Below are 144,179 nucleotides of genomic sequence, written 5' to 3'. Positions count from 1 at the left end.
ATCTGTTCTTGCTTTGAGACTGTGTGGACGTGCTCAGCAAAATCAACTTGAAGGGCAGGAAAAATATGCCAAAACGATTCCTACTGAAGGATTGCTTGCTCAGTAGGAAGGTCAATTCTCTGGGGCAATGCTAGAGAAGATAGTTATCTTTTTTATGCCCTTTAAAAAAATTCCATAAGTAGCAAGGCATAAAATCTTGAAACTTATTTAACGAAAGGCTCTTTCTGGATGATAGGGCATTAAACTGGTGAACTTCAAGATACTCAACGGATCTTAACGTACATTCTGAGGACTACAAATGTGTCTGTGTACTTATTATCTACCCACAAATAAAGCAGCAAAATCTTGCCTTGTTTCCCTGGTGGTTTGTGGTTAATAAATAAATATATAAATCAGAGTGCTTGCAAGGGTAAGAGATAGCTCTTAAATCATTTGCACATGAGTTCAATGTTCTCATTCCCTAAAGCGTTCCATCTGAAAATTCCTCATCATTTCAAGCAATCCCAATCAGTACAACAGAGCTTCTCCTCGGGTTTAACAACAACTTACTACACGCTTGGGCTTGGTTTTATTTGGAGGAACAGGTCCAGGCATAACAAGCCCCAGCTATGAACACACTCTTTGCATTGGGCTCATTTGTTTAGGTGTTGCCTTGTCCTGTGCAAATACAGAAGAAATTGACAGCAGACCCTGAGGTCTTCTTCCTTACCTCCACTGCTGAGCAATGCTTTGATGCTTCCCGGGCTGCAGCTTTCTTGTCTATGAAATGGCTTCAAAGTGCTTGGAAGAACTTCAGAGTATTATTGTGGATATGAACTGCCATCACCATAGAAAGGTTTGGGTTGGCAGGCACCTTCAAGATCACCTAGCTCCAACCCCTTGCCATTGGCAGGGACACCTCCCACTAGACCAGGTTACTCCAAGGCCCAGCCAACCTGGCCTTGAACACTTCCAGGGATGGGGCAGCCACAGCTTCTTCGTGCAGCCCCAGCCAGTGTTTCACCACCCTCCTAGTGAAGAATTTCAATCTAATGCCTAACCTAAATCCGAAGAAGAGTCTTGGATAATATGCAATGTGGACTCTGTGGGTGCTGTATTTTTTGTGGGAGGAGGAAGGTTAAACAGGCACTGCCAGAGCCCCCAGCCAGGGCTGGCCTTTGTGAAGGAACAGAGAACTTTTACACTCAGACACGTGGCTCAGATATGAAGTGCCCAAGTCACCAAGGATCCAAAGCAAGGGGGAGAGGAGTGGTTAGGAGCCAGCCATGGCCTCTCTTCCCCCTCTGCATGTGCAAAAGATTTTACAGGGCACATACCCTAGACCACTGTCACAAAACCACACCACCAAAACGAGAGGGTTGGCCAGGGTAAGAGGCCACTGCCAGTGGCACAGCCAAGGGGAGGGATGGGGCTTTCTGTGCCTGCTCTGAACCCTCCACCAAATTGCTGCTCCAAGGACGTAAGGAGAAGAAAAGTCTTTCAAAGTTTAAGGCATAAATACAAGTTACATTTAAGCCATTCTTATCTGCTGACTCACAGCAGACTCGCGTGTGCGTGAGCCTTGATCCCTGGGCTATCACCGCTGCAGGAACAAGGCGACTGACAGACCATTTTCCCTGGCAAAAAGAGATTGCACAAGGTCACGCTGGGGCTTCTCCTGGGAGATTTCCAGCAGCAGTTCGGGAAGTCACTGAACTAGGAAATCTGCTGGTGTTCAGATCGTTGCCAGGAGCAGAATACTGATGACCTGCTCCTGGAGCATGACAGCATGATGGCATCTCATCCTGTTGCATAAAGCCACCCAGGTGGGTCCTTCTGGTCTTCCCTTGACCCGTATCTTACTGATTTTGTAGAAGCTACTTTGCACTCTGACTGATTCATTTGAAATCAGGCCCCATTTGGGGGGTCAGATTTTCCTCCATGGGTGGCAAATTATTGCACTGGATGGGCAGACTGAAACCTGCCTTCTACAGAAACCAGACAAGGTGCAAGGAGGCAGAAAATCTCACCCTCAGAGTTTATAATCTCCAAATGCATAGAATTAAATTATTGAATAGAGATTGATTTTTTGTAAATTCTTTTTTTTTTCCAATCCCTTAAGCTCAAAGCTGTTACAAATTATATGACATTGCAATATTTGGAATACTTAAAAGCTGCCAAGGACAGAACCTGACTTTATTTTATATGTATTAATTACATGCTGCCACATGCGAGGCTTTGCGCTTGAAGGGCCACCTGCTAATCTCATTATAAAATGTCTTGTACTGAGTCAAAAAATGTGACAAACTGTCCAGTGACCCCATGTAGGTACATATAGTGTGTTTAAACAGTGTCAGGATGTGGAGATCCTCATTCCCCTCTCTTTACTTACCTCTGTGACAGGTTTATTGCTATGACGTTATTGTGATTTTTAAACACATGCCATTCTCAGCAAACCCAAAACTATCAAAGGCCATTTTCTGACACCTGCAATATGGGTGCCACGCATTTGGTTCATGGCAGGGGTTTGGTAGCAGGGGCATCACAGAGGTGGCTGCAGTGAGAAGCTGATAGAAGCTCTCTGGCTCCAATTCCAGCCCTGTCTCTGGCCAAGCTGATTTGGGAAGCTGGATGTGCCTCTGTGAATAACATGTTCAAGAAGGGTAAAATAAAACTGCAAAAAGACCTGCAGGGCAGAGGAGAGGGGAAGGTGAGATGAACGCTGGAGCAGAGATACCAAGGTCGGTGAAGAAAGGGGGGGAGGAGGTGCCTGAGGAGATATTTCCCTGCAGCCTGTGGTGAGATGGCAGGCTGTGCTCCTGCAGCTGTAGCAGGAGCAGCCCGTGAAGGACTATGGTGGAGCAGATGTGGCCCTACAGCCGTGGAGGACCCCACTTCAGGGGAGGGAACTGTTCCTGAAGCAGGCTCTGTGGGCAGCCCACGCTGGAGCAGCCTGTTCCTGAGGGGCTGCACCTCACGGGACGGATTCATGTCAGAAGGGTTCATGAAGGACTCTCTCCCGTGGGAAGGGCCCTGCAGTGGAGGGGGGAGGGAGGGAGAAGTGAGTTCCTGAAGAGGAAGAAGTGGCAGAATCAATGTGTGATGAGCTGATCTTAAATCCCCACTCCCCATCCCCTCTGCCCCTGAGGTGGAACCAGGACTGAAGTCAATTGGGCCTGTGAAGAAAGGGGGGGAGAAATTTAAGATTGAGTCTCATTGTCTCTCCCGTTCGGAGAAACTAAACTGATGTTTTTTTCTTTCTCCCTAAACCTCTCTCTTTTATCCAGGACCATAGTTGGGGAGTGAAAACCCCCCTGTCCTTGTCTCTCTTCAAGAGGATTTTCTCCTCCCTACCCCAGAGTGGGGTGCGAGTGAGGGGAGGTCTGGTTGTCACTGGCTGGGTCTGAACCATGACAGCTGCATTCCCACCCCTGCAGGCTCCTCTGCTCCAGGGCTGGGGAAGGATGAGGACACACCAGCAGCACCTCCTGAGCAGAGCTGAGCTATTTCCCACACGGCAGCAAGGTCAGGTGGGGGAAGAAATGCCTGCTGGGTCCTACCTGTGGCTTTCCTGCACCCCAGGCTTTGGAGGGAGAGCTCATTATCCCTTCCATCCCCAGAGGAAGCGGTGGAGATCAGTGGAGTGGGGTGGGGCTCCTGAAATCCTGCTAACACTTAGCCAAAAAATATCCATAAAAATGATGGTTTTTAGTGATATTGCAATGGCTTTTGTCATCAATGCCAGGGAGAGACTGGACAGTGCCATTTCTTTTTGTGGTTGCTCATGCATCTCCTGCTGCTGCCCTTAAGCACCTGGAGCAGAGGGGTCAGCAGGACAGACCCACCCCCCCACCGCCCCATGTCTTACCCTGGTAAGAAGTTTGTCCAAAGAAGCATAAATAACAGGGGCTTTCAGCAGCACTAGTTTAACAGACTGAGGCTCTGAGTCATCTGTCTGGAGCTGCCATGGGTACATCTCCCTCCCCGCCTCAACTTCTGGCTTTTGCAGGCTTAGAGTATACTCATAATCTGTTATTAAAGCACCCCTTTTGTCTTCCAGTGGAGTTAGCCAAAACTGGAATTAGCATTTACCACACTCCTCCTCTTCCTAAAATTTCCCAGTGAGAACCTCATGGGGTTTATTTGCTCTCTGACCAAGCAGAAATTTAAGAGGGGCTCTGAAAACAAAGTCACCTTTGTGGCACTTGTCAACAGAGTTTTATTACTGTTTCGATCCTGATGGTTGTTGAGATAAAAGGAGGAGTTCTTTCAGACCATACAATGGATGTAATTTAATAAGTGGTCAACAAAATTGCCATGAGCAAAGAACTCTTATTGTTCCTTTTTCTCTCTTTTTTTTTTCCCTGTTCTCTGGGGTTGGATTATTAGTCTCACATCCCTCGCAACTCCCTGTATTACTTCTTGTCTGTGGTGATGGTGCCTATGGTGTCCTGGGGAGACACCGTGTCTCCTGTAAACTGCTTGTCTTGTATCCACCAGATTCCAGTGGAGCTTTCCGCTCCTCGACACCTTATGAGGAGAAAAGTTTTCAATAGACATGTTTTCCTCTTGAGGGCCACTGGGTCTTCAGCCTGAGCACTTTGACTTTGGTCACATATTCGCAAACTGACCTTTTTTTGATATGCAGCCAGCCACAAAAGTTTTATCTCCATTTTCCAAAACAAGGCACTTAGGATTTTAAGGACATGCTTAGCTTTAAGAAAGAGAATATGTGACAGTGGAGAACTCCTGCCCTTACATTTTGGGCAGATGGTTAAGTGTCTACCAGAATCGTGATCTCTTACAGAAAAGAAAGATGATTTTCTGAAAAAGACTTGGTTTCTGCCCAAACATTTGTTTCCCTTGTAATTAATTCCCTCTCCTTTTAAATATCTTTGTATAAAAAATTTCAATGTCTGGCATTCTCCCCTGAGAAAAAAGTCATGACCTGTTTTTCTAGCATCATCTGCAATCTTCCACTCTCAGAAATGAAAAAATAAAACCCATCTTAGACTTCTTATTAACAAAAGAAGTACGCTAACAGTTTAGTAGTACATGTGAATTACAAGGATGATAGTGTGAAGACAAGCACAGAGAGATTTACAGCTGAAGCAACTGTCCACACAGTCCTGGGGCTCCCATTTTCAATCCTGATCCAAACACCTCCTGCCTTTACCACTGCTCAGGAGAATGGCTTAGCATCAGCTATACCCAGCAATCTTCTGCCACTTCATAAAGCAACTCCATAAAAGAGGTTTAGGAGTTTTTAATGGGGTTTCCCTAATTTGGGGAATTTTTTTACCCTGATTGGAATTATTCAAAGCTGTTTGTTGTTTGTTTTTTTTTTTCACCCTGAAGTGTCCTCCAACAGATCCAACTACAAGAAAGTATCAGATACATTCCATAGTAACACTTCACTGGGGGAAAGTCATGAAGGGCTTAACATCACTAAACTACGTTCCAGCAAATAAATGACTAAAACAAAATCCTAAACTCATAAGGAGAACTAAAAGGTATCTTGTGACAGACAACAGCCAACCATTGCTATTTCAAGGCAACAGCAGAAGACCCCCACAACCCTAGAGTATAGCTGCTGAATGAGTAAATATTCTAAGGGATAGGTAAATTGTTCCCTGAATAAAATTAGTTACCTTGGCTTGTGGCAAGCAGACCTGTTATTATCCCTTCCACTTATAAATGCTTTGCTCCTCACTTATTTTATCACATCCAGCTTGTCAAACAACCCACTCCTGAGTGGCAAACCAACGCACTACCCCCAGATCATTGGGCTGGGGTACTTGGCAATCCTGTGGAAACCAGTGCTGCAGCACTAGAGGGAAGAAACATCACCCTTCAATCCATGTGGCCTTAAACTTACTTGAGAATCACCAATCACTAAATAGCCCTGGGGGAGACGCTGTACAGTGCCCATTGTGGTGGATGACCTGGATCTACTGCAGGAATTAGTGGTCATTAAAAGGCACCCCAGGAAGGAGCTCAGGGAAGGACCCTCCAAGCCCAACAGCCACTGGAAAAGATGAAGGGGGTTTGCAGATGGATGTCAAAGCTCCTCTTTCCCCTGTGGTGGGGCCGGCGTGCTCCACAGCCTCCTCACCAGCAGCTCTGACAACTTGGGCATCTGCTAACTGTATCCTACTGGGCCCACAGATAAGCATCACTCCATGGGAATTTGCAGTCAGGCCAATTTTTAAAATTATTTTTGAAACTAAAATACTTGGTTCTGTAAGTGTTTACCCGCCTAATATCAGATGTATTCGTTTCCCAGCCTGTTGCAAGAGAAATCTACATGTGAATGAAAGGGAAATAGATATGGACTCTGGTATCCAGATGTACACAAAATTGCAAAAGCTTTGGATCCAGACACTTGGAAGACATTATGTCATTCCTTTGATTTATCTTTTGTTCTAGCTGCAGAAAATAAAATTTCCTAATTTTTGATGTCCAGCTTTTATGAATTCCCAGGAACATTTGCCAGAACGTTTCCCACTCAGCTTCTGATTTGATGGAGCTTATTTGAAATGTGTTGAATATTTTTCCCTTTAAAGAGAAAACAGGCCCGCCAGGAGGATGTGGAAATAAATAGCCAGTGAGGGAGCCAAGCTTGAAAAGGTAAGGATGAAGAGACAATTTTTGCACACCATATATTTTTTTTTTTCACTAGAATGAAGACTTCTGCAAGAGATCTAAGTGCAGAACTATGAAAGCAGTTATTATTTTATGTAAAGGGTTTTAATGACTGCACTGATTAATTACTCCCTGAATAGAAAGTGGTCTTACACTGAGGTGCATCCACAGTGCAGGCTTGGGTAATCAGTTGAGATGCCCAGTCCTTGTCTGAATGCCTCCATTAATGTATACCTAGAACTTCTTTTTGGGGAGAAGTACACTGTCCTTCACCTCCTTTGCTCCCATAGCTTTTGTTTTCCATCTTTGCTAAGGTATTTTCATGGCAAGGGATGAGCTGGAACTAAACTGAGGTTTAGGGTAACCAGAGGTTTCCCAGAGCCACGGAATTCCCACAGGGAGCAGCACCAGGCTGGCAGGTGTGACACTTGGCTCCTTCACTGCATTTATAGAGAAAATCCCTGTAAGTCCAGACCCCATGGCCTTGCCAGGTCTCAGTCATCCCAAGGGTTGTGTGACCTTCAGCTGGAATGAAGCAGGACAGTCCAAGCACTGCTCTGTTGGAGTTATTAGTTCAGAGGCAATTTCCACCCTGTTATGTCCAAAAGACAGGGCTTCTCCTGTGTCCATGGGAAAGGAAGTCCTGCTCAAAAGGAAAACAACCAACATGGGACCATAGTGGGAGGGTCCATACAAGCCCCTGTTCTGAAGGGACACTCCAGCTGTGCTGCTTTGAAGCAACAGCTGAGAAACACTATTGCTGCAGGTCTTGGGGCCAATGCTCCATGTCTTTCCTGTGCTGAGGGCTCCAGAGATGTACACAGTATTCCAGGTGGGGTCTGACCAGAGCAGAGTAGAGGAACAGAATCACCTCCCTGGCCCTGCTGGCCACACTTCTCATGATGCAGCCCAGGATGCAGTTGGCTCTCTGGGCTGCGAGCACACACAGGCAGCTCATGTCAAGTTTCTTATCTACTACGACCCCCAAGTCCTTTTCCTCAGGACTGCTCTCCAGCCATTTTGTATTTGTGCCTGGGGTTGTGCAGACCCAGGTGCAGGACCCTGCACTTGGCCTTGCTGAACTTCATGAGGTTGGCATGGGCCCACTTCTCCAGCCTGTCAAGGTCCCTCAGATTGCCTCCTGCAAAAGAACACAGGATTTACTGTTACCCACCACCCTCTTTTACCCAGCACTTCTGGACAGGGCAGCAGGACCATGCCTCTGCCCTGCCAGAATTGTGTGTCCTTGTGGAAGCTTCTCCCAGGGAACTGATTGCAGGGGATTCATATTTAAAATGAGTTAATGCCACAGCAGGTGACCTGCTTGTAAAGGGCCATAGGACATATCCCTAGGTGTAGGAAACACTTGTGCTTTCTTTTCACTCTAACTGTTAGGGTACTAAACCTATACAGATCATCATTACCACAAAAGCAAATTATATCAATGCATTTTCCACAGAACGATGAAATACTCACTGTGGTTTAAATAGCTCACAAAAATATCAGTTAACCCTGTCAAAGGGCCTCAAAGTTTCTGCAGCACCTGATCAGCTGTGGTTCATCCACAATGGGATCTTCAGAGCAAGGGTTCAACAATGGTAGAAAACAAGCAGAGAGTTCAAAAGCAGTGGCTCCTCTGGGCCATGGCAGCCAGAACAACCCTGGGTGAGATACATGGAGACTGCAGGGGTCCTGCAACCCCAAGTTAGACCACTTGGTCAAAATGTGTGGTTTCAAGCACATTTCCCATAGTGCAAACCTAAACCTACTCACTATTCCAGTTATTTGGATTGCATTCAAATGTAGAGATTGTTTCTTGATTTAATCTTCATGACAAACAGGCAAAGGGGAAAAAAAAGTAACCATTGTTAAGTTCTAATTTTCACTAGATTTGAACATGTTCTTTATATATTTAGTGAGCAACATTTTATTAGAAAATTTTGCATCTGCTACACTGGGAATGAACAGCAATTAATTTTGTAAATATTTCTACATTTCATTTTGCAATAACCAGGCATTTTGTAATCACTTGTAAGCTAATAATTTCTGTAAATATTTATTTGTTGAGATAGTAAGTTGGCTATCCATTGGGAAAAAGTTACATTTCTCCATTTGTGCAGCCACTCTTGAAAAAAGATAATGGTATCATTCTTCAGAGCTGGAATAACCCTCCAGTTAGTAACTCATAGGCTCACCACTGTCCCCACTCCTCTCAGAAACATGGAAGAAGTAAAATCCTAACGCGGGTTTTGGAGTCATCCGTCCTCTTCTCATAGCTCCAAGAAAAATGTTAAGAATTTAGATGTGAGCTGGTGGTGAGCATCCTTAGCTCATTTGGATGGGAGACCCCTGGTCAATGAGCACAATTCATCTGGAAGTTAAAGAATGTTTGTTTACTCTAAGCTGTCAGCAAAGCTTCACTCCAGGAGGCATGGTAGCCCCATGGGTGCTTGGCCTTCCCTGAGTGCTTCTGCAGGCATTAGGCAGGTTTCTGCCATGGGAAGTGATTTCTGCAATTCAGGAGGCCCTGCTTCCCCTGTCCCCAGTTTATTGCAGAAGAATAATTGGGCAGGGTTTCATTATGCTGCCCATGGGGCTCTTGACAAGTGAACATACTCTGAAGTGAAAATGCTAAGAAGTGTCCTGCAGGCTGCGTCTCTTGTTTGTTTTGCATTTTTCATTCTCCTGGCACACTGGGTGGTGGCAGCCCTTGGCAATAATGAAGCCTGTCGCCTTTCTGTCACTCTTCTGTCAGCCACCTTGGGGGAGGCAGGAATCAGAGGCAAAGTACAGCTTTCACTAGCCAGCATCAGCATTGCCCTCCTCTGTCTGACAGCAAATCCCCACATCTGCCAGATGGGTTATTATCTGCATCACAAGTGTCTCCATGATTCAGGGGTGCAGGATGCAGGCAGTGACACTCCAGAAGACAGCAGTGGGCTGGGGAATGACCCATGAAACACAGGTCAATGCACTTAGCTTGTTTGTCCTTCTTTATATATAATTTTTGACTCATGTTTTTGTACGCTTAATTTCTCCACGAATAAAGCCACTGACTGAGCTCACTCACCAGATGTCCATCCCTACTGCCAGTCAGCTATAAATCCCAGCAGTGACCAATGCTGCAGGCTTTTGAGGAAAAGAAATTAAGTACTTGCATAAATCCTAAACTTAAGGAAGCTTTCCACTGCCTTATAGCCTTTCCATTTACTCTTCACCATTACATTCAACTGCCCAACAGGCTGACTGCCACACAGAATTGTTGTGCTCGCCTCATGTTTTCCTCCAAAACATAACTGAAGATGGGATTATTGAGGAAGCAGCATTGGAAGAACAAAAAAAAAACAAAAAACACACAACATAAAAAACCAGTTCCTATTAATTCTATGACTGACAGAAAACAAAACCATGCAGTAAATGCCATCCAACCAATCTCTTCCCAGAGTCTGTGACCAAGAACTTGATTCACACCAACACAAGTCTGATAACCTTCCCAAAGGAAAACATGCTGGGCATTTTCTCATGGCTTAACAGTTAATGCAGTTTCTCATTGCTGAACAGTTTAAAGACACTAGGCTAGCTGCACAGAATTGTTTTGGTTGGAAAAAACTTTTAAAGTCCAACAGTTAACCCAGCACTGCCCGCCCACCCCTAAAACATGCCCCTCAGCACCACATCTACATGGCTTTTAAACCCCTCCAGGGATAGGGACTCCACCACTGCCCTGAGCAGCCTGTTCCAGTGCTTAATTACCCTTTGGACGAACAAGTTTTCTCATTGTTCTACCCAAACATCCCCTGGAGCAGCTTGAGGCCATTTCCTCTTGTTCTATCACTTGTAACTTAGGACATCAACACCCACCTCATTACAACCTCCTTTCAGGTAGACGTAGAGAACAAGGTGGTCTCCCCTCAGCCTCCTTATCTCTAGACTGAACAACCCCACTTTCCTCAGCCACTCCTCATAAGACTTGTGCTCCAGATCCTTCACCAGTTTCACTGCAGTGGCAGAATTTCCTTAAATCAGGGCTGGGTCCTACAAGAAGGAGCATTGAGACCCTCTCTATTCTCTCTTTTTGTTACAATCAGGAATTTGACAAAATATTTTTCTCAAAGTCTTTGGCCAGTAAGATTATTTAAGCCATCAAGGTTTCAGTCAAGCAGTGCAAGAAGGGCTGATTTCCTAGCTTAGAGTAATGACCAGAAAAGCCTCTGTGCATTGCTGTTTATTATACACCTCATTTGCTTTGATACAATGCTAATACTAAACCGAAGTTCAAAGCCTGTGGAAGACATTTTCCTACACAGGGAAAGCAGATTTTGCTCATCTGAGAAGGTTCTATATGTCTCTGGCAGAAAGAGAGTGCCTAGGACAGCATCTGTCCTCCCACATCTGCTCAGGTGTCCTCCTCAACATTTGCATCTCCACCTGAGCAGTATCAAAAGAGGTGGGGAACTCTTGCAGAAAGTCTAAAAAAAAAAAAAAGGGGGGGGGAGGGCGGGGGGGTGCAGAGAAGAAGAAAACAGAGACAAAAGGATCCCAAATGTGAGAAACAGCACTGAATTGTTTCTACTCAGAGAAACAAAGCAGAACAGGACTCCCCAGCTTAGAAAAAAGCCCCGAGGTAATGTTTCAGTGGGGAAATGAGACTTCCTCAGTCTGGAGAAGGTGACAAGGGAGCAAACACAAAGGGACTGTGGAGAATTTGCTGAAAGAGCCATTTGCAGATAACAAGTCACAGGGAGCATTTCTTCACAAACAATCTGATGGGATCAATGGAAGATATACCACTCAAAAAACCCCCAAACTATCAATAGACACAAGTAGGAACCACATAATCAGGGAAGCCATCAGCTGGGGCTAAACATACTGGGGCACATGCAGCTTGGTGCCTAGGAAGATGTTAACACACAGATGGATGGGCACAGCAAGAACAGGATTGCTTGTAATAGGGTTGCCTATTTTCGATTCTATTTCCCAAAGCTTTGGCCTCAGACTTGTACTGTTAATCAGAAATTTTGCCAGGCCTAGGTTTAGCTTTCTGCATATACCAAAAGCACAGAAAACATCACAATCATATTATTTTAACATATGCAACTGACTTCTGCAAACTGATTTGCCTTCTTCGTCTCCATCCAGAGGTGATGTTTTCTGTCTTACATTGACAAGTGGGATATTTCATATATTAATCCTTTCTGAAGGTGAAAAAGATGCAGTATCCTATGTCATCTGGATAACATCTGCATCTCTTGCAGGCTTTTCTAAAGCTCTAACAGACTCTTGCATTTTTTAACCTCCTTGCTCTCACTTTCCCATTTGTTTGTTTGCTTTTCACCTTTGTCACAGCAAAGTTTTTATCTCTTTAGGTGTCTTCATAAATTGAATATGTTAACAGCAATGGAACTCCAAGAAACGAAAGGCAAAATAACAAGGTTGCAAAACCGTGTGCTTAATTTCACAGTCCAGTTCCTCAATATGTAAGACAGAAGTGTCTCTCTCCTGCATCCTCCAGCCTCACAGGCCTGTATTGTTCAGCAATTTATACTCATCAGCCACTTGATACAGTTTTACAGCCGAAACTTTCAGCCCAGAGCCTATTACAATGCCAACATGACAATGCCAAATTTATTAAAAGTTGTTAAGAAACCCTATCTCACCAATCACCCAGCCCCATTCAGTTTCACTCCAGGTAACAAACATTTAGTAACTACACTTGAATACACACAGATAGTGCCTGCGCCTACAAACTTCTGAAGTTTGATTTCCCTTCAAAAGGGCAAAGATTTCACTGCTGTGACTCAGGAATACTTCCTGTTGCAGGAGAATTAGACCCTGTGTTTTCTCAAACCTTTTTACCCTCTCTCAAACACAGCACCGGACCTGCCTCTTTGCAGCTTGTCTTTGCCCTGCAGCTTTCCTAATAGGCTAAATGTTTTGATTTGGGTTTGTTTTATTTTAGTAGAAGCCAGCTCCTGGAGCTTCAGACTATAGCTAGGATGAGTTTTCATCTTCTTTGTAATCATTTTTCCTATAGATAAGTAGTTAAATAGCATGGCTGGTAAATATCCCACTGTATTAATGAAGTTTGAGGCAAAAAGCATTGCTAGAACAAACCACATATTTACAAACAAAATGAGGAAGAAACATTTCCCAGGGGAAATCACACCTGCCACATGAATTGTCTCTCAAACTGCACTGATACAGCACAATGGTTTGTTATACCAGTTAAGCAAAAATAAGATGCTGGAAGTAAAACCCTTCACTTCTCTGATAGCCTGGTTCATCTCTGCTGCTGAAAGACCTTAGGTGCCACTTAAGCTATAAAACCTGGAGTACCTTCCCTCCTTTGTGAATTTAAAACCATCCAAAATCTCAGAAGAATGGTTAATTACATAAGATTTTGCCAATTTCATCTCAAAAACAGGATTTCCAGAATCCTGGCTGCTGGGATCCAGGCCTGGAGTTCAGGTTGCTGTCCTGAACTGCCCAAGGAGCATCCTGACTCTGCAGCCCCGGTACTGCCAAGCTGTGCAGCAGTGTTTGGAACACAGCCTTTACACAAGGAACAAAGCCTTAGTATTACCACCTTACTTTCGTTTTACACCAAATTGACTACATCAGTTTTTCATGGTGTAACCCAACAGCTCTTTAAAAGAGCATCTCTAAGAAATAAAACATTTCCAAGTACTTCGTAATGAGCTAGGACCAGTCACATACATTTAGTCTTGAGCCTTTAAAGTATTAATTCACCTTTTTTCTCTTTTTTAAACTACTGCAGAATCCAATGAAGATGGTTGAAAATTAATGTCATAGAAAAGTGATTCAACAGTGCCACCGATGCTTTGAACAATCTTCAAAGTCGCCTTGAGCAGGCTAGTGTGTTAATTTATCAGGAACAAAATATAACTTGCAATATTCAGTGACTTCCACTCTGTGACTCATTCGCATCTTTCCTAAGGATAGAGGAAAGGAATACACGAAAGTCCTGAAATGCCAACCATCCTCCAGTACTTACTTCCCTGGTAAACTGATATTTGGGTTTGTGCTTGCACGCGTGGATGTGATTCCCCTCTCCAAAATAAGTCTCTGCCTGTGCATCCTGGCTATATCTTTATATCACATTTCTTTGCCAGCAGTAACTCCTTTCACTGCTGCATTTACATCCAGATTTTTTCTTCAGATTTAAAATTGAAAACGCCACAGAGCTGCAGTAGATTAGTAAAACAAGCCCCCAGGTTTAGCACAATACACGGACTGCAATTTCATCCCTGAGATTCGGCTCCTCCACTTGAATTGTGCTTTTGTGTTTTATGGCATCAACAGAAACATCTCCTTGAATTGCTGCCTTGTATTAGGTTACAGACAGCACTCAGTATTAGCCAGCTTCTTTGCAAAACAGCCTCTCTGAACACGTCCCTCACTGCACTGGGCAATGCTTTTTTTTCATTTTCTTTTGCAGAGCTGGAGATACTCCCCAAACTTCCACCTCAGCAGGGGCAGAGCTCATTCAAAACCACAGTCAGGGACATCGCAGACAATGGGATTGGTTATTTAGGATGAAGCAAACTGGAAACAGGGGTGATCCTGTTAGTTTATGCTTTGGAAAGACAGTCATGATTCATCCCTTTGTCCTGGATGTTAATCCCAAGCAGTGATTACTCAGAAAAAAGGCTCTGCTAAGATTTCACACGAGAGAAAAGTCTCATTCACTCTTTGGAAATGTGTCACCACTCCACAAACCAGCAAGACCCCAAAAAAGAAGCCAGCTTTTGCCAAGTAAATTTCTTGTAAAAGAGGGCAATTTCATATTCTGCTAAGGAAAAATATGATGCTTATCTTTCAGCAGCCTTCAGCCCTAAAGTCAGCCCATGAGTTTTGCCTTTGGGGACAAGCCCTAATTCTGCCCTCAGAGACTCGCATATCCCAGTTGATGTAAATATGTTAAATTAGTGAGAAAGCACATCTCCCATACCACAGGGATCCTCTGGCAGAAGGGTAACACGTGGATGTGGAGGGGTCCACGTTATTAATTAGGGATATCTTTCACATTGTCTGTATTTAATTTGATGTACACTTCCCAAGCCTATCAACTCTCTAGAAACCGTTACTGCCCAAAGCAGCAGGAGGAAGGAAGCACTGCCCATGCACTGTCCACAGGGGCACTTCATCTGCTGGCAGCAGGACTGAAGCTGATACCACAGAGACCCCAAATTTGGACACTTTCACCACCCCTCCCAAAACCTAGAGCTGCAGCTGGGGTGGCTCCAGGCAGGATATTTGCAAAGACAGTAGGATTTGGGGCAAATGGGGTGGGGGGGGAAGGGATAGGGAGGGGAAAAGGGATGGGATACTGCAGCAGGGCTCAAACGCCACCTATCTAATAATAGAAAGTAAAGAATACATGGTAACATCTAATTAAAAGCTCCTCCAAATGAGACAGGTTTCTCTTTAGGAGATGCTCACAACCTCGTCCTGCTTCAGAATTGTTTGCCTCCCCCCTCCTTTTTTTTGGGTGGGGGGGTGGTGGTGGTGATTTGTTACGTTTTTTTTAAGGTATTATCTCCCCGAGAGGTAGAGGAAAATCCTTTTCCCATGGAGAACCCGGGTCGGCAGGACAACTCTGTCCGATGAGCTCCGCAGCAGCTGCCGCCAGGTGGCAGCGCAGCCCCGGCCAAGGGCAGCGACGGGGGCAGCGGGGAAGGGAGAAAGAAAAGAGGAGGGGGGGGAAAAAAAAAGGTGGAGGAAAAAAAGCCGCGGGTTTCCAACAGGCTGCCTCCGGGGAAAGCAGTCCTGCTGCGGGAAACACCTCCGTGGGATGCTGGTGTTTCCAGTCGCTGGAAAGAGGAGCTGCGGTGCGGAGGGGGCTGGCACAGAGGATGCAGACTTACGGACACGGGTGCGGGCATCTGCTGTTCCTCCTCATCTCCCTCCAAAAAAATAAAAGCTTACTTCTAATGAAGTAAAAAAAAGAATTAACAAAACTGGGAGCTCAAAGGAAAATAGCGGCTTAGGCTGATCAACACGTTTTGTTTAGGTTTTGGCCATTTAAAAACGCCTTGTTAAAGCAAAATGTCATGTATTGCTGGAGAGAGAAGCAAAGGGGCAGGCTGTTTCAGCACTGCAAACTTTTTACCAACTTATTTCCAAACTCAGAAATGCCCAAAAATCAAGAAGGGGAAAGGGTTTGGTTTTGTTTTGTTTTAATTGATGTGTGTGGCAGGAGGTGGAGGCTGCAAGTTTATCAAGCTCCAGGGTGAAACCAAGAAGCAATTTCCTCCCATAACTCCATTTAAAAGACTGTTCTGGTCCTGCACTATAGAATCAGAAATTTACCACCCTAAATACTCTGCTAGTCAACTTCCACCCATCTGGTTTTCTCTCCACATTGTTCTTTGTCTAAAACACTTCCCTGCTGTACAATCTTAGCTCCTCCTAGACTGTCTTTTCACAGAATGACCGAGCTGGGAATTAGCTTCTCCTTTCCCAAAACTGGTACCTTCAATCTCAACAAATTCACTTTTCACCTTTCCCAAAATGCCTGGTTCCAAGTTCCCAACCAAATCCTGTCTTGGGCACTCCCACAGGCAGGGACGGCACAGCTTCTCCTGCAGCTTCTCCTAGCCCTGCCTAAGCTGTGCAGAGGGACAGGATGGACCCATGGCTATCACCACCCACTAAATCCAGGTGTTTGGCAATGCCTGGAGCAAAGAGCAACATTCAAACATGGGGCAACACACAACAGTTGTGCAAAATGAGGCAAAGGTGACCCAAAATGACAGGAAAGGTGTGACCTCTTCCACTTTAAAAGCTGCTATCTTGCAGATTATCTGTTCTCAGCAGAAGAGCTTTTTGGAGACCTGGGCAACCTCAACTGCCATAAATACCCAAGATAACTTAACTCCACAGCCATTGCCCCTGGACCACACAGCCCCTCCACCTCTATTCACTGAGGATTTCAGGGTTCCTTCCCTGACAGCTCCTTTCCTCCTGTAATTCCAGCAAATCTGAAGATTTCATCTTGTGCACCTCTTAATAGCCCTTCCCAGGGAACTGGATATTCACCAAGCACTTCCTCAGATACCGATCTGAAGTTTGTCAAGCAGAGCACCAAGCTCTGCTGTAGCAATCTAACCACAAAACCCAAGCAGCACAGAAGACAATCTCAGCATTCAACACCTTGTTTCACAAGCTAACAGATGAAGGCAGCACCCTTTCCTGCCCCTTCCCACACCTGTAACCCCTCTGCATGGTATTTTCCACATTGGCATTTCACAGCACCAGTGCTGGGGAGGTGAACTCCTGTTGAGCAGGGACTTTTCTGGAAGGTCCTTGTGTCTCCAGATTTCTTGTGGAGTGAGGCCAAGCATGAGGAGCAAAACACAAGTAAAGGCAGTAAGGGGAGGGGAGCAATGCTTCAGGGCCTGCAGGAATGTTGGAATTCAGCTCAACGGAATTGAACAGGGCTGACACAAATTGAAAATAAGGAGCATAGTGGTTTGCTCTGCATGACTGGTATCTTGAAAGGGATAATCATCTAAGACAACACACGACGTACCTGTTTGAGGTCCTGTGTTTGGCAGGGACTGGACATAGTGTTCTTGCAGATTTCCCAGCCTGAGAACTAATTGTTCCGTACTGAGAGATTTCTGAACTACATAGATATAGTTGACCTATTTCTCCACACCCAGCTCTCCTACAGACACCAGAAGTGGATATACAACTTTGCCTTCATTTTATGAAGATGGGAGGGATTCAGGTAACTCAGCCTAGAATATAGCTGAAACTGGTATTTTACAGTCAAATCCTATAATGCTTAAATCAAGGAGTATTCTACTGAATCCCTTCAGCCTGAATAGTATTTTTGTTTTACCTTGACCTGAATAGCTGGGTAGTCTCTGGCTATGCACACACACCATCCACACTCACGGCTCCTTTCCTCTCCATTCTCATACTGGGGTTTAGCCAATGTCCCAACTATTCGTACAAGAAAAAGGCTGTCCCCTCCCAGCAGAAATTTTCAGCACTGCCATCCTGGCACCTTGTCCTCAAGGGCTCCCACATGGCACAGGGCACCTGCCTTCTCCTGCATCACCATCCATGAGAGACCTAGCTGCTAATGACACTGAGAAAGATGGAGCAATGTGGCACCACCATTAGCATATTTCTTTGTAGCATAAGGAAATAAATAAGCTGATAATTCCCAGAAATTAGGCCTCTGGAAAGGCATTGCACAAAGACCACATCTTCATAGAAGTGGGACAGCAAGCTGGTGAGTTGCCGGTACATAAATAAAAGATGTTGAACAGAACGTCACAGGTCTAAATGCCACTAAATATCTCAAAAATGGCAGCCAGGAACATCTGAAAGAGGGAAGGACATGAGGGGGATCCATGAGAAACCCCTACAAAGAACATAAATTCACCCAAGATAACCAATGTGTAGTGGAAATAGAATCACAGAATGGTTTGGGTTGGAAGGCACCTTCAAGATCATCTAGTTCAAAACCCTCTGCCATGGGCAGGGACATCTCTCACAAGACCAGGTTGCTCCAAGCCCCATCCAACTTGGACTTGAAATAGCTCCTTCTGTCCTGGAGCAGACCAGGAAAAATTCTGCACACTGCTGAAGATTGTGTCCTGAAATAGCTTGACTGCAGGAGAGGGTGCACTTTTTCTTGGAGGACAAAGGTCTGAAAAGGGGTTCAAGGACATAGGAGGAGCATGAGACAAACTAGAAAGACACTCAGTGCCACAGTGGGTCAGCCCTAGATTTGAGGGCCTGTGAGCTTGCACAAACATGCTCCTGACACTGCATGACAGAAAAATAGAGAAAGGAGAAGGTCACATGCTTGCTTTTCCTCCCTCCCCCCCCAAGAATGGTCTCATTTTCTTTCACAGCAACCTTGCACGTAACTCCAGGTGTGCCCTCGGTATGGGAAGCCACAAAGCTGGACACATTGGTTTATATTACACAACTAGAAGCATCAAGCCTTTCCCAACAGTATAGTCCTTTACTCCCACACCCAGAAAAGCAGGACTGCCCAGAAGCTGTCCATAAGAAAAGATCTGATTGTTTGGGTCCATATGCAAAGGAAAGAGGTTTCACTCCAGAAGAAGATCCAGCAAGAAGCCTCTACCTTTCCTCTAACTCCTAAGAGAGTATACTCACTAGAGAGCCTTGACTGCCTCCTGCCACTACCACTCTCCTTTTCCCAGCTTTCCCCAGCTCTGAAGCCTCTTCAAAATAGCTTCCAATACACCATATTATACAGGCTACTTCCACACAAAACAAGTTTCATGATGGGCAAGGCAGAGAGGGTGAACTATCATCCAGATCCAGGTGGATCATTCTTCTCCCTGGATTACAACTCTTGGGTCTTTTTGCCACATAAGAGTCCTTTGGTCTCCAGGCTAATGAAAGAACAGTATTTCTGAGGAGGGGCTGCTGACCAAGCACACTGTGGTGGGACTACATCTCCCTGAAGATAGCTTCCAGCAGCCACGGCTGATGTTATCACAGGAAATGCCCCGAGTTGTTCGTTTTTCTCTTTCCCCCACAAAACAACAGAAGTAGCTAAGGAGAAGGTTGATAAACAGCCAGGAAAAACAAGTACTCATCTGACATACTCACCGAACAATTATGTGTGGCCATCCTGGCCTGACTGGGCCCTGTGATGAAAGACAAGCAGGAAAGCAGCACCAGCCAAGGCTAAATAGCTGCTTCTCATCCCAGAGCCACCCAGAGGTCACTGGCAGGCTGTTGGCTCTGCCAAAATACACCCACAAAAGCAGAAGGCTTCTGACTCCTATGGTGTGAGAAGAAAAGGCTCACAAGAGGCCAGAAGACCCCAAGGGCTGCTGGCAGGAGCTACCTGTGGCCCTTCCTGATCTGAAGGGCCCCAGTATGTGGTAGAGAAAGAGTCTTGGTCTCTCATCGACACAAGAGACTCCGCATTTTCTCAGTACATTGTAAGATAAGAATAGGATATTTCCCGAGGATTAGGTAAAGAAGAAAGAAGCTTCTGGAAGGAAGCTGGTCACAGGTCTGCGAATAACTTGTCCTAAAGGACATTGCTTTTATATGATCTGATCACTGATGACAATTTATGACTTAAAGTTGTCCTACCCATAATGTTATTTTAACTAAAAGCTTTTTTCCTTGCACATTTAACTTCCTACATCAGTGGTCCCATGGACAGGCTGGAATGTTTATGGGTGCCCTTTCTTTCATCCCTACTAAATCTTTACAAAAAAGGAAAAATAAGCTGATGAGTCTCTTAGGAAGCTTAAATGCCACACATAGGTGTGAATTCATTTCCCCTTTTTGGCAAAAGGGTGGAGTTATATGGTCCCTGCCCCTCATTACACCCATGGCTCACCCATGGCTTTCTTCCCTACTCCATTTGCTTTTTTAAGGCTGCTCTGAACAGAAACAGAGAATGACCTCGGTTTTCTTTCTGCAGGATTATTTTTAACCTGGATCTTCCTCACTGCTTTTGTTTACAGTGCAGCTCCACAAAACAAAATAAATGTGTCTGCACAAACAAGGAGGCAGCGGGTTCGTGGCAGAACAAGTGGCCAGCGGCAAGGAGGCCCCAAAAAAGAACATAAAAAGCTCTTGCACATAAGTAAGGAGTGATGAGATCCAGGAAGAAAAATTTGTTGCCTTTGCAATCAATCACTACAAATTCCACAATTTTATCTAAAAAAACCCCCATATTTGTTTTTTTCCAGTAAAGCAAAGCAGATTTTTACTTCACGCATCTTCTGTGTCGTCATGCTTTTCTCAGGGTCACCAAAAGACCCAACACTGTACCTTCTCCCTGACCGTGAGACAGAAGCTCCAGATCCAAAAGCAACAGAAAAGAACAGCAAAATAACCATGTCTTTTATCAGGAAGCTTACAGGTGGGGCTCCTGGTGTTGAAAGGTATTATCTTCAATGCAACTAAACTTAACACCTTAGATCTGAGCTTGGAAACATTCCCTGAAGCAACAGAAAGCCAACATAGCCCAGCCAGGATGTAAGGGGTATGAAGGAGCTATCACAGCTTTTTGCACAAGCACGACTGGGATGGAGTCACTGGGACAGCCTCTAGCATAGTAATGGTACCACCGGGAGCAGTACTCAGGAAAGCATGACCAGGACTGGTAAATGCCAAGGGGCTTTAGCAATGTGGCAAACCAACACTTGATAGGCACAAAAACCATGATGCACTAAAATTCTAGTGAGAAAGGCTGCTGCACTAGAAAGGGAAGATATAGAAACATATAGAAAAAAATACTTCAAGTTTAAGGGTAGAAAAGCAGGGCATAAGAAAGAACCTCTAATGAAAAGAAGCAAATGCTTTAATTCCTTATAGAACTTGATTTCTTTCTAAATATATTTGCTGTCTTTCATGAAGAGTTTTCTTAGTGGGCATCTTCTACAGCTGAAAAATCTTTTCCTTGCTGTAGATCTCACAGGAGTCAAAGAAGGGAATTTATTCCAAGCTTGTATCTGAGAATATCACAGATCTGCTGCTTTGTTTCAAGAGGCAAACAATTTGTTTGCCTTTTGAATGTGAGTATTTTCTTCCTATGAAGGTGTCAAGAGAAATTTGGTGCATCTTTTCAGATTGAGCTTTGAAAATGATTGTATAAACTTTAGCCACCCCATGAGAAGTAACAAAAAACAAAAACAAATCAAATAAAAGCATGTAAACTGGAGATCTAGCACCTCTTCACTCACTGTATGGGGATTTAATATTTGCTCCAAACTTGAAATGTGAGATCTCATGAATGGTCTTTAAGGCTCAATACAACAGCACTGCAGATTTAGCCTGTAACTGAAACTTAAAAGCCAAGCTGAGCTATTTGTCTCCAAGTAAGTGACACCAGTGATACCAAAGAAAAGGACAAAGTGTTGCAGTTACAAAGGGGAAACTTGCTTCCCAATTCTGGTTATCTACTTCTTTCCTCAAGTCTTGAGCAGACAGGAAGGTGTGCAACCTTCAAACCTCAGCCAGAAAATAGTCTTGTTTATTGGCCATGTATCTAAAACATTCAGCATCTACAACAACGGGTTGCTCCTTCCAACCCAAACCATATGTGTTCAAGGCCAGAATGGACAGAGCCCCAAGCAACCTCTAGAAGATGTCCCTGCCCATGGCAGAGAGGTTGGACTAGATGACCTTCAAAAGTTCTTTCCAAGCCAAACCATTCTATGACTCTTAGTTACCGCTGAAGTTTCACATTAAAAGGCAACAGCTCATCTTAACTGCATATTATGCAAGACAGTATTCTGTTGCAATGAATCAGTTTTAAGGCACATGAGCAAGTTCAATTTTGCTCTCATGTTTTCAGATCTTTCCATCACATCAGGTCCACCACACTACAGTTCTGTTGAGGCAGAGGTTACTCGAGCCTCGTGCTGGTGCAATACACACCTTTAACCCCTCCCGCTTCTTGTTTTTGCCTTAGGTAAAATATTTTCCATTCCTCTCCTTGTCCATTTCTGGAATTATCTTTTGCCCATTTAATCTGTTGAGAGTGGCCAAAACCCAGGGAGTTGCAGGAACTTCTCAGTTTACTTGCACTGGGCTGATACATGCATTAAGACAACCCAGAGGACACTGAACTTCTTTATACTGACTACTTGCAGCTCATTTCAAACCAGCCACATACCCGAAGTTTACTCTCTCCTACTTCACCCCCAAATTACTGAGAAGGGTCAGCAGCTCCTGCATCACCTTTGCCCCTTCTGGTTTTGAACAACTGATGTAATTCTGCATTTTCTTATAACCCCAGCACAAATCAACACAAAGTGCCGCCGCTCTGTCCCAAGTTAATTATTACACTGCACAGCCCAGCCAGTGCAACACTCTGTCATGCAAAGTAGGACAAGGAATTCTTCCTGATGTGGAAAGAAACCTTTCCAGCACACCTTTCTACCCCCCAGTTTCCTAATGTCAGCTTCACCAATTTGTTTTCCATAGTAAAAGATTTCCCTACAAAGGAAGAAACTGCCCATACCTACATCTTCAGCAACATGACCTCACAGCCCTTATAAGTAACCTGTCAGTTTTATGACATCTGGCAAGATTTTTTTTTAACAGAAACTAGAAACATAGATAATAAATTAATATTTTTACTTTTAGTTTGCCCTAGGTGATTCTTAAATGTACAGGAATGTAATAAAGTGTTTATTTACAGAGAAATCAGATAATGCACTACATAAAACTCTGATAAAATTTGGTTTTGTCACACAGTTATCAACCACAAGCCGAACAAGGATAACAGACACACCAGAATGACTCCATCTCCTCTGTCGTCACTATCACAGAGTTGCACCAATTGCAAGATGCATGCCAGCCTCTCAGTCTGGATTAAAAGATTAATTCCAAGATCATCTTAATTTAGAATGCATTTTGACAAATTTCTCTCTCCCCATCCAGAAAAGGAAAAAAGGAAAGTGACAGGAATCTCCCACACCAGTGACTAGAACTGCAGTGTAGCCAAGTCACTTGCTCCCAAGAGTTTGCCTGTACCAAGTAGATCTTGGTATTTAAAACTGTTTTAGTAACATTCACAGAAAAAACATTAAGCAACATAATAAAGCCAGTTTAAATTGTGTATCTGGTAGGAGAATCAAACCTTGCCAAAGTAGATGATCAAGCATCAGCATTAATTTATGGAAGTACCCTTCTGCAAAAAAGTTTCTTATAGACCACATCCAGAATTATTCCTTCTCTATCAAGCACTGTATCAGTGAAGTCTCCAATATGCTCTAGAGAAATACTCTGAAGACAGTAAAAAAAAAAACCCTTAGCGAAGTCCTAAGTTGTTTCTGCAATAAGGTGACCTGGGGTAGTAGTGAGAACAAGGACTGAGGGAGTCAGTGAACACTCTGGACTGCTCAATGTTGACCACATTTCTGTAAACATGAAAGATACCCAAAGCAAAAACTGAGGTGCAACAAAAATCCAGATGGCATTTAGGCAGCAGACTCAATAGACAGCAGGACATCTTTGACTAAAGAAACAGACAAACCTTAACAGCAAGCTGAAGACACCACATGAACACTCATCACAGTATTATAGAGGGCCCTGAGTAGACAGGTAAAAAACATCTGGTTTAAAAATACCACTGGGTGTGTGTTAAGCTGTTTGCCAACAATCATGCTCACTTGCAAAAAGTTAGTCTACGTTGTTGCTTGCTTTAGTAATCACAGCCTCAGATCTTACACCTACACATACAACTATTTCATTAACATATCATACTAGCATCAAAAAGCCAATTAGTGCTCCATGCAGTGCAATTATGCTCTGTAAGTAGATGCTTTTATCTGCATTTTTCATAGAGCAGTATTTAACATGACAGCACTTTAATCACATTGTGGGCTGCTGTTTGTGGTTCAAGCACCCATTTCACACACTAATCAAGAGATCCTGCAATCCAGATTTCCCCAATTTATGCTGAAACATACAGAGCTGTTCGGTGGAGCAATTCCTGCACTGGCTCACAATGACATCCCAAGGAAGTCCTGGTACTCCTCATCACCTATGTAACTCCTATGTAATACCTAAATAATACAAACCTAATGTATCCTCTTCACCACAAGAAACATGGGAAGACAAGAGGAACTTCAATCAACTAGTGACATTTCCCTAACTATTGCTCAGGCTTCTGTCCTCTCAACCTATGTGAAATATAATCTTTCTTAACCAATTTTTGTGTCATTACAGAGTAACCAGGGCAGCAGAGATGTACTGCAAACTGATTTTTGCTATTTTACAATTAAATAAAATCTAGCATTGGTTATGTTTTGTTGAAAAGGCAAACACCATTCCCCCCCCCCCCCGCCGTGATAAATCACTTCTATACTACCAAAAATATTGTTTTCATCAGGCTGAAATTAGCTTTCACTGGTCTGTGGTATTTACCAAAGGCAGGAGGCTGTCTCAGAAAAAGAAATTCAGGTTTTTTTAAGACTGTCTCTATTCAATGCATAACAAACAGTATTGATCAAACAGGTAAGTAAAAGCTCAGACTCTATCATGATTCAGTGTGCAGTCTGGAGTTATGTAAGTATTTTGAAACATGCCTTTTTAACATTCCTTCAACAATCTGTCCGGTTTTCAATGCTGGCTGTGCACCAACCCCTCCCTAGATTCTTCATATTGAAACACAGGAACATTTGCTTGCTATGACAAAGAGGGAAGTTTACCCATTGTTCATCCACAGGGCAGATTTGGAATACGTAATAAAATATTCCTGGGGAAGAGGGGGTGCTTGAGCAACTGTTGTTGGTTTTGAATGAAAGACAGGAGTTTCTGAATATAGCTACCTCTGTCCTACCAGTGCTGCTGGACCAGAATTCAAAAAATAAAATGTTTTCTTTGGTTTTCTTTACAGCTCTGGAATAAAACAACTCACAGAAGGCAAACAAAACTTTTGAGGAAAATTCCCCCTGCTCTCCTCCTTCCCCTCACAAGATCTTCATCCTAATCCTTCATTTTCCTTCTGAACTGTTAAACAACCTCAACACTGTTGTTCAAAACTCAAATGCAACAGGGTAGCTTTCACCTTTGCTCTCTAACACATCTAGATCTTTAACATAAAGGGCAGCATCACGACTTCAGAGACTCTTCTCTCATACTTACATAAATGAATCTTCTCATTAGAGGTTTTGCTTGCTTTCTGGGAAATCAGAGATTATCACCACCCCAGGGAACAACATATTTAAGTATTTCATAGTACTACAGCCTGCTGCTGTTTGCAAGCATGGGCACTGCTTATACCAATACACAAACTAAAACACCATGGGCAATTTCTTGTCTAATATTGGATTTGTTGTAATCATCTTTAAACACACATTCCTTCCACCTCACAAAACAGAAATCCATCTCTAAGAAAAAAAGTTGTGAATCCATTGCAGGAAAAATTACAGTATCTTTATGTAGAAAATGTTGTCACTTGAAAGAAGAATCACATCTTGTATTTGTTGTTGTATCTCTAGTGTCGCTCAGCAAGGTAGGAGTCATTTGTCAAGACATGAAAAACCCTAAATCCATTAAAAGCTCTGATATCTTCTGAAAAATCAAAGCAAATGAGGCATGGCTGACCTTCAGAGGGAATCAAATGGTCACATTTTCCTACTAATAAATGCACATATTAATTAGATCTCATACCAATAAACCCACTTACAGGCACATCCACACAACAGGGAAAATTTAGCACCCTGGAAATAACAGGGCTAACATTTTGCTTAAATGCATGCAGGCATACACTAGTATTTTAATTGCTTCTCTACACTACAAGTGAAACTATAGCAAACACTGCCTACTTACCATGCCATCAAATAAAATCAGAGCATAACTTCATGAAAAGTGGAATCTTGCAATAGCATCTGAGATGAACACAGAAGTAACAGAACACTGATTTTGCAAGTGATCTGGGGCATAAGAAAAAACTGCTGGCACATTCACTGACTTCCTTAAACTATGAATACTTGATAACCACCTCCAGAACCTACTTTTGTAGGTGATAATTACAACTTTGTTTCTATGGCTGCTTTCTTCTTGAATCATTGAGCTGTTCAGAGGACATCAGAAAGCAGAATACTAAAACCTACAGTGAGTGCTCAAGTGTCCCAGGCTTCTCTGAAAATATTTAATCAAGTGGCACTTGTCTCCTATACTGTTATTGTGGCTATCTTATCTGCTCGCTTCTTGTTTGCTCCTGGTACCTTTCTTCATACACAGATATTTGGGAGAGCAGTGAGAATTGCAGGTTCCACAGCTGTGCTGCCCGGCATAGGGACTTCTGCACATCTGCCCCAGGAACAGCCGAGAAGTGACTCATTTTGCACCAGTTTTATTCCCCTTTTCGTCAGATGTTTTGTGCAAGTGTCTCCCCCCACACCATTACCCACCCTCTCTAATACAGGTTCCTTTGATTCTGTAGGGGACTGAAATGAAAAAATAAGCTACAATCTCAGATCATATTAGAACCTACAGAAAAGTCACTTTAAACACAACAGGTATTTCTATAGTTTAGGTGGATCTAAGAAATGGGTATAACTTAATGCCTACAGAAAAAACACTCTACCAGGAATGCTTACATAAATGTTAAGAAAACTTAACTGCCTTAAGAAATGCAGTCAAGTATTTTGTCTTCGATTCAACAGTCCTAAAGCAAATAAATCTACAGTCACAACAGCAATTTTTGATTTCCAGTACTTATCATGCATCATGGTATATATACTGAGAAGAAGTTGTGCAGCCTAAACATCCATTTATATACACTCCCACATAACAAGTACTTAAAATAAACAGCATTCATTTGAATAAAAATATACTTCCAACAACAGAATTTCTCTATTAAATCCATGTTTATTGCTTAAGTTTTATCACAGTGGAGATTAAATTATGCTTAATCATCCGGTCAGTGCTTTTGTACCTTCTTCAATGCCAAAAAAAACCCATTTAAACCAAGTCATTCATACACTCGGAAGTCTTATTACCATCCCACCATTCATCGCCTCTGTGTGCTCCTTAAGTTGCCACAAACTGCGAGATTGTAAAAAGGTATAGCTAATAGGCTTATTTATAATACCATTTTCTTCAAGTATTCAGAAAGCAGTACAAGTAGCTGTACTGTATATTAGAAACATATCTGTACTGTTATTATTGCTATAGGATAGAGGCTCCTGATGGAATGATAGTGAAATATTGCATCACTGTGTATGAAGATGATCTCAGCATCCTGTCATCGTCACAGCTCTCCCCGTGTTAGTGAACACCACCATGTCAATGGATTTCTTCCCTTTCTATTTCAGGCATGGGATTTCAAACTACAAATAAATAAAGCATACACTCACAACATGTGTAGTGCAAATTCCAAGTAAACAGAATGACATGGAAATAAACTCATAGTTGCCAACTTGGGTTGCATGGGGCAGTGGTGATTTTAGGCCCAGTGCCCCGCGCCCCCGCCCCAGGTGCACACCAGCGCCAGCATCCCATGTCGGCAACAATGATTGAGAGAGATTGTTGCAAGGAGGGGCCGTAGCAGGGAAGGGGGACACGACCACCTCTGCAAACCTTGTGCTGGGGTGGCTGGGCTTCACCCCACACGTCCTGCCAGAGCTGGGGGGCAGGCTGGTCACCCACCCTGGGGAGCAGCCTCCCCTCCCGCATCCAAGAAATTCGTATTGGCAACTATGTGGAACATGGATTGCGTGGCCCAGACTAATAGAAGGTAAAATATTTTTCCAGATAAAACCATTGAAAGAGAACATCTACAACACTGTGATTTAGGAAGAACTTAATAATAATGAGAATAGGAAAGACATTCAACTTCGGGATGGTGGGGGGTGTTTCTTTTTTTTCTTAAACCCCAAATAGTGGTTTGATGCTGCACAGCTCTAGGCTATTAGAAAACCTTCTGCATTAAGCACAGGGCTAGATTGCCTTTTTTGTTGTTCTTTCTTTCATTTATTTTTCTTCATTATGCAAATCTACTTCCCACACAGCCACATTTTAAACTGAAACAGAAACTCCCTAATATTTTCTTGGCGTAAATTATATATGCAGAGAAAGGCAACAAACAATTTTGTATGAATTAAAAATTAAGACATACCGTAGAATTGCTCAAGACCCTTTTCTCCCAAGTACTGGTAGTGAGCAGAAGAGTCATGCAGCTTATCAATAAAATGACTACATATTTTTGCCATTTTTCTTCAGTGCTCATTTGAAGTTTTTTTTTTAATGTCTGTGTTCTCAGTCAGCAACTTGTATTTCTTGCACAAAGACTGGGAAAAAGTTTTGGGTTCGTTTTTTTTTAAACAGCATTCTGACACAACATGCTGCACCTCCAAAGGAAACAGAGCTAGCACTAAAGTACTCTCAAGCTAAAAGATGGATATATTAAAATAATAAAAAAATAAAGAAAAAACTTCTGCAAATAAAGAAACCTTTCCTCATTTGGGACACACTTAGTTTTTACAAACTGAAAAATCATAAATATAGGCATTGCATAACTTTAGAGAATTAAGACTTCTAAAAACTTCAGTGCCAATATAACTCTGCATCAGTATTAAGAAAAATTTCCATTTTAGGTTGTGCTTGCTTTTTCTTTTTTTAAAGACTTTTCTTAGTTCCACAGAATTTTGTCACATAATATTACATACTGAAGGGGAGTGTTAGAACTGCTTATTGGGGTTTTAAGTAGTTGTTAGACTAAGTTACAGCGATAAAATTTGATTACTGATCTGATTCATTACTACTTTACATGGGGCGGTTGGCTCATTTCACCTTTTTTTCATGCTTAATGTGGCCATTTCTTCTATACTTGCCATTTGGGATCCCATTCTGGTAATGTCCATTAACAGCACTATGGTCATCATTTGACCAAAGATGTTTGCTTTGTTTACGGATAAATTTTGTTATCCTGGCCAAAACGTAATAAAGTAAGGCAGCACCCACTAGTACAACGAAGGCAATATCCAGTAAGAAATACTGATAGAAAGAGATGCTGTAAACAGCGGCACGTAGATGTTGGGCTCCATTGTGACGGAGGATGTAATTAATCCAGTATACAGTCCGGTTAACAGGATGACCAGGTTGGTCTTTGTGAATCTCAGACAGCCTCTGGGCCCGCTGCCGGTAGCTGCAGGGAAGAAAACAAAAGGGAAAAAAGGAAAAATCCTCATCAGGGCTCTGAGCAATGCAAGTCTGCAACCATGTAAATATATTTAAGCCTCTGGAGATCAAAGAATGTGTTACCGCAGGACTCACAACCACCAGCACAGAGAGCTAGACACAGCAGATCTTCTGTCCTTAAATCAGTTCTTACAGCCCATTTATAAAGAATGACTAGAAAAGCAGAAATCCACCCTCCAGCAAAGCAGTAAAGAGCCAAGCTGACCTGCTGCCAGGAGGGAATCTTATCTAATCCAAAACAATCCTACCAAGCAAGACACATTTACTCTTCCCACTGCAAAGTGGCAACATACCCTGTCTAACCCATCACTCATTTTCACTGTTGTGCAACTGAATTACTAGAGAAACGGAGAACAAAGGAAGACACTCAGTTTTGATTGTGTAATAAGACTAATTCCACTTGGGTCCAGAATTCAGCCTAACACTTTTTCTCAGCAGGCTACCCCCTGCAGTCAATCTCTCCCCTCTCACTGAAGCTGCAGAGTCAACAGGTTATTCATGCAAGACTTGCCTCTCTACAGAGGAGAGCTGCACATGGGAACGGTGATGTAACTGATGTTATCAAGAGCTCTTGAGTGATGTTGCCCTTCTCTGCAGATCTGCTGCTTGCTCCTTACAGGTTTCTCCTTACCCTAGGCAAGCATCATGTAAAGACTTTGCTCCCATGAAAGCAGGAAGCTTTGTCAGCACCATACTCCAAAACTAGCAGCAGTCAGTAAGTCATTACTCTGGAGATGGACTGAATATCAGATGTTTTGAAAAGTTCTGAATTAACTTGTAAAGTGACTCTTCTCTTACTTTAAACATCTGAGAAATTTTATTTTTTTTTTAAATCATGGCACTTTAGAAAAGTCCCTCTTTTTAAATACCTCCATAATTTTAGCTCCAATCCAAACATGCCACCCTACAGGTTTATGTTGCTCTGGACAGCACAACAGACCAACAGCTAAGTACGGAGCAATCAAGACAGAAAAGAGACATTGGTCTGTACCAGGGACTAAGTCAGGGTAGGTTTGTTTCTATAACCTCTCTGCCCTTCACACAGCAACTGCTACAAAAAGAAAATGAGTAACCATGTGAAATACGACAACCATCCAAAGACTTGCCCCAACTGTACACAGAAATGCCAACACGCCTTTTTTTCCCTTGCAAAGCCTCTGTATATGCATATGTATCTCATAGCAAAAGCTTAAACTAAAAGCAAGAAACAATTGCTCATGCCATACCTGGGATCATTAATAACTTTTACTAGGGCTTCATACAACTCGGTCTCGGTGACAGTTTTCCAGTTCAACAATATTCCCATGCCTTTGGCCTGCACACGAGTCATAGTATCATAATGGTCTCCAAAAAGGGGAATCCCCACCACTGGGACCCCATGGTACATGGTTTCAAAAATGCTGTTCAAACCTCCATGACTAAGAAAAGCTTTAATGTTAGAGTGACCTAGAAACACAAGAGGCACAAAGATTAAAAAAACATTTACATCTCCTTAATGCAAAGTTAGTGAAGCAACTGGGTACAACAGGTTTGTCACCATGTTTCTATGATTGCAATTTAGGAAAGCAAAAAATGAAGGCAACTTGTTATCAAGTTCTCCTCCTTCAACCCGCTCCACTGACATTACACGTGCATTAGATTATTTCCTCATACACTAAGAGAGTAGGAACAGCCAACACAAAGAAAATTCTCACATATACAAGTTATATAGAATTCATTAATGGAGTAATTAATATACATTGTTTACTCCCGAGTAGCTGCAGGTGGTGACCGCAGCCAGTTGATCAGTGTAAATGAACCAGAGAGCAAGCATTTTTCCTCATTACTCATATGAAATAAAAGCTATTTAATGACAGGGCAATTTAAATTACATTCTCTCTAAAGCTTCAGATGCCTTACTACAGGCTAGCAAGATCTGAAAATAATATATAATGGAAAAATGAGTCTGCCTCAGAGCAATTTGGTAACCAAAACAAATCACCTGCTTTAAAAAAGTCTTTTGCTTAGTCACTACAGTACACTAAATACTCCTGCTGACATGCACGCAGACACACACTTGCTTACAATGCATTCAAAGCCCATTGCAGCACTGAAGCTGTTTTGCTAACACACCAACATCCAGGTATCCCAAAGAACCATAAATATTCCATGACCTGCAATGTATTCAGCTACCCTTTAAGAAAAAAAAAACACCATGCTTTTTCATAAGAGAGTTTAACAGTCATCAGTTCCCTAAAACAGCAGATTCAATAAAATTATTAATTATTTAGCTTTAATAATTTTTTCCTCAAGCTCCATAGCTTCCATAGCCTTGAGGACACCTGTCAATTTTTTCCCATTTATTAGGTCAAACAGTCTTTGGAATAACTATGTCCCTCCACCCTATTAACTTAAGGGGGAAAATTGAGTTAGCACCAGGGAAAGAAAGAACATCAGAAAGGTGTTTGATCTCAATCTTGATATTCTAATTCTGTATTTTTGTTCTGTAATTTCTACTACAGAAATTTTCCTAGCTTTATAATGATAATTCAGTAGATTATTTTTGGAAGAGCAATCCGAACTCAAGTGAGAATAAGTGATATATGCTCTAAATAGATACTCACCCAGGAGGTCGTTTTGTGGTAACCATTCTATAAGCTTTGTATTGTTGCCTAAATTCCTAGGTTTGTTTCCTGAAAACCTGAAAAAAAATAAATCAAATGGAAGCTGAGTTAAAGACCTCCATAACCAATAAAAATCAAACCAGAGAATCAAACCAGATGATCCATGAGCCTTAGGTAGATCTCCAGTTACACAGGAATACTGCTTACTCATTATTAAAAGAAAACAAAATAGACTCAACCGAAACACTGAATAGCCAAAAACTTCCAACTCAGTTTTCATAATTCAGTTTCCTTGCAATCTGGCCTGTAATGCAGTCTCTTCTATTAATGTAATGGCAACATAGCTCCTTATCAAAGCTTTGATAAATCATTATTTTCACTGGTAGGAAGTTCTATAACCTCTCTATGGTTCCAAGTTGGATCACTCTACTGAAAACCCTGGTTAGTCCTAGGTAAGTAACTCAACTGAGATCATCCCCTTAGCACACAAATAATAATCCCCACCATCAATATGATGTGTTCCCTCTCAGTTGGCCACCATCTTACTTTAAAAGCAGTTACTAACAGCAAGAAGGGAAAGACTGACAGCTCAATTGAAGAAGCAAGGAGCTATTGATAAAAAGTTGGGGACCAAACTATGAGACAAGTCTATTTTTCTTACTTGCTCAACTGCCTGAAACCCAATGCCAACACCTTGCTCTCCTGAGGTGGCCTGGAAAGTTTAACCCATAAAATGAGGGCTCAAAGTACAAAGTGATTTACCTATTAACATTATATACAGTTAGTATAGAAAGTTAAACACATTCTACACAGAAAAGAGGGAAAAAAATTACTAGTTACTACTAGGTAAGTTGCTTTGCAATAGCTCCATTATATGACTTAAATATTCTTGGTTTTGGAACAGCATTAGAAATTAAACTTCATGAAGAATCACAGAAGATATCTTCCTACAGAGAAATATTCCAGGGAAACCACACTAATAAAACAAAAGAAAAGCATTAAGATCAACAGGCACTAATAATTAACTACAAGCCAAGCAGTGCTGCAGGCTTCATAAGAAGCAAACGGAGCAGCTCTACTCCAAACAAAAACTGATGAGGTCTTACTACAACTATCAAGGGTTCTGTCACAGCCAGAAGAATTTCCATTTTCCTGTTCAATATTGGGGTTCACAATTTCAATTACACACAGCAGTGAAAACAGTCCCTAAGACATGGCAGGGAATGGGATGCTAAATAGCTAATACAACTTCCCAAGCGCAGTAAGGACAGTAGTCATTAATTGTAAGAGATTTGGAAACCAGTTGTTTACATGAACCTCTCTGAACTATATTCCAGAGCGAAGCTACATGTGAAGCAGAGCTGACTGAAACAGCTCTTGGATTTTTACAGTAACTTGAGAGTGCCACTTGAGATGTTTTTAGAGCAGAGAAAGCTTCTTACTGACTTTTACTCCTGCAGATTTTTCTCCTTCCAACTTCTCACAGAAAAAAAGAGAAATGTGAAGAGGAATTATGAAAGTCTGTTTACTGAAAGAGGCCTAAGAAAGGAAGGAAAAAGGAATAAACAAAACCTAGGATTTAATCAGCAGAATGCCATTCTTGCTCCCTGGGGTGGCTTCCTCATCAGCAATTATGACAATATGTCACAAATGTTACCACCTCAGACTCTTTTTACTGTCCCAAATTCTTCTAGGATACAAACTCAGCATAGAAGGATAAGCCATGCCTTACTCTGCCACAAAATCACTCCTCCTTATTACTGGGGGACTGCAACATTTGTGAAAAGTGTCTTTCAATGAGTCAGGTCCTCTGTGCCACCCCAGACTGTCTTAAATTCAGCTTCTGCAACTATAGATCAAGATGACAACAGGAAATTATTGTGTTTCAAATTACCCCAAGTACACCTATGATTGCACTTACCTCCAAATAACCCTCTGAGGCAGTCTCGCCAGGGCATGTGCTAACTTATTGGCTATATCTTCTGACAGGTATTTCACTCCAGCTCCGAAGGAGACAAGGACAAAGCCATTTTCATTAGCACCATTCACCCACATTTGGAGATCCTGTCACAGAGAAAATGTGCACTGAGCAATGCAGATACATAGGTAAACCACAGATTAAATAAACATTGCTAAGAACAAACAGTTGGACTCTTTGTTACTTGACAAGCCAAGTTGAGTCAAACATTTTAGAAATCACCAAGTACGACTTCTCAATGATTCAGAATCCATGGTACAGACTACAAACAGCAAAATTCTCCTCGATTTGTCTTAGCTTCCAAATGAACAACCAGCTTTATAAAACAATTTGTCCTTTAACAACATTTGACACACATTCATAAGTTGACACATTACACTTTAACTTGGCAAAATATAAACAACTCTCTGGCAGTATCAGCCCAAAAGTACAGCACAGGAAATGCATGATGTCTGGACTTCAGTGTATCATTCCTAGCCTTAAAGAAAGTGAGAGTACTTCAAAAGGGTTGGGGTTTTTTTGCATTTTGTAAAAATAATACATACAACTTAAAGAAGAAAGTTTCAAAACAGACCTTCAGCTTCCCCCGCTCCAATATTTCAAGGAAACAGGAATAATATTCCTGTAAGTAGAGTACAAGGGTGGATGTCCCTCTTTCTTCAATGCATGTATTTTATCTTTCTTAGACCTGTGAGCATCTTACACAGCAAATTAGCAGTATTATATTAAATATACATAAGAGTAACAGAGGCAAAAGGCCTATATATCCTGAAGTGCATCTTCCTCCTGCAATTACTCTGATACCAAGCGTCTTACAATGCAATTTTTGCTGACCCTCCTGAGTCAAGGGCTGCCCCAGGTGAGGCAAGGAAGGCAGCAATGCTTGAAAGCAGAGCTCTGCAGCTATCCTTAACACTCTGAAGGCAGAACAAACATCTATCTCCCAGTATAACCTGACAGCCACACTGTAAGATCAAAGTCTGGAGGTGGTGGTGGGGGGGGGGGGGGCGGGGAATTGAAGGAAGTCTCAGTGTACCCTTTTCTTTTGGAAGTGAAGATTTAATAAGTTTTTTCCAATGCAACTGTTGGCAATGAGAACTCCATTTATACCACTCAGATACGCCAGTCTGATAAAGATTATCTTTTATTTCCCAGGATATGACTAAATTCCTGTCTCACCAAATTTAAGCCTGCTCCACACCAGTACAGCAATAGGAAATATCAAAAGAAAAATAAAGAGCTCTGTTCACAATGAGCCTCTTGTCTTGGTAATAAATAGGAGACCAGACAATAATAGAGTAATGCTGCGCTATCATACCTTCACCCAAAACCAAAGCTACCACAAAAACCAGCAGGCAGAATCAAGACCTGCACAGTACACTGGGGGTTGTACAATTGTCTCTGCTACATAGTGATAAAGGGGTTTCCATTTTCTCTAGAACCCACACTTCTCATTTTTTTTCATCCTTTTCCAGTGTACTTTTCTCTTTTTTTCCTACATCCATAGAGGAAAGGGGGGGAAAAGAAGTGTTTGTGACCTGCCTCCAAGCTGAATCATTTATAACATGCTGAGCTTCTGACACAAAAATTTCCAAGTGGTTTTGTGATTTCAAGTTTGTCCTTGAATTTTACTTCAGGACCTAAGACCATGGTGCAAATGTAATTATGTTAGTCACTTATTTAGTGGTTTAGCTATTTACATCTTGAACTATTTCCTAATTGTTGTTTAAAGCTAAACAGAAAGTAACTTTGTGGGCTCTAGGACAAACCATTCTGAAGAGCAATCAAGCAACATGCTGTAGAAGACAGCTCTCTTCCCATTTGTGACATTTGATCAAGTTACATTCTGAGAGCTGAAGTTATCTGTTAGAAGGTGTTTTTCTTTCAACAACTCCAAGAAGCCGAACATTCACAGGCTCTGGTCTTCACTGGGAATGCACTCACCATAATATTTGCTGAAGGGGCTCAGAAACCTGGAGGTTCCTGGAAGCGTTCTTGATGAAAACTCCATGACACAAGTGCTGAAGAAGCCAACAAGAGTGGATGCTCTGCTAGACCTCACATACAGACAAGAAAGACCTCATCTGGGATGCAAAGATCAGGGGCACCCTTGGCTGCAGTGACAGTAAGATTGAGGAGTTCCAGATACTGAGAGGACTAGCAAAACAACAGCAGCATCTCCCAGACTTCAAGAGAACTGACTCTGGCATCTTCAGAAGCCTGCTTGGAAGAATCTCATGGGATACAGTGCAGAAAGGACTCCTGGCAAGATTCAGATGTAAAAAAGTAGCATACAAGAGGTAGAAATAGGGACAGGTAGCCTTGGAGGGGGAATATACAGGCACTGCCTGAGCTTGCACGAATAGGCTTTGCAAAGTCAAAGCCTGCTGGAGCTGAATCTGGTAAAAAGGACATGAAGGGCAGTGAGGTACATGAGTAGCAAAAAAATCTTAAGTCCACTGCTGAACGGGACAAGGAACCTGGTGACAAAAAAATATGGTGAAGGCTGCAGTACTTAATGGTTTCTTCAGCTCAGCCATTACTGGTAATGGTGACCCTCAGCAATCCCAGTTCCCTCAGACGAGAGGGAAAGCCTGGAGCAAGGATTCAGTAGCAGATCAGGCCAGGCTGCTTTTAAATGAACTGGACACACACATGGCCTGATAGGATGCCCGCAGAAGTGCCAGCAGGCCACCAGGACCTGGTTACAGACAGTGATGAGGTAATGGCTACACAAACAGCAAGGTGGGACTGAAAACTGGCTGAACTGCAGGGCTGAAATAGCTGTGATTGGAGGCATGTTTGCATTTTAGTAAGGATAAAATCAGGACAGCTGGCAGTACTGCTCAAATATTTCTCAATCAGCATGGGAAAGCCCTACCTATGCTTGGTCAAACACCTAGAGATCAGACTGTCGTAGCTGAGGAAAGCTCCCAAGGCTACTGCTCTGCTGCACTTAGAAATTCTAGGACAATTCATAACCCTGATATATTCCCATAATAAGAATTATACATCATTATGTAAACAGAGGTAGAAAGTATTTCTAATGGAATTTCTAAAATAGCATTTTAAAATCCCCATATATAATAACAAATAGCTATTAAGCACTTAGAATTTAACAAACTATGTATCATGGCATTGGAGTCACCTTACAAACAGGCTTTTGCATTTTATTGTTGTGCAATAGCAAGTAGACTGCTTCACATTATTGCAGCCAATTTCATAGGCAAATCTTTGTAATCCTTCCCTGTGAAGGTAATCCCACTGCTTCAGTGGAACATAACATTTACAAAGGGGAACTTTAGATCTTGACAGGCAAGATAAGATACTGCCATTAGGCTCAAAAGATAGAACTTGTCTGCAGTATTAAAGGGAATTACAGTAAAAAATAAAAATCAATGTCATACAAATTGTTTTCTTTTGTATAAACTGAGGCTTATTATCTGAGTGCTCCCTCTCCTGACCCCATTTCCTAAGTGTGGCAACATGAACACATTCTCACAAGCTCTCAAAGTGTGATCCATGCAACAGAAGTTTGCACAGAAGGACTTGAACTTCAGAAACCAGGCAAGCTTTCCTTACAGACAGGTCCATGCTGTGGAAAAGACAAGTGAAATGAGGTTTGCCATGTTCAAAGATGGTCAGGGTAAACCAGCTCTGATGCAACAGGTACATAAGGCTTAACACAAGTGCAACACACAGGGACTTGGCTCAGACAGAACAAAAGCCTACATAACTACCATAGGCTACCACACCAGAGCACGATGATGCCTGATCAACCCAAACCAGAAGCAAAATGCACTTGAAGTTGTCCTCAGGGTTTCTTTCAGAATGCTAAATTAGAAGGAATAGGATTTTGATTCATCACACAGGGTCATAAGTGTGCAGTGCCTGTCTCAAAAAGATCCAGAAGAGTTTCAGCTCAGCTTGTTGTAGTTCAACATAAACTGAAAGGTTCTTCTCCCCACCCCCCCCACCCCAAATTTGTCCTAATTTTATTTAAGTTTTACACTATACTGGTAGTAAGACTGGATGCTTGCCAGCCTTCTGATCTGCAGCTCCTTTCCAATCTGCTTCCCCAGAGATGTGCTGGAGATGAGTACTGTCCATGGGCTGCAGAAAATTAACTACACACTTTTTAGGACAAGGGTTTTTCTCTCATACACCTCTGTAATTCCTCGCATAACACAGCCTGAGTTAAATGGGATCACTAAACATAGCTAAAAATACAAGTAGGGTAAAAAAGAGGAAACTGGACAACATGGAACTTCGACTGCCTCCATGTAAAACTCCAAAATCATGATCTGGAGGAGTCTGTTATTCTCAGGTTCCTTTAACTTATTTCTCCTGACAGCTTCTTAGTACAGACTTTCTAAACTGAACATGTAGTGAAATTGAATCCAAGCGAGTGGCCCTCACAGGCCTTTGGCTGCAAAACAGCTCTGAACATCCTGGTCCTATTAACTGGGCCATGGCACAACGGCTCAGAATTTTCTTTTACTTTCCCCGCTCTTTATGTGGCATACAGGGTATAGAAGGGATACTTCCAGCAGATAAAAAAAAGCAGACTATGATCTTGGCACACAAAAGAGACCAAGTATTACTATGGCTATGTACATCACTTAATTCACACACACACACGGCTAATGTTTACTTTAGAAGCACACTGCAACAACTGGGGTGCAGGACAAGCAGTGGCAAATACAAGCTGTGAGCAATTGTCACAAAGCCTGAGTCATGGAAAAGAATACTGAGGCCACAGGACCATTTTGATTGCCTAGGATTTCAGCACATCCACACACTACAGCCTTTAGTCACCTTCCCACCTTCTCAGTCACTGAAGCCCTATTAACCCTAACATCCCAAGCACCCATCTCAGTGAAACCACCAGTGCCACACCATATGCTAAGAACATTCACAGACAGTTGGGCTCATCCTCTATGAATTCACCCCTTTCTTTTCTTTAAATCCACTTAGACTTTCGACCTCCAGCACATTCTGCCTTCCTGATCTAATTACGCACTGTAATAAAACACACAGATGAGTCGTTAGAGCTGTTTTCACTACAAGCAGCGCTCCCTGTTCGGGCAGCATTTTACAGCTCCTTCCTCGCAGCAAGAAAGGGACTTCCTCCTGTCCAATTTAGATGATGGTCATGTTTGCTGGGAATTCAGTGTAATTTTTTTCTGTCAGAAAAGGATACTTAATATTCGAAACCTCAGCTTTTGCATTCTAAGCCTCTAGTAAAAGTCTGATGAGGGAGGTTATTACACAATAAGCTGCATTACTGAGCCTTCCTCAAACTTCAAATTTCAACTGAATACATAGAAGCAAGAAGGAAATACCTTTGACTTCTGCAGCTAATGCAAACCTTACATATACATTGTGACAAGTGCTTCTTTAAAGTGGTTCACTTTTTCAGTAACATTACCCCTGAGTGCTTTTTCACCCCCCCAATATAAGTAATTTTAGGTTTTGGTTTTTTGTGTAGAAAGAAAAACTACCCCAATTACCGTCAGTCCCAGCACAGCAAGCAGACCACATTGGTTTGCTGAGGCTACCCTGACAACTTGACAAACTGACCAGCAGCTCAGAAACAGATCTGGCTTTCCCCTTCCAAACTAGGAATCAAACCTTAAACAACTATAACCCTCAAACCTTGATGAACATGAAAGCAAATTTTTCAATAGCATTTCTGAAAAAAAAAAAAAAAAAATCCCAAACAACCCAAAACTTAGACCAGGCACTCACATAACTTGAAGAAGCACTAAAAATTTAATTTTTCTTCTGTGTAAATCCACACTGAAAACAAGCTGGCATGAGTCAAGTATTAAGCTGAATACACAGATGAATACTGGATTTTCCCAGAAACTTTAAGACATTTAAATACAGCTGAAAAGCCTTGGAGAAGTATTCACAAAATGACTGAGGGAGATAGCTTTCTCCAGGCTATTTCTACAGCCAGTGGAAAGTCTCATCCAACAGCTAGACACATCACATCTCTTCCTGCCCACCCCATCTCTTCACCAGACACAGTACCACCTCAGGTGGTAGCCCACGTGAAAGAGTCTACTATAGCACATGTTCTTTTTCTGAACTAAATTGCAAACTACATTTTTTAACTAATCTTTTTTTCATCTAATTATAGCTTTAGGTAACATCCCCAACAAAGTATCACCCAATACACCCATACATTAATCATAACTCTCACTTGTGCCAAGTGATTTTAAAAAATAATAATCAATGCATGCTAAGGTATTAAATGCTTAAGGGAACCCCAATTATAACAGTCAGCCAAGCCCCATCATGTCTCTGCCCATTTTCACGTTAACTTTTGTACAAACACACATTCTCTGGGCAAAATAAAATAGTAAGAGACTGAAATAACAAGCTTCTTTTGAAGCTCCTTACCTGTTCATTCAAATACCTAGTTTCACTTATGCTGCCTGATCCTGGCACACAGAGTCCCAAAGGACACACCAATTCATCTTTGACCATATTCCACATCAGATGCACTCTCCAACCCCTTTTAGGATGTGATAATTAAGTACCCTTACAGATCTCAGAGAGGTGTGGCACTCGCTCAGACCAGGCAAAGGTGGTCAGCCAGCCACTATTCCATTCCTTCCCTAGCCAGGGAGCTTTCAGACTATAGTGGACTGGCCTTGTAGCCAGTCATCCCTCTCAGACATTGCATGCTTGCATTTGAAATGCTGCCTTGGTTTTGTCATAGTGTTCACAGGTTGCCTAAGCAGGCTGCTCTGTTTTTCATGAACATGAAGTTTATTGCAGCCCGAGCTTTGCTGTGTTCTCTTTTCTGACTTTATGAGCAAAGATTTCTGTGAAACTACATTACTGAAGAAGGAAGGTTTTTGAGTATGCACTAGTCTTTTACTGAGGTTGTCCCTGTGCTTGCATAGGGAGAAAAAGCACTTATTGATCTATGTTGTACTATAGGAGCAAGGGAGGGAGGAATAAGTAAAATAAAATAAATCTTTTTAGCGTTCTAAGACAAGAATGCTATTGTGCCAACCCTACTATGTGAGCTTTGTTCTGTTCGATTCTCTAATTAGCTGTTCTTAGCAGGCTTAGATGCTAAATGCACAGCTGTGACTATAGAGTGAGGACCCAGCTGGCAGTAACCAGTGGTGCCTAATACTGAGCTTTGTTTCAGAAAAACAAAGTACACAAATACAAACATAACCGGGTTTAATATCAGAAGCTTTCCCTGTTCAGCTGCTCAATTCAAATGCGCAATAGCACAAATGTCTGTTCTTTGAATATGGTTGCAAACCACCATTCCCCAATGGAAAGCACAGGCATACTATGCAACTACTTCTACAAAATGCTGCTTAGAGTAGACAAAACCAGATCTATTTCAAAATAAGAAGCCACATGAAGTGATCTTTAGAAAGGAGATACTCACTGATAAATAAACAGAAAGGTACACAGGCCTTTTGTATTAGTATCTTAACTCTTCCGGCATATTCTAAGTAGTACTTCTCTCATGTCAAGTTTTTAAATGCTACATTCACATGTTTTTAACCTCATTTCAAATTTTACTAAAGAACAACTTTTCAGCACAGGCAGTCAAGGGTCATACAGATATCATTACAAGACCTCTGCTATCACTAAACAAACAGTCCTATCATGTTACCTGAAGTTACAAAACATGTTACAACCAACAGAAAAGCTACCACTTTAGGCAAAGCACACTGTACTTACTTCCCAAGGATTTTAAAATCAGCTTACAATTTTTTTTATTTATTCACTGTAATGAGTAAAGGACATGTAAGGAGCAGAGCAAACACCTGACTGCACTGAACAGAGGATGGGTCACACCTCCCTGACTCAACACATTCCACTGCCTGCTGCTGCCTCAGCCCAACACCTCTGCAGCAGCCACTTCACACTATGTCTCACTTCAAAGAGTATTTTTCCACTAACTAAATCTCCGCCTATTGAAACCAATGGCCACAAAGCAAACGAGCTCATCCCCTTTTCTCAGGGTTTATTCCTTTTCAAATCATCAGGCTCAGTTCGATTCTTCCCCACCACATCCCTCCGGATTAATTGCACATTAATTGCAGTATTTCCTCAGGAACAAGGCACTGTCACAGTCACCAACCTCCTCTCTGCTGTGAACTTGTAAGTCAACACAGTTTTCTTCTGGTCTCTTCATTAATTCTGCTGTCTGAAATCCACCTGGACATTCTAAACTTCTAAAACATGAAACAGAACATGTGGGGTATTTGTGAAGTCATAACAAGCTTTGTGTTTTCCCGAGGTACACTGATAATGGCTGACCTGCACCACGTACTATTAAGAGGCTGATAAACCTCATTCTGTTAATGAGATCTACTGTACACAAGGTCCATGCAATTACCACACACATTTTTCTGTATTTTGTAGTCCATATTAGCATAGAGTATGATAATTCCAAAACCAGTACTCTGTAGACAAAAAAGCACACTCCGCTTTTGGCAGACTAACTTCTTCCATTTTCTGGCTGGTTAGAGCCACACTAACACTCGCCAAACTAAGATCGGAACTGTTCTGCTAGGATCCCAAACACTATTAAGTGCTCTCTCATCATACATAAATCTAGCCATGATGTTGGTACAGTGTTTCTTCAATATTAGACACAGATTCAACCCTGCTGAAAGACAAACTTTTTGCTTTCATGTTCCTCACTATTTGTTAAATATATATACACTGCATATTTGGCTTATCAAAATGCATTGGGGGGAAAATGTCTATCACTTTATGAAGTTTTTCAATGTCTCAAACATTGCATTTTCTTGCCCCTGGCTTCTACTGCCTTTTCCCATTTAACATCCCCTACCGAAAGAAGGTTTAAAACTATTTAACTTTAACGAGGAATGAAATTCAGACTCAAAAATGCCAACAAGAAATACAGTACCACAAGTCTTTGTCTTTTCTCCTCTATCTCAGCCCTCTCTAGAGTTACAGGCATATCCAATGCAGCCTCCGAGAACACAGCCTACCTAAAACTAGAGGTCAACCAGAAAACTGCCACGCAAGTACTTCCCTGATGCAATACTCTCCGTCAAAAATTCATTACTCACTGGACCTCTGGCAAGCACCCTGGGAAAGCAACCTTGTCTTTCAAATGAATGGAAGGTAATGGAAAATAAGAAGCTTGCCCTTCAAGAGAGGTTATTAAAATCACTGCATAGAATAGAAGGTAGAGCATAGGCATCCTCAAATCCAGGATGCAAATTAAAAACTTTGTTGATGGTACTCCAGAGGCAGTTCTGTTAAAAAAAAACAAAACAAACCTCCATTAACTTTCCTAAGCTTGAATCCCCATTGTAACTTGCAAGCATACACAGTAAAGTTTATGGTTATTAAATGTATACCCCAAAGTTTTGCCAATCCCCTTATGGTTTGACTACCTAAACATGTAGCAGGAAAGCTGTACAAGTAACAGGAAAAGACAGTTTAAGTATACCAAACCACTTTCCATCATTCATCAGCAGTCCTGGCTGACTGCGGAGGTACCACCAGATTCGAAATCAGTCAGTGTAACTTCCATATATAAGAAGGGACAGAAGGATGATCCAGGAAATTATAGGCCTGCTAGAACCACTGGATTCGAAATCAGTCAGTGTAACCTCCATACATAAGAAGGGACAGAAGGATGATCCAGGAAATCATAGGCCTGCTAGTCTAACTGCAGTACCAGGGAAGCTGATGGAGCAGATCATCCTGAGTACTGTTGTGCAGTACATGCAGAACCACCAAGGGATCAGGCGCAGTCAGCATGGGTACATGAAGGGCAGGGTCTGTTTGACTAACTTCATCTCTCTTTATGACAGGGTGGCCTGCTTATTGGACAAGGGCTGTAGATGTTATCTAACTTGACTTTATCAAGGCCTTTGACACTGTTTCCCACAGCATTCTCCTAGAGAACATGGCTGCTTGTGGCTTGGATGTGCACACGCTTTGCTGGATAAAAAAACTGGTTGGATGGCCAGGTCCAAAGAGTTGTTTTGAATGGAGTTCAATCCAGTTGGTGGCCAATCACAAGTGGTGTTCCCCAGGGCTCAGTGCTGGGGCCACTCCTGTTCAGCATCTTGACTGATGACTTGGACAAGGGGATAGAGTGCACACTCAGTAAGTCCGAAAAAAATTGAAAAGCTGATTTTTAAATCCAGACCTCTGCACTACAGATACTGACATACAGTCCCATCCATAAACCCTACATTATAAACTAATCTAGGTGGCAAATTTTGTCTTTCATTGTTCCAGTACAACACCTGCACTCTGTGGATGGTAGGGATATAGTTTTAACCTGCAGCTTTGATTTAATAATGGTAACTTACTTGTCATTTCCCCTACAGATTAAATAACATTTTTCTCCCTGAAGCTTGCCTCCTCTCTTCTTTGATATTTATAAATATATATGTACATGGACACAAATATACAGATCATAATATACACACACATCCATTTATATATGTATCCATTAAGATCGATAAATTTTAAAAGGCCATCAGGCTCCTTCTTTAAGAAGCTCAAGATCAGCTGGCTTCTGAGCCTGTGTTTAAGTGGTAAGATCTACCACCCTTCAATAAGACCTGCCTAATCTCCTCTTCTGCTCCTCCACTTGGCTGGGGTGCCCAGAATTGTCCTCAAACCCCTAGGAGGGTACCACTGACATGTGTGTGCCCCCTCACCTTTGTGCAAAAAGCACCACAGCAACATTCACTGAGTACTTAGGATAACACTGGACATTAGAATAACATAGGGTAAGCATTAGGATGATGTTGTTAATAACTGAACTTCTGCTCAAGGTACTGTTGTGACCTACAAGCTCACTGTCAGGACTGGGATATAAAAGATTACTTCACTTCAGGTTATCAGTAAAGCACATCCACTGCACCTGGGCAGTGAGAAAAATTACTGTACACCAGGTTTCGGCCAAACATGAACTGAGTCCTTGAAATTACAGTTTCCTGGAAGGCAAGTTTTTAATGAGAATGGCATTTGGAAGACAGATGCTTTTTCAGGTAGAGAAGCTGAAGACGTATTACTCATTTTCCCACCAGTCTTCAAAAGGTCAGCTAACGGGTATGTGAAGCCACACCACAGAAGAGTTTATGTACCACCTGCTCTCAGCCACTAACACTAGGGCAGGCAGACAGGTGTGGGACTGTCCCTTCTCCTCCCCATCCATTCTGTTTGGTTCCTCCTCAGATTCCTCCAATCCTCTCCTGGAGGCCCTGCCAGACACCTCAGCACCCCAGAAAACAGGTGCTAACACTAACCCAGCCACAGGACACAGAAGTGCTCAAGCAGCTTATTAGCAGAACACAAGTTTATCCACTTCACTTAAATAACCTTTAAGTTATTCATCTGAAAATAAAAGCTGGCACGATTACGAAGGTTTTTTAAAAAGTTAGTAATATTAATCATCAGGCTTGCTGCTCTTAAATACCAGCTTTGAACACATCCCAATTTCCCAAACTATGCAAACATCGTCTTCAAACTCAAGCACATTCCAAATGATACAGAAAAGAGTACATCTTTGGAAATAAATAATATTTTGTTTACTCAATGTTAGACGTTAACCTACAGTAAGATAGTGAAGCAATCCATGGAAAAACACACTAGTTCATTATTTGTCCTACCTACAGGTCAGTCTTAAAGACTCACAAGTGACACTCACAGTTGGAAGCATTGGACATTATCAAAATAATTACATCTTGTTGGTCTGTGTGTTTCAATACAAAAATTATGAATTACAATATTTAAAACCAGCAAACCTGCTCATAGAAGTAGTTTATGTTAACCCCTTTGATATTTTGTAAAATAAGACATATAGTCAAATAACTTATGTTGCTTTTAACTTGCATAATTTGACCTATGCAACCTTCAAGGTCCGAAGCTGGTATTTTCCATTCCAAATACACACAATCATTTAAGCTGAAGAAATAACCACCTCATACTACTATCCATGAACCAAGTAAACTTGTTTTATGATGGAAAGCACAGGCTTGCTGAAGAGCTTTGGTGACTGTTCATCAAATCACTGGATACCAGCCTATGTTTGCAATGCACACTTGGAGGGCCTGCCTTCCTGACCAATTTTTACTGGAGATATTTAACTGACTTCTGAAATCAGCTCTGCCTCCTTTTCCATGTGTCTTACACTAAAGAGGTAGATGCTGAGTCACATATCTTCCTGAATTAAAACTGCAGCAGTATAGCAGGAATAGACATGGTTCATGGACCTAGCCATATCAGAGCATGTGAGAATAGATACTACAGCAGTTTTGTGACTGTGGGTACCCGAGGAGCCCAAGCAAGGTAACCTGTGTAGCAGGATTGATTGTTATGGGGGAAGAAGCTTTATGTGAAAATGTATTTCAGACCAGAACACATGATCATACAGTTCAGCACAGAATTCATACAGTGCTCCATAATCTCTATCTTCCTTAAGACTTTATGCCTCCTCAGCTGACAGTCCCATGTATTTTACAACAGCTCTAGAATGGCTTTGCATCACCAGAAATTTACTGTCAGGAGCAGCTCTAAAGAACTATTCCCCAAACTTAAAGAAAAAAATGATGGTGCCATGCCAGACACAAAAAATCTGTCACTACACTCTGCAAGAGCTTATAGATGGTGCCCTTGAATCAGAATGAAGGAGTAAAATCTGATTTAAGCAATAAAGTATCTTTATTCTTTGACCCAACTTTAAAGATAAACACCAAAATCAACTAACACTCGTAGCAAACAACTGCCAGCAAGCTCAGAAAAAAACCAACTTTTTAGTGATGATATTTCAACACCACCAATTTGTTATATAGGTGTAGATCTATACAATAACAAGATCAGAGGTAAGATGTAAGAGCAAGTAAGTTACTGTAATTACTATTTGCTGACAGCTATTGCTGAAAGAATAGCTTCTCCTTCTGAAAAATGAACACTGCCCTTTGTAGCATATATTTAGCTCACCCAGGTACAGAACAATTAAAAAAACCCATCATTTGCTTCTCTTCTACCAACAAATGGCATTCAGTCCAAAGTACCACCTCAAGCTCAGCACTGATGAAGAGCATTGTTACACCGTAGTTCTGAAACCCTGAAAACCGTGCAGGTGAGGAAAAGAAGAAGCTTAACTTACAAACTACTGGGTTGCATGGTTTAAGTTTTTGATACTTTTTTGTCAATACTGACAAAGATCACCTCAAGTACAACTGTATTCAAACTGCAGGATTAAACTTATCTCTAGATCATCACACCCCTAGATCATCAACTACCTGATGGAAAGGAAAACTGAAACTGTCTAGCTGCTTTTCTTGAGGTTAAGATGCCTGCTCCTTCCCACTGTGCTCTTCATGAGGGACACAGTATTTCCCAAGGCAGCTGCTTGTAGCACCCACCGGGTTTTTAACCCAATTCAAGGACATGTCTTATCAGGCTGATTAATGCTTAACTACATATCAACCCAGTCACAAGATACAAATGCCACAGCAGAGGTTTCCCCCATTGTTTTTTTAAAATGTGTATTACTCTAACAAGCCAGCTGCATTCAGCTTCTCAAGATATCCCTGGAGAAGGGTAGTAAGAGACAGATGCCTTTTACTTTCCTAATGGCCACTGACAGTTATCTGGAAACTACTGCCAGGTAACACCACACACTTAGTAGTTTAAATCAGCAATGATCTTAAAGACTTGCTATTCAGTCTGTCTCTAGCCTTTGATCTTTTAAGGCTAATTCTGCTTGCACTGTCCTCTACACAATTTGAAATACACTTTTTGGAGTTAACTATGCAATCCCTGGACTCTTTCCCATCTGTACATAAAATTTATTAACATACAGGTAATTGGTATATCCATATTAACCACCTCCCAGTTTTTTTACAGGGCACACTATTTATGCAAGAAGCATTTCCTAAAGCCAGTGAAAAGAGCATTGTAGCTGCCAGAGAAAATAATTCAAGTATGTGGTATTTATTGCCTGTGTTGAGCTTTGAAATGATGATCAGCCCTGCCACCACGATGAACCAGAGTGACAGAAGTTACACAGCTTCATCTACCTTCAGCTGGCATCAGAAAAGAGCAGGAGGAAAATATGCCATCGTGAGGAATTTCAGTCACGGAACGACATCTTGCCTCTCTGTAAAGGGCAAGACTAACCCTGCTACGGAGGGGGAAAAAGCTCCCGGCTGCTAGTGCTATGCCGCAAGGCACCGCAGCGAGCCGGGCAGAGCAATGACCTCCAAAGGACCCGCTGCTCTCCTCGCTGGCTCTTGGCTCCGGCTCCTCAGCGCACGCTGATCACTGCAACTGCGCTGAGGGACACTGCGCCAAGCGCAGACCGGCATCGGGGCACTGCTGAGAGAGCGAGAGCAGAAAGGAAGATCAGGGGCTGGCGAAGGCTTCCCGAGGCATCCGGGCAGGCTGCAACCCGAAGACACATTTGCAGTCTGCGTACCACTGTAGCCATGACTGCTGGCTTCTGACCTGTGCTGGGCAGCAAGGATACGTCCCAGCAATGGCAGTTTCCTTCACAGGTGTGGTGCAAGATGCACAGCTAGCACCCATTCCCTGCAAGGACTGCAGTCTGCCCTACCTGAACACTGTGCCATAGCAGCAGGGGCTCTGCGCACACTCCAGCAGCTTCACTTGGGCTGCATCTGCCGTGGTCCCCCGACCAGAACGTTCCCCCCTCAAGCCACAACACTGAAAGCCCTCCAAAATGCCAAATGCTGCTAATAGATCCTCATATCTCCTATCAGACACCAGCAAGGATCTGGTACAGGCAAAATAAAGCTTCCAGCTTAACATGCTTCAAAATAAATCTAGTTTACCTGCAGCAAAAGCTTTACACAGGGAACCCTGCATGAAGTGGGGATGATTGGGGGATTTAAAAAACCCTTCCATTGTCCCAAACCGAAATATTAATCTAGATGGGACTGAGCAAGAGCCAGGTTTTTGCCCCTCACACACTGAAATGAATATGCAGCAACCCCTGTTACATACTACCTGTGAAATTGTGGTTTTCTACCTTTAAAGAGAGATTAAGAAAAACAGTTAAAAATTCTGAACACTAAATAGAGCTATCACATCCCCTAAAATTAAACAGCCATCCTGTAACAGTTTAAAAGGCCTTAACCTTTGTCTCCTCTTTAATTACCACTCTCTGCCTTTTTTTTCCCCAAGATGTCTCCTATTCACAGAAAACTATACCTTTTCAGTCATGTGTAAGACATCCGATTTGGTTAAAGAAAAACCACCTTTTTTTTTTCTTTTTTTACACACCCTCCACCACCATCTCCAAGAAACCCAACAAACTCTCTGCTGACAACGCAGCAGCTCCACTGCCTCAGTATTTTGTGCTGAGAAGGTAATTTGGACTTTAAAAACCACTTCTTTTCTTCCTAATGCTTTTCTATCAGAAGCAATGGACTGAGCTACTTAAAAGCAGTTTTGGAGAAAGTCAGAGTGCTGAATAGCTTATAATGATAGCTTAAATATGCCTGCTGAAGCTTTTACCTTCAGACACATGGCCCTCTCTATTCTGATTATCATCTCTGGACTGAACCATCACTTTTGATTACAAAATAGCTCCTGAAGAATCACTACTTTCAGCAGAGTAATGTGAACCAGCTCTACTTCTGGTTTACTTTAATGCACCAAGCTAAACGCTGAACAAAATAAATTTGCAAAGGCTCCTGCCTTAGAGATAGATACAGCAAGAGCTGAAAGCAGGCACAGCACTAGCTATCCAGTTTTCATCTGCCAGGGTGCAGGGACAGTTATTTTATCTAACTGTTGAATTAAAATAAACTGCTCAATAACTTACCTACAATACATACCACAGTGGTTTATGTCTAACAGTTTAGGCACAGACAAATAACAGGATGCAAGATGAACAGTCTCTCGCATTTCATCAAGTTTCACACTTAGAACATAGAAGAATTAATCGTCCAATAAAAATGAAAAGGTAAATAATGTCTCAGTTCACAAATAATTCCAGGGTGGTTTTTTGCCCTCTCATTGCAATAAGTATTTGCCAGCATGTACCCTACCTACAGGTCTATTTCAAGGTCACTGCCAGTCTGGTTATATTTAACATTTTACTTACCGTTCCACCTTCTTGCATCATAAGATACTCTAACAGTTTAACATCTGTGGTTCCAGAGTAAATTTACAAAGTGCACAAACATTCTCAAAAAGCTCCAAATATATATTTATACATGCATAAACAAACGTATCTCTCCAGCTACGCATGCACATCCCTATAGCAAAACCTTCAAAGAAAATTGCTCCTTTCATTTTCTTCCACTCAATTTTATAGCAAAGAAAACATCTACTTTTGAGGACAGTTGAATTTTTACCCTAAAGACCCATCTACAGAGACATGCTGATGTACTGCCCAAATTTATCATGCAGCAAAGACATTTTTCTTCCTAGAGAACAAGGAAACACTGGTTTGAAAAACAAAGAGCTGAACCTCAATCCAGCCAAAGTTTTTTCAGGAGAAAAGAGGGCTGAACTTGGGTTAGACAGCTCAGAGCTACCTTTAGTCTGCTTCTTGGGATATCTGTGCAGCCTGACCCCTTCTAAACACATTAACATGCACACAGGAACAACCAGTTACAGGCAGCACTGTGATGGTCATCTCTGATGACACCTTGGAGAGCAGACAATAGTTTAGGTTGGGATATAACCACTAGTGCATTGAGAGTGCAATCCAAGTGCCTGCTCTCCATCAGCTCAGACACATTTAAAGGTGTCTGAAATAGGAGGAAAAAAGGATGAGGGAACTGGCTCAGTACTCAACAGCCTGCAGTCCAAATCAGAATCGTCTGATGCTTTCCAAGTTGGTAAAACAAAAAGTACTGCTAAGTCAAGACTGTGCGAAGAACAGTGTGAAGAACAAAAAAAACATCCCAGTCTTCCATGACAGGCTTCCAGGCTAAAACAGACAAAAGAGGGGCCTGAGTGTTTTGGGGCAAAAAGCAAAAGCTGAATGAGGCATTTTTAGAAGATAGTTGTTGAGCACCGCAGGTCTAACTACCTATTTATTACCCAGCCATAAGCATCCATTAATCATAATCTCAAATTCAAGACCTATTTGTTTATGTATACATAGAAGTGTAAATGACCTGGTTTTCTGTGAATTTTTCTGCCTGTCACTCACCACTGTGTTGCTGAACAGAGGCATTCTTGGATATCACGTATCAAAGATCACATGGTAAGTAATCAAACTTAATTATTAATCTGTGCACCCAGGATTCCTGGAATTAATCCAGTCACTATCACTATTTCAGTCTGAAACTCAGTAACTGATGGCCCGTAAGGGCACAGTAAAAATTCGTATCTGAATACAGCAGAGGTGCCATTTAAGTCAACTCTCAATCTCCATTTCTGAGTCTAAACACAGTTCCTTCGTGCTTATTTTCACCTCAAGACATTTTTACCTATCAAACCAAGGGAAGCAAACTCTCCATAGAAGCATTAACAGCATGAAATTAGACATTATAACCTATCATCAGGCTTCTTTAAGTGTAAGAAGTATTCATCCATTCTCCCTTGTTTCCCTTCTACCTCAAAATTGGTTAGAAGCCACCAATGCAATTTCAAGACAGCATGCACTATTTTTTTCCTCTCCTGTACTATTAAGAACTTTACTCAAAAGCAAAATACTTCCTGCAACCACAAAATACTCAAAATGAGTTTGTGTCTGCTAGTTCCCCTCACCATCCCCCCAAGCTGCATCCAGTGATTCCAATGGTGTATTTCACCAAGCAATAACAAATGACACTAGATCCCACTTGAAATTCACTGCTTAACAACTGCCACTCATCACATGAGGTAAACCAGATACCACAGAAATTACTTTAAAGTTCAGCAAACCTTACTTCTGGCAGAGGGCTGGCCGGTTTGGTCAGAATTCCTCCCACATAAACAACATTGGGTAGCGTAGGTCTTGGAAACTCCAGTGCTACATCAGTACAAAGCATCCACAGGCTGGATCCATGGACCAAGTCGTACATGGACCGTTCTGGCAGAACCTTGTATTTCTGCATTATCCTTTCATATTTTGGCAGAACCAAAAAACTGACTCCAAATCTTGAAACAAGATAAACAACAGTATTTTTAATCCTCTCAAATAGATTCATGTGATCTGTGAGCAGCGAGTTAAATTCTGGAACGTAAGACAGGGGAGCTGGAGCACCCACTTCTGCTGGATACCAGAGGCCAGTGGAAAAGACAGCATATTTAACCCCTAAAAGATGAGCTATAACAAATCCACACATCTCATTGGGATCTACCAAGAGCAGGTCAAATTTTTCCTGTTTCAGGGCATGCATGAGGTTTCGGTTGCCAACAATCATGTCACAGTTCTTGGAATAGTGGTCCAGGATATCGAACAATTCGAGGGCTGTCAGTCTCCCAGAGAAAATACTCCTCATCTTGGACTGCAGAAAATCATCCGAGGTGCTGCTGTTAAAGATCCCTGGGTAGCGCTGAAGTCTATAGTGATTAGATGGAGGAATCTCTCTGCCCTCAGAGAGAAGAAACACTGTCTGGTGACCTTGGTCATGCAAAGCTGAGGCCAGAGTCTTGAAAATATAAAGATGGCTTTCAAACATAATTGGCGGCACAACAACGATTTTGGCAGCCCTCGCTATCCCAACAGCACTCCACAGGAGAATGAAAGCTGGAGCAAACGGCTTCATAGCTGCAATGAGAAACAAAAGCATTACATCAACAGAAAACAGGTTTGGATGCTACCTGGGATATTTTTTAAAACTTACTAGTGGCTGAGCCATGAAAGCTAACCACATCTCCCAGTTTCAAAGACATCTTTGCAGTGGTCACAGGGGACAAGAGAGACACTTGGCTTCAGAGTGTCTTTAGTAGTGAGTGCTTGGTTTCCAGCAAGATCTGCCCTCTCCCTTCCCCTTCCAACTAGCATTAAACAAGAGACTTCTTCCCACACAGATACTGATATGGCACCTGCACTAAATGGCAGGAAAACTGAGAAAATGAGGCTACTACCCTCCAAAGAGATACTGCGTGCCCCACTTAAAATTATATATGCCATCCAACTGATGGAAGATCTTGACATCAGCTCTGAAAGGCAGACTCTCCTACATTTGGGTTTATATTTAAAAGCACAACTGCATTACTATCATTGTAATATATTAAGCAAATAAGGAAGATACTCAAATTCTGTACTTATTCACACACAAGACTTGAAGGATACAGCACTGGTGATTTTCAGAGCACAGGACATAGGTAATTGTTATAAATAGAATTAAGTCTTGCCGCCCAACTAACTTCTATTATGTCTATCCTAATGTTGTAGTTAGAAAGTACCACACTTCGCACTACTGTTTAACATGGTTAGAAGCATTTCTACCACAAGGTCTTATCTGATAGTCACCCACAGCATTCAAGCCATCCTTTTCAACCAGCAACTCTCCATTCTCATTTAAGGATAACATTTTCTGCCATTTTGTTTTCATATAAGCCAACAGGAACAGAGAAAAGGATTTTTTTCTCCTGAAAGAACATGCAAATTCTCCTGTTTTTCTTTAGTATCAACTCTGATCAAGACACACAGGGGTGAAAAGATCTGGCAAAAAGGAGCTACGAGCAAATAAAAAACAACCTAATTACATTGAGCTTGCAAAAAATTACACTTTGTGTATGAGAACAAGTGAAATAACAGGAGTTAGTACTACATCTGTGAACACTGCAACATCTACTGAAGCACTTTCAGAAGCACTTGCTTCTGAACCTACTTAAATCAGCACTTGAGCATCCACTGCAGTACAAACTCTAAACTGTGCCATCCTAAAAACACAAAGCTCCTGACAACAGCAGGCTGCCAGGGAAACGGAAAATACCTTTTCCCCCTCCACATTTTGGTGAGTGAAGCCTATAAACTGCTGAACGCAGCAGATGAAAGCAAAGCACATTAGAAGCACAGAGAGGGCACATCTGAAAGCTCCTCAGTCACTTCAACCCTCCTAGGACAGAGAACCGAGTGCAAGCCAAACCAAACCATCTGCTCTTCTCGTGCCAAAGCAATCCACATGGAAACCCGAGTCTGCTGCAGTGTCCTCTATAAATAAGCAAAACAGAAAGAGATAACACTGCTACTCAGACTTTCTCAGCTCCTTACAGTGTAGTCTTATACCCTTCCTACAAGAGATTGCTCAAGACTTAAGTTGGGTTTGTTTTTTGAACTTATGTAGGTTACCAGCTCACTAACAGACCATCTCATATTTGTATTCCTACTATATAATATTGAGATTTCTGAGACATGTCCCAGTTTTCTCCTACTCCAGCTTCGGCAAGTGGCTTGACTTGGAAACATTTAGAATTCTGTGAGAAGCATGCAGCAAACTGAAGGAAAGCAGGAAAAGTACCACAAGGTATACTGACTACTTAAATAGAAGTTCTCACACAGAAGTTTTCTTACTGGATTTGAACCCTCCTCTGCCTTTGTCTTCAGAAACTGTTAGCCACTGCCTAGGAGATAGGCAACCATCTCTTACAAAACTTAACCAGTTTTAAGCTAATTATTACCAGCAGTAGTGTGTGCAGAGACACCATTTGCGAGTTTTTTTTCATTCCTATGGCAAAGCCCACAGCACGAAGATGCATAACAAAGCCTTATAGTATCCATTGGCAAGTAGTGAGGAACATCCATGGAGAATTTATTGAGATCTCCACACTACCACCACATTCACAGGCTGACAAAGTGTTCTCGGAAATACTCAAGACACTTCACTGTTTCTAGACACAAAGGTTGATTTTACAGAGGTAGCACTTCAGGTGAAGAGGGAGAAAATTACTTTCTGCAAGTATTATCAGTAGCATATGAAATCTTACCCACACTGCACCTTTGTCTGACATTAAGAGAGCTCAAGTTGTTTTTCTTAAACTGCCTCAATTAGTGTGTTGGAGATTACCCTAAATCAACACCTTCAGCAAACTGTAGCAGTTAAATCAAACGAAACAGCAATCTAATGCTCTCTCCAATACAGCTGGAAAAAGCATTCTTACTACTTGAAAAGCATCTTACCTCCCAGAATGATGCCCTGACCTACCAGAGGGTTTAAGGTACTAAACTACCTTTTAAATTTAGCCCTTTGCTTTCACTGGAGGCTTTCTAGAAAACAACAGTAACTCACAGAGCTCAGCTGCCCTTCCAGGAGCTCCTGTACAAAGGATGTGCTAGCACCAAGCCCTGCTCGCTGTCCCACTTTGCTGTCCATCCATAGGTTTCAAGCTGCAGCAAAAGGTTGTGCAACTGCACAAGTACATAGGCTTGTCACAGTATTCAATATTGATACCAACCAGCTGTGCTCTGCTACCATTAACCATTATTACCAAAACTTGGAAAAGAACTATTCTATCTCCCCATGCTATAAACATTCCCACAATGTTCTGTTACTGCTCCTGTCAGCAATATTACAAAACCATGTATGGTGGGGGAAGATTGGGAAACTCAAACAGTTCACATTTGTCAGCGGTATAGATCAAAGGTACTAGGAGCCCAAGGGCTAATCATGATCCAACAAGTTGCCAGACACAGGTATGTTGGGCTGTACTTTTATCTCCTGACCAGACACAGGCTCACCACCACACAAGGTACAATCCTTAGCCCTAAGGCCTATTTTCCACAGCTGATGTTACCCACATGCCACCAAAAGCCGTGGGAACTAGAGCTCTGCTTCCCTGAAATGACAACAGTACCACTGCACTGCTTCCTAGCCCCTCCCTCACCAGCAGCAACACTTTAAATGGGAATCATACTCTAAAGCACTACCTAACACAAATATTAGTTTCTCTTCTGGAGATACAGCAGCAACAAGAGATGACAACACACTTCCCCACAAGTCTGTAGCTTGCAGTATCTTCATAACTGATAAATCATCACTGCTCAAAAATGTATTATGAAGGTATTATGCAACTTTCCTTTTCAATCCAAGCATCTAGACAGGAAAAACTACATACAGGACCCACCATGCCATGGAGATACTAAATACACAATGTTATTAGAGAAATGTCAATTAAATGTCATTTTTTACTGAAAAAAAAAGCAACTTGAACTTCATATTGAGCCTTTGGCAGGAACCTGCAGGATCTAGCCTCATCATTTCATCCCCTGGCCAGACAGAAGCAAAGGGCTTGGAACGTTTGCATTTAGCAGGAACAAGGGCATTATCTAACAGCACTCAGGGCGGTGAGACACTCAAACAGGTTGCCTAGGGAAGCTGTGGAAGCCCCACCACTGTAAATGTTCAAAAACAGGTTGGATGGGCTGCTGAGCAACCTGATCTAGTGGGAGGTGTCTCTGCCCATGCAGGGACATGGAACTAGATGATCTTTAAGGTCCCTTCCAACTCAAGCCATTCTATGATTCCATGAATTAATCATGAGCACAGTCTGGCAGACTAGGGCAGGTAGGGAACAGGTAGGTGCTAGGTACCACCAGCAGAGCAACCACATGTCTACCCAGGCTCAGCTCCAGGCTTAATCCCAGATGCCCGTTCCTTCCAACAATCCCCAACAACAAGCTTCTCCAGCACATTGGTTATTTCCACAAAGGCAGGGAGAACTGCAGGGGCTTGCCCATTTCAATGGGAATTTCGGATTCAGCTCATCTACAAAAACACTTGAGCCACACCTAGACAAAATGGGCTTTACAGGGGTCAGGAAAATCAGGTGGTGCTCATTTGGAAGCCAGCTAATCAAAACCCGAGTACAGAGACTCTTCCCACTAACTTCCAATCATACCCTAGTGGTGAACTCCCAGCATAAATCGCTTGCCAAAATAAACAGAAAGGATCAACATCCAAGAGCTGCTTCCTGTTTCTGAGTATCAGGAGCATGAAGAGAATTGTCAAGTATCCTGACAGAAAAGAGCAAAGAAAACCGAAAGTCATAGGATGACACCTTTCTTCACAATAGTTAACAATATAAAACCATTTTCTACCTTCATCCTAACTCCTTCTCCTTAGGATTTGTTTCCATTAAATACGATGGCTTTGGTATCTGAGCTTGTATATAACAACCTCTTATGACAGAGGGTGAAGAGGAATAAAAATTTTCTAAAATAATTTTAAAACCAAATCAAACAGAAAACACCCCACAAAATTATCAGTGAATTTACACCATCACTACTTTCAGCCAAAGAGCCCTAGAAGTAAAAACAGGTACAAAGAAAGAGATGCAGATTGGCTTTGTATGAGTTAAACCAACTGCTCCTGCCTGTGAAGAGTTCGCCTACTGGAGTGCAGTAAGAAAGTTATAAAGAAATACCAAGAGGTTAAACATTAAACCTACTCCAATGGCTTTTCATGAAGTTAATGACCTACATATGTTTTTTTCAAATGAAAGAGAAAGTACAAGTTTTAAAGTGTGTTGCAGAAAATTAAGCACATCCACAGAAAACTGCTGGAGGGATGTCTTCTGTTAACTAAAACAGTCTTAAATCCTCGTGTATTTTTTTAAGAAGCGTTTTTTGCATTCAACCAGAAAGAAAAAGCAGGATTTAGAACAAGAGCTGCAACTACACAGAAATAACTGACTCAGAAAGAAAGGAGGGAGGATCCTTTCCTCCCATTGTTCACAAAGGCCAGATGCTTGAAGACTGGGCAATGTAGAAAGAAACAGATATATTTACACTAGTAGAAATTATATTAAGAAGTCTTAATGTTTAAATTATTGTAAAACTGAAATAATACTGCAGTTATATTTCAATCTTAAAAATGGTTTAAGAATAATTCCACAACAATTTATGTAACAGTCAATTACAATACTGGAATATTTACCAAAGATTAGATTTACTGCTTGTCTTTAATAATCTGCTAATCACTCTCCAAGTAAAACTTACAGACATGTTTAGTTTATTTTACTTTATACCTCTGGCTGCCTACCTACTGTTTTTGAATCACTGAAGGTTTGGGTTGGAAGGACGTTGAAGATCATCTAGTTCCAACCCCTCTACCATGGGCGTGGACACTTCCCACTAGACCAGGTTACTCAAATCTCGCAGAAGTGTTTTCAAGCCAGCAGTACCATTGTCAAGTATTTTCCTCCATTGTAGCACAATCCAAAAGCAAGAGAGGCTCTCAAGCACCTCTGTATGCAGTACAGCTTGAATTCAAACTGCATATTTATCGCTACTCAAAAAAGTAATCAATACTTATGCATTTACACATACCGTAACAATACAAAAAAGTTTTTTATTCACTAGTAATACAATGCTCCTGACTTCTAAAGCCACAAATGAAGTTTTTAGATATTGAGATCAGTGATGCTATCAGCTTTTTTAAGTTCTTCCCTTTCACCTTTCTTTACATTTGCTAAGTTCACCTGGGCATTGTGGCCAGAAGACCAGGACCTATGCATAGAAAGGTGTCCTTCATACTAAGCAGCAGGGCTGTACTGACAGTAAAGAAGCAATCTTTCTAGCTGCTGCTGATTGTCACCTTACCCAAAAGGCTCAAATTACTCATTACATTTTAACAGTACGCATTAAAAGGAGCAGCCTTACCTCTGCCAACCCAAGCATGGCTTCCGGTTAGCACTGAAGTGACCATGCCCAGACAGAAAGGTAATGATGTGCACCCTGGAAGTGTAACTATCAAAAGTAGGGGAAGTTTGAGATTTCTGTGCATTTCAGTAAACTATGAATACCGCAAACTATCACCAGAGCTGTGGTAAGGAGCAGAGTTCATACTTGTTCACAGCATTGTACTCTCTCACATATCAGTTTATTACCCAAAACTCAGTCTTTTGAGAAGGATGATAAAAACCCTGCACTTTTACAATTGTATGCTCTAAAACATTTCCCATCACTGAACTGAGGCCGCTGGAAAAAGGGCAGAGAAACAGAATACTTCTTTGGACAAAAGAAAGGTTTATGTTATCAGTAACTAACTTTTTATTAAAATTAAAGTTGTAAATCTGATGGATTTTCCACATAGGGAGAGTGGATCTTTACCAGTTCACAGTTCCACACAACAGCACATATTGGCCCCTGGCCAGGCTGCTGCAGAGCTGGTTGCTTTGCTTTCACCAAGCCACACTCAACATCTGTTAACACAACACCTTAGATCTCCATCCGAGGTAAAAAATCTGATCCATAAGCAGTGCATCATCACCTCAGCAGCCAAGCCCACCTTACCATGCCCACCAGCAGCATTTACCACAGGTAAACATTTAGGAATGTGTTTTTTACTTGTGAGGCAGTATGTATTGTAGCTGTAAGAAGAGACATGGGTTGAAAATACAGCAAGAAAAATCCTGAGCTAGGTTGTTACTGAAAGACAGCTGGTTACTGAGAGCACTACAAACTCCCTCTGAAAAGCACATAAGCAGCTACTGCCTATGGCTTGCTACCACTTGTAACAAAAACGAAGCACTGAAGGAGAAAAAAAAAAAAAACAAGCACGGCTCTGAGTTTGTAACCTGATACGTTACCTATGTTACCCGATTTATTGAAGCCCCAGTTCTGCCTTGCCTACTCAATCCCATTGGTGTTAACTTACTTTCTGTGCAAATCTGTTTGCTTTAGCTGTTATTAAACATCATTTTATAGATAAAGCATAGTATCCAAGCCTCACAGGCATGTAAACATTTCAATTAAACAAACACAGAACCAAGCCCTACAATACTAGTTGCACGACTGAAGGCCCTGTAAGCAAAGCATTTTATCAAGCCTCAGATATCAAGGAATGACTAACAAAAAACACAGTCAAGTATAAAGCTGAAAGAGGAAGAAAATATTCCAAGACAAATAAAAGGTTCTCTAACACTGCTTACAGGATGATTGACAAAAATACAAGCACCCAAAACAAATCTTAGCTGTATCAGCCACATGCAAGCAGCTGATACTAAATGCAGTGCATTGACTCAAAATAGGGGAAAAGAGTCTGTCTTTCTATTTGTGGTATTCTCCAAAATATCTCACAATACAAATAATTTTTCAAGTCCCCTCAAAACATTTTAAGATCTAATAGTAGTCTACATGAGTATTCTTTGTCAAGCACCAAAGCCAGCAAATGCTATCCATGTGAGGAAATGCACTGACCTAAGTATATAGAAAAGCAAATCTCAGAGGATGATTGAATTATCAGACGCAGGAAGATTTTAATTACCAGTATAAGAAAACACAGGAATAAAGACCATGTTCTTCAAGCTAAAGTACAACCCTAACTCCTAAACTCTTTACACTGGCAACTATAAAATCCTTTAGGCAACATTGCTGCTTGCTGTACTGGACGTATTCTGTAGGTAATAGGAAATATTATTCCATAATGCTTTAGGACCATTAAAGTAAATCAGGCCAATAAGCTGACTTCAGGCAGCAAACTGCAGTTTAAAATAAGGAAGCAGTTGCTACTAAGCAACGCACGTGCCATAAAACAGACGAAAGCATCAGAAATGTGTGAATGCACACAGCCTTGGAGCAGCAAACCATTATATTATCTAGGAAGAAACTCTGATAACAGGTATTGCACAACCTTTGGATTTATACTCTTAAGCTTTTCCTATCACACATCTTGTTACTAATTGCTGAAGTACTGCATGCTATGATTGCTACTTTGTGCTGCAACAGTTTAGGTAAGTGGCAAGATTTAGCTCGCAACTGCAGGCTCCTGTTTCAACCAAATGAATAAATTAACCAAGAAGTGGAAATTATTAGTAAGAAGTCACGTCCACATAAACAAGGCCAGACTTCTGCAGTTACTTTTGTAGTTTCTTGAACAACTATACATCCTTCTACCCAATGACCGAAGCATTTCAATCAGTACAAAGAACATCACATCTACAGGTAAAAGAGCAGAAGATTCACAGGCATTACAATATCACTGTAATCATCTGTGAGAGACTTACTCCTGTCAGTTATACAAACAGCAAAGGGGTTATAAGATGAAGTCAAAAGGACATGCAGTTTATGAAACCTTGCTTTAAATGAGGTTATGGAAGGCAATCCTAAACTTCTGAAAATAGTAATTATAACTAAGAAGATTGCCTTTATTATTTGTATTATTGCATCAGTCTTTTAAATTGAAGTAACTTATAACCACAGGAAGGCCCACTTACTTTGGGATGGTAATACTGCAGAATTGACAGCATCAGTCAAGAAGATATTTACCTGAAGGTAAGGACTGAAGTCTAATTAAGTGCTTTTATAATGTGAAGTATATTACAACAGGGCAAAGGCCCATTTCTCTTCACATGACTTAAATTTCTTAACACTCCATATGCACTAGAACTGAGCAAACAGTATTCAGTTAAAAAGGTATACTTTACTGTCACAATTTAACCAGTACCCATTTTAAGATTCAGCTGCACAAGGTGCTGGGCCATCCTGTCTAGACCATGTTTTTGCCAAGAAAGGTTGGACCAGATGATCCCTGAGGTCCCTTCTAACTTGGTATTCCATGATTACATGATTTTTCAAGACTGAGCCCAAATAGCTGCATGAAAGTGAGTTTGATAAAGATTTTACACCCTAAGGAACACTAATGTTTGCAAACCTACCAGATACACTAGTTAAAAAACTCAAGAATATGTTTTAATAACCCAAACGAAAGTAAAAAGGGCAAGAAGGAGAATGTTCTCTTTTGTCTTGCTGTGCACTGGGCAATTCAAACAGTATTTTAAGATCCTTATAATCTGGAAATCTCTCACTTTATGTAGAGGGGATCAGCATTTGCAAATGCTAGTCTACCTGTAAATGTTTTAGTAAAAGCAAGTGGTATTTTAAGGCTTAGTTAGGCCTAGAAGCATTGCATGAAGAAACACCCCGTGTGGCCGGTAGGTCAAGAGAGGTCATTCTCCCTGTCTGCTCGGTCCTGGTGAGGCCACAACTGGAATACTGTGTCCAGTTTTGGGCTTCCCAGTTCAAGAGAGACAGGGAACTACTAGGAAGAGTCCAGCAGAGGGCAACAAAAATTACCAGGAAATTGGAACATCTTTCTTAGGGGGAAAGGCTGAGAGAGCTGGGACTCTTTAGCCCGGAGAAGAGAAGGCTAAGGGGAGGCCTTATTAAAGCCTACAGGTATCTAAAGGGTGGATGCAAGTGGATGGAGCCTGACACTTTTCAGTAGTTCCCAGTGACAGGACAAGGGGCCATGGGCAAAAGCTGGAACATGGGAAGCTCCATTTAAACATGAGGAAAAATTTCTTTATAGTGAGAGTGACACAGCACTGGAACAGGCTGCCCAGGGAGGCTGTGGAGTCCTCTTCTCTGGAGATATTCAAGACCCACTTAGGGTGCTCTAGGGGATCCTGCTTTAGCAGGGGAGTTGGACATGATGATCTCTAGAGGTCCCTTCCAACTCTCAGAATACCATGATTCCATGAAAGCAGGACAGCAAGACCAAACAGGCTCCAAGATCCAGCACTATAACCCCAGATCCAGGAGCAGGGGAAAGACAGTGCAGACACACATCCTCGACAGCTCATGCCAGGCTGTGCTTAGTACTCTGAACCCTGCACCAGAACAAAGCCAAACATGCACGCACAAAGTTGCAACAGACCTGATGCCCTGTCCTGGACCTCAGGACCAAAAGAAAGCACAGTACAGAAACCTGAAACAAAAAGCCTACTACAAAACCTATGCCACTTGAACAAATGCAACCTGACTCCATGTACAGGTGACTCAGATTTCTCAGCACTCTCTGCTATGCAGGTCTTGTCCTTCCTGCCTATGGTTACTCCACCCGCAGTACCTTGAAAAGATAAATGCTGACTACACATAGTGAAAAAGCCATCTATTGGAAATGGAGACATATTCCTTGCAGAGAAGTTTGTCTAGTTTATCTAAAACAATTTGAGAATGTTTTCTGACAAATTTTACACCTTCCTCACAGATACATTAGTTTTAAACACATTCTACCAGGATTTTATTTCAACTTCAATAATTCTTTGAGGGAGTTCTTCATTTTTCACTCCAGCTCGCTTCAGCTTGGTACAAGCTCGCCCTGGTCATGCCATCACATGACACCTAGAAACACAATGAACCTCTCTGTTCAGTTTCTGACTTCATCCTATAGCAACAAACTACATTTTAACAAGCCACAAACAGAACTAGAAGGGAAACTATAGGTTTGTTTCTACAGTACGAAATACAACTTTATTCAAGGTTAAAATACTTGCTTAAATAACGTTTTGCTTTTCTTCACCTCAATTCAAGTAAGTGAATTGCTCGAAACAGTATGCCACAACAACACGTTCCAACGCTCCGCTTGTTCAATCTGTTCATCATTAGGTTCTGTTTTGAAATTTACAGGTAGGTTTTTTATGGCAAGTTACTGCCTTTTGCTTTCAGAATTCTGTTTTTAGTGTTTGCTCTGAACTATCTCTGAGTAGAATTCAGTTGTTAGAATGAGGATTTGAGTACCGTATGTAACAGCTTTTCTCTCTATGTAGTTCAATCCTCAGACTTTGATTCTAAGCGCAAGATCACAGCTATTACCAGGGAGGGAACAAATATCAACTTAGGAACCTTCTGAAAGGTGCAGACTGTGCTCCAGTAGGGGTCAAGAAAAGACACAGGGTTTTTGCAGTGGCTGTAGAAAGATTTTTAAACACAAACTTCCTGCCAATTCCTAGCATCAGTGGCTGACTACAATGGATTGTAACTTCAGAAAGAAGAGGTCTAAAATAAGGGCTTGGAGATTTTCAAGGACAACTTGAGAATAAAGCACAATCTGTTAATTTACAAATACCAATGAAAAAGCAAGCAATAGATCCAAAGGCTGCAGAAGGTCAAGATAAGGATGATTGACACCTTTAAGACTGTGACTGACAGAAAATAACCTAGGTGAAAAGCCTAAACCAATCAACAATAAACCATCAAGATGCATAGTAAATACTTCTGCATGTGCCCATGTGTCTGTTCCTACCCACTGAAACTGCACTTTCTAGAAGATGAGGCCTTCCTCCACTTTTGGAAAGAAACTGCAACTTTTTGATCAGTATTACTATATGATGACAAACATATGATGAAGGTTTGTAACAGAAACACACTCTCTTAATTACAGCTCTGCTATAGGCTATGTTAATCCCCTAGTAAATAGTTTAATGCAAGATAGACTGTTTAGTATAAAGTGTAGTTTGAGATTAAAATTTGGAATACTCCATTTTTGCAAAATTGCAAAACAATTAGGCAAATATCTATCACAAAGCAGAATAACAAACCATCCGCTGCTATGAATGGTTAAAGAAACATTGCAGCTTTTGGTTACGCTTAAATTTGACACATTGGACCCGAGACTCTGATCCATTTCACAACATTCTAAACTTAAAAAGAAGAATTTGGATAGTCATCAACCATCCATGGCCGAGTTTCCACATAAGCCCTCACAAGACTTAGAGATACAGCTCACATTTACAGACTTGGAGCCTCCACCAACTACAGATGCTCCAATCAATCTATTCACATATCTAAAAACCATCTGAAATTTTCCACTTTATAGCACTGGAGAGAAAAGTGTATGTAAGAAAAAAAAAAACAAAAATCTTCTCACAAGATTTTATGCTCAATTTCTTATGGGAGACTTCTGTGCCCAGAGATCAAACACCATACATATCAACACACAACTCTCAAAGTTCCACTTCTTTAAACCCAGGGACAGGAAAACAAATTCTTCCAAGGACCAGCAAGGCTTAATCTAGAGCTAGGGTCTAATTCTCCCAACAACTCTCAGTATTTACAGTACACTGGTGTACAAGTTTTATTTAGACTACCATGACAGTCTCCTCCAAGTTCACTCAGGCCTAAGAGGCTTAACAGAACCCTAAAAGAGAGCTCAACAGATTGAGGTGTTGTTTTGCCAGCAAGAGAGAAGCAGCAGCAAGACTCCCATGTCCTGTAGCTCACTTCATGGAGCACCAGCACAGTACACTTCTGGCACCAAAACCAGGACACGGACAAAAGAGTCACAGCTGACCCCATCTTCTGTTGCCAAAAGTTCTTTATTGATTGGAAATTTGTGCAAGACCTTCCAAACACTTCTAACAGACATTTCTGACCCACTGACACCGTGGTCACCAGGGTTGGTTAACCCTTTCATTCCCCGAAGGGTAACTCCTGCAGAGGCAGTGTTGCCTGCAGCACACACTGTATCCCTAGATGATTGCCAATGCCAATCATCATCTGCAAGCTCTTCACCAGCAGGAACCTTCTCTTCAACAAACCTCTTGATACCAGGGCCCAAGTTTAACATCTCACCACATCCACGCTATATTAAAAAAAGTATTTTTCAGCACCCATGTACATTATGATAAATTGGCAGAACTGTCTTCCCAAGGAAACTTACAAAATAAACATTTCACTACTTGCATACAGGATTTGTGTTCTCTAACAACTATCCCACAAAAAAAAGGGGACTAAATCTTATTAATCTAAACCAGATACAATATAAACTACTACCAAAGCTTAGTAACATCTGTGAAAGTGAGAAGGGAGAAACCAAAGTGCTTTCTTGAAAGATTATGTCTTTATACAATTTCCAGCAGCAGCAAACAGTTACTCAGAACAACATCTCCTACATTTGCATTGTTATTCCTATGTCTTTTTCCCAAGTTTCATCTTAGACAAAAATATTTCAAACTGGGGGAGGAGAACACTCTTTTCCAAAAAACAAAACACACAGAAATCAATAACTGTATCTGCAGTCTCAGTCAGTTCAAGACTAGGTGTAGCCAAGAGGAGAGATGTCCAAATTTGACACCGTCTCCCACAGCATCCTTGTAGATAAGTTGATCAAGTATGGGTTTGATAATCAGGCAGTGAGGTGGATCAAGAACTGGTTGAAAGGAAGAAGTCAGAGAGTTGCAGTCAATGGGGCAAAATCTAGTTGGAGGCCTGTGACTAGTGGAGTCCCTCAGGGGTCGGTACTGGGACTGGTGTTGTTCAACATCTTCATCAACGACCTGGATGAGGGTACAGAATGTACCCTCAGCAAGTTTGCTGATGACACCAAGCTGGGAGGAGTGGCTGACACACCAGAAGGCTGTGCTGCCATTCAGAGAGACTTAGACAGGCTGGAGACTTGGGCGGGGAAAAACCTGATGAAGTTTAACAAGAGCAAGTGTAGAGTTTTGCATTTGGGGAAGAAAAATGTCATGCACCAGTACAGGTTGGGGGCTGACCTGCTGGAGAGCAGTGTAGGTGAAAGGGACCTGGGAATCCTGGTAGACAGGAGGATGACCATGAGCCAGCAATGTGCCCTTGTGGCTAAGAAGGCCAATGGCATCCTGGGGTGTATTAGAAAGGGTGTGGTTAGTAGGTCAAGAGAGGTTCTCCTCCCCCTCTATTCTGCATTGGTGAGGCCACATCTGGAGTACTGTGTCCAGTTCTGGGCCCCTCAGTTCAAGAAGGACAGGGAAGTGCTTGAAAGAGTCCAGCACAGAGCCATAAGGATGATTAAGGGAGTGGAACATCTCCCTTATGAGGAAAGGCTGAGGGAGCTGGGTCTCTTTAGTTTGGAGAAAAGGAAACTGAGGGGTGGCCTCATCAATGTTTACAAATATGTAAAGGGTGAGTGTCAAGAAGATGGAGTTAGGCTTTTCTCAGTGATGACCAGTGATAGGACAAGGAGTAATGGATACAAATTGGAGCATAGGAGGTTTAAGGTCAATATCAGAAAAATTTTTTTTACTGTGAGAGTGACAGAGCACTGGAACAAGCTGCCCAGAGAGGTTGTGGAGTCTTCTTCACTGGAGACATTCAAAACCTGCCTGGACGCCTTCCTGTGTGATGTACTCTAGGTGACCCTGCTCTGGTGGGGGGGTTGGACTAGATGATCTTTCGAGGTCCTTTCCAACCCCTATGATTCTATGATTCTATGAAATGCATTCAGAAGACATTCCCTCTTCAAGCACTGCAAGTTACAGAAAGCCCATCCCACTATGCTGCTGGATTTGACAGCTGTAGTGGGCTCCTCAGCCACACTTCCCACTTCACCTCAAAAGCAAGTTGTGGAACTACATGCCATTTAACTTGTTCCAATGTTAAAAGCAGTATTCTGAGCCAAATTCCTGTTCCTGACCCAGATTTAATTCAGAGATGTGCTTCTTCAATTTTGTTCTTAGTGTAAACTAGGAAATACCTGACTTCCCTCTGAATTTGAGAATTTTGCATTTCAAGCATTATATTGGTAAGACAACAATTATGATGTCCTGAAAACAAATGTTAGGGGAAAGAAAGTAACAACACAAAAGTAATGGCCACTATTTTAATGCTAGTAATTTTGTTGAATGTTCTTACAATTTTTCATAGTACGTTTATAATTTAATGCCAAGAACACCAATTAACATAATAAAGCCTTATTCATTTGACTTAAGTCAAATAACTTCCAATTTTGGGAGGGTGGGTGTGTGGGAAATAACCCAATTCAGCACATACAAGTGCATTTTAATCTCCAAAACCGAAGCTTTGTATTCCTCAGTGTTTGAAAACTGTGCTACAGCTATGCAATCAATGCTCAAATAATAAGTGAAATAACTAAGACTGGTGTTCAACTACAAGTGAAAACAATTTCACTAATGGAATCTAGTGCCTTCAATTAATGCACTCAGAACGTCCTTCACCTTTGAAGTCCACACTGCTGCCTCCTCTTAAATACACTGAGACAACCTTCATAACTTGGTGTCATTTTTAAAAAGCACAATGTTTAACTAGGGCATCAAGGCTCATTTCCAGTTCTACTCAGATTCTGACCCAATATTTCCTATTAACTACCCCTTCAATCATTGAGTAGGAAGGGAAAATAGGCTTAAGTCACTTCTCTCATGAAGCTCAACCATCCATTCATAGGCACAAAGAACATCACAGAGCAAAGAAGAAAGCTATACTTGTTTCACTATACAAATAAAATTGGGCATAACAACTGTGCTACTTAAGAGAAATCGTCATAACAAATCAGGTTACCATTACTTTTGGCAACTATGAACTTTATAATCTAGAAAACAGTCATCTACATGGTGTTTTAAACCCCTTAAATCATACCTGTGACATTCACAGTTAGTTAAAATGCAAAGTTCAGTGGTTTTTTCCATTTGCCATTACTTCTTCCTATATAAAACATGTTTTTGAACTGGGCTAGTAGCTGTTTTTAAAAAAGTAACCACCTACTGATCAAATAGCTCAAGGTTTAGCAAGGATATAATGTGTCCTTGGTATAGTCTATTAGGTGAGGTGTACTATTTCTAACAGCTAAACAATTAAGTTATTCTATAAAACCACAGGTAATGTCAGCAACTCTTCCCATATTCAAGACTTAGGAACACACATAAGATTCTGTATTTAAAGTGAAAAATTTCAGAAGTATCCAAAAGAAAGAACTCAGTACTATCCCAACCCACTGGCTCCAAGGCCAGAATTGTTGTACAAAATCTGTCATGTAATTAGCAAAACACAAAATAATTCAAAAATAGCATGGTGTGATTATGTACACAAAAAGGAGAGCTGAAATTTCTTGCCTTGTTAGCTGATAAAAAATTATGAAGCAAAATATTTTAACAGACTTGCACTGAAAGGTAGTGATGGCCAATTCCTAAAAGGTTTTCCTCACAAAACTAGAAACAATTTAAAGACTTCTTCCCTACAAGAGCATTAATAGGACCTCACACAATTAGCATTTAAGATATATACAACTCAGGTGTCATCAAACACTAGAAATGTTTTATCAAAGGGTTCAAGAAACCTTGTCTTGGAAATTCACTCCAAGCATAGTTGTCCTGGGGGAGAAAAATAGAAATATCACCACAGATTTCATGACAGAATTACATTAAATAGTTATAACGTTTTTCACTTCTGGAAAAACAGGAAGAGCAGCCCTCTACAATGCCTTTTCACAAACACTTTGGGCTGTATCATACCAACAGTTTTCAACTCTGAAAAACCCCCCAAAAAAAGATAAATCCATGCTGAATTTTTTTGTAAGAATAGAATTCCCAATAAAAGAAGGTGAGTGATTCCAACTGCTTCTAACGTACTAGCATTGTTAAACACAATCCTATTGTTATCTTAAATATCAGTTTAATCCTGAAAGAAAGTCATTTCTGCTAAGAGCTAGAATCTGGAGAGAAAAGGTATTTCATCTAGTAAGCATCTGAAATTCTCTTGAATACTATCTTACATAGAACATCAATAGCTTTTAGTGTGATTTTCATAGTAATTGACAAGGGACACAATCAAGATGGAGTAAATGAAGATAAATTCTTGCTACTATTCTAAAGCAACCTGCCTAAGCCTGGGATGTGGAAGAAGCACTTCGTAGAGCCCAAAACGGGAAACCCCAAGGAAAGCAGGTGTGTGCAGTAAAATATCTGCCAGTTAAAGTCAGAAATAACATAGCTCATTCTCAGGAAGGTCAATTACAAAATAGTCAAGTCAGGATAGGCACTGTTGTTACACTTATTAGTATAATTAATTGCAGAACACTTCTGAAGTGGTAGGAGTGCTGCAGCAAAATACATCCTCTGCTCAAGTCCCAACAGGAACAGAAAAGGCCATACACAAAGCTAGGCTCAGTGGCATTGCTTTAAGGCTGATGACACCACAGTACCTTCACACCCAACATCTGCACATGTAGGAACACAGCCTACCACATGGAGAAAACTTGGACAAATTTTTATTGTTTTTCCATTCTTGGACATAAAACAGGTGCTAGAAATCAACCAAGTCAATCTGTAGCCAATTACATAGAGCAGAGAATTATGGCAGGTTTTCTTGTTCTTCACAAGCTCATCAGACCATGTTGCCATGATCCACAGCAACCCTGGCACTCATTTACTAACGCAATACAGTTCCTACATGTGAACTAAACGTTGTCATTTCAAAGGCTTAATGTGGATAACAGCCTCTAAAGTGTTTTAGATACAATGAATTTGGCATTAAAGTGAAATTAACATGGTAGTCTTTACCACCTTAAATTTCCCAAGAAAATAACTAAAACTTCTAAGTTTACCACTAGGTACCTACCAATCCAGAGTTATGACAGAGTCCTGCCTCCATCACAAGCCAAGCCCAAGCTCTAGCTGCACTAACTACCTGTGAAGTACAACAGCTAGTAGCCATTCACTATGCTCAAGTTGCAATCAATGTATTAAACCAATCCACTCCTTCATTAACACCTCCCTAGCCAGTCAGCTGCCTTCCACTTCACTGGCAGAGGCAAGGAAATGACACAGAGCTCAGGTGAAGCCACCCTGCACAAAATAAGGATGCTGGGATTGTCTCAGATGCCCTCTTCTCAAGCCCTTGTTAGTCCCCTAGGTTTCTCCATTCAAAACCTGCCAGTTGAACAAGCCAACTGCTTAGAACACTCTCAGAATATAAGATGTAAGGGGCATTTATGAAGTACTCTAACATGATTCTCACTTCAGAGTCTCTATACTTAGACACATATGACGAAGTAAATTATGTTCTTGCCTCCTGCAAAGAGTTTTTGTTGATGGCAAATGTTGCACAAAAGTCAAAAATGAAATGCAAGCATTTCAGGCCATGTACTCATTTCCTTGTATTTCAACAAGTACTTTCACAATAGCATGAAGATTGTCCAAAAGAATCTAAGACTCTAGCACAAGCTAGTTAGGAGTTTTGAAAAACCACTGCAGCACTCAGCCCAGACCAATGACAAAAACAAAAGAACAAAAACGATGAAATGTGAAGTAAAGGTTAATTACATGCTATGTTTTATTGGTGCTATAAAACTAGCTCAGCTAAAATATCTAAGTGACCTTGCATGATAATTGCTTGGAAAACCAGGCAGGCAGCTTCAGATAGGAAATATAACAGAGGCGATTTTTAGAATACGTGCCTAAAAACAAGTGATAGAACATGAATTAGTCTCAGAGGGAAGTCCCCTAGTCCTAACATGAAAAGCAAAAACACTACTTCCACGTAGTTTGCTTTGGGGGAGAGGGCGGTGGAGAGGAAGACCTTCAAGGATCTCTACTATTAGTTACTCACTGCTGTTGACCCCAGGCCATTCTGATGAACATGCAAAACAGGCTGCACATTTTTTTAATTATCTCCTGTCATTCCACAGCACCCAAACCAGTATGTAAACAAGTCATAAAAGATACCACTTAATATCCATTCAAACACCTCGACTTTATTGACATAACCCCTTCAAAAGTTTATGCTTAGCCGTTTTCCTCCTTTTGAAGCCCACGGGGGGGGGGGGGTACAGCAGGAATTATGCAATATCCTTCCTTCCAAGGCAAGGCAGCTTTGATCGAAACTCGGTCCGCACTCACAAGACAGCGCAGCACACCCCACGCACCCGTCCCAGGCCACATACTCACACACAGGGTCCCTCACATCACGCCTTCCGAGCCCGCGGCCGGGTAACAGAAATATTTACCAGGCGTTCACCGGCCAAGCGTGCCTGCCCGACTTACACCACGCGTGGGACGCCTGCCGGCGACAGCCCCTTCTCCTCACGGCGACACCGGAGGGGCCGAGTGACCGCTCCGAGGAGTTAACGCCGAAGGGGGAAGGCGAAGCGGCGGGCTGAACGCAGCCCAAGCCGGCGTCCCCAGCCCGGCCTCCCGCCCGGCCGCCCCGCGCCGGGGCCCGCGGAAGCGCCCGCACCGGCCCCCCCCCCCCCCCCGCCCCTCCCGCCGCCAGGTACCGCGCGCGCCGGCCGCCCCAACGGTCGCGGCCAACGGTCGCGGCGCGCGGGCACCCCCCGCGCCCGGCGCGTCCTTCATCCCCCCCCAGCTTCCCCCAAGCGCTCCCCTGAGGAGCGGCACGTTCGCCTCGGCGGCGGCCCCGTCCTCCTCCTCCTCCTCCTCTCTTCCCTCACGGCGCCTCAACTTCCTCAAGGCGCGGCGCGGGCACCTGCCGGGCGCAGCTCGGCCTCCAGCGCTGGGCGACCCGGCAACCCTCCTCCTCCTCCTCGGCGCTTCCCGCCCGCACTCACCGCTGCGGCGCTGGAGGGCGACCGGCCACAGAGAGACCGCCCGCCCGCCCCGACAGGCCGTGCCACACAGGTGCGGTGCCCGGCGCGCAGGGACCCTCGCCCAGGGACGGTCCCCCCCGAGTCCCCCTCTCCCCACAGCAGCAGCCCGAGCTCACCTCGGGGGAAGGGCGGGACCCTTCTCCTCGCCCAGAAATCACGCCCCTCAGCACACCCGCAAGGACACGGTGCTCTCCCCCCTCCCGCTCCCAGGTCACACCGTCCCCTCTCAGGGACGCCGCATCGCCACAGCCTCCCGCTCCCCTGCGGCTTCCTCCCCGTCAACCCCGCTCCCCGCCACCGCCCTCCCTCCCCCCGCCCCACCGCACCCTCTCCTCCCGACCCTCCGCCGCGGGGTGATGCAAGGAACCCAGGGCTTCCTCTTGCGTTACAGGAGGGAGGGAAGGAGGAAGGAAAGAAAGCAGGAGGAGAAGGTGAACTGAAAAAAGAGCAGCAAGGTGAAACGAGAGCCTCCCTCCCCGCTCAGGAACCCTCCACCCCCCGCCGCCCCAGAGAGGCCCCGGAGCCGGGACCGCCTCGCCCTCCACCCTGACCCCGGGCTGGGTACACCCGAGCTCCCTCACCGCTTTCCCGTCAGGGCCGTTTCTCCGCGTCGCTGCCTGTGGTTACTGAAGCTGAAGACCGGAGCGAGCCGCGAGCCGCTGCTCGGAGCTCCGCTTGCCGCTTTTTGGTTTTTTTTCTTTTCTTTTCTCCTTCAGTCGAGCGGGCGCGGGGGCTGCGCGGATCCGTCCGGCCCGGCCTGAGACCCTTCCTCCCCCCAGCTACAGCGCCGGGCCCGCCTGTCCCCTCCGCCCGGGCTCTGCTGCACCTGCTGCGGGGCTGGGCTCGCCCCTGCGGCGCGGGCCGAGGAGAGGACACCCTCACGCCGCTCTCCCTCAACTTCTCATCACTTCCCTCTGCCCTCGCTCCGCTCCGCCACGTTGCCTCCCCAGCACCCCACCGCCCGCACACACCGGCGCTGCCGCCTGCCCCCGCGGAGATGCTGCCCCCGGCTCTCTCGGCCGCACGAGGAAAGGCTCCCCCTTCACCCCTTCACCCCCCTCGCCGGCGTGGAGAGCTGCCGTCCGGCTCCCCGGCCGCCCGCTCGCCCCATGCACTGCCCCGGCTCCCAGGACAGCGGGGAGCTCCCGGCGGGGCAGGTCCCCTGGGCCCGCCTCTGGCGGGTGGGACCGGCGCCGCCTTCCGCCAATCAGTCCGGGCGCGGGTGCGAGGCCGCGGGAGGCACCGCCGGGCCCGCCCGCGGCGGCAAAGAGAGGAGGGGAAGGCCCTGCACCCGCGGGTCGGGGTACTCCGGGTACCAGCCGTCCCGGTGCCTCGGGGCTTCGAGGGCTCCTCGTGCTCGCCGGCAGTCGAGCGCGCTGCCATTCGTGTGCCTCAGGATGCCCTGGGAAGCGTGGAAAATTTACTAGGCACAAGCCAGCAGCCCTGTGGGAATCTTCGTCTCGGGGGGGGCCTCCAACGGAGCTGTGCCCTCCAGTCGGTCCTCATTTGTTGTCAGGTGGCTTTAGCTAAAAAAATAAAAACACACAAAACCAAAAAACCAACAACATACAAGTGCCCAAAAATTCTCTTCCCCCCCCCCCCCAAGTTACCATTAAACCTAACTGTAGTTACCGAATTAATCCTGAACGCTCAACTGATACACGGTCCTTTTATTTCCTTCTGCAGGAAATGGCACTCGGCTCTGTACCACCTTGTTCTCTGCTGGGGGAAGGCTGACTGAAAGGCATGTAACACACCTGTCCTTCATTCAACGGGGAAAAGATCAGCAGTCTTCCAAACCCTCACCTGACAAAGTTTAAATGCTAATGGTAATTTTCCAATTAGCTTTGTGTGTGTGATTTGTGTGTGGCGGGGTTAGTTTGTTGTTGTTTTTATTTATTTATTTATTCACATATTACATAATAAAAGAGTAATTTCACAGTAAAAGTGTAATTTCATAGTTGACAGACAGCAAACCTCTCTGAAAGAACAAGATTTGCCCTGCTGACCCCCTGCCTCCCCCGCCAGCTGGGTTTACACTTTTTAGAATCCGAACTTTCTCCCTGGGTGATTTAAGTTATAAGGTAAAAAATGTTTCAGGGATGCACCAAGGTAAATGCTTCTTTCATTGAAATTTTTGCAGTGAATTTTAGAGGACGATAAGTTTCAGACAGTCTTTCAAATTTGACAAGTCAAGGTGAAGATTTGTTTCATCAGACAATACAAGAAAGTTAATGAAAAGCCTGATAAGAAAATGGAACATAAGCATTAAATTGATCTCCTTTCTACTACAGACAGCTTGCAAAAGAAAATGAGACTTTACTTTCACTCAAATTAATCCCATTTATTTGGGACATAGAACTTCTCATGATACTCATTACAGAGCCTTTGAAAAGCTCTTCTGTTTCTCACAGATAAAACAAAGTTTCACAGATCTCATATCCCATTTGACATCTAGTTCACATTAAGTTCGGTTTTAGGCTTTCATGAGTGATACTCATCCTACACGTGGCCTTTGGCTTTGAGGTAAGGATCAAGCTTCTAAAACTGAGACTCTGAGGTTTACATGTCCCAGAACTAAGCATACAGAACCACTATTGCTTTGACAGTTCTACTTACTTCCAGGCAAAATAAATTTCAAACTGTAAAGCCAATTGAAGACACTAGGTAGTAGTTTAATTATTCAGCTCCTCTGTGTATCTATACTACCTTCTTATTCCACTAGCAACCTATCTAGTAAAATAGAAGTAGAGCAGAACCATTCTTAGGTTAACTGTGAGCTCAATTCTACATTTGAACCAAGTGTAACTTTTGTTCAGGCTTTCCTGAGATATTGTACAATTATTGATCTTTCTTTGGTGCAAATATTTCGATGCAAAGTACACGGTATTGTGCTGTCTTTGCCTGTTATGGTTACATGCTATTGCAAAATTGTTGTTACTTCAAACTCCTGATATGTGTATAATTTTGTATTTCACAATTTTGAATTACTTTCAAAGATGATCTTTTTTTCGTTTGAGAGAAGTATTGAAATATATGGCACCTAGTATTACAATAGCACCTGTTCTCACACAGACTGACTTTTGGATTGGAAGAGTATCTTCAAACTTGAACACTCAGTATAATCTCAGTTTTCTGTTTTCTGGGCAGTTAATCTTGTAATGTTTTTTTGTTTTTGTGGTTTTTTTCTTTGACCGGTCCAGGAAGAGCAACTTAAAATAGTAACTGTAGTTAGAAATATTTTCAATGATTTCCTGGTATCGAGGACTCTCGATGTACTAAATGTTGATTGTCTTGCCTTCGGTATAGGTTTTAAGTACAGAGATGTAGTGCAGTTTGGGGTGAAACCTTCTAATGTTCCATATCGCAATAATTTTCCAAAGTAATTGAAACCAGAATTATTAACTTGTGTGGTACGATTATTGGTGTGCAACTCCAAGTTTCATCTTGTCAAGATTTAGTATCTCTTGGAAATCCTGGGCACTCCCAAAGACTCAAATGACAGAGTCTTGGCAGATAAAAGCAGTATTTTACTCTGGAATATCCATATCATATGCATAACAGCTCCAATCTTTTATTGCCTCATTTATTTTTTGTTTTGATAAACAATATAATCATGTCAATATACTTTTTCTACCACTAAAGAGATGCAAGTGAAGTGTAGATTGTTTTCAGAATAAGAAGTGTGCATAATGCAAAGTAGTTGGGTATTTTTCTGTTTAACACTTTGCTGTATTTGTAACTTTCTACATATTTATAGCAACCCAAATATGCAGACTGTAAAGATAAGGCATTAATTATGCATTAAGCTGTTATTCTAAATCTGAGGTATATAAGATATACAGCCCAATACTGAAATATTAGATTTTTATTCTCCAGTAAATTCCAGGACATAACACAGAAAAAATGTTGTTGTGAATTTTTTTGAATCTTGGAAGTCCAAATTTTGATAAGGAATCAGATTAAAATAAAATAGTGAAAACTCATAAAATGCTCTAAGTAGGAAGCATTTTTACTAGACATTAAGGTTTTACAGGACTAATAAACACTCCAGAAGTGGTTTTGAGTAGCCTTCTACTGTTGTCCAAAGGGACACCTTTGTTTTATTTTTCAAGACAGAAATTAATTTAATTTGCTTGAAAGTTGCTTGGATATTATTGAAGTTATTTTTACAAACAGAGGAACCAGAAATGCATCTTGACAGGAAATGTTTGTCTGAGGGATTTGAAATTTGATTCTCTTGGATGAAGGCAAGAGTGTAACAGCACTTTTTCCTGTTGTGTTTTCTTCGCACTAGAGTTTTGATCATACTCATAAGAACACAGAAATTTTACAATGTTACTTCCAGATTTGTGTTTCTCAAATGTAGTTAATTGGGCTGGACAACGTATGGAAGTTAAACTGAAAATGACATCCCTTGTGCTTTTCTCTTGATTTGCATGGGTCTGTTGGAAGAGCAGAAAGTGAAATTTCCAGTAGATTTCTGGATCATGATGATTCGCATACAACTCTTTAAGTGTTTTATTCCTAGTGCCTTGATTATTTTTACTATATGTGCACATACTTCAAGAGTTCCTACAGAGCAAAATAGAAGTATGATCTTCTTTGTAACACGTCTAAGATAACAGTAGCTAATTTTGCTTGTTAATTGTATGAGATCATAAGCAGCCAAACTAATTTATTTAAATAAGGTTTTTAGTTCTCTTTTCTGGCTGATCTGCTAGATGGAACTAAACATCTGGAATGTATATTACCTAATTTAACTGTAGCATTACCAGGTCTGCTTGCTGCTTCTTGTGACCTTGTTCACAGATCCCCATAAGCACAATAAAGGTGTACAGAAGAGTCTGCCTTGGCTGCAGGCAACTTTTGGCCTTATTATCTCACATAACTGACACTAACACAGAAGTGACATTTATTCTACCTGCTGTCTGTGGGTGATTCCCATCACTATATATTACAGCTATGAATGGCGGCTCCCAATAGAAAATAACTACTGTGTGATAACACTATGTTTTGTAGATCTTGTAAGCATGAAATGGTAGATTGTAATTAACTGATGTATATCTGGGTAGCAACAGAGCATGGCACATCTCAATCAGTTTTCCACTTAGAGGAGAAACTTGTGCTGCGCCTGCAGTTGTTCTCTCAGGGCAGCCTGTGTCTTGACAAAGCATAACGTTCTATTTCCTTGAGCAGAAATTTTAACAAAGGAGGAAGGGATAATTTATGAACAAACTTCAGTGAACCCTTGTCTCATATTGTTCCTTGTCTAGCAGCACTGTAACTTTCCAAGGAGGTCTTTTTCCTGAGTGTTTGTTGACCACAGATTGCAAGCACTTTCATGTAGAAAAGTGTTAAAAACATTAATGCCACTTCACTGTGCCTCGTTATAGAGGACATACTGTGGTTAGAGAAGGTACAGGGAGGAGTGCTTAAAGTGTTTATGGGGTTCAGCAGTTGCTGATGAGAAGAGATCAAAGAGGCTGAAACTCCTCCGTGTGCAGAGGAAAAAGCTAAGGGAGGATATGGTTAAGATGTGCAAAACCCTGAAGGGAGTAGAGACCATATATACACAGCTGTTATTCCCTAGAGCCTGTAACCCAAGAACCAGGTAGCACTAACTGCAGCAGGTAGCAAAACAGGTGAAGGAGGTGAAAGGAAGCTCTTCTAGAAAAGCAGCTGACTTTGATATTTTTTTATTACCACAGGAAGTTATAGAGGCAGGTTGTTTTAGTGGGTTCAGAAAAGTAGGGAGCTACTTTATGGGTAAGAAGTATATAAACACCTTTAATGTTAGGGGTTTGCCCTGTAACTGTTTAAATGCAAAACCTGATTTTTCTGGGTGAGTAGGAGGGAAAAGGGTTATGAAAGTAGTTGCATTTTCTTCAAAGGTTGTTTTTTTTTTTTGTCAGAAGCTAAATATTATTCTGGAGGAGCTTTGTTCACCAATGTGGTAGTTGGTGTGTTGAGAATTCTCAACCAGAGTGCATACAAACTCATTAATTGTTTGCTTTGGTAGCTTGGTACTGATTTAGAGTGCCTTGTATGGTATTGTAGTTGGGATTTCTACAGGCTCTTTTTGGTTTTCTTTCTATTAATAAATCAAGGGGTGTGTGTTCTTACAGAATCTGGCTCTGGAAAATTAAGCTGTGTTTATGCCTGAGCTCTTTTAAAGTCTTAAGGAAGTATAGGTATTAAGCTGCAGTGTAATAAGCAGGCAAGAAGTGTTAGGTGTGGTGTAGATGTTTGTTGATTGAGTAGGGCTTTGTTTATGTTGTCAGTTTTGGTGACTTTTTGTTCGTTTGTGTTGGGCTAAGCTACTATTCACTCAAGTCAGTTCAAAACTTATGCAACTCTGTATCCTTCCCCTGTTCTAACACTAGGTTTTCTGATGTTGCACACTCGGTTGCTTTTTTGAATTGTGTAATGGTTGCTTTCTCATTATCCTTTTAAAAAGAAATGTAGAAATAAAAAGATGGATGTTTGTGTCCATGTTTTGAAAAAAGTGATAATTTTAAATGCAATTTCAGAAGTAGTTAGTAAGTAAAAAAAAAAAAAAAGAAATTTGGACCTGAAAGATCAGACACAATGTTTTCTATATTATTTTTGTTTCTACCTGTAGACTTCCCTATTCAGCTTTGATGTTTTCTTTAATTCTTTAGGAATTGAAATTAGACCTGAAAATAGATAAGCCTCTGATCTAATTTAGATGGAAGTTCAAATGATAGATGATTGTTATTCTTCAGTCCAAGGTGATTTATATAAACTTTGTAAAACAAAGCATCCATGTGGATTTAACCAGGTTAAGAGATTGTGCTTTTAGTTGTAACGACTAATGTTTTAGCGTCTACAAATGTAACTTCTTGTTTTGCAGGTTTCTAAACTGTGTGCAAATGATGCTATCCCTATCCCTCTTAAGACAAGATAAGAACTACGTTTTTATCTCTGTAAGCTTGAGGAAGGGAACATAATGGATATTGGTGGTAAGTCTCTTGTCATTTTGAAGTATCAAAAGTTATTCAAAGTCTGTTACCTGATGGAGCTTCCTTGATTTGATTGTTTTATTAGACACAAAGAAGCAATTGCAAACTACCACTACTGTAGTGTCTCCTTTTAGAGGGGAAAAAGTTCTTTTAAATACTTAACAAAGGTTGAACATGGTATGTGCTAGTTTTCTATCTAACCAGTGCAAGCTGCTTTTCAGAACCAACTGACATTCGTCTGGTCTGTATTATCAACCTAATGTAACAAGTACGGAACTAAAAATCTGACTGCAAAGGGAGGAAATCCATCTAACAAGATGCCTGAATATACTTTGCTTTTCTATTTCCTTGCTAAGTGCCTTTAGGAAGTACTGAGAAGGCTTGCAGATGGTGTTATAACTTAAATCGTGCATGATGGTAACTTGCAGTTTACGTTATTTTCTTGTATAAGCAGAAAAGATAATTAGCGTATGACCATAAATGAGATAATTAATAGTGCTTGGATACTCTACTAAAACATGTTGCTGTTTGAAAAAGAAAAAAAGGGGCAACAAGGGAAACAAATGAATTGCTCAAGTAATATTGTATTATCTTTGGTTCTTGCAACATTTCTCACTATTAAGAGCACAGTCTTACCACACCTACTAAAAAAAGCACCAAACCCCAAAAGCTTTGTACATCTTGTTTGTTCTCCTTACCTCATCTGAAAGGCAAGAGTAATGAATAGAGCTAACAGGTAGAACCTCAACAGGGACTCAAGGAAGTGGTTAATTGAATTGAGATCTAGTTGGTCATTTGGGATAATTGACAGGGGTGTGGTATAGTGTATATGTTCAGTTTTCTGTTTTATAAATGGCTGTTAGAGGGTATTTATAGCTTTAATTGTAGCATGGCAAAAGTTTGACAAAACAAATAGTTATTAATCTCCTTTAAATGGAGTTCTGCGTTTGCTCTGTCTCATGCAGGTTGGTAGCTTTCTTTTTTCCTTCCCCCTTGTTGTCAGAGGTAATATTGAATAGGCCGTGTGGTCCTCAGTGTTCTTATGCTTTTGTAGTCAAAGATGACATTAGACAATAGTAAGAAAAAGTTTGCCAAGCCCTGTTGGGGGGGAACAAAGCGAAACAACCCAACAACAACATCAGAACGTGTTCTTTAGCCTTCTTCTTAGGACATTTTTAAAGGATGCAGGGCAAAGGTCCTGAATTCAAGCTTCAGTGCCAAGTGATTGTTCACTCCTTTGTTTGTATGCAAAGCTGAGAGAGGATGGGGACACTGATTTCCAGCAATGGGTATGAAACCAAATAACCCAGTAGTATGATTAATCAAAACTGATGAAGTAATAAAGTATGGCCACTGTTGCAAGTCCACATAGCATGGAAAGGACGTAGCGTTTAAAGTGCCATGAGCATATCTCAACAGCTCTGCAGCACTTTGTTAAGTCAGTACGTCTAGTATTCCATTCCTTGCAACAGCTATGGGCCTTCACTAGCAATGCCTGTAAATCTTGTCATAACTCTTGCATTGGGTGTGATGGGAAGCATGCCAAAATCACTCTATGTACTGACTACATACCGAGAAGTTGTTTCCTAATGTTTGAGTAGCCATCACCACATCCTCATGCCAGATATTCCAAGCAAATTCCTTGCTCGTATATCACTGTGTTTCATTCTGCAAAGGTGATGACATACTCTCAGAATGTCATACTGAAATCACCATCATCCACCATTTGAAAAAAATTTGGACATTGTCATGTTTCATTTAGAGAAATAGTCTTTCCAGAAAGTTATTTCCTATTTTTCTTCAGCTTCTACAATAATGGGCACATTCACAGAATGTGTCCGTTTCATTTTTGTGTGTGCCTGTGCATCTTATGAAATGCTTGCCATCTTCCTTGCTTTTAAGCAGCCTTGGTAATAAAAGCTTTCTGTCAAGCTCTCTTTTGAATGCTGCAGAAGCTGTTTTTTGCCTCATGCCAAATATTAGTCCCTCTTTCTTCGTCACATCTACTCACTGCAGGCATCATAGAAGATGTCACTTCTTCCACTCACATCTAAGAAATGCATCCACACTGCACACACCCACTCTGCAATTCCACCATCAGAATTATTTTAGACACCACAGTCATTTGCAGCTAAGGCTGTCTCTTGTTTTTAGAGCTACCACTTTTGGGATACCTACTATGTACTTTCACATTGCCCCTTCTGTAAAAGTGGCTTTACAATTTCTTACAAGTACAGCATGTAATAATTAAAATATTCTGTACTGCTTTATCAGTTTTTGAGAGTGTATCTGGTACTGCTACCCAACACGTTAGGTTTTTTTCTGTTCTTCTGCCACCTATTTTTTACAACCCAAAAGCTTGTAGGCCTGAATGTATAGAGTGATTTGGGGGATCTGCTTTGGAACAGAGCAAACTGAAAGTCCTTTTGCCTCCAAACTGCTCTCATTAATTTGATTTTTCTGTGTAGCCTTCTTCTCTTATGCTTAGGGGGTGAACTAAATACTAGGAGAAGGATGAGAAAGAAGCTTCTAAGACAATCAATAATCCATTTCTTTCAAAACTAGAGATAATAAGTCCTAACAAGTTAGAACTCTGACAAGCTATGAAGAGAATCAAAGTCTTTAATTGTGTTTCTAATGCATCTAGAAATACTAGAAATCTGTTGGGTTTTTCCCCAGTGATATCACATACACCATTTTTCTCTCAGGCCAAAGGTCTCAAATGAGTAATTGTGTGTATATTTGTCTGTGTCTTTTATGAATGTCCCATGCACTAACCTTTGAACTGATTTCATGTACTTAATAGTTTTGGTGTCATTCTGAGCAGCATAATGTCAAAAGGCTGTATTAATTTCCTTGTTTTATTTGACACTCTTTTTAAGCAAGTAGAATGCATGTATCACTAATGCTGGTGTGCTCTATAAACTAACTCTAGAAAATAGGTTTTTAACATTGCAAAAAATAACTAGTATTTTTTATTATTGATGTTATTCCTCCTTTCCGAATAAACATTTTGTCTGCTCTTATTTTCCGGGTATCTTTCTTTCCTTTTCCCTCCTGGATGGGAAATTTGTCTGGTATTAATACTTTCAGTTTATTTTCTTTGCTTTGTCTTTCCATGAATACATACTCTAATGCTGTCACCTGGATATAGAACTTTTTAGCTTGTATCTTGTTTGTATCTATGACCTATGGATAACCTGATTAATCACTTTAAGTAGAACACTAATTCCTACACTGACTAATACTTTAGATTTTCTTGAAACTGCAGTTCCATTCCTATAGCTTTACAGTTAAAGGTTGTTTTTATCTCATAATCAAGACTCCTAGCCAGATTCTGTGTCTGAGTTACCTTAGTTTTCTTTTTGGTAAAACTGCCAGAGCAATGCAGTTTATAATCTTCCTTTTCCTTCTAAAGAAGTCATAAGCCTATATCTTTAGTTCCTTACAGAAAAATGTTTGAAAAATAAGATGAACTAGATGTATTTATTTGGATACAACGAGGGCATACATTTTAAATCTGCAGTCCTTTGAGATCTAGAGCCAGGAAATTTGAGCTCTCTCTTAATTTGTTTTAAATTAAATAAGGAACAAGGGAAGAATTTATATTCTACCCAATATTGACATCTCTGCTTAGAAAGTCAATTATTCTGTAACCCTGTTGGTGCTTATGAACTACCAGGGAAACCAAAACTGAAAACCAATAGTAGCATAGGTAGATAATTGCTGACAGAGACATGTTGGCCCTAAATTGTGATGGAGAGAGGAGAGACCAGACACACCATTTCTCAGTACAGAAACTTTCTATCTCCTCTGCAGTCCTGTGTTGATGCTGTCATATAATGATGAATTCCTGTGTTTTCCTCCTTATATCAATGTTCACCTTCTGCAGGGCCTTGTTCTTTACTGAAGTTTCAGTGATTTAAGTGAAGCTATTAAGCGTCTCTCACTGTGTACATTGAAACTGTCTTGGGAATGTTTTATTAAGGGAAATTGAGTTGTCTTAGTGTCATTCCAAGACCTTGTTAAATACATGAAGAGGATCAAGGCCTTTGGAGCACTGACCAATGCTTCAATTTGCCCCTTTATCCTGTTAACCTAGTAGGAATGACTGAACACCAGCCAATCAAAAGAGTATCTTTAGAAAATAAATTGTCATTTAATGAATAATCTCTCTTTCTACCCTGTAGTTCTACCAGCCATTTTGGAAGGTGTTTTTTTTTTTTATTGGTAAGTCACAGTAAAGCTTGATCAGTTTACAGTTAACGTAATTTTTTCTTTCTCTGCAGTGAGAGGTGCATGATTATCACATGAGATGTCTGGGTTTATGTGCTGTGAATGGAGAATTGTACTATAAATCCATCATAGAAATGTTTCACATCTGGATTTGAATATTCGGAAACCTTAATGGACCTTCTGTAGAAGAGGGGTCTGCTCCTTAATGTTGTCCCTCTAGAAGCTTTGGAATAAAGCTATGGAGATTCTGTGTATCCAGAGTAACTATAGCCAGTAACAGAGATCCTTGAGCTTAGGAATCATAAAATAATTCAGTCTGGAGGTCTTCTAGTCCAACCCCTGCCCAGAGCAGATCATACTAGCTTTGGGTACTTAGGGCCTGACCACTTGAATTTTGAATTTTTCAAGCATGGAATTCCCCAGCCTATCTGGGTAACCCTTTCCAATTTTTGACCCTCATGGTCATGTTTTTTACTAGATATCTGTCAGATTCTTCTGTTGGCCTTGGTGTCCATTGTCTTTGATACTAGCACTGTGTGCTCCCAAAAAGAGCCTGGCTCCTTCTTTAAACCATCCTGTTAGGTAGCTGAAGACAATAGTAAGATCTCTCCAGCCTTGAGATATGGGACATTAGAGAAGCTACCTGCATTCTTTCCCTCCTCACCTGAGTGTGGATTTCAGGCAGTAGTCTGCATATTGCTGCACACTTACTCACGTCTCAGGCCTACTTTGTAAATCTGAGAGTGGAGGGGTTTTTGTGGAACAGAAACATTTATTCCCAGAAAGGCACTGTTGGGAGACTGAATTTAAGTCTTGTGTACTTGACTCAGATCAGATCTTGAAATCTGCAAAGGCTTGAGGGAAAACAGAATTGTTTCCTCCTTTTAATTTATTTTGTATCTATGAAATAGCTGAGAAAGCACTCCTGAAGGAACTTGTTGCAGGGGAGGCAGCTTGAGGGATGGAATAAAAACCAGCCAAGAAGAGACAGGATTAGTGAAAATGAAGGGATTGGTAGTAGCAGGGCTGTATGACCATAAGTTAGGTAGAGATGATGCAGTGAGCAAACTGGATCTACTATGTGGTGAGCAAATGGTCACAGAAACCACCATATAAATCTTAATAGATTCAGATTTTCATGGATCAAAATAGTAGAGGAGCAGAAAACTACTTTTATTTATTATTTATTTTTATTTAATTTATTTGTGGACAAGAGTAAAAAATTAATACAAATATTGCAAGAGAGGAGTCATGGAAACGATTGAGTTGCATTTCTCTAGACCAGTGAGTGAAAATTATTGGTAGAAGGGGGAGGAGTCGTTTGCTTTTCAGCTGTTGCTTTGAATAATGAAATATTTATTCCCTGGGAGAAGAAAAGCTGAAACAATAGAGCTGTGTTTATAGAAAAATGGTCATTTGTCCAGACTCTGATTTCTGGTTCATCAATACTTCTTTGTGAGAGGTACTTCCATGAAATATGCCTTTGTTTCAAACGGAATGCAGCCAGGGGCGTACAGTGCAAGGAGTCTCAGTTGGACAGGCTTAAACAAACAATAAGATAGTGCAAAGGCTGGAATTAAAATGTGCATATTTTTTCTGTGCCATGTTCTATTCATTACCTGATTAAAGCTCAAGGCAAAACAGTATGACTTGAAGCTTTCAACCAGATGAGTCTGTACAGCAATGTTAGATGTTAGTTTAAAACAAAGTACAATATAACTCAAAAGGCAATTGTCAAGTATGTCATAATGTTAGTTTGGTGAAGTTCTAAATGATTGAAACAACCAGCAATGCTCTCTTAAATTGTGTCTATTCACAAGGACAAACACCAACTTTTTCCTCTTTTCCAAGACCACTGAGCCCAGTCATCCAGAGTTATACTTGGAGGGAATATGACAGGTGTGGTAACTGAGATGAGTTTAGGTCACTTTCAGTGTAATACATCTATGTTTTCAAAGTGACATCTGCTTGCCCAGAGGCTGCATGCGTTTATTTTCTTCTCTCCATGCCTTAGCATTGTTTGCTGGAAGCAATTAAGAGCTAGGAATATATATTAATACTTTGTGGTTGATCATGTCCCTGTTCTGACAACTGTTAAGACTTCCTTTCTCTGCCATAGTTTCACTGTGTGGCCTGGTCATAGCAGAAATTTAGGATTGGTAGTTTGGTGGTGTGCAGAATGTTTCTACTTGGATTTGTTGTACTTTTCCTTCTCCAGGGCAGCCGGTTGGCCTTGGCTGGTATTTGACTTGTGTTGTCTGGTTCTTTTTGAAAGCCCCATCTAGTGGTTAAAACCCAGAAGAAGATTTAGTACTACGGTTTTGTTTCTGCTTCAGTGCTTGGGTTCTGTGGGAACCGTCTCTCTTGTTTTTCCTTTGCTGAGAAGAAGGCTCAAGAGCATTTCTCTAAATTCCTCTCCAGCGTAGTTGACATTTGTAAACTAATTAGCTGCATCCCACCTCTGTGGTGTTTGTTTTTGCCAGAAACTTCAAGTCAAATGGCATGATCACAAATCAGAAATATAAAAGATGATTGCTGTGTTTTAGTCAGAAAAACATGTGGTTCTGTACCAATGGAACCCTTTATCTGCTCTAGCAGCAAATTAATCTGCAGCAGGGCCAAAGGGAGGGGAGCTGAAGTTGTGTCGATTGTTTGGCATTTTCAGTTAAGTCCTTCATGTATATTTTTGATACAACCAAGTAGTAGTAAATAAGATGCAAGGATATTGTGATCTCCCCAGCAGGAAGACTCATAGCAGAAGGGTGGCTTTCAAGGAGTGAGGTGTGCACAGTTGAGAAGCAGGATGGGAAATAAGGGTGAGGATAGTAATGGGAGAGACATCTTCTGCCACCTATAGTAAAAGCAACAAGTGTCATGGGATAGACATGACCAACAACTGGAAAGTAAGGAACTATGTGAATGATAAATCATGGAGAATATGAATGTGAAGTTTGCAAAATAATACAACAGTGCTTATGCATGGAGAGTTCCCTGAGAAGTCAGAGCAAGCCATCAAAGAATTTGTGAAATGACTTGCACGTGTTCATGACAGTTTGGCAATACTTGTATTATTGCATCCATTTGACAGCCTGGTTTCAATAGCATGAAATCATTGTGTCTGCACGAATAATTGACTTGTTCTAATCAATGAACAAAACAAATATATGCAGACCAATGAAATCAGCAGTATTTTACTTTGACTACTTAACAAAAATTAGATGTGTTTTTTTTTTCTAGTATAACAGGAGAAATGTTTATGAACAGCTAAATTTCATTATAATTGACAACTGCAGTGATGAACAGATGGTGTCACACCTTGCTGTCTTGCCTGGATCAAATATTTCTTCTGACTAATGGGTCGTTGAAAATCTCTCTCCCAGAATAACATTGTACTTTCTCTTTTCATTGTAACCATATCATAGAGCACTGGAGGTGTCTTTCAGTTGCATTAAAATTGTCAAGGAAAAACTGTTTTCTGATGATGAGTGAGCATGCAGATACATAAGTGCACTGCTCTAACAGGTCTAACAGATGAAAGATTTGCCCTACAGGATGACATGACCTTACTTTTTGGAGCATTTGGAGAGGAAAACATGAGCTTGAGCTTCTTTAAATAGGAAGGGGTTTTGAAATCCTGTCCTTTTCTGACCCAGGAAAATAGCACATAATTACTAAGCTTAAAATAAGATGTTTAACTTTGTTTATTCTAGAAATATTTTCAGCCTAACCTGCCTTGAGTTGTGAAGCTACTGATAACATTTCTGGTATAATCAAGAGTCAACAATGAAAGAAAAAACTTGCTGTGTTCTTATTATTGTGCTGCACAAAATACATGTAAAATGTAGGGAGCTGAAACACTCTGCAGTTTTAGGCTTATCCATCATAGCTATTTGTTACCACAAAGGTATAACAAATATATTTATGCATATCTATGTTAACTTAGATGTAGGATTTGTTGTTAGTATGAAGACTTCACTGAGTTCAGTCATAATACTGTAAAACTGTCTTGCCATGTATCTTCCGGGCACAGATGTGGAAAAAATGAGACAGCTGAAGGTACCTCCTTCCATTTGAATAAGGTGCTGTTACTTGTCTTCAAAATATGTAGCCATACTAACAGGCCAGTTTCTATCTGCTGAGGGATGAAAATCTCATAAATGTTATCTTAAGTCATGAGAGAGGGTATATCCTCACAGCATGAAACTTTGAGCTATTGCCAGATCTTAATACTTGGTTTAGCTGTCAGAAAGGATCGCTCCTTTCTTGCCAGAGCAGATGGACAGAGGGTGCTTGAAGGAGTCAGGTCAAGTCAGCAAAGCAGATGATGAAACTGTCTTTACAATTTGTGACAAGTAAGGACATGATACTGACTCAGATTCTTTTGCAATCCATGATGCACTGTAAATGTTGATTAGACATAACCCTCAAAAAACTGACTCCAAGTTATAATTAGTTGAAAATTATCACACAAACCTTAAGGCATCTGTGAAGCTGTGTGGCGATTAATGTGTTGATTTTGTGTAGTGAACTGCAACAGTAGACAGAAGTTGCTGAAATACTTTGACATTTTATGGTTAACACACATGAAATTCAACTTGTTACCTGTGACTTCTGGTATACAATGAATGCTTACAACTTAGGTTGATCAAACACTATGTGGAGTTGAGCAAGTAGTGCAGACAGCAGGAAACCATTGCTGTTTCTTAATGTCAGTGACAAGAATCTTGCACAGCAAGTGTCCTGCTGCTACATAGCTGCTGGACATAGCTGCTACACTGCAGGTAGCAGCACTCCTAGATCTTATGTGCCTAGTGAGTGGCTATGGTGCTTAGCACAATCAAATACAGTCAGTGTTAGGGCTACTTGAAAATTATATTGCAAGTTTTGCTAGGTCACTAAGCTTTCCATGTGCAGGAAATGGAATTTTAATTCACTCTTGCATTATTGATCGTTAACTTAGTATGTCTAACGGGAGTGTTTAAAAAGGACTGTGTAGGAAAACAGACAATGACTTTTGGACTTGGATATTTAAGGCTCCTTATGACAGAGGCAAAAACCTGCAAACTTTTCAGTCCTAGGCTGTAAGTGTGAGTAAAAATCTGTGCTTAGTTTGTCTTCTGGCAGTGAGGCAAATTTCTATTCATTCTAGGTTTCAAAAGACATGTTAAAATATTAATGTTATCATAAAATACTTTGTTTAAACTTAATTAGCGTATTTCCAGTGAAAATCTATTTCATGGTACATCTTCTGAACATCTGTCAACATCCCCAGCAACTCTTCTTGTATGTAGATCCTTACGTTGCATTCTGACATCAGCTTCTAAACTCTACCATGTTGTTTTACTACAGTTCTGAGCAAACTTTACAACAGTGTTAATGTACAAGAATATGGATGTGCAGTATGGCACTCATGCAATCTAACAGATCTTTGGATAGCTGTGTACTGGGAAGGAGATGGTTTTGTTACGGATCTGGAAACATGGGCTCTGGTGCAGAGAGTTGGTTACTTCCAGCTATGGACTGGCAATAGCATTGCAGTTGTTTCACAAGAAGGGTATTAGAGCTTTTAACTTCTGGTGTTGCTCTCGTGAAAAAAAGTGACTAAAGTTCTGTTGAAATTTTGGCGAATTTCTAAAGGGCATATTGTAGAGAGAAACTGCACAACACGACAAACTCTCTTCTGGCTGATTTAGGCAACATAATTTAGCCAGACTACGCTTATGTTAGTTCTCATGTCCTTTCAGTCATGATCTACTAAGCACAGTCCTCAGAGGATGGCTCTTGATCATTAGCATACAGTTGCCAGAAAGTACAGTTATCAAGGACATTTACGTTGACTGAGAGAACAACAAACTGTTTTTTGGTGCTATAGGTGATGTGATGTACTCTTCAGGTAAACATTCTGTTCAGCAGAGCCAAAATGTTTTTAAACACGACTTATTTTCAGTGACATACTTAAGCAAGAGGCACTGATTCTAGAGGATAGAATTGATAATAAAGATGAAACAACCATTGTTTTGGGGTGTGTGTATATGCAATGCATAGCACCACTGCTGTTTGATGGCGTTAGCAACATAAATGACATCGCATTACATCTGATGCCGTGACAGTATATTCCATGAAAGGAAATGTAGAATGAAAATCCATGGACTGAAGCAGTTAAGACAAAAGCACAGTAAGCAAAATCCATTGTGGAAATGTGTTATACCAGAATATGACTGAGGCAGGAGCAATGCAAGTAAAGCGTAAATACACATACTTTGCTAAAAAAATACTAATTACTATTCCAAAATGGAAGCATTTTAGCAGATCAAGTCTTTAGGAAATAGTCACACCATGAGAAAAAAGGGATGTTCAACATTGGAAGATATGATGATACTGTTTAAAAAATTTGCATCTGAAGGCTTATGTTGCAATAACAAATAATGTGTTAGAAAAATAATTTATGTACCAGCTATATGAGATGGGAAGCTACCGTATATTCTGTAGACTAATCCTTCAAGCTTTAGGGGCTGTATTTACATGGTCTTGGCAGAGCTTCTTTTGGGCCTGCAGCAAAACAGATCAGCCCTGAAAAATCAAGGAATCCTACTGGCATTCTGCTCTTACACCACAAAAAACAGAACCACAAAAAAACCCTACAGACAAAAAAAACCCACCCCACCCAAACCACAGAGAAACTAACCTAACCTCCAAAACAAAAACAAACTCAGAAAAGAACAACAACAAAAAGACTAAAACCTGCTCTGTAAAGCAGAATTTTTGTTCTAGCTGACATTTCATATAGATGCAGGTTCTGATCAAGGTAAAGGCTAAATAAAAGCAGATACTTTAAAGCTTTGTTTGTCTAAATGGTAGCAATGGAGTAATGACAGTTGCTTTCCAGTTTTGCATGTTTGCAAGTCAGTTAATTAATTTTGTGTAATTCCTTGCTTTGGCTGAGGTGATTTTAATCTCAGATACTGTTTGCAATACCTGATGCTTCTGCCATGGTATGGTGAATGATGCATAACCTGATTTCCCAATCATAGTTCTATGAACCCTTCTTTTTCTCTTTGTCTGTTCTTGGATTGTTCTGCGTAATGGCTGCCAGATTATTTTCCATAATGCTGCTAATCCTCCATTAGAAGGGAAGGATGTGACCCATTCCTGTGAGTCGGATTCCACTATAATGCACCTAGACTAAAAAATGTTGACTGTCCACTGATTTGACTACCTAAGCTGATAGCTTTTGGGAAGAGCAGGCTTATTGGCAAATATCTTCCCAAACATGACTTTAGTGATGGGTTTTGTTCAGATTGATATTAAAAAAGCATTTATTGATAGTTCAGAGAGATATTTGTTATACCATATACCTATACCTTTCTGTTAAAAAAATACATGAATCTCTAGAAATACCTCAATTAGCTCCCATATAATGTTTTGAAAACACTTATGTGCCAAGCAAGAAAGCAGGGGTTGTGCTGGAAGAAATTACATGGGAACAAAAATATAATCATCTCAGTTTTAAGCTGCTGCCATATTTTCTGTTTCTGCTGCTGTACCTGAATGTCTTGTCAGATATGTGAGAGTTTGCACATGTACCATTGTATGCAAATTGTCTAATTTTCTAACTAGCAAGATGCTTATGTATAGTACCCTATGGATTTAATCTAATGAAGATGGTACATATCGTGGGTAGATTATTATTCCTCTCTACCTACAAGGCAGAACTGACACGTGGCCCCATTATAAAACTTTAGGAGTTTTTTGCATGCTCTGTTACCTTATTCTGATATTTTTCTAGTTGATGTAAGTGCACACAGATGACATGTTTGCCTGAGATCCCAATGAGCCTTACCTCTCTTGAATCCTTAGCCAATAAGCAACAGAGCTGCTCTCAGTTGATTGGGAAGATTTTTGATTGGCATGGCTCTTTGGACAAGTGCCTGCATGTCTTTCTCCAAAGAGCATATTAGCCATATGAGACACTGCCTCAGAAGTGCATGGCAATTATTAGGAAGAACACAAATGGCATTTTAGAAATTTTACTGAGTTCAGACTAAGCTTTTTGGGCTGGATGAGCTGGCAAATTTTTTAGGGATGCACTTCCCTCCTTGCAGTAATTTCAGGAACAGAATATTGAAATTTGTTGATGTAAGATGATACATTACACTTTTCAGTAGACAATTCTTCACATAAAATGTAGGTTCATGGTCATAATGTCTCTGGCATGAGTTAGTTGCATGTGTTTATGTATCTATATGCACATATACAAGTTTTTAATGGTTTTTCATGTTCTTTTTTTTAGAATCACTTTAGTCAGAGTTCTTGGTAATATCTTGGCATAAGTCAGGAAATATTCCTCATCCTACTTTTCTTCAAGGCATATCAGCTGTGAGGGAAACACTGAGATGTGTTTACAGAAGCCTATCAAGGAGAACTCTCAAATGCTACGCCTTGTCCATGGGTGATGGCTTCCACTCCTATGCAATTTTTCTTGCACTCAAAATATCTCTGTGCCACATGCTTTTTATTTTGTCTGGTTTAAATATCTTGTTTTTCCAGTTCTACCCTTCTTGCTTTTGCTTGATTCTGTTTTAACTTGTTTTGTTTATAATTCCTCTGTAGCTGCAAATCACAAATTTATCATATATAAGTATTAAAATATATATTTAGGAAGACAGTTTTAACTGAGAGATGGATCTGGACCCAAATGTTTGCTCTTTCTCTCCCCTTCATTCTGAAACATTCTGTTGAAATTAGAATGAGAGTTTAAGCATAGTACCATGAAATCAATACTGATTTTCTTTGAAAGATACTGAAAGGACTTTACTGAGGCTTAAATACAGGCTTGGCTCTTGCTCTCTGCACAGGGGCAAACTTCCTGCTTATAATACATGGTTTTGAACATTACCTCTTAAACTTGGCAAGGGAAGGAAAACGTGGCTGATGTGTGATATTGTGTAAAGAATCTTACAGTAACAAAGCTCGTATGATGTGAGCCATTCACATTTCCCATACGATATTCAAGGACACTGGGCACTGGGAACCACAACTTTCTCTGGGTTTTAAATAACCCTCCAAGTCATCTAGTCTGTCGGTTATCTGCATAGGCACACTCACTTTGAATCCCAGGTTAGATCTGAACAAATACTTCAATCCCCCTTATTAATGGTATAATAACAAATGCTTGGTAAGGACAATTCCCTTCTTAATCTTCATGCTTGACATGTTTTCTCTTAGGCAAAAAATCACTGGATCATGTCATAGCCTGATATTTGCCTTGGCAATTGATGCCATCCTAATCTATGTATGGTGGCTGGGCTGGGTTCTCTCCCTGACAAGTCTGTAAATGTCAGTGCATTGATTTGCATCTGTGCTACGTGCTTATCTCACTAAAGCATCATCAGTTTAAGGGGCATTAGCTTTTGCCTGTGTGTGGACTACTGGATTCATGAGTGTACTTTGGAAGTCATTTGTGTGTGAGGAAGTACTGTGAGGGCTCAGAGACCAGAAGCCAAATTATTCACTTGGGGGTGGAACCAAACTCGTAATATATACAACTTTCTTCCAGCAGAGAATGGTTTTCTGGAGAGTAATAGGGGGATATAAATGAAAATACAAATGCCATAGACCATTGCAGTAATTTAATAAATTTATAAGAAGGTATAGGAAGTTTTCAAAAACATTATTTCCTAGTCCATTTTTCCTGGTAAGAATGGCATCTTTCTTGCCTTCCTTGACACAGGGAGTTGGCTGCTCTGTCTCTTGATACATTTTGAAAAGATAAACGAGGTGAACTGAGGACCTCAAAGCAGAATGTTGCAAAATCAAAGTATTATAAAAGAGCATTATCTGAATTTTGGCTCAGAACATGAGTGTGCTGTCCTTTTTACAAACTTTGCTTGCACTGGCGGATAAGCTGGGGATTTTCCTGCTTGTTGAATGTCTGTAAATGCTAAATGAAGCTCAGATGCATGGTAAGGCTTATCATGGGATGAGTATGAATCATTAAGTCACACCTGTTAATAAGTGAATGTATCTTAAATAATGTTGTATGTTGAACATGCATTTATAATAAAAATAATACAGAACAAAATACCAGGGCAGAGGCACTTTAAATCATATTGGGAAATGTGGTACCTTAACAGCATTTTACATCATATGGAGCTACTGAAGGTGTAACTAATGGCAAATGTGATAGGATCAGGACAAATCAACCCAGTCTGTCTTCCTGTCTTCTTTTCTTCTTGTGAACAAATGTTGTTACAGATATACCTTAATCAGGTAGAGAAGTCAGGTAAAAAGCTGCTTAGCATCACCAGACTAGCTTAAAACAGCTGAGTGAATGCAGTTCTGTAAGAGGAAGTAAAACAATAGGTGAGCACAACCTTCAAATTATTGGGCTACAAGGAAGTCAACAAACAAAGATTTTAGCTGCTGGATTTACTGTGAAATTAGAGTTTTTGTTTACTCTTCCTGAGTTAAAAGAAATGTGAAAATAAATGGTGGTCTGCAAGAATCCTGTAGAATTCTGTAAGAAATCCATATGGGTGTATATGAGTGAGAACCCCTAGCATTGCATAGTCCCAGTGTATATCCATTGATGTTGTCCTTTGCTACAGAAGTTTTTAAAAAGCATTGGACTTGGAGGTTTAATTATGTATTGAGTTAGTACTCATGTACTTATTGAAGTCTGCCAAGCTTGAGACTGCCTTAAGTTTCCACAACAGACAGGTGATCCTAACAATGAGTAAGTCAAGGTAATTAGAGTAACATGATAAATCAGGCTAGCTGTAGCAGAGACTGTCTTCCCAGCATGCTGCCATTTGCTTAGTCATTTCAGTCTTTTGTAAGAGAAGTATATGATCCATTTCAGGATTTTTCAAATGAAACTGAAATCCTGTGTCATAAGTCTCTTGTTTACAATGCTAAATTAGCCTTCTGGGCTTTATATTGGCTTTTTCGTTCACCTCTCTGCACAATTGTAGTCTATTTTAGAAAGTGCAATATATTTTTGAAAGTATTTCACATAAGAATTGCTACCAAAAAACTGTTACTGCAATGTAGTCATAACCTGGCAAAGTCTTCAACTACTTCTGTCAGAAGCTATGTTATCATGTTTAATCTGTATTGCTAACTTTGTGTACTTTTGTTTATGTTGCCATTGTGTATGCAAATAGTCAGTAAAACCAGCAAATTCGTAGCTTAAGTTCAACTTGGAAGATATTTTCTTCCTTTGCCAATTTTTTGTGACCCCATTCAGATTACTTGATCTCCTGCAGTCTCAAGTGAGTGCCTTTGCAATTAACATAAAACCACTCATTTCTTCCCTCAACTTTATCCACCTGTTTTTGAGGCATAAAAGATAATCATTAATTTTAAACGTTGTCCTTAGCAGGGTTGGGAAGGAATGCAGTCAGCTTTGCAGTGTCATTTAGAAAAGCTGTTGAGGAGAAAAATGCAAAAGGTTCAGTTCAAAAGCAGAGATGTAGCATCATCTGTGCATTGAATATTGATTCTTGTCAATGTGTGACATCAAGAAGAGATCCCAGAGAATCCAAGTCTGAACTTTATTGAATTGACCTTTTCAGTATCTGACTTTGACATTAGCAGATGGTTCTAGATATGCAACTACTTCATGTTCTGCTTATTAAATGGCATGTATTTGTTTAAAATATAAGGTTGCAAAAATACAGAGGTTTGGAAGTTTTCATTGGGGAAAAAAACCTTTGTTATAATGTTACTTCTCAGTCATACTTTATAACTATACAATTAAAGAATGATTTATTTTAACTGTATTTTAAAAATCTGGGTCTGGAATGTGATCTTCTTGTAAGCTAAGTACCAGACAATGGTAATCTATGGTGTTGGAAAACTCTCTCCATGCTGGAATGCTTTAAGAAAAGTTGACTTTGTTTTACACATTTCCTGTAGCAGCTCTTCCCAATGTGTTCAGCACTGATGAGGGCACACCTGGAGGACTGTTCCCAGGTCCAGGCTCCTCAGTACAAGAGAGACACAGACGTGCTGGAGAGAGTTCAGAGAAGGAACTGTAGCATCTCTGCTGTAAGGAGAGGCTGGGAGAGCTGCGGCTGTTCAGCTAAGAGAAGAGAAGGCTTGGGGGGAGTCTTACCAATGTGTACAAACGTCTGCAGCGACAGTGCAGAGAACATGGAACCAGACTCTTCTCTGTGCTGCCAGAACAAGAGGCAGCAGGCACATACTGAAACCAAGGGGTTCCTTCTGAATAGCTTTTTCATTGTGAGGGCAGAGGACTGGCAGGGGTTGCCCAGAGAGGCTGTGGAGTTTACCATGTCAGATCTCTGAGAGAGTCTGGGACAGCACTGAAGTACTCTCAAAAGGCATCAGAGTGTAACTTCTAGACGTGTCTTCCAACCTCAGCTGTTCTGGCGTTCTGTTAATTATTCAAGAACTGTGACTGCAGGACCACATTAGTTATGCTTTAATGCTCCAAGATCTGGCTCTCTGACATAGCTGTACTAAATTGATGCATTAATGTTGGGAAGTATGCCTTAGCCATACACGTAGTTAAAATAGTACTATGGCTAGAACTTCTTGTCTCACTTTTCTCAACCTGTGTGTAAGACAATAGTCTGTCCAGCTGTATAGCTTGGTCTGTTAATTTGGAAAGGGCAGAAGTTTGAGGTTTTGAGCAGATGCTGTGACAGGATGGAAAGCCAGAACCTTAGTCAAGTAGTCTGACTGTAGAGGCCTGGTCTAGCCACATCTATGTGTACATCAAGATAGGCTCAGAGGACACAGCAGCCCTGTGGAACACCCCACTGCTGAAAGATGATCAAGGCACGGAAAGAGGGAGGCAGTTTGAGAGGATACAGCTGAACCATGAGGAGTTCAGAATGGCTAAGTTTGTATAGAGCAGTGGTCAACCTGCTCCATGGTTTAGATGCATCCCAAGTTGGATGGGATATATGGATAATCTGGCTGTTCATTTTTTATACTATGTAAGAGTTTTAAAGTGCTTCTTGGAGAATCCAGTTTTAATCTAGTTCAAAATGAAAATAGAGCTTTTTCACTTTTTCTGTTTTGTATTTTAATATTTGCAAAGTTGTTTTTTTTTCCAAAGCAATTTTGTTTGTTTACAGAGAAACACTTTTGTGATGCTGATCACATAAGCAAATGAAATTGCTCTTTTGCTAAAGAGGTCTGATGTCAGGGCAACAGAAGTAAACCCTTGATTGCTTTTGTGGAGCTCTATAAACTTTTGCTTTCGTTAACTTTCAGTGGGAATTTTAACTGTTCTTGCTATTAATATAAATGGTATGCTCTGTCTTGGCCTCTAAAGAATAATCATAAGAATCTAATAATCTGACATGCAATTGAAATCTAAAACCCCACTCATATTATACTGTCTTACATTTTTCTATCTTAATGGGCTTTTTTAGATTAGCTTTAAAGCCTTTTGTTGTGTGTCTTCCTTGTCTCTGACTTCACCGTCATTAAACACTGTGCACTCCATATGGGACAGCAGGAAGTTACACTTGAAGGTTTTACAAACAGGAAATTATTGTAATGTCACTCATTAACCAGTCACATGAGCTATTAGAAGCCCACTTTCCCTTTGCATAGTACTGTTCCTCCCCAGCAGGACTTTGGGAGACCTTGTCTTCACCCTAGCTATGGCTGTATAGAATAAGTGTGTGATGTTTGTCTATTCAGTGAAAGGTTATTAAACAAAGAGTAAAACTCGTATATTAGCGTACATAATTACACTTAATGACATTTCAGAGGAAAGTTTGGGTTGGAAGGTACCTTTAAAGGTTTCTTTCTCTATCATTGAGGTCTTAAAGATGTGTCCATAAGATGTGTAAGTAATGATGCTATGAAATAACAAAAATCCATTATATCAATCTTTCATACTTTGGCATTTTGTATTAGTTAGATACTTGATGCTCTGATTTGTAACAGCATGCAAACAGAATAAGTGACAAGTTATAAGCATGCACTCCTAAGATGCCCTCAACTTTAAAGTCAGCCTCTACAGATTTCTTACCTTTCAAGGCAGCGCTCTCAGCCTTTCTCCTAAAGTCAGTGTTTAGTCAGATTTCTTATTTTTCAAATGTGTCTTATGGAGTTGGGCTTATAGCTGTTAGCCTTTCTTTCAAAGGGTCGTGCAGAGAAGTACAGTGGGTTTTCTGGGTTGCTTTTGCCAATTTGTAAATTTTTTAAGATTGATTTTTCCAAATCTGTTTTATGGTAACTGCAATAATACTGAATGTGAAAACATTCTGTTAAATATATCAATAAAGGAGAGGAAAATTTTAATTCATATCCTTAGGAACTAATAGGTATTGTTGTCATGATTAGGAAAACCCCAGAGAGCACTATTTAGCCACACTGTCTAAATAATGAAGGCTATTGTTTAGTTTTCATTAGTGCAATTGTTTGTATAAAGAGTTTTGTGGTACTGCTGCTGGAAGTCAGAAACAGTGACTGGTGAAACTGCAAAATTTTTGTGTTGGGCAAGTTTCAAACAAATACACTTTGTCTCCTATTTCTCCCCAAAAAAATTGTCATGTGAGGCCTTTATAACCAGGTCCCTTTGCAATTAAGGCATTATATATGTTTAGGGCAAAGCTTGGTAATTTTGGGAACTACTCTTTGAAGAATATCAGGTTTGGGATAGTAAGCTTGTAGTACAAGTACCAGTTTGGGATTAGATCTAGATTTGATGAGGAATCATCCAACTAGTAAAAAAAAAATTATTTCAAAATCACTAAAATGTGGCTTAGAATAAGAAGATATCTTAACTTTTCTAATCAGCTTGGGCAATTTGACTCTCTAAGGACCCTTAGTTTGCCATTTTCTTTTGACATCTGATGGCGACTTTGAACATTGGTCAAGTTCTCTCTTTTCACAGAACAAGAATCTTTGCTACTGCTGTGCAATATCCAGTGTGTTGGACCCTGCCTTGCAAGGCTGAGCACATTCTCTGCGTGTTCAGAATTGCCACTGGAATAATGCTGCCTCCTTCCAAAGCCTCTGCATATCCAAAGTCAGAGCCTGTTAATTCCTCTGCTGCCACACTGGCTGGTGGACCAATCAGAGAGAGGAGGACATCAGTGTCTTCTGGCTCTTGTGTCTCTTGGCTGCTGCTAAGTCTTAAGTTAGGCATCTGTGGTTTAAGCTATAACTAAGATGAATTCTTAACACTGAAGGTAGGTAAGCAGATGAGGAAGGCTGCAGTAAAGAAAGCAATCTGTTTAACTCAGCAAGGCTTCTAATGCTCTATCACTAAATGCTACAGCACTTTTAGGAGGCTGTTGTTGCAAACATCTGAAGTAGCTCAATTACCTTGCAGTTACTGTGCCCTACCCAGGATTTTTAGCTCTTGGAAGTAAGCAAATAAAACAGTCGTTTCAAAAGTGTAGACTGAATTTGACTATTCATAAACTGTACTTTCATGGGTGTTGCCACTTAAGAGCTGAATAAGTCCGTAGGGTATATTCTCATCTCTCACATTTCTTTCTTAAACTATTTCAGCTCTGTTTTGCCTGATTTTTCCCTTTTCAGGTCTACTTCTTGAAGTTTTTGAGATGCCGCTGTCTGGAAATCTGCTTTAAGATTAAAAAGTAGTAAAATGTTGACATTACTTCCACTTATGTTGTTAAAAGTTTTGGTATTCCCATAAATTTAGTGACTTGGAACTTCGCTGTGCTCCTGCTTCTTTTGTGTTCCTCCCTACAAAGCAATTGACATCCTGACCCGGTTACCTTCTGAATCCCTTTGTTTGTCATGTTAATTTCCTCACAGAATCATATATATGCATGAAGACTTTGTCAAGGGGTTAAGGATTCTGGATTTAGGCCAGAAGTTGTCTTATCTGTGGTCCTTTGTGTAGCACCTGGTAACCAGGTGTGTCATGGCAGGAACAAGTCTGGAAGAGCTGTGAGGTTGTGCCGACACAAAGATTTCATAGAAGCTGAGAATCCAGTCTGATAAGTTTACATCCATATAAAATGAAAAGGTTTTGCTTTGGCAGGCTTATTCTTGTAGAAAGTCAGACTTGACCTTGTGCAGTGGGACAGCGTAAATTGTCTGGGGAGTTGGGAAAGTGGTTGGTAAGAACTGAGGTGACACTATAGAGACTAAACTATCACCAATATGACTAAGTTCCTGTGTATGATGGTGGAATCAGGAGCTTTAATCCTCTCTGAGTTGTACATAAGTAAATGAGTGAAGTACTGAGTCTTTGGTGCCAATATAATTTGGGTGAGAAGTTTAATGTGCTCTTGGCTTGCGTTGTTTTTCTGTTACACCTATAACTGCTGAGGCTTTTAAAATTTATTAATAATGTATGTAGTCCTGAAAAGATCTTAAAAAATAATTCTATTCATCTGATGAGCAAGACAGTCACATCTTGTAGCATAATCTGTACTTAGATGTTTGATTTTCTGAATAGCATACCTTTGATTTTATGTCTTGTCCCCATGCAAGCAGATAAGCCATTTCTTAGTTTTCCTATTGGAAGATATGAACTAAGCCTGTTAAGGGATGTACACTCTGTTGAAGGCCCACAGTCACCAGGAAGGTGCTAATGGGCTCCTGTGTGTCCCAAGCTGTTGCAAAATAGTTTTTCTAGGTATTGTTTTTGGTGGAAGGAGAGAAAAACAAAACAAAAACACACAAAAAACCTAGCCAAACAAACCCCAAACAAAAACTAAACCACTAAGAAATGCCAACATTGAAGAGGAAGAGGTAGTATTGTATACAAAGTGAAGTAGGAATGAAAGTGAAGTAACTTTCCTTGTTTGTGGAAAGGACATCTGATTAGGGCTTTTCACTGCCTGTGAATATGCTCAGAATCCGTTTTGTAAAAAGATAACCCTTCCTGGGGCCATGAGCTGCTTTTAAAACTCTGTGCCGGAATGTTACTGACTGAAGCTGGGCCTCACCTGTCCCTGCCTGAGAGTTTTGTTATTCTTGCCATTATCGTTTAACAGACACATACCAGGGTGAGGCTGATTCCACAGGTACAATAGTGTGGGGGAGGGAGCTGCTGAAAAAAAACTTCATTTCCTACGTGTGAACAAAGGGGGTCTTGCAATCTGCTCTTCTGTCTATGTTGAGCAGAAAACATGATCACAGGACTCAAGGGCATGTAAACTGCAACTTCCTGAGTTACTGCGTTCACCTAAGCTGCTGGAACTGATTTAGGGTATGCTACCAGCCCAAGGCAAGCTATGTATGTAGGGCCTGCCCTTTTGATTTTCTGTGGTATTTCCAGATCCTTGGCATTGCAATTCTACTGGAGCAACAGTGATAAATCTCCAGAGGTGTAATTTTACAGGTGAGGAAGGAGTGTGAAACACTGCTTCTGCACTCCTGGGCTTGGCAGATCAAAGGCAGCCACTTCCTTATAGGAAGGGTAGGTTTCTCTGCAGCTTTCTTCCACAATGAAGCCAATTTTTTTAGCTTAATTAGAGTGAGATGATATTATGAACTAAAAAACAAATGTAAAAACAACCAGAAAGTACAAAGGTATGTGTTTTAGTGAAGTATACCAAGGCTTCCTTCTTTCTTATGGTGGACTACATAGCTTTCATTTGTAAACTTAAAATTTTCCTTGTTTGTTGTTTTTTGTTTGTTTGGGAGGAGGGAAGGGTGAGGGGAGGGAAGAAGAAATGAGGAAGATAATTCTAAAGGTGATTAATCGTGGCAAAACTAAAACCGTTTCAACTTGGCAAGTTTTCTGTTCCGTGTTTTTTTTCCTGTACTGGGTGAGTTTGGGAGGTTTGCATTTCCGCTTATGTTAGGGCATAGAAATAAATGAATTAAGATGATATTCCAAGATAAGTTCACATTTTAATGAGTAACTTATTGTACACTTGATGATTATTAGCAGAAATTAACTTATCAGCCACAACCCCAAGTACAAGTGATTATTTTGTATGTGACAGCTATGCATCTGTGATCTGATTCTAGACTTGTGATTTTTTTATTGATCATTGATTATTGATTGTACACATTTCTAGGTATTAATCCAAAATATTGTGCAAAAGTGTAATTTTCTTTATTTCTGCTTTCACAGCAGTCTAGCACATTGAGTTTCAGTGAACCTGACAGTTTCCAACCAGAATTCAGTTCATGGTGACAGAGTTAACTCAGTTTCAGTTAGAAAACCAACTAGTGCTGCTAAAAGGGTAGTCAGATGTTAGCTGCCATTTGGATGAGTAGTCTGGTGAAAACCATGGATCTACTTAATTGTGTCAGCAGGAGCACAACTGTTTGGACAACTGCAGTTTTTCTCCCTGTGTTTAACTCTAAGGACTTTAGCACTAAACCATCTCATGTAATACTGCACTAGTCATGTCTTCCTTGTGCCAAAACAAGCAGTAGACTTCAGACAAACAGCACACTTCTGGTTTGAAAGGCAAAACTTTTGTTTCAGGAAGAAAGGTTTGATGTGAAGATTTTTAACCAATGTATAGATCATTCTTTAGTTATGCTTTGTTAGTAGGTCCAGTGTGGTTAAGGATGCCCTTTGGAATTTTGACTGCTCCAAAAAAGAATCGGCAGTTGGATGAGATCTGTAAGATATTTTGGAAGGATTGCCTGAAGGGAAGGTTATTGCAGAGGTAAAAGAGGCACAGGCCATCCTCTTAACTTGATCATGTTGCTACACAGACTGAAAATGACTTAGGGGTGGAGGAGGTAGCAGGGGGAGTAAGGAGGCAGATGATGAAAGCCAGGTTCACAATAAAATTAAGAATATATAGAGAGAGATATTAATGTGATGGAGGTGTTTTTTTTTTTTTAAAAAAAAAAACAAACAAGTATTTATTGCAGTTTGGGATTGCTTGGGATATTAAAGTCATTCATGCAGGGCTGGCAGATGGCACAAGACCTAGAGGAAGGTGTACTTTCCTATGGTGAAATCTGGGAGTGGAACAGGATCTCCCAAAATAGCTTTAGGATGCCCAGTTGAATGATAGCTGTACTATCCACTGGTTTCAGACAGTTGGCTATCCAAATGTTTGGGCTGAATTAGGCTTCAGGTCCTGTTGTGTCCTATTGTTGTCAAGACTTCATTCTTTCAGAGTTTTGTTCCAGCTCTGGGATGCATCTACAATATGTTCAGTTATGGTCCTACGAAGCCAACCTGTGTAAATTTCACCATTTCACAATTTGCTTCTGTTGAGATAAGTTTAGGGTCTATCTGAGGAATTTTACTACTGATTAGCTGATGCAAATAAAGAGAGAATGGGTCTAGGTGGAATATGTTAAGTACAGTTGGTTAGAAATTGCTGCCTGATCCCAGATGGGTCTATTAAAAGATGCTCTATTTTACCTCCAGTGCGAGCTGGTAAACTTCTGAGCTATTTACCTCCATTTAAGGTCCAGGAAGTTTCCTTAATATTGCATAGTTATTGTGAAAGCAGTGTTAGTCAAGTTAATAGGAAACTATAGGTCTAGCTAGCTGCACTCTTGTTCAAAACACACCTGGTCATGTGTAGGATAGTGGAAAAAGGATGCATACTGAATTCTGAAGTCCTAGGTGTTTCCAAAGGGTCCACATTAAAAAAACCAAAAGCTTTAATTCTGCAAGTTCAGTCATGCATGCACCCTGGAACTGCTGTCACAGCAGGAAGAGCCTAATTTGAACAGCTTGAGTAGCATGATTGCTTGCAGCATTGCAGCAGGCTGTAGGTCATTCCTCAAGGTCTCATAGCAGCTTTGTTTAGTTTTTTTTTTTCTTCCAGGGACTTATGGTGTGTAGGCAAGCTTGTCTATATCAGTATTCAGAAAACTTGTAAAAATTATTTTTAAAAGCTTGTTGTCTCAAAGGCCTTTCAAAAAAATAATGACCAAAGTCTTCCAAAGCTCAGTAGCAGGAATGTGGTGTTATTTTGAAAATAATGAAGACTGTAAGAATTAGAGGCATTCACCCTTTATTCAGCTAAATCACTTCTAACTTTACAACACTTCTATCCAACGACTCTATTTCTGCCTAGATCAAAACTATAGTTCCCTTTCTGCACTGGGTTTTACTCCTATGCAGCATAACCTGTAATATTTGTACATCAAACATGCTGAAAATAGTGTTGCTAGACTGGAAATAGAGAAGGATGGATGAATAAGAGAGAAAATAGGCTTCGTTAGCTTTTGGCAGCTGTAGTTATATATATTTAGTTTACAGTAAAGCTTTACAGGGCACAAAGTCACACTTGCATACAAATGGGATGCTTGCTTTCCTCAATGGGAAGTGTATACCAGCACTCCCCACACAAGCTGGCTGTGGGAATGAGAGAAAATCTAAGTAATATTGGGAATAATAGATAGGGTCTAAGGTGAATCTCTGACCTGAGTAAGGACTTGATTACTACTTTTCGTTACGTAGAGGAGACTTGTAGAAAAGACAGACTTGATATCAGGCACCTAGTTACATGACAAGGGGCCTAATGAAAGAGCATGGATTTAGATTAGTTATTAGGAAGAAACATTTTTATGATGAAGGTTGTCAGACAGGTTGTCCAGAGAATTTGTAGATGCCCTGTCATTGGAAGTGTTCAAGGCCAGGCTGGACAGGGCTTTGAGCAACCTGGTCTAGTGGTAGATGTCCCTGCCCATGGCAGGGTTGTTGAAGTAGAAGACCTTTTAAAGGTCTCTTCAAACTCAAATTATTCTGTGATTCTGTGATTCCAGGTATCTCTGAGGTTACCCCATCCAGCCCATGTGCTGCCTTTTTGAAATAGGGATTTGTTTTAATTGTAGGTTTTGCCACAGTGCAATACCAGGTACTTGGTATAGGTCAAAATTGCAGAAATAATTAAATGCAACTACCTCAGTGATTATTGCTAATAGAGATAATTTATGCATTAATCACAATTACGTAGTAATAAGGACATGTGAAGTCACAAGGTAACAATTAAATGGAATTTTTTTTCCTGTAATTAAATGGGCAGTATTACTTATTAAGTAATTTGAACCCTAAAATAGTTGATGTGGTTTTTTTACCACTGTGATTATATCTTAAAGCATTATTGGTTTGTTTCTGGAAGGTGGCAGGAAATGCAAATGACAGCAAATGATGCATAACTACTTAGTCTTAAAACAGCAAAGGTCTGATTTATGTCTTCATTTCAGTTTTAAACAAAAAAAATGCTATTTGAGGAATAAGTTGGTCTAGTTTATCTGTAAAATACCTACAGGACTGAGGCAGTATGATGAATTTGTAAGTATACAGTACACTTTATCAATGTAAACTTTTCTACAATTTTTATTTCTTTTTAGTGTGGGGTTTTTTTCCATAGCATATTTCCTGGGCTTATGTTATTAATGGTCTCATTGTAGTAATAGCAGATGCAGCTCTTTCTATCTCCTAAAAAAAATGCTATTATTGCTAACACTGCTATGCCCTCCTGTGGAAATGTAGTAATTACATACCTCTCAATCCTCGTACAGAGTGGCCACCTGGAAGTTATGGAGCCAGTGAAAGTGGAAAAAAGTGGTATCCTCTCAGGTGGTATTGCAAGCAAGAAATGCCCTAACTTGGAGATAACCAATGATGTCCTTTATTATGCATGCATTTTATTTTCAGGTAGTGGCAGAAGCAAATAAGAAAGAAGACCCAAAGATCTATCTGTGCTCTCAGCACCCTGCAGAAAACTTGTTAGTGTTAATAGGCAGTAGCTGCACTTCTCAAGTCCAGTCTCTTCCAGCCTAACTCAACTGGAATTGAGGTTGCTGGGAACAGGAGTTAGCTATGTAGTTGAAAATAACACCTCATTATTTTTACTGTGTTTCCTTCTTGGATAGGAATGACTGTCATTCAGAAGAGCCTATAAAAGTAATATTCTATACACAGTACTTAGTGGTCTACATGTATATAATATAGATAACAAGGCATAGTATAGAAAATGGCACGTAGCTTCTAAAAAGACCTAAGAAGGTCATTAAGATGAATAGTTTATATCTCTGTAAGTAAAAGGATAATTTTCTTGGCATCACACATTTAAAAAAAAAAGCCATAGATACAAGTATGTAATAGTTTACTTTAAGACATAGTTTAGTAAACTAAAATACAGCTGAGTGTTATTTTGTCTGCCACCATAAATAGATGTCTGGGATTTGTATGGGTTTGTTGTTTTGGTTTTTTTAAGTAGGATTTGAACTTCTGTTTGCTCTCATATTTGGTCAGGGATTGGATTGGATCAGGGATTGGATGACTCTGCACCTTGTGCCAAGGCCTGGGTTGGGTCTGAACTTGCCTTGAATCTCCTTGTTGCATCAGCTTAAAGGGTTGGCTTTTAGTATCCCAAATTCGTAAATTACTAGAGCTGTAATGCTATGGCACTTGTTTTCTTCTTAATCATATTCAATCCAAGCTAATGAATGTTATTTTACTGATTATGTAGAGGCCGTATCAACAATTAAAAATACAGAAGTGTTCTCTAGCAACAATGCCATTATACCATAAGTATTTACTGAATCTAGCTCAGGAGTGCTCAGCATCACATTACCCCACAATTCCTAGCCATAATCTCTACCAATACTCAGGCTATTGCCAAGGTACCTGCCCCTATGTCATGAGGAGATGAGTATTTCTCAGCTGTATCCATAGTTAAAGATGATTTGTCCATGCTGTTTGTAACGGTTGACTCAGTAAAATCAGCCAGTAGCCAAAGCCCAAGTCTTGTTCTTCATGGACCATGGTCAGAGGGAGCAGCAGCGGGACTGCTGTTGCTCAGAAGAACAGCTGTGCTGGACACAACAGCTGACTGTGCTAACTGATGGCAGGAAGGAGTAGTAATCTGTTCACTTGGGCTTTAGCTGGTGGTTATGTTCTTTCATTAAAAGTGGGCAGCTTTAACTTCAAATGTGCCAGAAAGCATGTTTGCCCAAGGTGGTTTTTGGTTGTATTTTATGTTAAAGTGCATTGGGAAATGGTTTGTGTTACTGGCACAAGTGCCATCTGAAGAGCTTTAACTTTCTTCCAAGGAGCTTGGAAGCCTTGCCAACCACACCATCAGTAGGACAACCACATTCAAATTTAAAATATTTCAGTATGTAGTGCTTAGAAAAGGGCTCAATTACATGTTAAAAAAAAAAGAAAAAAGATAACTGCCTGCTTTCATTATGGAGATACACAAGTAACTGACCTGAAAGGAGTCGATACTCAAATTTCAGATTATATTATAAGGTGAAAAAGGTGTCCCTAAGGAGTGATGTGGCACCTGAATGGCCCTGGGAAAGCAGAAGCCTGCAGGTAAAAGTGATGAAGAAAAGCTACATGTTTTTCCCCATAGAAGCTGGTATTATTTAGGAGTATTGAAGCTGGTATTTTTCTTCCCCACATTCCTGTTTTGAAACTAAGAAATATTTGCAGTGAAAGCTTTGTTTGCAATGGAATAAAATGTATGTTTCAACAAATCTTTCTGAAGGCTCTGGAAAAAAAAAATTATCAGCTTAACTTATATTAGGACATATCATAAAACTCAATGACAGAAGCAGCCCCAAAGCTATTTTGTGTACTTTCTACTATATTTTATTTTCTTACCCTCTGTCCTAAACCATAAATATAACTTTTCTGGGGATTTTTTGGAAATAGCATATATCACTTGAGATGTTATTGTACTATGTTTGACAGTTCTGTAGACATTCAAAGAGACAGTGAAGTGGAAATATATAATTGCCTAAAAAGATTTTGAAAGCAGAAAAGCAACACTTTCATGAAAGATATTAGGCTCTAAAAAAAAGTGTGATTTCTTATTTGTAAGCCATTTGACTGGAATTAATGTAGTTTTAATGCCTCCCTACTGGTATTAATCTAGGGGGAAGAAAAAAAAGGCAGGAAAGATCTAAGTTCTCTTTTAAATCTCCAAAGTTAAGGGAGGGGGGTGGAGGAGGGGAAATATGTTCCCACTTTTATTAAATCCACCCTTGTATCAAGAGCTTCAGCAAGGCATATGTGCTATGTGTGCTATTTCATTGTAATTTTTGAGGCTTGTGTGTGACGAGAGTTCTGGAGGGAGTTCAGAGAGGACTCTGAAATTGAAGATTTAAGAAGTGCTAAGTGAAAGTAGTGTAGAACAAAGTGCTTTGATACTGCGCTGGATTTTTTTCTTGCCTGACAATAAAGAAACACATTCATTGTATGTAAGGAATTTCTCTCACAGTTCTGGAAAATCTCATTGTTTATTCATGAAGGAAGGTCAGTAAGGCCTGGCTAATCCAAGCATTTATTATTATTAATTTATTTTGTAAAAGGGATGATTCTTGCTTCACGAAATAGATTCATAGAAAAATGTGTGTGGCTTGCAGAGAGAAAAATGAATGGGAGATGCCAAGTGGGCATGTATTTAGAGAAATTTTAAATCAGACCAGGTTGTATTTTCTAGTTGCATTTTTTGCTCTTCATGATCACTGACACCCATATGATTTGCATTGTCATTTTCTTATTGACGTTATAACTGGTCTCTAATTCTAAAACATAGTTCAGATGTTTGGGTTTTTTTCAGCTGGTAGGGCTGGGTTCAGTGAAAAATCTTGTCATTTGAGTCTTCCAGGGGAGAGTTCTGTTATAGGAACTGGCAAAAACCCAAAAAAGTTGTAAAAACCAGAGACTGGAAATGTGTTAGCAGAAGTTAAAATTATGATGGGTAAAAAGAAAAAAGTTACACTTTGGGAACAGTTCATGTGCTTTACCATTTTCAATTGGGAGAGCTGGTGCTTAAACGTTTTATCTCTGGAGACGCGAAGCTGAGGTTACACAGACATGAGCTGCATCGTTTTAATGATGGAGGAACATCAATTCCATCAAGTAGATAAGAAGAGTTGTATGTCATTTCCTGGCCCATGATTGATGGATGCACAAATTGTCTTTTGATTTGTGCCCAATGTAATTTATGTAGTTACCAGCCTGTTTTTTTTTAACCATGTGGTTTCTTACCTTGAATATTGCCCTTAAAAAATTAAAAAGCCTATTAGATAGTTTAAATAATTTAATTAGAAGAAAACAAAAGGCCAGAACTCTCTCTAATTCTACTGAAATAAGAATAAAATGCCAAACTAAAGGCAAGTTCAGCTCCTCAACGTTTCATCCTGACAAGGTTCTGGTGCACAGTGATATAATTTTCCATTCTCAATTATTAAAATCCACTTAAGCAGCAATTCACAAGCATTATGGAACACTACTATCTACTTCTAATAATTTCTTTCTAAGAGTATGTTATACGACTTCAGTGTTAAAGGAATTGTAGCCACTAGATGCTAATTAGTTTTATATTTTTTTTAAGACAGCACTGAAGCCTTTTTCTCATGGACATGGTTAGTGCAGCTGCCGCTGTTTTGATTTAGAGTTATTGTTCAGTGTAGCTGAGAGAGTGAACTGAGACACTGACAGTGTGGGAGCATGCCTCAGAGACAGAGATATCAAGTGAGCTATTTGAGCTGGTTATCAATTGTTAATTGTCTACCGATCCTTAAACTAGATACCTAAACTGAAAAGACCACTATCAGCAACAGATGCAAATTATATGGATCCTGTAGGTGTGCAGGCCCTACCAATATAAGTGGGATACTAAATTTTTTATTGCCTATTTGAGCTTTCATATCTAGGCAGTTCTCCTACTGAGGGCCTCCAAACCCACTGTTGTTCTAAATTAATTTGTAACTAGAACACCTGAATTGGAACTGCATTAACAGCTGCATATTGACCAGTTGTCCATAAGTATATTTAGTGTTGGGCTTCCTATGTCAAACATCCTTTTCCTAGGATAGCCCATTACAAAAGCTTGACTCACTTGGTGCTTATCATGTGGACAATCTCTGTGCTACCCTGACTTTTGCATGTCTCTCCTGAACCACCTGCTTATTGCTTAAAATTCTCACTTGACAGTTTTGACTGATGTGGTGAGTCCAGAACTTAGTGCTCATACATCTCTATTCAGGTACTGCCTACCATTTTTCTGATGTAGTATTTTACTTCCCAGGGGAAGGCTTAGTGTCTTGCAATGTCAAGGAAACAAAAACATCTGGATCCCATCTGAATACTGCTCTTTTCAAGTAGCAGTAATTAAAAGCCCAAAAGCTGAAAATATTTTGTCTTTAGAAGTGCTGTGACTGTAGTTGTTTAGTGCCAAATGTCCAGGCATGAGTCTTTCTCAGGCTGACAGGTCATTCTGGATTTCTTCCACCTCCCAAATCAGCCTTGCTTGCCTTGTCTCTATGAGCATAGTTATGGAAGTTTTCTTTAGCTTCTGCTGAGTGAAAGAGCTTAAAATCTTCAGGAAAACTTGCAACTCAGCCATAATTTCATCTCTTAGCTACTGTTGCTTGCATTGATGCAGCTTAGGGTAAGGAAGCAGAGTAGGCACCAGGAGACTGTTGTCAGATAGGAGATAGCTTGAAGGTAGAATTAAGCAGATCTAGAGGAGGCTTCTTGGCAATAATTCTGTAGCTGTCCCTGGAGTGTGTGCCAACATTTACTACTTGTCCCTTTTTAAAACGGCCAAAACCAACTTTAAATTAATCATCCCCTCGTGATCATTCGTAGCAAAACTACATAACTAATAGTGAGAATCATTGGGAAACTCTCTTAACTGGAGAGAAGGAGATCTTGTAGATCTTCTCCCTAAATAGGAAACACTAGGTGCATTTCAGCTATGCTATTATGAAAACTTCCAGAGAATGCAATGATACTGTTCATGAGGGTTACCCAGTACTGCTGTGATCGAGGTTGTTATTGTTTGGTGGAGTTATTTTGTATTTAACATGATACAGATTCTATATTTAATGATCAAACTGCTCAGAATGTCACCTGTTTGATTTCAGTGTTACGAGATAATGTGCTTGTGTTGGAAGTTTGTAATGCCAAGTCGAAGCAGTCTTTGATTTATGTCCTTGTACCCTTTCCCGGATCATTTTGTATGTCAGAGGAGAGAAACACAGCTGCAAACATGTTACATGATGATTCTTGGTGAGAAGATACATTGTTCTCCTAAAATGAGCCTGTTAGGATTTTTTAATTTAAAAAAAAGTATTTGGCCACCTGTACGTGAGAATTTTTTGGACGAGACTGATAGCTTAGGAACAGAGAGAAAAGAGAACTCCCATTCACCAGGACTGATCAGCCTATGATATTTGTAGCCACTATGTTAGGGTGGTGGAGTAAACTTCAGTAGCCTGAGACAGTCTCAGACACAGATGAGTGGGTCGCTTCCCACCCTTGGACATAATTCCCTTGCTGTAAAGGGTGGTGGCCATTCCTAAGATGAAGAAATCAAATTACCTGTCCCCTCCTTTGTTTTTTTTCTTCATTCATGCGAATGATGTCTTAATCATTGTCAAATTTTGCACTGACACCTCACCTGTCCCACAATAGCCTGTCATGGATGAGCCAAAATAGTTTGGTATTGATACTGCTCTTTGCATTACGCATCTCTGAGGACACTGTTAAATTTGTGATCCTTCTGGGTGCTGCTGCACTTTTGGTCAAGTCACAGCTCAGCTGTTCCCTGCAACATGGAGACCTGACTGAAAAGTTGCCTTTCTTCCTGGTGCATTAAAACTCTATATGAATAAATAAGGACATACCATTCCCTAAATAACAGCTTGATGAATAAAACAGCAATTTGACTGAAACCATGTGGATTTTCTTTTTGTTTTGTTTGTTGTTGGTTTTTTGGGTGGTTTTTAGTTGGGGTGCTTTGTGTTGTTTTTTTTGTTTGGTTTCTTTGTGAATCCCTGGGTGAAACACAGTGCATCTCCCTCATCCCTTGTGGCTTGCTCTTTCTGAATTTATATACAATGTATTCAGTACTCTGGAAGTTACCAGCTGATGGCTGTTCATTATATTTTTGTGTTGATAAAACTTCTAGTACTCTGTGCTATAACATAGCAAATTACTTTTTTCTCTATCCCACCTAGTGTCATAAATTCTATTGCCTATTTTCTGATTTCACAGTGTACTTCTATGTTTAACTGACAGCCATAGCAGTCTTCTGTAATATGTATTGTCTTTCAGTGCCTTGAGATGGCAAATGCCAGCCTCATCTGTCTTCCATGTTGCCTTTTCCAGTCTTGTGTAATGAATCTGCAGCAACTTTACCCATTGCCTTATTTTTCTTTGATCCAGTATATCCACAAATCCCCACTTGGAAACAGACCTCAATAAGATAATTAGAGACTTAATTTTCTTGCATATACTTTGAGATAAGACATGCAGCTAGGAAGGAGTAGTTGTATTTCTGCTTCAGTTTGCATGTTTTGTCTTACTGAATCAGCTGTATTTTAGCTTGGCTGAAGACAAGCTTGAATCCTTTGAGGATAAACCAAAACTCACCCAAGACTGTCGTATTATTATTCATATCATGGGGCTGAGGAGAAATCTCAACAAGAACACAAGCAGCAACTGTACTGTCCTGTTCCTGATTGCGTGCTAGTTCATGCATCCACTTAACTTCCTTGGTACAATAACCTGTATTCCAACCTGGTAAGTGTTGTCCACAACTGGTTGCTTGATGTCCCAAAGAAGACTTTTCATTAAATGTTTCTGGTTGTGTCTCTTCCTGGTTTATCAATCTGTAACACCTGTGTGTGGTCAATGCGTTGGCAGCCTCTTTTTTTAAATGATGACTGGAGGGCTTGTGGTGCTTTATAGAACGTGTACAATCCAGTAAGCTTTTCTCGTCTGACTTGTAGCCATTTGTCTCTTCAGTTTAAAGTGGGACCTTCAATATGAAACTTGCTTATCTGTACTGCAAGGGGGATTGGACTGGGTGGCGGATTCAATGTTTCCTTGGGCTGCATTGGAAAGTAGCAGTTAAGATCTAGGGTGTCCTTTAAGTGTGAACTTTGCAGACTTTTGCTATATACCCTCGGCACTATCCTTTATTTTTTTCTTGATTTCTAACTGTTAATTAGAATATTGAGTTTTCTTATCGTAATGTGCAAATGTTTCTCACTGATTCAGATTTTAGAGCAAGCAGACATCTTTAACAAGCCTTAAACTGATGACCCTGTGATGTACAGTAGTTTGCTAAGAGCCCCTGAAGATAGGGTAGTAGTTTGTTCATATCAACAAAAGCTGCAAAACTGTTTCTTTTGAAGAAGGATAAGTGCCACTCTGCTAATTGCCTTCCCTTCTCCTTTGATCTTTCTGACCAGTTTTTCTTAATATTGTAGGACTTATCTGAATTTAGAAATGACAATGAGGCATTTTCTAATCAGTCTTTATGCTCTGCGTAATTCTTTTCCCCCAAATAAGCCAGTCTATGCCTCAGCTGAGCAGATGTTTAAAAACACAATTTGGGTCACCTAAACAATAAAGCAGCTGGAGTTCAGGAAGTATGTCTCCTTCCAGTTTTATTTCAAAGGCAAAATACAGGATGTTAAAGGTGACTTCAGCATGTGTGTTTGAGTAGGTGTGAGTGATTTGGTAGCTCATTAATTAGCATATCCAGTTCTGATTGTACCCTTGGTGGTGACAATATCAGCCATCGATGGCTTCCACTAAGACTCTGTTGACCTCCTTGCTTTGGCATAGGACTATGCAATAAAGATGAAGTTGCAAAGCTGCTGACAGATACACTTCCTATAATTCATCTGATCTGAAGAGACACTGAATCAACAGAATTAAGATCTCAGGGCTACCTCACAGCAAGCAGCTACGCCCTTCAAAATGATACCTTTGTCCTCCAATGTTTATTCAAGTGCATTTGGAAAAAGATAGCCTGTCATTAAAATAGCACAAAGCATTCAAGTCCTTCAGAGAAGGGGAAAATACAGATTTGACATCATGATACAGCATTGTTTTTGTATTCTTTTGTCTTTTATTCCAAACTTTTTTTGGAATAAGGCTATTTCTTCTCTGGTGGTATGACTGTTGAATTGCTTATGCTCTGTTTTGTGTTGTGTACAACATTGAAACCTATGTATGTGCCAGTCCCTTCCCTACTGTGACTGCAGAAACAGACAATCCAGTTGATATGTCATCAGTGATCACAGAAGCATGAGAGCTGACATATCAGAAGATGGTCCTGTTAAAGCCCTGTCTGGTCCAAGCTCATCCACTGAATTTCAGCTACAGCTGATTTCCAGCTGAGTTTAGTTGAGAGCTGTTTCATTCAGAACTTGCTGTAAATCTGAAATGATCAATACAAGCTGAACTATAGGAAGCAAAAGGCAGAAAGAAAATATTTGAACGTACCTTCTTATAGGTGAAAGGCTGTTCTTGGATTAATGTTTTGCAATCTGATGAGAGGTGACACTGCTAGCTAACATCTTCTCTAGAAACAGGGAAGGCAAGTTTGACAGGTAAACATGAGTTTTGCACAATTCCTGAGTGATAGGCAATGAAGGTTCCATATGCAGCCAAGTGAAATATGGTGCAACCTCCTTTGTAAATAACTATCATCTGTCTTTTAATAGGCTATAGTTATCAAACAGTAAGTTTGCAGTAAGGGGGAGTGCTGAGTAATAACAATGGCAGTCTTGCATTGTTATGTACTCTATGTATTACATGTATTAAATCAATACTACATGTCATAAGCAATGCTTCAGCAGTGACACTTCAGTTTATGGGTAAAAATTGCATTTACCAGTCTGACATTTGAGTATAAGAAGGGTTGTTTTGACTGGAAGTGTGCAGTGGTGACACACTTGCTATACACCAGTGAGGTGTGTCTGACACTGCAGATGAATGTACCTCTCACACTGCTCCCTTACACTAAGTGTTCTTGGTATTTAAATGTTAACAACAGTGCAAGTCAGCTCCAAAAAGAGTTATCCCCTTATAGCTCCTTTCTTGGCTATCCTTTAATGCACTACCTGAAGGGGACCTACAGAAAAGTTGGGGAGGGACTTTTGAAAAGGGCATGTAGTGATAGGACAAGGGATAATGGCCTGAAACTAGAGTAGAGTAGATTTAGCTTGGATATAAGAAGAAATTTTTCACTATGAGGATGGTGAGACACTGGCACAGGTAGCCCAGAGAAGTTGTGCCTGCCCCATCCCTGGGAGTGTTCAAGGCCACACGGCATGGGGCTTGGAGCACCTTGGTGTGGTGAAATATGTTCTTGCTCATGACAGGGGGTTGGGCTAGTTGATCTTTGAAGGTTCCTTCCAACCCAAACCATACTATGATTAATTGACAGATATATCGATAGAATTAACCTAAATAATTTGAAGTACTTTGACACTTGCCATTCTGCGGGGCAGCCAGCATGTCTCTAGTGGTGTTAATGTAGCCACTCTGGCATAAGTACTGTGGGATGGTTTTAAAGAGCAGTGTGGCAGTTGTTTAATTTTCTTTTGCTTACCACAGTATGCATTTCTACTTTCTTCTTTTTTAAATAGGATTCAGTCTATAAATCAGACCTTAGTCAGTGAAATTGATGCAAGAATTGAGAATAGGATTCCTTGTTCTAGACACCAGACATGTGAGATGAGTTACATAAGTTCATATTGCTTTCCTACATCCCAGTTTGTCCCACCTATGAGAGAAAACTGAGTTAAAATTAAATTACTTTACACATATGCTGTATTATGTTGCTAATGATTTGAAGTTGTAAATGTGATAATGTGATGTTGACTTGACTGAAGTCCTGTTTCTATCATATGATGATCCATTGGAAGAAATAACAACAAAAAATATCAGCATTTTGTTTTTCTGCTCTCTTACAGTAGTAACACATGTTCTAAATTTCCCAGACAACTATGTTTTGCTTTCTTAAACAGTGGTCAGTGGTTTATCTTAAGCTGTATATGAGTTTGAATACTAGGTAACTTGGATGATTTTTTTCTTCTTGCAAAACTATGACATTACAATGTAGTTTATCCCCCTGCTGTTTTGTTACACTGCTTTGGAACATCTCTTCTGTCACACATCCATGCATTTCTGTGTATCCCCTAAATAATTTGTCAGAATTCTAAGCCACTGTCACAGAGACTAATGCTTTCCTAAGTGGCTCTGTGATTTGAGTTCCTTAAAAATTTTCCTTTTTCTCCGCAGTGGGACACAGTAAGTTTGGATCTGGTAATTAAGCTACCTCATGCCCTTGGTTTCTAGTTTTGCTTTTTTTCTAGGTTACTGTCAAATAAATATTTGGCAGAGGTGTAAAGATACATTGCTGATGCTGTTTTCAAGCTGTGGATACAGATGCAAAGTCTGCACACTTGCAGTAAGCAACATGCTGCTATTTTATAGAGCTTTTGATCCCTAGTAATAGGAAAAAGGAGAATCAAGATGATGGTAACTGACTAGCTGTGTTTGCAGGGTAATTTTCAAGAAAGGCTGTGCTTGTTGTGATTGTTTTAGTGTAAGTTAGTGGCTTAGAAATGGAAGAACCCCGCTGATGATGTAATTTTGGGCTAAAGATTCATTTAACTACTTTATTCGTATAGTAGCAGACAGAGTACATAACATAAACAGGCACACCTCCCTGTAGCAGTCTTTCCAAGTTGGCTGCTTCACAGCAGTTTGTACATCTATTGAAATAGTGATTGAAGCCCTTTTGACATCTTCTGTTTAGACACAATGGCACTAAAGGGTTTCTTCATCGATGTGGATTTTTGCTGTTACCTTGACAGCTGAGTGAATAACTGACCCTTGCATCTTGTACTCCATGTTGGCAGTGATCACAGAAGTAAAATGATAGTAGGGATCCTCTTAGTGCCTTGACTTCTGCTATTACTGTTGGAGCTCCTTTCATTGACTTGTCATTAGAAGCAGCTTAGGGGCACCTTCTTTTTGTCTGCCGAACACTACCTTGGAAATACCTGCATACAGAGAGTCCTCTGTGCCTGGAATTGAACTGGCAAGACTCCAGTGAATGTAGCCAAGTCTGGGAGTAGTTCCCCTTACTACAGAGTACCAAGGTGGTGGCCTTTTAGAGGATGAGGAGTGTGCAGTTATATTTTGTAAGGGACCAATGGATAATGAAGTGTCATTCAGGGTATTTCAGAAATCGTTACTGATTTCATGAATTTGAACTGAATTCAAACATGAATGGTGTCTCTTTGACAACTAGAACTGGTGCTATGATATCCACTGCTAACCTGTTCCAAATACTGGGTCTGTTCTATACCGTGCCATTCTTCCATACTTCTTTAATGCATCTGTTAGATTTATATTTTAGGTAATATGTGTTGTCAACTTCTACCCTTAAGGTCAGCACAGAGGAATGCACTTTTGGGTGCTGCTTTCAGTAGAACAGGAAATATGAGTCTTGAATGAGGAGATGAACAGCTTTCCAACTTTACGTCAGGTGGTTCTTCCTTCAGTTTGGGCTTGTGCCAGGAAGGTTGCTTCATCACTTGGGTGACTGTTGTAACTTCAGACAAGCTCCTTTTCAGCTCAATGTCAGTCAAACATTAAATGTTTTCACTATCTTTTTGCCTTCTGTGTGCTTTTCTGTTGAAGAATGTCTGTTGTTTTTTCTGTCCACTTCTGACTTACACTGTTGGGTACAGATTTAGCTTCAAAAAATAAATTTTGTTCCATAAAATTTAATTTCCATTCCCTTCTTTTAAGCCATATTTATGTAAGCTCTGTGTAATCCTTGATTGAAGATGGTGCAGTTTTTCTGTGTAGCCAAAAAAATGCTAAGTGTATGAAAAATGTAGATTATTTTTGTCCTGTGTAGTGTAAGCATAAGAATACATAGATCATAAGTATTAATTACAGGAAAAAGAGTGCCCTCTATTGTTATAACTGCTTGGTGCTTTGCATCCTAAAATCCTGTCTTGTAGCACGTTACAACAGCTTTTCAACAGCTTGATCTGAAAGCTTCCATCTATTTTTGCCTGCCTGTGGCTAGTGATATAATTTTGGCTAAGATATTTAGGACATTTGAAAAGAGGTATTAGGAAGAATACACTAGTTTGCCAATGTTAAGGAAAGAAGTGTTAAGGCTCAGTAGAGCCTTACTATCTCTGTTCTGAAAAGCAGGAATTTGGCATTTGATAGAGGACTATTGGGAAAATATATGTATTTCAGAAATGTGACAGATCTTGACATGCTTTATAGAGACTTGTTAGCTTGGAAGTTAAGTTGTGCTGAGGTTCTGTATTTTATATACTCTAGCCTGGGATGGCAATCGTTAAGAAACTCCTTCCTGCAATTTAATCTTCTAATAGGTAGAGGTGATTGTGGCACTGATTGTTTCTGGAACTGAGAACCTCAGGAATCAGTTTCTACGTGTAACTGAAGACTGTACTGTAGTGTGTGCATACAAGGAAGCAAAATTAACTTCAGTGCTCTAATTCCTCTCACTTTGCAATGTTAGTATTCCCTTAACTACTTTCTGGCAGTAACGTATGTCTGTTCTCAGGTATGTACCTATCCTTAGTATACTAAGGAAAGTGATGGCAAGAAAAAGAGTGAGGTGATTTTTTTTAAAAGGCAGGAAGTCTAAAAGTAAAGAAAAACTTGAGCGTGTTGATCTTTCCCTGTTATTACCAGTGTCATTCACTCTTACTGATAGTTTGGCACAATTAATATCAGGAACCTAGTACCAAAAGCTCTTTTCCAAATGCAGAAGTAAAAAGTGAATTACTGAGTGGGCATGTTGCAGGGATTTATTGTTTCTGATGTAAGGTTATCTTTTGTGAGTTTTTGCTAAAGGGAAAAAAAAAAATATAGGGTGTATTCCATCATAATTGGTGACACTTAGTGATTGTTCTCCTTGCCCTGCCTACTGCTTCTAGTACTCTTCCCTGCAGGCTTGTGTGCTGTGTAATGTTCCAAATCCCAACTAATCAAATAAGTACAGTTACTAAATATACCAAGTTTAAGGTTATGTCTAAAGACAATTAACTAGCTTTTCTTTCATGGGTAGGGTTCTGAATGATGACTTTCTCTTCCAAGTTTGCACATAGAACTGAAGCTCAGCACAGGCTCATCTGTCTTAGTTATGAGCATCCTCAAAACACAGTGAAAGCACAGCAATCATATCCCAGTGTGGTTATCTCCAGGCGGAATAGAAGATGAGCTAGTACTAATAATCAGTTCATGAAGTTAGAGATTCGAAGTATAATTGAAGTGCTGTATTTTAACAGCAACTGAATTTTATTACTGAAATAATGTGGATAGATTTTCATCTTATATTTCTGGAATTTTGCAGATTATGTCAGTGTGAAGATAGGTTTGAACTAAAAATGTTGGCGTATGAGCTTCTGAAGCTTATGCTATATGGGAGGTCATACTGTACCTTTTTCTCCTTCTCACACAGGCAAAAGGGGTGGGAAGGACTAAAAATTACAGTAAGAGTTATGTCAAACTCTGATGCTAGGTGTTAACAAGGAGCAGTAGGGAGTTGTCCGTCTTCACAACTTTAGGCATGCACTTAGAAAGCTGGACTTTACATGTACATTTAACTGGTAAGATATTACAGTTTAGGAACTGTCATTTACCTCTTGGTCTGCCTGGATTCCCTTTGAATTGAATGCAATTTCATCATTTTAAAAAAGTTCAATGGCTTAAGGAAATGTGAGACTACGAGCCATTCAAGAGAAAATCAGAGTGAAATTTGGAAGTCAGAAGAGTGTAGCAAAGGATGAAGGTTAGTGCAGGGCATGTCTACACAAACTGCATAGGAACAAAAGCTGGTATTGCATGCCAGCTAGGATAAAGCAAGCTTCAGCCTGGAAGCAGAGGCTGTTGCATTAGTAAGCTTATTCTGTTGTTAGAGCAAGGTGAAGCGGGACCCCACAAATGGTAGCTTGAGCTGCTTTGGACTGGTGATTGCTCAGGGAAAAGTGTCCTTGTTAGTTCAGTGTCATAAGGAAAGAGTGAATGCAGAAACCTTTGTGTTCCTCAATCAGCCACATAAGACCTATATTAAGCTAGAACTGGATTGCAGGGCCCAAGTGAGCTTTTTTGTGTGTACTAATTATTGATAATCTTTATACTTCCTTCCTCTCCTATTTAAGTACTTAATACATTTAGAGCATGCAACGATGGCTTTCTTCCCTAAACGTGTCCTGTGTTGTAACTCTGAGATGACAAATAGCACTTAAATCAACTTGACTTTCAAAAGTTTTTGAGAGGCAGATTTTGTTTGGATTCTACATGGCTGCCTAGTGTATATTACATAATTAAATTGTTACTCTTATTGTTGGCTTTGTACAATCATCACCTGAAAACATAGATGCACAAGTCTTACTTTTTTTAGCTACCAAAATAATTGGAGTTGTTCCTCTGAGTGTTATGTGGATCTTTTGTATCCCCATATTACTACCCTACATTGTGTTCTATTACACTATTGTATCCAATTGAACTTGCTGGAATACATTATGCAAATCTGTGACTGCTTCTTGTGTATCAGCAAGAGAGATCTCTGAAACGTAAGCACCACTGCAGGATTCCTGATGAAAATCAGATGCAGTTGAGCACAGTCCACCCTTTGTGAGAGGAAAGGGTGTTGTGGATGGAGCCTTCTAACTTATCCTTAATAATGCAGAACAATTAAAATTTGGTAATTGTAATTATTTAATCAGCAGATTATGCTCTCTGAGAGTGGGAATGTTCGAGAGAATACTGTAATCCATATACAGTGGGGCTGAGGTGGGAGTAAATCAACTAATGAGGTGTCAAAGGAAAAGTCTGAGACTTCTGGGAAATTGTGTTGGAGAAGCAAGGAAACCTGTACCACACTAACCTGATCCTGTGTTCTGTTTCCCAGCACTGGACAAGGATTAAAAATAAGGATGGATTCCATTAGGCAGAAAATAATAAAATTGCAAGACCAAAAAACAAGTTGGAGGAGACATGGCAGGCAGATGTCCATGGGACTGCAGCAAAGGAAAAGAGTTATCTTGGGAAAATGGGAGAGGCACAGCTAGGGTTGTGCAATGGACTAGAGCTGAAATCATCATTGGTTAGGACAGGTTTACTTGATTTCAGCTGCATAGTGCCCAAAGGAAGAAGACAGGGCACAGAATAGATGCAGAGCTGAGCTTGCCTGAAACTCAGGTAGAGCTCTCTGTGAGGGCCTTTGTGAGGGGTATGTGGTCCTGGGGAAAAATAAGTAGTGTTTTTTGTTTTCAGACAGACATATTTCAGAGGTGGGAGCTGTAACACATTTCTTTTTCAGATAGGCAAAGTCAATTCTTTTGTTTATAGTTCTTGACCCAAGCTGACAAGCTTGATGTTGTCCATTTGCAAACCTTGCAGTTAGGGATGTGGTAACTGGAATGTTTTTACAAGCCACAGCTTCATTTGCTGTGAGGTAAACACAGCACTCAGTCAAGCCACAAGCTTATTGAGCTATGGCATATCATTTATTGGCCAGTGGCGTAGCCAGATCCTTCAGACCCAGCTGTCTTTGCCAGGAATTCAAGTAATGTCTGAATTCTCCAATCTGGCTCAGAAATGTAAAACACTAGTTGCTGTAGCATATCAGTGTTTAGACTGTTACAATCTTGCAGTTGATGTCGTGCTGAGATAACTTGCAACGGAGTTAGATTGTTCTTTCTCATGCTTCTCCATGCAGATCTGTGCCTGTTATGTGGGGTGTGAAATCGCATCCCAATATTTAGGTATCACCCAACCTGGAATGGGGATGAGACTTGAGAATATCCGTTCCTTTCTGCTGTGATCCAGGTTCTATGTACTCTCTTGCACCTTAACAATAATTGGGAGATCAGAGCTATTGTGTGTGTCACTGGTACCACATCAGCTTTGCTTCCTAGACAGCTGCACAGATTTAGTGCTGTGAAGGCATCATTCTCAGCTTAAAGTTGAATTGTTGAACACTCTATTTCTGTTCTTAGAGTCTATATTCTTTCAGTCTCATGTGCATCTATGCCATATGCATCCTGTTTTGTGATTATAAAGTTTGAGATTGCTTAAAGAAATAATTCAGGATTTGGGGGTGACTTCTTAGCTACCAGGTACACTGAAAAGGTGATAAAAAGCCCCTAAATAAAGGAACATGTATTGAAAATGAGCTGGACATGTCATATATTCCCTAGGGCTTGTGTGTCACTTGCTTATTTTTTTTAAATGTATTCTGGAACACTAGTTAAGTCCTAACCAGCACTGATTTAAAAAGAATCTTTAGTTTGTTAATACTTGAACTATTTTGCAGACATACAAGCCATGGGTTGTGTGGCTGAAGTAGGGTGTGTTCATAAGATGTTTATAGAGAGGGTGTACTTCATGATGAACTTATTCATCACTCAGCTTCAAGTCCTTCTTACTTTTCTAGGACACTGTTTCCTGTTTTCTGAGTTTTAAAAAAAATACAAAGTACAGGACTAGAGTTTATGATTATGAAATTCTAAATTGTATGTCAAAGCAAACATGGAGATGACAATGTTGAAAAGGGGTAGGCTTGAGCTAAATAACTTTCATATGCTTACACCAAACAAAATGTAGGACAATTTTTAATATCCTCTAATTGTATTCAGTCTGAGCCCATCAGAGCTGTCTTAGGTCATGAACAAAGTGGTTGTTTTCAGCAAACAAATTTGTTGCAAGTTCCTTTTACTCCCAGCTCATTTAACTACTGTCAACGGTTGTGATGAGTTGGAGGATTCACTTGTCCCAAGGTGGTTGGTCAAAAGCAGCGGGAGCAGAAAAGCTGGACAGAAGACGTATTCTAAACGCCATGCCCTCTGTGAATCAGGTACTATCATTTGCAACAGTCAAGCCTGCTGACAAGGTTTCTGAGGCTTTAGACAAAAAGTTGCTAAAATCAGCCTCCCTTGCACCTACTTTAAAGGAGGCTCATCTACCTGATTCACAGCTGTGGTACCAAGGTGACCCTTCACACTCAGCCTCATAGGGCTTTGTTTTACTGAGTGTTTATCAGTAAGGTAGCCAATGCATTAGCACAAACTTCTCAAGAGTACCAAGTCCAGTTGGGATGTAAATTAAGTGCTCGTGAGGAAGAATTTACTTTATTTCTGTGTTATTTATTTTCACGTGTACTAGGGAAGTCTTATCGTAGCTTCAGAAGCTCATTTCACAAGTAAATGTTCCTGAGAAAAGGACAAAACTTGCCAGCATTCACATTGCATTGTAGAAGCTATTTCCATGAGCACAAGTCAGTGCTAGCACTTGATCTCAAACGACATGAGGTGCCCATGCTGGGTATATGTTACAAACAGCTCCAAGGTCCAATGGTGAGTCCAGTTATGTGGAGCTTGCTGGGTTGCCACTGAATCAAAACATTCCAGTGTGGCTTTTATTTTCAAATTTAGTTAGTGGTCTCGATAATATCATTATTGAACTAAATACCTTTGGGGAAAGATGTTGAAATCATTCTTGCCCAGAGGAGAGTGGGTTTATATTCCTTCAGAAAGTGGCAGTGTCTGAATTTAGGCTCCCATCACCTATTTGAGGCTATGACCAGCCCACTGTGGGTATAAAGGAGCTATCCTCATTGCTGTTGTCCTGCTTCCACACGGTATGACTCTACCCCAAGGGAAAATAAATCAGCCCTGAATATTTGGAGAACGAAGCCCAGAACCTCGAATAACTTCAGTCTGACTGTATTTGCATTTCTGTGCACACACACAGGCTGGTACTGAGATGCCCGTCATTCTTCTGCAGTCCATTGCAGTAGGCTATAGCTGATGCTGGCTCTTGGAAGCCTAAAGAATGTCTTAGCAACACACATTCCCTCCCAGACAGTCAGAGTGGGCTTCTACAGGAATGTATGCAAACCTCCCCTGCTGCTTTATCTTCCAAAGAATACACAATGTCTGTATTGGAGATTACTTGCGTCACTAGGCTGAGTTTGCCTTTATAAAGGGAGTGATTATATTTTTCAAAACTTGGTAGTTTCTTTTAAGACCAAAAACTTGTATGCTGCTATATTTTGACAGGCTTAGGATATTGATCCGTAGCAAGTGTTCGTGACGGTATTCTTTAAAGCAGTTTAAAATGCCTTTTAGTAGCATTAGTAGCCGGAAAGCGCTGCCCACCCTAGTAAGTAGGCTGAAGGCATTGGTTTTAACTTTAAAATAAAAAAGAGAGATGGCAAGGGGGGGGGGAAAAAAGTATTGACTGTAGTTGTAGGAGTAAAGCTCTGTGCTATTCAGTGCTAACTATTTATGAAAGATTTCTTCTGTTTACTAAAACAAATGTTATGTATCATGGAGTTTGAGCTAATTGTTTAGTTCCACAGTACAAAAAAAAAAAATGAGTAGGTGTCCTGTAAAGCAACTCTATGCCAATGTCCAGATTGGAGCAAATGAACTCAAAAAAATGTGTGTAGGCCACATGGTCATCTGAGGATTTGTTTTTTAGTCCTTCTGTGTTGCTCTCTTATCTGTATCATGATAAATGGTTCTTCTGTTAGCAGGGCAAAATATTCTGAACTGATTTAATCATGCATTTATGAGATTCCATTTGCTTCCTGAAGCCTGGAGAATTAAGAAATGGTGGTGATAAGTGCAGCAAGGGAACCGAAATGGATAAATGGAGGAAAGAGAGGCAAAGGGGAAGTAGGTAGTCTAGCTTGTTACCCTGAAAACACCTTAGCCCAGTCATCTGTACCATTCCATTCTCTAACAAGTTGGAAGGTCTGTTGTGACATCTGCCTGTTTGCTATTTACTTCGCCGTGGTGAGGTAGAGCAGCTAGTGTCTGCAGCTCCGTAGTTACTGTATTGCTGGAATAACCTTTGCTGTCACCCTAGCTGTCATTGTCTCATGGGTCTGGTCGTGTCTCTTCTCTTCTTTATTTACCCACTTAACAAATGTATTGCTTACGTCCCTTGACTGACATTGACTGTGTCTTAAAAAAGACATGAAGGGTAGAAGGAAGTAGACAAAATACTTGATGTTACTCAGCATGCTCTGTAGGGGCTCTGAATAGTGGCAGGAACCAGCAGCAGGTCTAAGTTGTGGCTTCTGTTGTACTGCTCATATTCATAGACTTACACAGCATTTCTCAAACAAAGGCCAAGGCTTAACTAAGTGATTTTTGTTCTGGGTTCAAACACAGCTCCATTGTTAAACTAACTTTGAGGCAAATACCTGATGGAGATCAGGTATTGGTTCTGATCTGCAGTGTTTTGTATTGCCTTGCTAGCCAGTCAGCAAGATCACCTGCTGGTTTTGCTGCTTTGTGGCAGAAGCACTGCAACTGCTAGGAGCAAACTCCATATTAAAATACACGTGAAGGAAATAAATCCTAGTGTGCTGACACTAAAGCAAACAGTGGGCTGCAACAAAACCACACAGTGGTCATGCTAAACAGTCTCTAGTTGGGCATGCTATCTCTCGAAGTTGGGAAGCCTATTTTACTACAAGTACTTTTGAAAATGCCAAATAATAACTCTAGATTTAAGTCTGAATCACAACCCAACTGTCATCCAGGATGGACATCCAAGTAAGAATTAAAGTGATCGTGTAACAATATTGGTGCTCTCAATCTCTTACTTTTTTTTACTGGCTGCAGCCTGTGGGGGTGGCACTAGTGGTTCTTGGAAGAGTTGAGGGTTTATCGGCCTTTACCTACTGTCTGGCAAATCCTTACACTCTGGTTCCCAGGTCATCCGTATCAGACCCTTTCTTGAAAGTATGGTGGTGTCTGTTTTGCATGGAGATGATGCTACAGCATACATAATGAGGTCAGATTAACAACACAAAGTTGGGATGCTGTCAGGTTGTGCATCCAATATCCAGGGAATCTGCAAGGACTTCCAAGTTCCCTAATCTAGGTGATGTCATAGAAAAGGAATGACATTCCTCAAACATGTCACAACTCACCAAAACAAATTGCCTGTGTTGCTGGCAGAGATCCATCAATGAAGATATAACATGGATGTTTTTATCCTTTTGGAAAAAAGCTGCCACAAGTGCCAAAAGTTTGCATGTGCTTTGTGGGTGTGCTCAGGTGTACAGCAGGCCTGCAAGGAATGAAGAAAAGGTTGCTGTTAATTGTAGATGTTGGAGCAGAAAGCCATGTTTCATGAAGCAGCAGGAGAGAGAAGAGGTACAAATCTCCATCCAAGAATAAGGATGGATCTATTTGTGTGGGAGAATGGTAAAAGGAGCTAACATGGTGACATAATCAACACGAGTGTTGCAAAATGTGTAGTAGGCCATCACAAAAGCACTTCTATTTAGGAAGAAAAACTTTGACTCCAGGAACTAGTCCCTTATTCTTTAGGTACAATTGGTGAAAGCAGATTAGATCTTAAACTCCTACTGAAAAAATCATGAAAATGTGGGGAAGCTATTTTTGTGTACTCTTTGCCTTTTCATCTGCTTATTTGCTTATTTTGGATCTCTTTTCTTGTATTTCCAGAAGGAAGAATGTGTGCCTATCATCTTAATCTTTAGTAACATTGTTGAATACAGGCCAATTTATACAGCATTTAAGAACAGGTTTGAACAGAAACCTCAAACATTCACAAGCTGGCCTTTTTAAGTATCATCTGCCACTCTAACTTGTATGTATAAGACCATGTGCACATTGTCTCAAATGCGCATGTATTCTTTAGAAGTGGCTTTTGCAGTTATAACTGAAATTGTGTTCATTTAGGAGCTCTGCTGCTTTCTCTCCCAATAGTTTTCCCAGTGAAGAAATCAATAAAAATCTTTGTTCCTCCAATTCATCTGTGTTATTCGCCACATTACTGGGGGGGGCTGGGAGGGGTGTGTATAGTTACATCATCCTAGACATGCAAGGTCTGCTCCCTGTGGACTAAATAGAACATTCAAACTCTTGCAAATTCTCAATTTCCCTTTTGCTTTCTTTGCACACACTTTTGAATCATACCAAGTATAGTTATGGCAGTTTATCAGAACTGCTGAAAAACTTTTTAGAAAAAGGCATTCAAAATGCTAACTGGTTAAACATGATGAGATTTATATCCTACTGGTGGAAAGTTTGTGTGCACTTACATATGTGTCTTTTTTAATCATCATCATTTTCATAGTCCTGTGATGGGACACTAATTTCAAATGTAAAGAAATAAATCCCAATGTCTCTAATTTTTTTTAAGAGGGGACCTGTTTATGTAAAAAGTATAGTAGGGTTGAGAAGTCTCAGAACAGAAGTTAGAAAATAACTAAATTGGCCAGTTCTAATAATTTCAAAAATTATTTCCTCATTTTTAAGAAATGTTGTGTCCTACAGTGATTCATGAAGAGGAGCAGACTCAGCATTGTCCAAGATGAAGTCTGCTACAGTTGCAGTAGATGAGAGCGTTGAATTTTTTTAAAGGTTGCGTTAACTAAGCACCTTGTGTGCTGAAAATCAATGCCCAAGTATTTATCTGCTTCCTCCCCTCGTTTAGGCTGAATCTTGGAAAATAATCTGCACATTGGTAAACTGTAATCCTTATCCATGGGCTCTCATGCCAGTGAATACTGGGAGCTTGTCATGCACTGTTCTGAGTGAATGGTTTGTGAAGCAAAACTTGCTATGTTATACAGCATAATACTCAAAATAATTTCGTGTTAAAAACTACTGCTCTTCTCACTTTCTAGATAAAAAATGTAACCAAATTTATTAGAAAAAATGCAACTCGGTACTGCAGATTCCAGAGCACTATTGCAATACTTATATCTTGGTAAATGTTAGGTATTGATATCTTTTCTCTAGTAGATTGAATCTGATAGCAGTAACAGCATCCTTCACTGGCTGAAACCTTGATAGAGGTACAGCTGCTGGTGGGCAGTTTGACTACTTGAAGTTGCAGTGATCAAAGGTGCTCAGTTTCTTGTGCAGTATGTTGTAGCTGAATCCTGCAGCACCCATTTTCACATCTTCCATTTCATCCTGTCCTAGTGATACATATTTCATTATATGTGAAAAACCCCAACCCTTAAACTAATAGCATCCCATTAATTTTCTACTTCTGTTATTAAAACCAGTGTATAAAGTTTTTTAATGTTTCTTTTATGAAGCATTCTTGACAAGTACAATTACTGCCTCAAAACAACGAAGGGCAAACTCAGATGTGTTCCCCCCAGACTTCACTCACATAGGTGGTCTGGGTAAGAGTTGCAGATTGTAGGAAACTACTGAAGGAAAAGTTAAATGGTAGGAAAAATATCTTGAACTGTAGGGATGCTGATCTTTTGAAATTAAGTGCTTTCAGAATATGTAAGAAAACCATAGAATCCCCTTCTAAGAAGTTTCAGAAGTAATTAGACTATGCTTATTGCAAGATTGTGTTAGAACACTTGCTCCTGCTCCTAAGGAAGAGGGTAGGCTTGATTACTTGGACTCCTGTCATTCTCTTGAGCCTGTAACACAACAGCTGCTTAGTAAAATTGAACATTGAAGAAATGTTGGATAGACTCATTGTGTTGAATTTTAGTTTGAATTTACTTGTGGGTATTTTACACCCTCTCACTATTGCTTTAACAATGTGCTGGGGTTTAAATGTTTCTCTGGTGTTTACTGTGGTGGATGTAAGGAGAAACACATTGTATCTTCATATTGCTGATTTGATTTATCAATGCAATTTTAGTTTATCTTGTTAATTAATGAAAGTATCAAGCGAATTGATAGGAGACTGGTGACCCCATTGCCTTTTCTTCTTGCACCATTTCCTGTTATTGTCTTTCCTTTAGCCAGTTGCTACTCATCCAATATTTCTTGTTGTAATCTCCCTAGCATAATTATTTATAATAGAGCATTACATCAAACCCTGAGTTAAGCTAAGTTAGGTTTATTGTGTTTTCTTCATTTCTTTTGATGTTATCACTGAAATATTCTGCTTTATAGGTTCTTCATTTACTACGTTCCACTTGTATTGTGCTACCATTTCATGTTAAAAGCCTCTACTATTTCAATTGCATTGTCAAATTCTTTCAAACTACTCATTCTTAAATACTGGAGGGAATCAAGATAACAGATGTATTTGTTTAAATTTTCTCCCTTCTCATCTTGCTGTTGGTTTCCTTTGCTTTATTTTATTTTTAGGAAATTTCTTCCATATTTGTATCTTGTTAGCTTTGTATCTAGTGATAGTTAAGGCACATAATTTTGGCAGTATTTCTGTTGCCAGCATGCCAGGGAGTAGTGTAAACCAGCATTTCAGAGCCCTTTGCTGCTGTTTTCAAGAGTATTAAAATCCATCTATAAAATACCAGCAGAAGCAGGAGCCATATTACACCTCTGAAGAGTTTCAGGTTTTTCTCCTGGTGCTTGACCTGATTATAAATGAAGTTTTAATAAAAACTTGTAGTAAAACTTCCATCTGGTCTGGGTATGTAATTAATAGAGAAAGAATTGAAATTATCCTAACTATTATTTCTACAGACCTCTTGTATAATTACTCAGGCTGCTCATGTAGAAGGTACAGATTTAGCTGCCCTACCCTGCTCTAAATTTTCACCTCTGATAACTAATTGCTCCTTTTAGATCTCCTTGTGAATACCCAAGTAAATACAGAGAATTGTCCCAGAGTAGGCTAGCGTGGTACAAAGTATATGTTTGGGATTTTACAAAGTCACAAATGTCAACATCACAACTATTTTACACCCCCATGCTACACAAAAGAAAGCTTATTTGTGAAAATAACTGATTCTATTTTGTAGTCTACTTCTTGGGATGTTTTAGATATTCTGTAATTCAGAGATAATGGAGCAAGTCAACATACTTGAAGGTAAGAGAAGTCTTCCAGGAGAGTAAACTTTAGCTCATCTAAGTAGTAAGAATAATTAACTTCAAAGGAAAATAGTATGAGGTTCTGGCTCCTTTCTACACTGGTTGGGTAAGATTGGTGTGTCCCTAAGATTAAATTTCTGTGACAGTGAAGCTCTTGAGACCACATGAGAAAAATTGATTAGAATTCTTTGTCATAGTTGCTTTTAGGTAGCTTGCTGCATATGTTGGATAGTTGTTAGAACAGGTTTCACAGCATGTGTTTAAGATAAAAACTCTCAATGATCTCTAGTTAAAGAATACTGCAACTTGTAACAGCGTGGGCCAGCCTCTGAAAAGACAGGTAGCAAAATCCTCTGCATTACAAAATGAATGTAATGCCAGACATGTGAGGTAGCAAGAGGTGGAAAGAGTGTTTTCTTGTTTTCAAATCAGCTTTAGAGGTCTATCAGTAAATCACTTCTGTAAGAAAAGAGGAAGAAAAACAAGAACCATTACTGGTGTGGGATGCAAGTTTGCATATCCTAATAGTTTGCTTTGTGCCCATTTCTGAGGCTGGTTTTTCAAAGTCCCAGTTTTTGGGTTAGATAACCCCATAAGCACACACAAACTAACTGGCAATTGGTGTCCTTTGAGTATCAATGCATTTCTAAGAGAGACAGCCAGTACAGCACTCAAGGTGGATTTCCACATAGTGCCTTCTGCACTACTTTGTCCCTTGCACCTTCCCCCACCTGACAGCGCCCTGCAAGTGATGACTTTGAGCAGTTTGACAAACCTTGTTGAAGACTGGACACGGCCTTTGCAGACTGCTGTTTGCAGTGCTAATGTTTCAACCTCTCAGTGCAATCATTAACACCAAGTAGTCAGAACCAGTTTTCACAGGCTTTAGTCAACCCTTTGTGTATTTCTATTCTATGAATATTTGTATATTCATATTTTTTATTAAGATACATTGGAGCTCATGTCAATACAACAGCTTAAGAAGAAGCCAGGTCAGATAATTTTCCTCATCGGTTTGGAAGTTAACCTGATGGAAAATAGGGAAAGAAATCCTGAATGTATTATATGAAAGTGATCCTCACCTCCCTTAGAGGAACTGTTCTGATGTTTTGTTGGGTTTTTTGTGTCGTTTTTTGAGAGTTTTCTTTAGCTGGTGTATGTGAATAGGAAGGCAAGAACTGCCAATAAGGCGAAGCTGGACTAGTACTCTTTCAGATGGGTCACAGTGAGGATGCAACATTGAAATTTTCCTTAAGATATTTGGTCCAAAACCTGTACTTTATATTATGTTGAACTATCTTGCAGTAATCATTTTTATTACTAGAATCTTCCTGTATAACAGTTAAGGTTAAATTAGTAGTAAAAATAATAGAATCATATCATATAACCACAGACTGGTTTGGGTTGGAAGGGACCTTAAAGATCATCTGGTTCCAACCCCCCTGCATGGACAGACATCTGCCTCTAGATCAGGTTGCTCTGAGCCCCATCCAACCTGGCCTTGGACATTTCCAGGATGGTGCTTCCACCGCTTTCCTGGGCAACCTGTTCCAGTGTCTCACCACCCTCACAGTGAAGAATTTCTTATTAATGCCTAACTTAAATCTAGCCTCTTCCAGTTTTAATTCATTACCTCTTGTCCTCTCACTACAAACCATTGTGACAAGTCCCTCCCTACATTTCCGGTAGCCCCTTCAGGCACTGGAAGGCTGATAGGAGGTCTCATTGGAGCCTTCTCTTCTTCAGGCTGAACAACCCCAACTCTCTCAGCCTGTCTTCATAGGAGAGGTGCTCCAACCCCCTGACCATCTTTGTGGCCCTCTTCTGGACTCTCTTCAGGATCTCTGTCCTTCTTACATCAGGGGCTCCAGAACTGGGCACAGTACTCCAGGTGGGGTCTCACAAGAGCTGAGTAGAGGCAGAGAATCACTTCCCTTGCCCTGCTGGCTGTACTACTTTTAATGCAGCCCAGGACACAGTTGGCTTCCTGGGCTGCAAGAGCACACTGCTGGCTCACATTGAGCTTCTTGTCCATCATCACTCCCAAGTCCTTCTCCTCAGGACTATTTATGATCCATTCTCCACCCAGCCTGTATTTGTGCTTGGGATTTGCCTCAGGATTTGGATTTAGTTTCCATTATTTGAATAATATTTTATCATTTTTTTTAGTCCTGCATTAAATATTATGTATCCCTTAAAAGTTAATTTTTTAAGCACATTCTCATTACTTAAGTTCTGTATGCTAACAGCATGTGACATCCAGTCAGCATTTAAATAATATTTCTATGGAATGGAGGTTACATTTTGTAATTGTCACTGTTTGACTTGGGTCTGACAACAATGCTCTTGATCCCCTCCCATGCAGGTAGGGAAGGAGAGATAGAAAGAGAGAGACTTTGCTGGATTGAAAACTAAACTACACAGCTTTAATTAAACACTAGTGATAAGAGAAAATATATACAACTATATACAAATATATTCTGGAAATGTACAGAACCCCTACTGCCTCCCCCCACCCCCAGCAACTCCTACAGCACTCTCTTTAGCTGTGAACAGTCCTGAAAAATCCTGGACTGCTGCTGGAGGAAGCAGAGAGTGATAAGGGTCAGGAGAGCTTGAGCCTAAGGGTTGACAGTGATGGATGGACAGAGTCCTCCCTGGATGCTGGCCATGGACGGAAGAGAAGGGAAGAAGGAGGAAGGAAGTTGTCTTCTGTGATCTCTGACCTTCCTCTGAGTTTACATAGATATATGGAATGGAATATCTCTGGCCAATTTTGCTGTCTAATTCAGCCTCCTATGGGGGGGCATAGATCTCCCTGTAGTGTCTGAGCCAGCAGAGTAAAGATGTGACCTTGGAGACTCAGCAGTTAAAAAAACATTCCAGCTGTTATCAGTCTTAGTTGGAATACTCTGCTACTAGTTTAAAAAAAGCTTACTGAAGGAAAAAAAAAAACCACAGTAAAAGGAAAATTGGCTTGATCCTGGCTCAAACCAGGACAGTAATTTAATTTGAAGCCTATTTTATAATTTGTATTGCCAAAAAATTGGAACTGAGACACTACTGTGCAGTTTCCTGTACGTGGAGAGATGGTTCCTGCCTTCAAGTACCTCCCATCTAATTAGAAATTATGTATGAGCATGACACATTTTAGGTGGGAAAGATGAGATTGAGGATAAGAGTAATTGACAGTATGAACAAGTCAGGTTAGCTTTGTGTGCAGAGCAAGAGGCTGTAATTTTCATAGCTATTAGCAATCGCAGGCCCAAGTAATGTCTATCCCACCACCCAAGAAGCAGGGCATTATGGAAAGCCTGCCAGCTGACTGGGGTAGAACTTATTGCTTCTCCAGCATGCCTGTTTTTCAAGTTTATGGGAGGGAAGAGATGTTACATCATTACTCCAGGGTAGTAATGTTACAGTTGCTGAACAGTAGCTCTACTGACTTTTCAGACCTGGCACTCTGAAGTTCTGAAGTGGGACTCCTGCTATGCAGCTATGAATGAAGCCTGTCTATCAATAAGGAAGGAAGAGCAGTTTAGAGAGTGTGAGAATAGAACTCCAAACTCCAGAGAATGAGTCTGAAAAATGTTGCTTTAAATCATTATTGCACCTCCCTGGTTCAGAATGCCCCTATACATCAAGCTTTGCTTTCTCACACAGTCTTTTTCTCTCCACCTTTTTGTATATAGACTTTAAATGTGCAGATTTAAGTTAATGGAGCTGTGCAGCTCTTAAAAATATTATTTGGTTCCACTTATTTCTACTCAATTAGTGATGGTGAGGAACAGATTGATTACAACAAGCCTAACACAGTTAAACCAGCTGATTAACAGAAAGGATGCTGCAGAATGCCTGGGGTCTTTTTTTAGGTATTTGTGCTTCAATTAAAAATGTCCTACCAAAGCACATGGTTTACTATCAATTCCTATGCTGTCAGAATTGGTGATTAAAGAGACAGCATAGATGTTCAGTCATTCTAAGACGAGGTTTGGTCAATACATCCAAAACACACACAAGAAGAACCGACTGGATACCTGAAACTGCAAAAAGAAAGGAAATAAGTAATTTTAGAGAGCAATTAAACTCTGTTTACTACAATGACTATGAGAAGAGAACACTGAAGTACAAAAGGTAAAATGGGGATTTAATTTGTCATCTGCTGTTGATCAAATGACAGCAGTCATCAGATAACCATGGAGGCTTTTAGCATTGTAGCATTTCCCATAGCCTGTTGTACAGTGCTTATTGGGAGAACAAATGTCTGTGCTGCACCCTTTCCTTCTGTCTTTGCTGTGTGTACCCATATGGAAATCCATTCAGAAAAATTTCTGAGCATAAGTGATTTTTTTTTTTTCAGCAGTTGTAGCACAGCATCATAGCCTTTATTCAGTGGCTTTCACAGGCACCCTTTTCAGATAGAGAGTCATCCTTTCAGGCTGATGCAGGCAGGGACTGCTCTGCACTGTCATTCCTGAAAATGAAGTTGCAAGGCAGGACCAGGAAGCACATTCCACTGTTGAAATGAAGTTTGATAAACTGTCTTCTCTATCAATGGTAACAGCTAGTTTGGGACATACCTGGGGTGAGCTATGATAGTCATTGGCACCATATCTTTACAATTGGTCACTTATGAAAAAATGCTAGTGTGATGGATATTTGTTCATGTGAATGCAGGGAGAGAGATGCTATCTTATGTTATGGATATAGAGGTATGAAGTTGCAGGTTGTCTGATGCTGCTTAGCAGCATAAATCCTTACAGAACCTTAAAGGTAAGGCATTTGCAACTCGTGGAGGACCTCTAGAGAGCAGAAGCAGTATGTTGTCATTTCTCCTGAGGAATAAAGTGAGTCATGTCTTGTTGTCCTGTGTTTGTACAGTACATAGAACAGTGAGTCAGGGTGCACAGTATTATGATAAGAAACCCACAGGTGTGGAAGGGTTTTTTATGTTTATATGAGTTAAACCTCCTTGTCTTACCTGACTTTTACAGTTTTGCATGCCTGCAAATTTTAATTTTCAAATTATTAGTATCTAAGCACATGCATAACTTTTTCCTTAACTTTGTATTGTGATTGTCCAGGAGTCTGAATGGTAGATGGCCTGTACTGGTACTTAAATTTTATCTTCATTTATGGCTAAATTTTAAAATCTCATAACTAAATGTCCAAGGATTACACGGGAATTACAACTTACACTAGCCACTATCATCTAAGTGTAGCTGGCATTTAATAACCTATCAGTTTTCATTGATGTTGCAGCTTTGGGGTTCAGGAAGGCTGCATCTTTGCACAATGCCCGGGAGTACAATCTACTGCATTACATACCTGACCAAGAATGCTTATATTTAAGTTCCTTCTCAGTCGTTGACACACCCATTTCAGTTCCTTCATTGTTTATTTTTAATATGGTAAACTGAATTATATGCTCATTCTTTCAATGTCTATATTCCTATAAAGATAAAATTATAACAAACGATTATAAAACAATTAAAATGCTGTAGAACTGTGCAAATAGTCAGGTTACAACTGACTTTCTTTGAAGTTCTTCAAAGCTGTAAGCAGCACCAGTAGTCTTGCAATAAGTTTTCTGAACAATTCACTAACAAATAACATAAGGCAGCTCTGAAAAAATGGTGTGCAACCAACTCCGGATGTGAAAGTTGTTCTCGTTTGAGGTTTTTTTCCCCCTCTCCTCTTGCACGTTTAAAACTGGAAGTAAAACACTTTGGAAAAGGTGAATGAGAACAAACTCAGGGGCAGTGGTTATATTTGACTGGTGATCATGATCTAGTTTTCTATTGGATAAGTAAGCAGACTAATGTTCTTGTGTAGTCTTCATGGTCATTTTAGGTTTTGTGTGCGAAATCAGACCTTTCCTGGTATATTGCGGCTTGTGGACCGTGTGATGAGAAGTGGTTTGTTCTGCTGTCAGCTACAAGTGGAAGCCAGGGGCCAGCAGCGAGCTTTCGGGCTGCTTGATTCCTCAGCAGGGAGAGAACAAGGCGTGATCAAAGTTGAAAGAGGTTTATTCCCCTGAGTGCTGTTTGCTCCAGCAAGCCCCGCTGTGGCAGAGCAGCTATGCTCCCCAGAGGTGAGCTCCTCCAGCAGGTAGCTGTGCCAGCCTGCACTGCCAGCCAACACCCTCTGGTGGGAAGAGTCAATATTCTGCTTTTTCTTGCTTTTTAAATATATTTTTCTTCCTATTTTATTCCTCTTCTGTAATTCTTTATGGGGAAGCAAAACTACACCTCTCCTCAAACTGATTCCAGATAAGGAGAATACTTAAAGTTTTTCACTTATAGTCTCCTGTTTCCTGTTTAATCAGACATTTACAATATGTGTCCTTATGTATTAGGTTTGTGGGAGTTTTATTTGGAGAGATGAGTCCTTGTTTGTTATGATTTAACAAAAATAGTGCTAATACTCTGGCTTATAGATAAACAGATTAAATATTAAAATGCTTAGAGTAAACTTGTAGGAACTTAGCATATAGTGTTAAAGCCTCTTGTGAATCTGTCTTTATTTAATCAAATAGGTTAACTTGTCTTGAAGCACCTGTTACTGAGACATCTGAGAATTTGCTTTCCTAGATAACTATGGCCTTCTAATCCAGAACAAAATTTACTAAAATATTTTTTTAATACTATTATTTTCCCTAATTACATCTGCCTGAAGTACCCGCTAAGCATCAGTGTACTGAGAATGAATGTGAAAAGTGTATATTAACAGTTCCTTGGATATACTGAAATTGGTGCTAGGGGGCAGATACAGATTTGGAGATGTTAAGCAATTGAAGGAAAACTCTGCTTTGTTCACTTGTACCAAGATTATAAATTGGTTAGAAAAAGTTGGCTTTTCCATTAAAAGTAAATAATTTGAAAAAAACAAAACAAAACCAAAAACATTTTCGTTAAGAACTTGATTGTATCAACACTTTTAAGGATATTTAATGAAGAAACTTCATGACCTTTTACACCTATTTGAAACATAATTCAAATTACATAATGAAAAGGCTGCAGGCATTTTCATAGTCATGTTAACATTTTGAAAATTATTATGCAGCTATACCTAATTCATTCAAAGAATGCAGCTATTCATAATTCATCCAAATTTAAAAAACCTTCAAAGAAAAACTCCTTTTTCAAGACATCTTTTTAATTTGAATGTTATATTCAGCCTATCCTATTATTTATGTACTTGAATAGCTCTTCCACCTGAAGATGTCAGTATTTCAGTTGTTGAACTAAACCCTAGTGAAATAGATTTTATTTAAATTATTAGATCCTTGAAAATTAGTCTTGTCTAAATCAATGCCTAATACTTTGATTTTTAATATACTCCTTCTTTTTAATATGCCCTTGAAAGAAACCTACTACTGGTTAAATTATTCTTCCTTGTTTACGTTCCCTATATTTTTTCTAATTTTTAATTTAATTTGCTGTAGAAGAACACTTTTGTGTTAAGTTTTAAAAAGCAGAAATTAAGATTATTTGACACTTACTAAAGCTCTTTGACAATCTGCAGTTCTATAAAAGCTAAGCAACCTGGAGGGGGAGAAGCAAATCTGCCAGGCTGCTATCCAATAGTTTCTGTCAGGTTCCAGAGGCCAGTCAGCTACCAAGCAGCTTGTCCCTTTGCTAAGCCATCTCATGGTAAAACTGAGCAAGCTTATTCATGTAGAAACCAGAGAGCAAAAACAATCTAGATTTCCTTCTTTTAAGCCCTATTTCAAAGGAAATTCATTTTAACCCACTAAATTATTTTATTTCTGATGCAGGGTACATATAATGTGATTTCCATTATTGAACAGCTGATCTTTTAAAAAATGGAGAAGTCAGTGGAAATTAGCGCTGTTTGTAGACATCGTGGCTGCTCAGATTTACAGAAAAGGCAAAGGTCAAGTCCTTGGTCAGTCCTGCTAAGCTAAAGGAGTAGTTCTAGTTCTTTTGTTCAGTGTTACAGCCTCTGTGTTTGCCAACTGTGCTGTTTCTCAACTAAAGGTGTCGGTATGTGGAGCAGCTAGTTGTTACCAAGAATGAAATCTAGTTTTTAGGACCACTTAGCTGCAGCATTATCATAAGGAGATGGAACAATGAAATGAATGTTACCATTTTTATTTCATTAGCATGAGAATTGAAAATTCAAGGTGAAGTCACTGGTGTAGGAGCTGATATGAGAGCTTGGACAGATTCCCCCTCTCCCTTTCAAAATCCCATGGTGTTCTTACATCAAGATAAGAAATTGGCGGAGATTTTCTTTTTTTTACTTCCTCACCCTGGCTTTGTAGTTAGGTGGGTATGGCAGATCCAAGTGTACCAGTAGTGTCCAGCAGGTGACACTCCAGCAACATGGATAGAGTGAAATAATCATTAAGTCTACGTTACTGCATTACAGAATTATAATGATTTTAAAATTAAAAATGAATATTTTATTGATAAAATACAGGTTTATATTTTAGCTATTTATGTGCCAAGCTATAGTTTGTTCATGCAAAACTGTTTTCTATTCAATATATCCATCTCTGTAATTATAAACATCATAAAAAATACTCTTCTCCCTACTCTACTAGCTGTAGGGCTAAAGAAAATGCTAAACTTTATGGAAGACCTTAAAAACCTTGATATTAAAAGATAATTATATTTGTTTACCATAAGAAACTCTCATCCAAGTATTTTAAAATGACAGAGGTTCATCAAATAATTGAACCAATCATAAGAAAAAATAGTAAATGGGAAATGTACGATAGAGAAAGAATAGGGATCTTTTGGGATTAGTCTGGTACAAGAAATAAATGAAATATGCAACTCTGTAACAGGAGCAAAAATTGCAGGAATGAAAATGAGAGAAAGCAAAGACATCTGCTAATCAAATACAAGTTGGTTCCAAGATGTATCTGTGATAGAAGAAGACAGCAGTCTTGAGTTCCTTACCAATTCCTTGAGTACCTTACCAATGCAGAGTTTTTGATCCCTATGATTTAACTGCAGTTTACCAAGGTTATACCACTTCTGAAAATGTAGTTGCTTTAAAGGCTGTACATGCCACAGCCAAAAGATTATCCGTGTCAGGAGTAAGATCTATTTAGTTTTCTACTTTATGTTTTACTATAAATGCATGTGGTAGGACTATGAGAATAATAAGACTTAACTGCTGTTTTGAAAAGCAGAAGAAATGCACTTCACAAATCTTCCCTATTCAGGTCTCAGAGACCAGACTCCACTGGTACTTTAATTTAGTGCAAATACTTTTATTTTTACCAATAAAACAGTAAAAAAGGTTATCCAGGATGTACATGTGCTGTGAATGGATAAAAACAGTATACAAGTTTGCTAATATGTATGTGTCTTTCTGTGAACTGTGATTGAAGCACACTAAAATAAATGGGATTTTCTTTTTTTCCTATTCAGTTCAATGGCTGTTGGAATAAAATTTTTATTCAGCTTTTTTCATCTTTCTTCAATCTCCATTAAGTAACTAATGAAACACAGTGACTAAGTTTCATCCTTTAATTGACGAAAATTCTGGACAAATGCCAATGAAGTTGAGTCATGTAAAGCTTATCAGCTTATGTTTTATCACATTATTCTCTTTGGTCAATGTTCATATCCCTGATTACCCACTTTCGAGTGTTTCATGTATGTTGTTTTTCTAGACAATGGCTTGGAAGGTGAAAATGTGTTTAGGAAAGAAAAACAAAACCTGGGTGGCAATTAAAATACCTGGCAGCTGCTTCCTGGTTTTAGGTAGTGGTTTTGATTACTTGACCTGTTCATGATAATTAGGTTCACATGACTTTCTGTGTTTGTAATTGACTGGAAAACCTGACTGCCTGGTATTGAACTGCTACATTTGGAAAGAGATTAAAATCCTGAATCCATATGAGAAGCCTAAAAGGATAATATTTTTTAGTGTTCAAATCCTTCCCAGTATTTTGTTTCAGTATGAAATCCTTGGGAATCTCAGTAGCTAATTGAGCTGTACTGACTCAGCCTTGTAGGGCTGGGTAGTGTTGTAGCATGAATTGTTTGTTAAACTAAGCCTGCAATATAAAGTTAGAGGTTAACATCCTCTTACATAGAAGATACCAGCAGCTTTAATGAGGATCACTTGGGGTTGTTGCTTTTTTGGATTCACTATTTTCTTTCAAGCTTTATTATCCAGGCAGGAAAGTTTAGCTTTTTATGTGTCCAACATTAAAAAAAAATCCTTTTGATATAAGCTGTGAAAGAGTAGTAAGCTTACCTCTTTGTAGTTGCCTGAGTTTCCTCTTTCTTAGTGTAGCCAAACCCAGTTTTTGCCAGCTACCTGGCAGCTTTCACCCTAGTTCTCCTCCAAGATCTTCAGCTTTCTAAATGCTTTCCTCTACTTTGTTTGCCACCTAACAATATATTTTTGCTCACTGTAGTTGCACTGTTTTAGGAAAAAAAAATATTCTGACATCTTAATTGTGTCGAGTATAGTTTCACCCTCTCACTTTGTTAGATTACTGTGACAGCCAAAATAACAGTGGGTTTCCTCCATGATGTGAAGTGAAGTCTGAAACAAGGTATCTGTGGCTTCTCAGCCTGAAAAACTGATTGTTTTTAAGTCTAAGCAAGTATCAGTAGAGCTTACCATGTAAATGTGCCTTTGTCTCTTTCTTGGTTATGAAAAGCTCAAAACTGTAATCAGAGAAGACTGTGCAGGCATTATTTAAGGCTATAATTTATCTAGCAGTCAAATGCATCAGTTATTTCTCAGAGTAAGAAAGAGGGCATTGGCCATATAGATCAGATATGACTATTCATATGTGTGCTGGAACCTTATGTAAACATGACAGTATCACCAGAGAAAAACATTAATATTCATTCTTTGTATTGGGATTCAGTATTTGGGATGCGGAGAGATGAGAGATATGTTGGCACAATAAAAACTCATAAACATCAACGTATTATATGGCACTACTAATATATTTTACTGCTATGGAATGGCCCTAATTTACCAGCCCCATTGATCCTAACACGCAGGATCTGCTGCTGACAATTATTTCTCACACAATGAATTTGTTTTCCCTCTGCTCCCAAGCTGTCTGGGATGCTGTTCCATCCCCTTTGTTTGTCTGGTTCAGGAATTGCTTTTTAAATGCCCATGACACATATTGTAGCCTTTGATCTTCCTGAATCCCTTCCCCTGCCACCTGAGAGCCTACCAAAGAAGCAGCAAGTCTGCAAGCAACATCACTTGCATAGGCAAATGTGTCTGGCAAAAGTCCGAGTGCAACCAGGAGACCTCATCAAGAATTTGTCATGTCAAAGCTGAGGCATGAAGTTAGTTTCAGTTAGTCAGCAAAGATTCTGAGAAAATGCAGCTTCCCTGAACAATTCACAAGCCTTAATGGGAGAAAAGATTCATTCTCAACCAAGTCAAGATGCTGTTGAGTTCAAGGAAAGTCAAATTCATGTCTTACTTTGAGCTTCTCAGCTCCTACTTTCAGCCTCTTTGCTGCTGGTCACAAGTTCTGTGACGTTGCATATGAAATTTTTCCTTCTTACTTAAAACCTACAAATACTGTCTTTGCATAAGGAAAGAACCTGTGTAAGTTAGATTTTGCTGAGATGGAAAAGGCAAGTAGTTAAGCTGGGAAGCTGTCTTTGCACCATGGCCCAAGACAAGAGACAGAGTTAAGCGAAGTTCTCAGTTTATGAAAAAAGATTTGCTAGAACGAAAACATAACCAATGAACAGTGTGCTGTCCTGGGAACCTGCTAACATTGCTTCCGCAGTATTCAGTGTCTTAAAAAATAAATTAAGAAAACATTTTTTATGCTAGAAGTTGTTCATAGTTGGCCGGAAATACTGTTTCTTAATTTTTGATGTTTGGAGTAATCCTCTTGGCAAAGCATTCTTCACGCAATACTAATCTGTATGGAGTAGATCATATATAAAAGTATATACAGGGATGTGCAAGTCATCTCCTAGACACATTTGGTTTATGAACAGAAGTAAATTGAAAACACTGATTGGAACATCTGGACACAATGCTTTTAAATGACTCTGCAGGAAGGCACAAGCAAGAATTGTGTATATTGTGTTCTTAGAGCCTGTTTGCAGATGGGAATAAGGTTGCCGAGAGTCTTAAGGCTCATGAAACATTCCAGTCACTGTTTCCAGTGCTGAAGTAAAACAGCAGCTGGCAGAATGGAACACCTTATTGTCAGTCAAAGCACTCTATTGAAATGGTGGTTGGGTTTTTTCCCCCTTCACAGTTTGCTGGCAAACATTTCATTTTTTTTTAAATATAAATGTTCTTCCTATACAGCAGAGCCATTTGAAATTCTCTTTCAGATGGTATGTGTTATTTCTTCCTTGTGATGTTTGAAATTGCAGAGGTCTTTTGAAGTACTCAGTGTGAAGAGAATTAACAAAGTAGTCAGATGTTTAAGCACCAACATCTTTTTATTGGACAAAGGATGTATGCAGTCAGGTCTCCAACAGGAGGACTCACCTCTTCTGTCATTAAACTTTATCTGATTTCTGTAGGGAGAACCTGATGAATTCAAACCCTGTTGCTTGCCCAACAATGTGCGTTATCTGGCTGAGGTGGAAAAAATTCTTCACGGTCATAAGGAAATAATTTCCTTCATTAGGCAGATGGACAATAGCATAAAATATGCATGGTATGAAATAATGGCTGAGACAAATCCAGTAGTTTTAAATACCATTTTGTGAAAGCATTTGAGTTTGAAGTATTTTGGAATGGTTTTATTCTTTTCTGTGATGGCTTCAGACTCAATACAAATGGACTTTTTTGTATTTAACCTGATCCTGGATGTTTATTGAGGACTGGGAATTCCTAGTGATTTTGTAGATGGTAAGGAAGAATTGCCTGTTAGTCTTCAGTTAAAAAAAAGTAAAAAAAAAATAAAATAAAATAAAATTTGCAGAATGCTTGCAAATTACTTGGAGTCATGAGTTATTGGTTGGTATTTAATCTCACCTGCTGCTGCCAAGGGATTTTCATCCTAAATAGACCTCAGTAAGGAAGGGTGTGGAAAATGAGGAGCTATTGATTTAGTGAAAGGTTATTTCCCGGGTATGTTTGTTTCCATATTTTTTAGTTCTTCAGTGTAGACATGCCACTTGTAAATACATTGCTTCCCTTTCACTTTCTCAAATAAATCTATTCTGAAAGTTTCAGAAAAAAAAAAAAAACAAACAACAAAAAATATAAAAGGGCAACTTGATCTGAGAAGAAATGGCCTGAAATTTTTGTGAAAAAGCACTGCGTGTTTCATGTTGGCATAGATGTCTGTATTATACCTTTCAGGAATATTTATATCTGCCTGAATATCTCAAACTTAGCAAATTTATTTTCTCTAGTGTTTATAAGTAGGAGAAAATAATACCCCAAGCATTCCTGTATCTTAAGGATGGATCAAAAGTGTGAGATACTGTAAGAGGGAATATTTTGGGGAGAAGCCTTCTTGCAGACAATTCTAGGTGGGTACATACTAGCTTTTCTTCTGTTTGCCTGTAGAGAAACCGTTCTTATTATCAACCTTTTATGTGGCAGCTACAGTAAAAGATATGGTCATTATTTAAGTGATTACCCATTGCTTGCTGATAGACTTCAGCTTCTATAACCTGTTCAAGGTGTCCTACTGCCATCAGTCTAACAGAACATAGAATACCATTCTACAGAATGTACACAGGATATTTAATTTTATATGGTTTTGAAATGGTTGGTTAAATCTTTCACTTGCTGTAGCAAAAATGGTAATTAATTTCAAATTAGTAGTCCACAAAACTGAAAAGTGTGGGGAGAGATGGGTGTTTTGTTTTGATTTGTGTCTGTCTCCATGTATGTGTCAATATTACTCCACTATGTATGTAGGGAGCAGATATAAACTGAAAAACCTTTCAAGTTGAATTCCCATCTACAATAGCAGTGAATCAGCTCTATTTTCCACTGTAATGACTTCTGAGGGTTAGAGAAAAACAAACTTGAAAATCACCAGAATTTGACTTATTAGGTGAAGCTTGAAGACTCTATGAGATCTGTAAAGGGCAATTCTTCCAGTATGCCTTGCCCAAATGTGTGTTGCAGAATAGGAGATTTAAAATATATTGGACAGTAATTTTCAAAGGTCTTGTTTGTGTCTTTTGAAAAACTTCTCTTTGCTTCTGTGTTCTTCAGTTGTTCCTCTTTGGCTCACTCTGGTAGCACTGCAAGTCTTCATTTTGCATTTGATCACTGCAGAGAAAGGGAAGCTACTGGTTTCTCAAACTGGAAAAAATAAACAACAAGCATACTGGCTGTCTTTTGAACCTCTTACATAATAAGGGTCTGGTTTAAGAAAAAAATCCACTTAAGCTAGTAGGACTGACTCTACTAATCTTACTGGGTTTTGAACTAGACTTCAGTATCTGCTCTTAAATTAGCCAGTAGGAAAAAAAAAGGAAGTTGCGTTTTTTAATGTGCTGCCAGCAGATGTCTCACACATTTTCTTACAAAAACAGGATTAATGGTTTAGCTCACTTGGATCCCACAGTTCCTAGAAATTGAAAGTTGATGAAATGTTTTCCATTATGTTACGGACAAATCTTCAGTAGCTTCAGCATCGACTGTTTTGAATCCTTTTCTGAGAGACAGGTTTACATACTAATCAAACCAGAACAAAATTTCAGGGGTTCTTCCCGTATTTTCATGCTCAATTTGAATCTTAATGTACCTAAAAAATTCTGACGCCTCACAGTAAAATTAATTTATATTTCAGGCTTTCTCATTTATTTATTCTTATGCCTTTCACACTGCTCATGCAAAGGGACTCCAAAATGGCCTGGAAATTAATATTTATCACAAATGTAAAGAGTTGGGCAGAGTATGGTGGATGCAAATGAGGCTGTGTTCTTCCCTAGTAACTGCTGTATTAACTATTTCTTCTGCTATCAAAGGAACACTCTGAATTACATTGTATTTTATGCTGTTTGGCATAATACAGAAAATGCTACTAAAAGCCTCAGATCATATTCTGCTGTGCTACATCAGCCATTTTCCCAGGCTCAATGCTTATGCTGTATGCCTGAAGTCTGTGCAGACTGCAATCTATTTAGTTTGCTTAGCCATGGAGCCAGAGAATGAGTAATAAAAATATATGTACCCTCTGGAAAAAATCTTACTGGCCTGATCAGTCTGATTTCAGAGACGTAGTGCAGCAGTAACAGACAAAAAAGGCAAAAGTTTTGGATCTGCTCAGTTGAGGTACAAGAGTGATTATACAAAATTGAGAGTACTTCCATTTCCTGTGGAAACAAAAGCCATCTGTTTCCAGTAACAGAAAAGCTGTTACGGTGTTTTTGTGCTATAGTTGCAGAAGAGTGGCAGAGTCCTTCTTCTGCTTTCAAACCCTATGAGCTCCTTTATACCTGGAAAAATTCAGCTTTGTAACATAACCTGGCTGTCTTTATTCACAGGAGGGCAAATAATAATGATTACTCAAATATATTACATTTGC

At 40.3% G+C, this 144,179-nt stretch overlaps 1 protein-coding gene across 5 annotated transcripts; it reads right to left on the bottom strand.

Annotated features, from left to right (window-relative positions):
* Nucleotides 1-26,977: 26,977 nt before the first annotated feature.
* UGT8 (UDP glycosyltransferase 8) lies at nt 26,978-72,905 on the bottom strand. Of its 5 annotated transcripts, none has more exons than XM_051616995.1 (6): nt 72,884-72,905; nt 51,813-52,636; nt 33,853-33,995; nt 31,932-32,008; nt 30,555-30,774; nt 26,978-29,275 (listed from the first exon to the last, which is right to left on the bottom strand). In XM_051616995.1, the coding sequence occupies exons 2-6, from the start codon at nt 52,632-52,634 to the stop codon at nt 28,912-28,914; spliced, it is 1,626 nt and encodes a 541-aa protein (XP_051472955.1). In that variant the 5' UTR covers nt 52,635-52,636; nt 72,884-72,905; the 3' UTR covers nt 26,978-28,911. The 5 variants fall into 5 exon arrangements, with proteins under 5 accessions (XP_051472955.1, XP_051472953.1, XP_051472956.1 ...); XM_051616993.1 differs by lacking the exon at nt 72,884-72,905 and adding an exon at nt 72,494-72,871; XM_051616996.1 differs by lacking the exon at nt 72,884-72,905 and adding an exon at nt 72,029-72,088.
* Between the last annotated feature and the right edge of the window lie 71,274 nt (nt 72,906-144,179).

This window comes from Apus apus, chromosome 4, assembly GCF_020740795.1.
Source record: "Apus apus isolate bApuApu2 chromosome 4, bApuApu2.pri.cur, whole genome shotgun sequence".
NCBI classification, from domain to species: domain Eukaryota; kingdom Metazoa; phylum Chordata; class Aves; order Apodiformes; family Apodidae; genus Apus; species Apus apus.
Note: the sequence above shows the minus strand (reverse complement) of the source record. Positions and strands in the feature narration are given on the sequence as shown.

Bases quoted from the DNA above. Each gene is read 5' to 3' on its own strand.
- UGT8 (XM_051616995.1), bottom strand. From the start codon at position 52,634: ATGAAGCCGTTTGCTCCAGCTTTCATTCTCCTGTGGAGTGCTGTTGGG. The intron at 30,775-31,931 runs GTGAGTATCTAT...TTGTGTTTCTAG, and splicing joins ACCACAAAACGACCTCCTGG to GTCACTCTAACATTAAAGCT. The intron at 29,276-30,554 runs GTATGGCATGAG...TCTTCCCTGCAG, and splicing joins AAAGTTATTAATGATCCCAG to CTACCGGCAGCGGGCCCAGA.